The following is a 144,179-nucleotide window of genomic DNA, read 5'->3' on the forward strand; positions in this document are numbered from 1 at the left end:
TGATGAACAGATCATATGGAAGGCCAGAGGTCCCATCACCTCAAGAGACAGCGTCTAAGGATCTTTCCGTCTTACTGAGCTGTCACCAGAACCCAGACCTTGAATGATAGAGAAGTGCCGCTAACGAAGCATCTCCTTGTGCTTTTTTGAGCTGGAAATTTCAATAAAAATCAGAAATAATAACTTAGCCAATACAGCAGCTTAAATTGCTTACACTCCCACAGGGAAGTAAAACCCACTGAATAAGAATAAATATCACATAGATACTGCCTGGCAAGGCTCAGTGGTTGAGTGTCAATCTATGAACCAGGAGGTCACAGTTCGATTCCTGGTCAGGGCACATTCCCAGGTTGTGGGCTCTGTCCCCAGTGTGAGGTGTGCAGGAGGCAGCTGATCAATGATTCTCTCTCTTCACTGATATTTCCATCTCTCCCTCTCTGAAATCAATAAAAATATATTTTTTAAGTATCATACAGATACTGATGTAGATACTTAATAGATAGTAAGTAATAATAGAGTGCTTGGGTTTTTTGATGATTATTGTCTCAAAGGATGTATGGGAGAATTACATGCATGTATCTTGTGCATAAATAAAATATCTTTTTTGTTATAAAACACTTATTTAGAGCCTGTACCTGGAATCATGTCTTATGTTGTTAGATATGGGAAAAGACAACCTCTTCCCAAAAGGGGCCACAATCCAGTGTTCGAATTCAGGGATATTTCTCTGAGGAAGTGCAGCTCTGAGGGTGCAATGGTAGGAAAAAAGATTTGAGACTAAAACAATTGATTTCTCTTTTTCTCTTATACACTACATCCCTTAGGTCAGGAAATTTTGTTACCTCTACCACAAAAATATAACTAGAATCTACTTCTCACCACCTCTCCTCTACCATCTGAGACCAAACCATCATCATCATCTCTCACTTGCAATAACCTCCCAACTGGTGTCCTATCACATGATTCTAAACATAGCAGACTGGGTGGCCCTCTGCCACTCCCATGCACAGGCTCTATGCTCTATGGTTTTCTGCTTCACTCAGAGTAAAAGACAAGGTCTTCACAGTGGCCCTAATAGACCTGGGATCCCATTCCCTCTCTGACCTCGTCTCCTATCACCTTCCTTTGACCTCTCTGCTCTACTACTCCTTGCACTCCTTCATCCATCATCCCAGCTACCTTCCCCCAAAGTCTTTGCACAGGCTCATCCCTCAGTCTGGACCATTCTTCCCCATAAAGCCATGTGACTAACCCTTCATGGTCTTTAAATTTTTATTCAAATGTCACCTTCTCTATGAGGCTTACCCTTACCACAGTATTTTAATCATGACTCTCTCTCTCTCTCTCTCTCTCTCTCTCTCACTCACACACACACACACACACACACACACACACACACACCGTACCATCATCACCAACAACAACTCTAGCACTCTGGTACACCTAACCTGCATTTCTATCATTTACTTACTGCTCTATATTTGTGTAATTTGCTCACTTATTATTGTTTATTCTTCATTTCCCTCCACCAGAATGTAAATTCCACTTTTGCTATTCACTAGTATATTTTAAGTACCTGGAACACTTAACAGTGCATATTTATTAAATGGATGAATTAATCACATAATCAGCGTAGGAAGATACTTTAGACATAATCTGGCCTCTCCCACCTGATACCTCAGACTTCTCAGGATGTATTTAATACACAAACTGAGGACAGTCTGTACTTCTATGCTCAAAATTCAGTGCTGCTAAGACTGCACTCCTGAGCAATGGATTTACTCACATAGTTCAAACTGATGTCAACCAGTACTTCTAAAATTATCTGCAGTGCAGAACCTTTAAAAAAAATTCTAATCTGCAATGGACCATTACTTTTATACATTACAATAAAAATTAAATACTAGAAATGAAATTTTTAAATAGACATATAATATAGTAATAATAAATTGATAAAATATAATACAGTATTACAGGGATCAATGGGAACACAATTACTCTGTCAAATTGCTATAAAAATTTCCAACACTTACTCTTAATTTCTATCCTCATGCCATGGTGTGGATGTAACAACAGTTGATGAGACACACTTTGAGGAGCCAGTCTAGACCCTGCTTCAGAATTCACTCCTCTCTCCTGCACCTCCCAAGCTTTCAGCATGCTCCCCCTCTCAAGCACGCAGGCGCACTAGACTAGCCAGTGTGTTTTGCTACCTCTGACCACAATGTCTTTCTGGAGAAGGCTTCTAGAGGCCTGCTATAAAATCCTTGAAAATTCTAGTTTAACGGAATCCAGTGAATTGACCTTGGAATGTGGGAAAAAGCCTTACCTTTCTAAAGTCGTTTACTCTTTTATTGGGGAGTGGCAAGGTCACTTTTAAAAGATTATCTTACATTTTATTATGCTGTTAATAAAAACATTTCTTAAAATGCAACATGCCTAATACAGTTTGTGTATATGGTACCTGGGATCATTTAAAAATAAATTTAAAATTTTATCTATATGTATAAATATAGTGAACAATATATTTCCCTTATTACACAGTAGTGAATAGTCTATTGCCTGGAAACAGTAATAATATGAATTATATCCATAAAAAAGATGTGACCATTTAAAAACTGCTGAATATGTTTTGGGAGAAGAAGTTGAAATATAACTTTGAAAATAAAAAAGGCAGTGAACTCATATTTCTCTAGACATTTAAAAAATATGATACATGCAACAGAGTTCATATTTCAGTGTACTGTGCTTTCTCCTCTTAATACCCTGATTGAGCTTTTGTAGTTACCAGGCATTTGTTTTCAGTGTATGTACGGGATTTCTCTATGGAGATACGTCCATAACATGAAGGCATCCAATATAGAAAATGACATGCAATGCCTTTATTCTTCCAGTTAAAATAATGCCGTGACAGCCACTTGGCAGACTGCAGTGGAGAGGAGGCCTCTGCAGGGAGCTGCAGGTTATAACCAGTAAGGGAAGTGTCAAACTGTTCCTGGGATCCAACGTATCAAAACCTGCTCTTAACTGTGCAGCATCACTGGAAGTAAATTCCAAGGAGAACAAGCAACTTGAAAAATTGGGTTGTTTAGTTGAACAAAGAAGAAAGTTGATAATGGAAAAGTTGTAATTTTTGATGCACTTCTAACTTCTAGAAAATAGATTCCCACCTTTAAAAGGATCCTAATCCCTATCTAAGTCTTTTTTTATTTTGCTGATCTATCCACATTTGAAAAATTAAAACCTGGGAGAAGTTGGACTTGGAGCACTGCACCATCACTTCCTCAAGGGTTACCCAAGTAATAAAGAATGGAGCCTCCCTGGAATTCCTTGTCTGGCTAGAGCTCTCTGTGAGCCCTTCTCACTCCAGGATACCCCAGCGCTTCCTACCCAATGTGGCCTAGCGTTGGGGGGTGGGCTGTTCCCCAGAAGACAGAATGGCTGAATGCAGATGTGCATCTCACCTAAAGCACAACTACCTGAGGGACTAAGTGTTCCAGGAAGTTTAAGTTTAGAAGACAAAACTGTAGCACAGAGAGGACTGAGAATGGGAGGAGAAATAATAGTGAAAATAAGAGAGTTAAAAAGGTCAACAGAGGAGGCAGCTTAACGTAAGAGAACAGCTCCCTCGGGGCAGTGACACAAGCTGTTAAGAAACAGTACAGTGAGGTCAAAATCAGGGGACTAGGTCATCTCACTTCAGGAGCCTTGAGCCAAGTGCTGTGATCCCAGTTACGCGAGGCTCCTCTGCCAGCCAGGCGCTTCCCCCACTCTTCCTAAAGAAGAAAGTGTTCCTTGCCTCCAGGCTTGTTCCACTGGTTCTTCAGTGCCCAGGCCACATGCCACTGTCTCCCCTACATGCTGTCCCCACATAATGAACGGTCTGTTTTGTCCAGCTGGGTGAACTGCCTTCCCACTCCTCCACCCTTTGTGTGTCTATCACAGCACTTACACCAACCAGGTGAAAGAAGGCCTCCCCTGACCCCCAAGTGAATGTGACCTTTCTGTCTCCGGAGCCCCTCAGCACTTTCCTAGGTCATGACATAACATGGTGTGTGCATCCTGGTTCCTTACTATATGATACTCCGTAAAGGCAAGAATGAGGTCCCATTCATTTGTATATGCCCTGCACAGTGCCTGGCTGAAGAAATGGGTGCTTGATAAATATCTGTATATGGTAATATAGCTACTTTTCTCCTTAACAGAGAAGAGTTCTCATAATAGAAAGGTAGGAGAGAGACATATGAGTGGAGTTCCATGCTTTTTCACAGTAGCTGTTTCTCCTCTCCCAGGTCTGAACAATGTAAGTGGATTTCTTCAATCTCTTGCCCTGCCCTCAATTTTTCTTGTGAACACCTGGATAAGAGTCCGTGAATGCATGGACATTCACCTTGTGTCTGGATCTCCCAGGAATTCTATACTCTCATAACAGCCCAAACTCAATCTTCAGCAATTTGTTAAAACTGTTAGCTGTATTATTTTTACCAGCTTATTTGACACCCAGCATCTGATGCAGGTTAAGCAACTGCTCATGTTCTGGTCTTTCCAAGATCTCAAGCGACTTGGTTGCTCTGCCTCTTGAGCTTTCTGATGGGCTAAAGAGAGAGGTCATTTTTTTGTAGACTAATCTCTTTCTTGTTGTAAGGTTGAAATGCTCTTTCTTTATACACAGCTTTGATGTAGCAAATGCACTTTTTCAATACCCATCAGGAAGGAGAAACACATGCATTTCTGATTTATATATAATGGACAATTAATAAGAATTCCAGGGTTATGCTAATTCTCCTGTTCTGTTACAATATATCCAAAGGGACCTGAACCATCTGGATATTACATAAAACATATTGGTCCACTGTTTGATAACATGGTTATTAATTGGGCCTATTAAGCAAGAACTTGCAAGGAATCTGGATGCCTGGGTATGACAATACATGTCTCCAGGTGCTGGATAGGAAATAAGCCTCATGACAATTCAGAAGCCTCCCACATTGGTGTAATTTCAGGGGTTGATGGTCTGGGACATGATGTGACATCCCTTCCAAAGGTAAATTATTGCAAGTGTATCTCCTATTGCTACGTATAGGCTTCTTCAGATTTTGGAGGCAACATATACTCTTCCTACTCATTTATAAGTGATATGAAGGGCTGCTATTTCTGAGTGGGGAGCAGAGCAGGAAAGAAATCTGTAGTGGATCTAGGCTGTGGTACAAGCAACACCATTTCGTGGGCTGTACAACCCAGTAGATCCCATAGTAATAAGAGACCTACGAGAGAGAGGGATGCTGTCTGGCAAGTTCCAATAGCAGCCGTGTAGCAAAGACTCCCTTTGTTGAAACAAATAGCTCTTGGCATGCTACACTGTCTTGGTAGAAGCTAAGCATCTAACCATGGAACACCAAGTGTCACATGGCCAAAATTATCCATTGTGATGAACTGGGTACTCTCAGACCCACCAATTCACAAACACCTATCCACTTTTAAATGGAAGTGATACATCAGAAATCAATCTCAAATAGGACCAGAGCATAAGAAAGCACAGGAACAGTGGCCCAGATCCACTGTTGCACCAATGTCTCTCCCTCAGCTCGTACCTATGACTTCAGGGTGGGTTTCCCCAGGATCAATTGATGCAAGACAAAAAGGCTGGTTTCGTTTCATGGATGGGAAAGCTCTGTATGTTGCTGCAAGTTGAAAATAAACTGTTGTTGCACTAGAGCCCTACTCAGTGGGAGTAAAGGACACTGGTGAATGAAATCCTCCCAGTGGACAGTTTTGAGTGGTCATCACTTTATGTGGAGAGAGAAGTATAGACTCAGGTGTAAGGTTACACTCAGACTTAGCGGCAGTGGTGAATGGCTTGGCTAGTTGGTCAGAAGCCTACAAGGTACAAGATTAGAAACTCAAGGACAAGGATGTCTGCAGAAGAGGTATGTGGACAGCCCTATGAGAATGGGCACAGCCTGTGAGGATCTTCTGCACCCACTGCAGAGGATGCATTAATTCACCAAGTGAAAAGAAAGACTAGGTCAGACGATGTCAGCTAGCTTCTGTCCTCAGTTTTCCAGTGCCTGCACAATATGCTCAAGAATAACAGAGTCCAGCTATGCATGGGCCTAATAATACGGGTGGAGGGAGAGGAAAAGAATCCTAGGAGACCAAGTTCAAACTAGAGGAGGCTGAGTTAATCTTGAATTGGCCTGTTAGTTTCTACCATCAACAGAAGTGGGGGCTCAAAAGTTAATTTAGTTGTAAACAATAAAGCATGTAAATTTTTGCTTGGATTGCTTACTTCTAACCAATTTCTTACATGAGCTGACTTTGTGGTTTCCACTTGGTATTTTGCAAATTTAAAAGAAATTTACTCTAGTGTCAACACATTTGTAGGAAACAGCCTCTTTTGATGATCTCTCAGAAAGCATGGCTATTGCATGTAACAGATTGTTACACAAAATTTAAGGGTTCTAACAAATGGTCACATCTTGAATTGTAAAGCAATGTTAAAATTTCTGCTTGGCTATACCACCTACCCATACAGTAGCCCAGCTTACAGGCCATTTGGTGCTCTTGCCCTGATCCTCAGAATAAATTAAAAAATTCTTATTTTGTTATACAGAAGAGTTTAGTGATCTTTCTGCTGCCTTAATTCTTCCAAGGAACTCTAAGGATCTCATCTTCCTCCTCAACTTGTGCTCCTAACTACCCATCAAACTTTTTTCTTCCCTAAAAGGCATTCTGCAGGAACTATGTAGTAGACAATTGTACAAGTGGTACAAGTGGTAGTTATAATTATCACTATCATATAGTGTTTTGTAATAATGTTTTTTCTTTATTAAGGTATTACATATGTGTCCTTATTGCCCGATTGCCCCCCACCCTCCGACTCATGCCCTCACCTCCCTGGTGTCTGTGTCCATTGGTTAGGCTTCTATGCATGCATACAAGTCCTTTGTTGATCTCTCCCCCTTACCCCCACCCTCCCCTACATTCCCTCTGAGGTTTGATGGTCTGATCAATGCTTCTCTATCTCTGGATCTGTTTTTGTTCATCAGTTTATGTTGTTCATTATATTCCATAAATGAGTGAGATCATGTGATATTTATCTTTCTCTGAATGGCTTATTTCGCTTAGCATAATGCTGTCCAGTTCCATCCATGCTGTTGCAAATGGTAAGAATTCCTTTTTTTTTTTTTTTTTTTACCACAGCATAGTATTCCATTATGTAGATATACCACAGTTTTTTAATCCACTCATCTGCTGATGGGCACCCGGCTGTTTCCAAATCTTAGCTATTGTAAATTGTGCTGCTATGAACATAGGGGTGCATATATCCTTTCTGATTGGTGTTTCTAGTTTCTTGGGATATATTCCTAGAAGTGGGTTCACTGGGTCAAATGGGAGTTTCATTTTTAGTTTTTTGAGGAAACTCCATACTGTTCTCCACAGTGGCTGCACCAGTCTGCATTCCCATCAGCAGCGCATGAGGGTTCCTTTTTCTCCACATCCTCACCAGCACATGTCGTTTGTTGATTTGTTGATGATAGCCATTCTGACAGGTGTGAGATGGTACTGCATTTTCGTTTTGATTTGCATCTCTCGGATGATAGTGACTTTGAGCATATTTTCATGTCTCTTGGCCTTCCTTATGTTTCTTTCGAAAAGTATCTATTTAGGTCCGTTGCCCATTTTTTGATTGCGTTGTTCATCTTCCTTTTGTTAAGTTGTATGAGTTCCCTGTAAATGGTGGAGATTAAACCCTTATCAGTGATAACATTGGCAAATATGTTCTCCCATACAGTGAGCACTCTTGTTTTGTTGATGGTTTCTTTTGCTGTACAAAAGCTTTTTATTTTGATGCAGTCCCATTTGTTTTTCTACTTAGTTTCCATTGTCCTAGGAGCTGTATCGGTGAAGAAATTGCTTCGGCATATGTCTGAGATCTTGCTGCCTCTGGATTCCTTCAGTATTTTTATGGTTTCCCGTCTTATGTTTAAGTCCTTTATCCATTTTTAGTTTATTTTTGTGTATGGTGTAAGGTGGTGGTCTAGTTTCAATTTTTTTTGCATGTATCTGTTTAATTTTCCCAGCACCACTAGTTGAAGAGACTGTCTTGACTCCATTGTATGTTCTTGCCTCCTTTGTCAAATATTAATTGAGCATAGTGGTTTGGGTCGATTTCTGGGTTCTCTATTCTATTCCATATGTCTGTTCTTGTGCCAGTACCAGACATTTTTGAGAACAGTGGCTTTATAATAGTTTGATATCTGGTATTGAGATCCCACCTACTTTGTTCTTCTTTCTCAGGATTGCTGCAGCTATTTGGGGTCGTTTTTTTATTCCAGATGAATTTTTGGAGAGTTCTTTCTAGGTCTGTGAAATATGCCGTTGGTATTTTAATGAGGAGTACATTGAATCTATAGATTGCTTTGGGTAGTATGGACATTTTAATGATGTTGATTCTACCAATCAATGAACATGGTATGTTCTTCCATCTGTTTATGTCTTCCTCTATCTCTTTTTTCAGTGTCCTGTAGTTTTCCCAGTACAGGTCTTTTATTTCCTTAGTTAAGTTTATTCCTGGGTATCTTAATTTTTTTGGTACGATGATAAATGGGATTGTTGGGTTTTTTTTTTAGTCTTTCTTTCTGTAAGTTCACTATTGGTGTATAGAAATGCCATATACTTTTTTGGCGTTAATTTTGTATCCTGCTACATTGCCGAATTCATTTATTAAGTCTACTAATTTTTTTGATGGAGTCTTTCGGGTTTCTATGTGTCATGTCATTTGTGAACAAGGACAGTTTTACTTCTTCTTTTCCAATTTGGATGCCTTTTATTTCTTCTTCTTGTTTGATCGCAATGGCTACTACTTTCAGTCCTATGTCAAACAGCAGTGGTGAGAGTGGGCATCCCTGTCTTGTTCCTGTTCTTAGGGGAAATGGTTTTAGTTTTTGCCCATTAAGTATGATGTTGGCTGTGGGTTTGTCATATATGGCTTTTATTATGTTGAGGTATGATCCTTCTATTCTCACCTTGCTGAGTTTTTATCAAGGTTGTTAGATTTTGTCAAATGCTTTTTCTGTATCAATTGATATGACTATGTGATTTTTATCTCTCAATTTGTTTATGTGATGTATCATATTTATTGATTTGTTGATATTGTACCATCCTTGCATCCCCGGGATAAATCTTACTTGGTCATGGTGTATGATCTTTCTGATGCACTGCTGGATCCGATTTGCTAGAATTTCGTCGAGGATTTTGGCATCTATGTTCATGAGGGATATTGGCCTGCAATTCTCTTTCATTGTGTTGTCTTTATCTGGTTTTGGTATTAGGGTGATGCTGGCTTCATAGAAGAAGCTTGGAAGTGTTCCTTCCTCTTGAATTTTTTGGAATAGTCTGAGGATAGGTTTTAGTTCTTCCTTGAATGTTGGGTAAAACTCTCCTGTGAAGCCGTCTGGCCCTGGGCTTTTGTTTGCTGGAAGCTTTTTAATGACTGCTTCAATTTCTTCCATAGTTATTGGCCTATTGAGTTGTTTAGATTCTTCCTGATTGAGTTTTGGAAGGTTATATTTTTCTAGGAATATGTCCATTTCCTCCAGGTTGTCCAGTTTGTTGAAACAGAGTTGTTCATAGTATTTCTTAATCCTTTGTATTTCTGTGAGGTATGTTATCATCTTGCCTCTTTCATTTCTGATTTTGTTTGAGTCCTCTCTTTGGTTCTTGGTAAGCCTGGCTAGAGGTTCATCAATCTTGTTTATCCTTTCAAAGAACCAGCTCTTGGTTTCATTGATCTTTTGTATAGTTTTTTTGGTCTCTATGTCATTTATTTCTGCTCTGATCTTTATTATCTCCTTCCTTCTGCTCACTCTGGGCTTTTCTTGTTGCTCTCTTTCTAGTTCTTTAAGTTGTAGAGTTAGATGATTTACTACCATTTTTTCTTGTTTTTTTGAGGTAGGCCTGTAGAGCTATAAACTTCCCTCTCAGGACTGCTTTCATTGTGTCCCACAGATTTTGGATTGCTGTGTTTTCATTGTCATTCATTTCCAGGATGTTTTTAATTTCTTCTTTGATCTCTTTGGTAACTCAATCATTGTTTAATAGCATGCTATGCAGCTTCCAAGTGTGTGAATTTTTTTGTTTGTTTTTATTGTAGTTTATTTCTAATATTATGCCATTGTGGTCTAAAAAGATGCTTGATATGATTTCAATCTTCTTAAATTTGGAGATTTTGCTTGTGACCCAAAATGTGGTCTATCTTTGAAAATATCCCAATGTGCACTTGAGAATAACGTATAATCTGTAGCTTTGGGGTGAAATGTTCTGAAGATGTCAATTAAGTCCATCTGATCTAGTGAGTCATTTAGGATTGCTGTTTCTTTGCTGATTTTTTGTATAGAGGATTTATCCAGTGATGTCAATGGTGTATTGAAGTCCCCTACTATGATCATATTGTTGTCAATCTCTCCCTTGATATCTTCCAGGAGGTTTTTTTTTGTTGTTTTTGTTTTTTTTTTATGTATTTGGGTGTATCATATAGTTTTAAAAGTGAGAAATATGAGGAAAATAAAAAACAATTTCCATCTCAAAGGACAAATGTGTCCAGTAATCTAACTTTTGTCCTCATCTTCCTTACACAGGCTGCTCTTATTTACTGTATAATAATGATGAAACCATACTGAAGGTTTTAATCATTATACAGGGCTGTCCGTTGCACTCTGTTCTGCCTCCTACAGTTGTCCTGCTAATAACTGCCACTGTTCACAACAAAAATTAAAGACAGTGCAAAGTAATCCAACATCTGGAGCCAAAACTCCAAGCATGTCCTCTACTGAGTGTGATTTAGTGGTGGGTGTGTCAGGATTAGGGTAAAAATGTAACAAAAAATGAATGGCTGTTCCCAGGGAGGGGGATGGGGAGGTGGGAGAGTTAGTTACTAATAACCAAATAATACACACTTAGATCTATTTAGAAGAAACTTTTATATATAAAATGGAAAAATTCAGCATATAAACTTATTTATTTATTCTGAAAGGGAAAGTAAATGTTTGTATTAAGAATAGCTTTAAAACAAGCTTTAAAACAATGGGTTTTGAAATTTAAATAGCATATTTTATCTGTCAATTCAGTATTTAGAGGCCATTTTGTACAGGTTGGACATAATTAAATTGTTATATCTAAATCTATGACACACTCAGTCCTTTCCTGTCATTTTTCTTTTTAATATTTGTAATATTTCAAGGACCGGTTGAAATTTTTGCAATAAAAATTTAGTATTTGAAATTTTAGTATTTAAGTGAATCCCATCCTCCCATAGAAAAGACTGACCAAGGTTCCTTATGGTTTAGCAGCAACTCCCGGGGGCAGGAGTTCAGTCAGTGAATAGGAAGAATTTTCTAATCCAGAGGAGCCAACCATATTTCCTTTACGTACACTGTTCCATTATATGCTTCCATTTAGATACTGACAACCCCACACTGATATCTTCAGCCTGGGCTTCTACCCTGAACTTCAGTTTTGTCTATCTAACTGCCTCCTTGACATATCCACTTAGATACTTTGTAATTTCCAATTTACTAAGCCCACACCTGAACCCCTGATCTTTTCTCTTCTCCACTCTTCCAGATGCTCAGGTCAAAAACACTGGAGTCTACCTTGACTCTTTCTTTCAAAGTCAATATCCAATTAATTAGTATATGTAGACATTTCTTTCAAATTATATCCTGAATCTAACAACTTCTTACCACCTCCACTATTAACACCCTTCCCTGAACCACCATTATCTTTCATTTGGATTATTTTAGTAGCCTTCTCATCACCCTTCCTCCCTCACCCTTATCACCCTGAACGCCTATCTCAGTATAGCACTCAGTGAGCCAGATTACAGATCCAATCAAAACCAGATCACGTGGCTCCTATGCTCAAAACTCCCCATCTCACACAGAATAATAACCAAGGCATTAAAATATCAGACATTTCTCTTAGAAATATTTTTTTTCTGATATATCACCTCAGGCAAGGAAAACAAAAGAAAAAAATGAGACTACATCAAACTAAAAAGTTTTTGCACCGCAAAGGAAACCATCAACAAAATGAAAAGACAACCCTCTGAATGGGGGAATATATTCACCAATGATACCTCTGATATGGGTTAATATCAAAATTTTATAAAGAACTTATAAAACTCAACACCAAAAAAACAATCAAAGGACCTAAATAGACACTTCTCCAAAGAGAACACGCAGATGGCCAATAGACATAAAAAGATGCTCAATGTCACTAATCATTAGAGAAATGCAAACTAAAACCACAATATCATCTCATACCTGTAAGAATGGCTACCATCAATAAATCAACGAACAAGTGCTAGCAAGCATGTGGAGAAAAGGGAACCATAGTGCAATGTTGGTGGGGATGAAGATTGGTGCAGCCACTGTGGAAAGCAGTGGAGTTACCTCAGTTCTGGGAATATCTCCAAAGAAACCAAAACACTGATTTGAAAGAATGTATGTACCCCTATATTAATTGCAGTGTTATTTAAAACTAGAGGCCCGGTGCATGGAATTTGTGTACGGAGGGGGGAGTGTCCCTCAGCCCAGCCTGCACTCACTGGGATCGGGCCTAAATAGGCAGTCGGACATCCCTCTCACAATCCAGGACTGCTGGCTCCCAAACACTCACCTGCCTGCCTGCCTGATTGCCCCTAACCGCTTCTGCCTGCCAACCTGATCACTCCCCCTAACCACTCCCCTGCCAGGCTGATCAATGCCTAACTCCTCCCTTGCTGGCCCGATTGCCCCTAACTGCCCTCCCCTGCTGACCTGGTTGTCCCCAACTGCCCTCCCCTGCAGGCCTGGTTCCCCCAACTGCCTTCCCCTGCAGGCCTGGTCCCCCCTAACTGCCCTCCCTTGCAGGCCTGGTTGCCCCCAATTGCCCTCCCATGCTGGCCTGATCGCCCACAACTGCTCTCCCCTGCTGGCCATCTTGTGTCCACACATAGGAGTGGCCATCTTGTGTGTTGAAGTGATGGTCAGTTTGCATATTACCTCTTTATTAGATAGGATAGCCAAGATTTGGAAGCAGCCCAAGTGCCCATCTGTAGATGAGTAGATAAAAAAGTTGTGGTATATTTACACAATGGAATACTGCTCAGCTGCAAAAAAGAAAATCTTATCCTTTGCGACAGTATGGATGGACTTGGAGATCACAATGCTAAGTTGAAATAAGCCAGTCAGAGAAGGACAAGTACCATATGATTTAACTCATAGGTGGAATCTAATGAACAAAATAAAGTAACAAAATAGAAACAGACTCATAGATAGAAAACAGAATGACAGCAGTGAGAGGGGAAGGGGAAGTGGGGCTGGGTGAAAAAGGTGAGGAGATTGAGCAAAAAACAAACATACCAACAAAAAATTACCTCATCGACACAGACAACAGTATGGTGACTGCCAGAGAGAAAGGGAGATGGGGGGTGGTAGAAGAGGATAAAAGGGGGATAAATGGTGATGGAGAGACTTGACTTGGGGTGGTGGACACACAACACAATATACAGATGATGTATTATAGAACTGTACACCTGAAACCTATAGAATTTTATTAATGAATGTCACCCCAATAAATTCACATAAAAGTGTAATTTACTAAAAAACAAAACAAAAAAAGAACCAAGGTTTTTCAATTCCTGCAAGGCCATACATGGCCTGGCCCCCATTACCTCTCTGATCCTATCTCATACCACAGTTGCTTTTGCTTCCTGTGCTCCAATGACATTGACCTTCTTATAGCCACAGCTCCTGAGCTTTAGAAGGAAGGAAGCAAAGATACTTGGTGGGGTAGAAGGACAACCAGCGGTCACTACCACAACAATCCAAATTTTGAAATGACATGAAATATATTCCATCTATTTCACATGAAAGTATTATTTTCAGCCTATATATCCTGTGTGGTAATTTAATTCATGTTTGCAAATTTTTGACACTCCTTCTATAAAGAGGTGGGTCTAATTCCCTTCCCTTTCAATATAACTAGGCCACAATCACTGCTTAAACACAATGCAGAAAAAGTGATGCTATGTAACTTCTGGTGCTACATTAGACATGGCCATGCAGCATCTGCCAGTTTCTCTTGGGATGCTGGCTTTCTGAATCTAGTCATCATACCAGGAGGAAGTGGGGAGAACACATGGAGACCACACATTGGTGTTCCAGGTGAGAGGCACCAGTCAGCATCAGCCTCCAGACAAGAGCCAGCCTTCACGTGACTCCAATTCCATTGTCAAGTTGCTGTCTGGAGCCACGCCCTGCCCAAACTGCAGTTTCATGGATCAAAATATAAATGATTGTTGTTTTTAGGCCATTAAGAGTGGGGTGGTTTGTTATTCAGCAACAGATAAATGGAACATTCTGTTTCAGTGCTATCTTGATTCAAATTTCTATAAGTTAGCATCTGTTTCACTGTCCTCCTCATTCCATACTTCAATTTTTTTGACTCTCTTTCCTCACTTTAGAGTTTCTTTTGTTCTTCCTCCTGTTTTATTACCATGATAAGCATTTCTTTAAAAGATACATATTGGCCACACATATTTGAGGATTAGTTTTTGATGTTTTTCATTATGTTGATGTAGTTTCACATTTCAACTACTTGTATATAAATGACTTTTTAAAAAACTTTATTCACTCTAAATATTTTTGGTGAAACTTCAATCTTAATTCTCCAACCAATCCTATTTCACAGGCTGCTATGATTGCCACTGGACCCCACCAGACCTGTCTTTTCTTTCTCGGTATAAAAGACAATTACATTTGTCTTTAAATCATAAGAACAATATAGCAACTAGAAGTAAATATACCAAAACTTGCACTAACACGTAGTCAACATTTTTCAATTAAAGAAAGACTGATATAGAAACAGCAGGAGTTCTATTTTAGCATGCTTTCTCATTGATGTTTACGAGGTTAGTGCATCTCAGTTCCTCTGAGGCTCTCTTCATTGCCAAGTGAATGAATCCCATTAAGTCAGTGGTTCTCAACCTTTCTAATGCCGCGACCCTTTAATACAGTTCCTCATGTTATGGTGACCCCCAACCATAAAATTATTTTCGTTGCTACTTCATAACTGTAATTTTGTTACTGTTATGAATCGTAATGTAAATATCTGTGTTTTCCGATGTCTTAGGCTCTACAGCAGCGGTTCTCAACCTGTGGGTCCTGACACAATATACCAATGATGTATTATAGAACTGTACACCTGAAATATACAACACAATTTACAGATCTGTAGAGTCTAAGACCATCTGAAAACACAGATTTTTACATTACGATTCATAACAGTAGCAAAATTACAGTTATGAAGTAGCAATGAAAATAATTTTATGGTTGGGGGTCACCACAACATGAGAAACTGTATTAAAGGGTCACGGCATTAGAAAGGTTGAGAACCACTGTATTAAGTGAATCTAAAGAGAGTTAAGAAATTCCAGAAACACCTGAGTCAGAATAATGCCTCTATTACAATTAATCTTTGAACAATGGAGGGGTTAGGAGACAGCAACTCCCTACTCCCACTCCATTCAGTTGAAAATCCACACATAACTTTTGACTCCCCAAAACTTAACTAGTAATAGCCTACTGTTGACTGGAAGCCTTATCAATAACAAACAGTAGATTAACATATTTTTATGTTATATGTATTAAATATTTTTACAATAAAGCTAAAGAAAATGTTATTGAGACAACCATAAGGAAGAGAAAATGCGGACCTATATTTTATACATTTATGACATATCTAACTTTTCCTTAATTTTTTCAATATTTCTAGGCTGTGCAGTTTGTCTGTAAGTTTTTTCCCCTCAAATTGTTGCAAATCTCCAGAAATTTTCCAATATATTGAAAAAAATCCACAAATAAGTGGACCTGTGCAATTTAAACCCATTTTGTTCAAAGGTCAACTGTACTATGAAAGTCAGCTGAAAAGTAATGAAATTGTGTTTGGATCTAACATTCTTCACAGAACTAAAACTCTAAGTGGGCTTGGTTTTTCGTTGTAAGACCATATAGTACATGGCACTTAGCCCAGGTTGGTCTCTTACTGCTGCTTCATGCACTGAAGGGAATGAGCTTCACATGAATAGTGGAGAATTGTTACTTTAAAAAATTAACTTTCAGTTGAACTGCAATAGTTATAACCACCTTATATATATTTTCTTTAAATCATTTCCAGATGGTTTCTCCCTCACCACATCATGGATACTATAAGAACTAAGACCTTTAACTCACTAAATGGCCACCTTTATTCTGATGACTCCTAGAGTTTACACTTTGTAGTAACTCTGATCTCTAACCTAAATCCAACCACCTACTTTATATTACTACTTGGATAACTCATAAGCACATCAAGGGCAAAATGTCTAAAGTTGAACTCATGATCTTCCTCACGCCATAGACCTAACTTCTCCCCCAGGATTTCCTATCTCCAGAATAGCTGTATCAATGCTGATAGTACCTGTTGTCCAGGCCAGAAATCTGTATCTCCTAAATCCAATACAATGCCTGGCTCATAGCCAGTACTTAGTATTTGTTGAAAGATTAATACTTGTGTGAAAACTGTGGTTAAATCAGACTCGCAACTCCTTCACAGACCAAGGAAATGAATGATTTATCCAAAACCCAAGCTGATCTTTCCTGGCTTTAAAAATCCAAGCTCTTTCCATCATGCCAAAGCCACTAGTATTTATTCAAACAGTTGAATGCCTTCTAAAATTCCCATGATTACTGTGCATCAACATGCAGTTAAATGAATGAATTGATTATAATTTTCTCTGCTCTACCAAATTTCTAGTTCTCATACTGTGCTTCTTGAATGTGTCACTGCTGAAAAATGAACACTAACTGTGTATTTAAGGCATTTAATGGCAAATTTGAGTGAACTGTTGCTATCTTGATAGAAAAGATTTCTTTGAGCTCTACTGAGCATTTTGTGTCAGCAGACTGAAATTACATGCAAAATTATCTAAACTATTCACATATGATAGGCAGTCACACTTTGTAGCAGATGAAGCCTTCAAAAAGGTAGGAACTGAAGCTGAATAATATCAGCCTCTGGTCTAATTACCTCCAAGTCTCTGTTCATAGCTAAAGGCATGAAATGCAAAAAATTATGGTACACAATAGTGTGAGGCATCAGGTAGCAAGGGAGGACACTATTATAGCCCTGGCTGCACACATGGGCAGTTGCTGTACTTCATCTACTATTTTAGAGAACTACTAAGTACTTATGTGATAAAGGATCATTATTCCTGGATTTGGTCCATTACTTTTCTTTGTGTAGTAAAGCTGAGTGGTGCAGACTTTGGAGGGGCTAAGGAGGCTTCCTCCCTGAGGATTCATGCCCCAGACCAGCTTAATTACATTAAATTTATTTGAGGTACATCACTAATTGTCTAGACATCATACCTGAGGGCAAACAATGTAATTCTTCAGTCACCTGTTTTTGATTCAATCATTCTCAGATGAGGGTTTTGACTATTCAACAAGATCCTGAAAAAGAAGTAATGAAATCTGCATGTGGATTAAAACCCACTACATAAGCCTTCCATTCCAAAAATAACCATATACCAGGCACTGTATCGATTTAAATAATTCCAAAATTGCTCTCTCTCTCCTGTTGGCGATAGATTGGTTAAAGATGGGCTGCATTGAAGAAGAAAGACCTGGCTCTTCAGCACCGTGACCAACCCAGAAGTGTTATTTGAAAGCCTCTATTACATCTGCGGCAGATCTGGACATTCTCAGTAGGAATGGTTACAGGCTGACAGGACCATAAAGGCAGAGATGATGCTAGACAGTTGATAGATCCTGTAGTTCAACTTCATCCCAGATAGAAGCTGGATTCATCTGATATCAGGGAAATGAAATTTCTGGAGACCAAAACTAGATCTGAGTTTCTTTCTAGAAACTTCTTTCCCAGCCTTGAAACTCTTGGGTGCTATGAGTCCTGGATATACAAGAGATGATGACATTTTTCTTTTATGTATGAAGGTGGAAGCTGACTTTTCTCACTGGAAATGGTTTGTAGAATCAACTTGCAAAAACATGAGGATTTCTTTTATCATCCTAAGGTTCTTTGCTAGATTGTAAACTTCATGAAAGCAGGATAAATGGTGATGGGGAAAAAAAGGTTTTTTAAAAAACATTAAGAAAATAATTCCAAAATTTTAAACAAGAAATAATTTTTATAGGTACAGTTAGGTAAGAGTACCTCTTCTTTTTAGTTGAAATGTTACCATATTCTCACTTTCTTTCTAGGCCACAAATAAATCCTATATAATTATATAATAAAAGCCTAATATGCTAAGTAGCTGGTTGACTAGACAGCCGTTCAACCAATTAAAGCTTAATATGCTAATGATATGCTAAGGCTGCTCAACCATTCGCTATGACATGCACTGACCACCAGGGGGCAGACGCTCCAACTGGTAAGTTAGCTTGCTGTTGGGATCCAGCCAATTGGGACTGAGTGAGATAGGCCAAAATGCCCTGGAGCCCTCCCGCAGTCCCTCCCCAGCCCCAATAGTGCACCGGTGGGGTCCCTTGGCCTGGCCTGCACCCTCTTGCAATCCGAGAGCCCTTGGGAGATGTCGGAGAACCCGTTTTGGCCCGATCCCACAGGCCAGGCCGAGGGACCCCACTGGTGCACTAATTCATACACTGGGCCTCTAGTATTTCACAATAACAATATCTAACATTTATTGAGCAATTATTATGTGACAGGTACCTTAGTAAATTCAGAATTTCTTGACCTCAGCACTACTGACACTGTAATCCTGATAATTCTGTTGTGGGATATGTGTTTAAGAGGTTTAGCTACATCCAGGCCTCTAACCTCCCACTTGCACCTACTTGTGACAAAAATGTCTCCAGAAATTATAAATGTTCCCTGGATGGCAAACTGCCCCTAGTTGAGAACTATTGCCTTAAATATATAGTTTATTTAATCCTCTAAACAACCCCACAAAGTAGTTCTATCCTCCACTGTACAGGTGAGAAAACAGGCAGAGAGATTCAATAACTTGTCTAAAGTCACACAGCCTGTAGGAGATACAACCAGGATTTGATACAAGTGAGTCTGACTCCAAGAGCCCTCTTAACTGCTGCCCTAGGAACTTGATCCCTTTCTGACTTTAGGGCTTAAAAAGAAGAGGTTTTTTGGTTCACAATCCCTCGAGTTATTAAAAAGGAATTGCTTCAGCGGTGAATTCAGGGATTGAAATTGACCTAATAAAGGGAAGAGGAAGTAATGTCTCCACCTCACTATGTATACCTGGGTCATGGTAATTGAAAGAAGACATTTTAAAAAGGATTAACCGCGTACAAAAAAATCTAAAAACCCACAGCTTGGTAACCTTCTTCTTCTACTACATCACTTTTAGCTAGGTAGAATAGATGCCCAGTATAATTTAAGAACTTCCTCCCTTAAAGGAAATATCTGACCCACCAACCAGCATAATTCCCATAGAGAAATCATTTGCAGATGACCCTTGTAAAATGCTAATATCCATATTATGCTCTGTTAGTCTTCATTTAAATAAATAAATCAAATTAGTGAGTTATTTAGCAGCCATTAGAAGTAAATTACAAAACAGGAAAGTTCTGATTGATGGCCTAGTCAGGGGCAGAGAAAATCTGGTTACAAGGTATTTTGCAGCATAGCTCAGTGTGGGGCATAAGGGACAGGCAACGTGCTAGGCAGTGGACAGGTGGCCAACAGTGAGGAAAAGCCATGGAGAGTCACAAGAAACTGCCTTTCTGTCCTCCCTAGTTCCCTATTTGACAATCTCTGCCCCTCCCCCCTCCTGATATTCTAGTCCTTCACTTGAAATGGAGACTGGTCCCAGCCTATCCAAAAAGCCTGCAGAGCAGACCTACCACTTTATAGCAAACTATGAGGGCTGAACACTTTCCCAAATGGCATTGCTCTTCCAGGAATCAGCTACCCAAACTGTCAACCAAGCATAAATGAATCTGACTGTGCTAAAATTAAAAATAGCAAAATTTTATTTAAGGGTTTGCAAATCAGAAACACTACCAGGTAATACCCAGAGTGTTATCAGTGGAAGTGGGGGATCCCTTTCCCCACTGGGTGTAGAGGGTCGGGTTTTTATGGTACCTTGAAAAAAAAATTTTTTTAAATCTCACACGGGAGAATAAATGATTTTTATTTGCATGTAGTTATATCCCACGGTTTCCAAAGTCCCATTTACCTTAATCCAGTCCTGGAAGAGGTGCATCTAGGAATCCAGCAGAACTAAACACAAACCCAGTGTTCAGAGTTTCCTTTCCATGGTGGAGAGTCTGGCAGAGCATTAGGCTAATTCCAGTCCATCAGTCCATGATATGTGGGGTCCACAAGGCTGTAGGCCATTGGGCGAGTGCAGAGCTTTAACAGCCCTGCAAGCCAGGAGTCAGGCGTCAGCAGCAAGAGCCAGACGAAACCTCTTTGTTTAGGAGTTTAGATATTAAATCTTCCTGCTCTTGCAGTGGCCATGCCTCTATGCCTACTCTTGCCAATGCTCTGTTCCCAGGTATGACTGACAAGCACTCTCTCCCCTTTAGAATTTACTGGGCATGCATATAATATTCAGCCTTCCCTCTCTTCCTTTCCAGTTAATTAATAACTGGGTTAAATTATAAGGATATCAAGAGTGTTTCAAAGAAAAGAGAAAAATTGAGAGCTCTTAACAGTAAAAAGTATATTCTTGAGAAAGAAAAAAAAAATCAGTCCTGCATTCTTAGCTTCTGGATTGGTCCAAAATGGTAATCTTTGTCTGGTGGTCTGGATAATGGATGTCAGGTGATCTGAATAATAGGTGTCAGGTGGTCTGGACACATGAACATTCTTTCCTAAGTTCTTCAGAGAATGATCTACATACAGGATATATATATAGACATTGATAGACTACTAAAAAATTCAAATTTTAAGTCCGCAAGCTAAAGCAAGGATACAATCGTTTTCTCTTGCTTCAACCTACTTCACTTTAGTAATTTAGCAGCTTGACTATAATGACTCCATTTTATTTCTTGACTCTTTCCTCACTACTTTAATGACACATGGATTTCTATGTGCAGGAAACCTAAGCCTGCATTTGCAATGCACATGGCTTTACCCTGATTCTGGCTTCTCTAAACATCTTGTAGAACAAAAAATTTAACCATCTTATGAGGAACAAGAGACTCAGGGTGTGAGTGCTCTATCACTAATTGTGGATGTCATCTTTTGGGCAAGAAAGTCTACCCTTGCTGTCTTATGTAGGGAGAAACAAAGGAAGTCCAGTTTTTTCCCCTCTATTCATTACCACTAAATAAATAAATGTAAGTAGACAAATACTTGTTTTCTTTGATCCAGAAAGTGTCAGATAACCACTACATTTTTAAAAGACTTCCTATCCGGGAGTGCTCACTGTGAGCCTTTTTCTTCAAGAAAGGAACGAGAGAGTAAAATGCCACTGAAATTTAAACTAGGCTCTATAATTAAGCACTTTAAATCTGCGCAAAACAATTTTCAATTATTCAAATGCTAACAGAAAGCTGCTTTAAAAATACGAACAGACAAGAAAATCAGCCCTAATGTTCATTGATCCAACAGGAAAAAAATTTATTGTGGAACTTTAAAGTTCAATGATTAAAAAAAGAAAACTATCATGAGTATTTAAAAAGCTAGATTGGGTGGTTAATGGCAAGAATGACCAGATAAACCTCATACAAGCACCCTAGTTAAAGTAGGCTTAGAGATGGAAAGTTGGCCTAGATCTGATCAAACTATCCTGGCCTTTTAAGAAAAGCAGGGTGAAAGATACGCACGTACAAGCTTGGATTTTTTTTAAAAAGCACACCTCTATTTATTATATTTTGCAACTATGATCTTTTAAAACAGTGGCCTTAGGAAAATCTGCTCTGGCAAGCAAGTGCAGAGGCTCCTGTGGAGAGGAAGTAGAAAGACTGGGCTTATATACAAGGGCTGCTGGCACCTTCAAAGCGCAGGGGATGGTTCACAGCAAAATGTAGTCCTAAGTAAATGGGTTTCAGGCAATTTCAGTGTTAAGATAACATCATTAAGAGTAGAACAGATTGTGCTCAAACCCTGCTGTTTATAATTAACACATTGCTTCCAAATACTCCAGGGCCCCTGGTAAATAGTCTTCTGCTCACATCCACCCAGACCAATCAGAGTATTTTCATCAGATTCCATGCTGGGCCAGCACCTGTCTGGACAAATCCAGTAGAGCCAAAGAACTCCTCTCCCTGGCCAGCTAAGTAGTTGGATGAACACAGCTTGGCTTAGTCATTGTCACAGTGTCCATATGGCTTTGAAGCTTGTTTTCACAAGAAATCATACAAGTATTTTATTATGTCAAAGTTCACCGTCCTATAAACAAAAACAGATAATAGGTTAGCATCCTCACCCCCCAGACTGCTCAGCTTTACATGCATGATTCTGGGAAACACATGCAAAATATAATTCACAACTGATGGTGAATAATCCTATGGTGCTGTCAAAAGCACCATGATAGAATTGACATTGATTTTTCAAAATGTAACTAGGAAAAGAGTTTCTTTAAAAAGTTTATTTTCCCTCTCATGAAGCTTGTTTTTCTAATAAAAGGAAATGCAGTTAGAACTATTCAACATTCTGCATTTCAATTATACTACAGAAAGTTTAGATTTCATTTGAAAGCTATTTGCTTTTTGTCTAATAACCAGAAAAAAGTAATTAGAGATGCAAAAGTATTTAAATCTTCTTTGCTTTTGAATACTGTTTATCTTCCAAAACACCTGTTTTATCATTACAGAATGCATAGCTCATCTGTCCTCATTTGTAGTTTTCATTCTTTTCAATCTTTTAACACTGGCTGACCTGTGTGTGTATTGTAACTAAATCTGTATGATCCAAGAATATGCTACAACAGACGATGTGAATGTATATTTTTGTACTCTGGTAGCAGGCAGAATAAAATAGCAGGGAGAGAAAGACATATAATTATTTTCCTTTCTCCAAACTCATTCTTCACTATAAATATTCAGACTTAGAGGTTTATTATTTGAATAAATGGTCAAAATAATTAGATATAATGATCTAGCAATAAGTATAAAATTAAAGCCTTAAAGTATTCAATTCTACAAAAATAATCATCCATGTGAGAATAGCCTTCTAAAGATTCACTAATTGCATGCTCTTATTTATTAAATCATCACCAATTAATGTTTTTGTCTATCATTTTATAATATACTTTCTAAAAATGTTTCTAAGCAAATGACTGACATCAAATATTTTTTAAAATTTGGAATGTGGAAGTATAGATACTGCTTATGAAAAAAACATTTAAAAATAGCTGAAATGAGATTCTATGGATATTGTGGTACCTAATGGTGGACTGAAAAATACCTTAATTGTCTTATTACAACTGTGCCTCTCTGAAGAATACTTAACCTTTCCAAATGCATAAAAACACTGCCAAAACAATCTTATTATAACTAGCAGTAATAAAACAACTAAAAATAGGTACTAAAAATTTTTAAATCTTATCTCAGGCATAAAACCACAAAAGATATAGTTATATACCATAAAAGCTATTTTAGTTTTATGTGTTTTTCTTTCATTCAGTTCTAGAACACCTCCAACCCCTACCTTGGTCAAAATTACTAGCAACAAGGTACCACTAACAAATCACTTAAAAACAAAACAAAACATGGTATTGGTTGAAAAGATGTGTTTCAGAGGATCTTAGAAGAAAACATAGTAGTTATTTTTAACCACAGGTAAAAAGGGGAGTAAAATTTGTACATCTCTCCAGGCACCTTTCCCCATAATGACTGGATCTTAAGGTTATAATCCTTAAGTGATAAGGTAAACTTAATGCTGTTTTAATGTCATTTTTCTTTGGCATTGGGTAAAAAAGAAAGTTTAGAAGCTAAAGATTAAAATAATTTAACTTCCAATACTATGGGATTAGAAGACATTTGATAGAATATTACATAGCCATACAAAATGATCAATATGAAGAGATATCTACATTAAGAGGGGAAAGGAGAACAGAGAATTGTACTATGTTGTGACAGCGAAGGATAATTGTTTGTATAATGGACTGAAACTAGAAGAGAAAAAAAAACAAATTAAAATATTTGTTACTGGTAGGACTCCTTATTTTACTTAGTAATCTATTTGTCTAACTATAGCACAGTTGTGCAATAAAATTTTTTTTAATAGAACGAATGAACTGATTTAAAAATACTAAGCATTTAAATGTATTCATTTATAAAAGCTGCATTATATTCTACTCTGCTTTGCCACTGGGAAGTATTCAAGCAAACTGAATCAAACAGTTAAAAACTTTTTATTAAAAACTAAATTAATCAGGAAAAGGATATGTAAGATCATTCCCTTAAAAAACGTTTGCTGCTCAACATGTATGACTACCTTTCTCTATCGTCCCTCCATCCCCAATATAAACAGATGACTTGGCAACTGATCCCCAAATATATTATTCTAAGACATGGAAGAATTTGACAGAATAGCCACAAGGGCAACATCAAAAATTATGTAACATATTCCAAAGATAACTTTGTGCTTTAAGGACTTGAAGACAAACAATTCACATTAAAGAAAGTTTGTTTGCTTTTTTAAAGTATATTTATATTGATTTCAGAGAGGAAGGGAGAGAGGGAGAGAGATACAGAAACATCAATGATGAGAATCATTGATCAGCTGCCTCCTGCATGCCGCCTACTGGGGATTGAGCCCATAACCCTGGCACGTGCTGTTGAAGGTCACCGCTCAACCACAGACCCCCACCAGCTGGCCTAAAGAAAGTTTAACTTACAAAGGGAGTTATGTACTCTGCAAGTACTTTCTCTCATTTTTCATGGTTTCAGATGCATATCTCTATATATAAAAGGCTAAGGGACTGACCATCCGTTCATCTGACCATCCAACCGATTAACCCAACCGAACAGTACATATGATGCGCACTGGCAATTTAAAAATAAACATTGACTCACACATGCATGATACATATAAAGCTCTTGCTGGTGCCAATCTAGACAGAGTAGGAATATTCCTACCTGAACCCGTTTTCAGACATGGTCAGTTATACATTGCTTTCTTTCAAGTTCAAAGAGCATGTGATGTTAAAGTTAAATTTGTAAATTCTCCATCACAAGGGAAATTAGTTAAGCACTCTGAAAATGTTGTTACTCTTAATGTGGTATACAGGGAGATATTAGAATAAGTTCAATCAGTTTATCAGTCATTGTTTTTATCAGTGTTATTTGTATATCATGTTTTGTTGTTTTTATATCTTGTTTTGTTGTTGTTATATCATGTTGTTATTTCTTCTAATTCATTTCCTTTCAATGTGCATGAATCCATGCACTGGGCCACTAGTTAGATTCATATAAAGACATTTTTAAGTTTTTGGGATAATTTTTATATAGACAGGAGATTCTTTCATAGAATCCAAATTAATTATTTTCTAAAGTAAGCATCTAAAAGGAAATAGGATAAACACAAACAGTGTTGGTGACAATTTTCCCAGGAGTAATTCTTAAATCAGAATTTGCAATATTTTAATACAAGTTAATTACATGGTATATAGCTATGAGTTTAATTTAGCCTTTATCCTTTCATTTCATTTTGTGGATTCTTTTATAACACCAAAATACTTCTTTCTCATGGGGTGCTATTTTATTTCCTTTTACTTTGGTGAGCAGTTTAATTCTTTTCTAGTTTGGTTCTTCTGACAATTTGCAACTGTACAACTTCAATTTGTAATCTTAAGTTATCCGGTAGTGCCTTCACACTGACTATGGAAGAAAAACAAACTGGAAACCTAGAACTACCATTAATATTAGGAACAGTCCAAAAACAATATTTAATAAGCTTCTTCTGTATCCTGGGCTCCCTTTCTAGGACCAGTCTCCTATTGCTTCTCTGTCCAAATCTTTCCACTGTTCCTTGGTCAATAAAGTTCTCTATGACCTCTATCTCTTCCATGAATATTTTTTTTCCTCTTCTGGGCTAGTTAAACTTTGGGAAGCAACCCTTTTCTTTAGCTCTTCCCAATGAGGTTTAGACTCTCTCCTGTACCCTAGATAGTCCTGTCATGTGGGGTTAAGTCCTTGTGCAAAAAAGCTCTGGTCCTCTGAGACTTAGACCATTCCATTCACCATCCTCTAGCCCCTTTATCACCATTCTTACTCACTGAATAATGTAGCATTCAGTTTAGACTACCTTTCCATCCCAAGATCTACATGAGCCTGAGTGACCTCACTGCACACTTGTCTTTTTTAACCTTCAATGGTCTTCTATGATCCATGATCAAACTGAGATGTTCTTCTCTAAAAACAAATTTGTACGTTCTACCCTCTGATCTCCAAACTCTTCCTTTAAGCTATCTGGAACACCTATCAGATAACCAGTTCATAAACCCCTTTATTTTCTTCTGATCAACAAATACTTACTGAGTATCTATGTGCCAGGCACTTAGCCCTCTAAAGCTTTACTTTCTTTCTTCCTTCCCCTCCTAGCTTAGACTCCACTGTTTGACACTTCAAGTGTTCACTAGCTAGCACTCACTCAATTCACCTGGCAAAACCCCAATCTTATGTGACTTCAATTATATTCTTTTGCTGTCCCAGTACCCGGCATATTTCTGGAATGCTGTTGGAGATCACAAGTTTCACAGATCGCTGCCACTGTAAATTCAAGGTCAGGAACCTCAACTGGGGCCTCAACACTCTCAGCAAGTTGCTTTCCTTGTCAGCACTTTCTTTCCCTTCCCCACAGCAGCTATTCAAAATATCTATATTCCTCTCAAACTGCTACCACTTCTGGACTTAGTCTGAATTGTCCCCCTTCCTTTACAGGTAAAATAGGAACCTCAGATCAGAATTCCCTCAACTTCAGCTCGACACTGAACTCTATCTGAATACACTTTTCCTCTTGTTTTAATGCAAAAGGATTCTCCTCCTCAGCTAAGGCTATTTCTTCCTAAACCCCATGCTTATATACCATTCCAAGGACTTTATGATGCTTTAAATTAATCTCTCTCTGATGTGTATTATTAACTTTGCTTCCCTAGCAGTCCTTTCCGATCACCACCTAAATATGCTCAAATCTTTAAAAAAATAATGACCCTCTCACATACCTTTAATAGGTAATAATCCTATCTCTTCCTCTTTATGGCAAAACATTCTAGATTATAGGCTCATGGGGACAGAACAGAGATCTGTTATACTTGTTGCCATATCCCCAAAGCCTAGCACAATGATTATAATAACACAATAAATGTTAAATAAAGACATTCTCTCTATCTGCTGCTTCTACTTTCTTATAAGTACTATTTAAATACACTATAATCTGACATCCACCCACTGTATTTCTGAAAGTGTCCCTGATAAAGATACAAATGACTGCTGTATCGTTAAATTGGATAGACTCCACTTTATTTCTTGGCAGCAACTGACAATTTTGACCATCATTTTGTTCCCTTAGGTTTTCCTTGTATATACTTTATAAATAACTGCTTTATCCACTTAAGCTCATATTTAACCATTTAACTCCATGTTCTTATCCTTGAAAAGTATGATTTTTAATAACTACATAGTGTTTCTTTAAGTAAGAATTTACAATAAATTACTGATCCATTCCCTTATTTTGGACATTTAGGTTTGTCCTGTGATCTAATTGTTGGTTCTCTGCCACAGGTGTCTGGATATAGGCCTACCTACCTCTCTTCTGGTAACTATACTTGGGATCTCCTTTCTTCACCAGGCCTCGAATATGGAATGAGACTTTGCCTCTTTAGCTCCCTTCTTGCTGCCCCAAAAGACAAGCCCACAATGGTCCCCTTTCATATGAAGTTTTATTGCTAATCATTATAGGAAAACATGCAAAATTTATATATTTAGCATATACTAAGTTTAAAGCATTGTGCTGGGTTTGAAATAAAGTGGGGATTGACACAAACACAGTCTCTGCTTGAGCTTCGTGTACTTATACTGAAGAAAGATGAATTCTAATTATTAAGTTAATTAGTTAAAATTATAATTATTAGAACATGACAATGGGAGCTGTATGACTGTGGGGGGCTGGAGGTTGGATGGTTGTCATAGTATACTTGAGGCTTCTTCAGCCATTAGCTAACGGAGAGGAGGAGTTGGATTCTCATCTTTGCCACATATATGTAAAGATGGGGATCACAAAGTGAATATGAAGAACTGAATAAGCCAGACAGGTTGAAGTACAAATACCTAGGAGAGAAGACGTGTGTGCCAGACATGGCAGGGCACAAAGTCAGGGCCAGATCACTGGGCCCTTATAGGCTATTTCAAAGATTCTGTTTTTATTCCTATTTAGAGTTATGTAAAACTATTAAAGACTTAAGTAGCAGGGTGACATTACATTTTTATAAGGTCATTTTGGCTATAGTGTGGACAACAAATTAAAGTAGATAGGAGACTAATTAAGAGGTTACTAGAGAAGAGGTGATGGTGGCTTGGTCTAAAGGGGTAACAGTTCAAGTGGTAAAAGTGAATGACTTTGAGATCAATAGGTGGGACTTCTAGGCTCAGCAGGACTAATGCTTGGATACGGAGAGTGTGAGAGAGAGCAATGTCAAGAATCCCTGATTTCAGCCTGTGCAACATGGCAGACTGCAGTGCTGATCGCTGAAATAAGGACATGGGAGGAAAGCTGGATCATTACGTTTTTTGTTGGCAGGCGGAAGTAGAGGTTAGAATTTCTGAGTTCAGTTTTGGAAATGTATTGATATAACTGGGAAACATCCAATAAAGGAAAGGAATATTAGAAGTCTGGCCTTGACAATTAGAGAATTATTAAACTATAGATGGTGTTAAAGTCATGAGTATACTAAAACTGATTAGGAAAAAAGTATATGAAAAAAGAGCCAAGCCTCAAGGATCAGCCACATTTAAAGGTAGGGTAGATAGGATAAGCTAACAAATGTGCCTTATAAAACAAACAAAAAATAAGAAAACAAACAACAAAAAACAAAACAGCCAAAGAATAAAGAGACTGGAACCATGGGCTGTAAGAGAAGACAGTTTTAAGAAAAAGAGAGCAAGCAGTCAACAATGTTAGATGCCCCAGAATGGACAAAGAGCCTCAGGAATAAAAAGTGTCCCGGGGGAGAGAAACCAAGATGGAGACATAGGTGAACACCTAAACTGCTGCCTCGCACAACAATTTCAAAACTACAGCTAAAAGACAGAACGGACATCATCCAGAACCACAGGAAAGCTGGCTAAGTGGAAATTCTACAACTAGAAGGAAAGAGAGGGGTACACGGAGACTCAGAGGAGCTGCAAAAGGCTGAGGTACGAAGACACGCACGCGGAGAGGACGGGCGGCTGAGTGCCTGGCTGGCTTTCTCTAGCGGGAGGGAGACGGAAGCTCCCGACTGCACTGAACCCCAGTTCCGGGTGAGACCCTGGGAACCCAGACTCATACGGGAGGAGTCTGGACTGTCAGGAAAAGAGAGGAGCGCACGGAAACTCAGGGGAGCCGCAAAAGGCAGAGGTCTGGAGGTGCGTGTGCAAGTGCACGCAGAGAGGACTGACTGCTGAGTGTGCCGCTGGCTTTCTAAAGTAGGAGGGAAATGGAAGCTACCGACTGCACTGAACTCCAGTTCCAGGTGAGAATCTGGGAATCCAAATTCATTGGGGGAGAAACTGGACTGTCTGGCAGCAGGCGAAACTTGAGGGCGGCTTTCTCTCAGAGGTGCTTGCAGCGATTACCAAGGGACACTGAGACCCAGGGGCCTCATAGGGCAGGGTTGATGGGAAGCCATTGCTGTCTGCTCAGCCCTGAGACTCTGCCCCATCCAAGCTGAGCACAGAGGCTTTTGCAATTTTGCAAGTCTTGTCTCATAAGGCTGTCTCCAGCACAGAAGTTCTCCCAGCATAGACACAGCTGATCCTCACAGCCAATTAGCCTGGAGGTCAATTCCTCCCAGTGATAACAACAACAATCAAGACTTAACTACAACAAGGCTGTACACACAGTCCACAAAGGGGTGTACCAAGAGTGTCCACCTCAGGTAACTGGGGAGGCTGAGCCACTGGGCAATAGAGGACACCTAGCACACAAAGCTACTCTACCAACTCAGGGACGCAGCGAAAATGTGGAGACAAAGAAACAGATCACAAACGAAAGAAATGGAGGAAAGCAAATGACTGGATATAGAGTCCAAAACCATGGTTATAAGAATTTCCTAGAAAAGGCCGATAAATTTAGCGAGACCCTCGAGGATATGAAAAAGAACCAACTAGAAATTAAGCATAAAATGACTGAAATAAAAAATATTATACAGAGATCTAACAGCAGACTAGAGGAACGCAAGAATCAAGTCAAAGATTTGAAATACAAAGAAGCAAAAAACACTCAACCGGAAAAGCAAAAAGAATCCAAAAATTTGAAGATAGTGTAAGGAGCCTCTGGGACAACTTCAAGCATACCAACATCAGAATTATGGGGGTGCCAGAAGAAGAGAGAGAGCAAGATACTGAAAACCTAGTTGAAGAAATAATGACTGAAAACTTCCCCCACCTGGTGAAAGAAATAGACTTACAAGTCCAGGAAGTGCACAGAACCACAAACAAAAGGAATCTAAAGAGGACCACACCAAGACACATCATAATTAAAATGCCAAGAGCAGAAGACAAAGAGAGAATCTTAAAAGCAGCAAGAGAAAAACAGTTAATTACCTAAAAGGGAGCACCCATACGATTGTCAGCTCATTTCTCAACAGAAACTATGCAGGCCAGACAGGAATGGCAAGAAATATTCAAAGTGATGAATAGCAAGAACCTACAACCAAGATTACTCTACCCAGCAAAGCTATCATTCAGAATTGAAGGTCAGATAAAGAGCTTCACAGATAAGAAAAAGCTAAAGTAGTTCATCAACACCAAACCAGTATTATATGAAATGCTGAAAGGTACTCTTTAAGAAGAGGAAGAAGAAGAAAAAGGTAAAGATAAAAATTATGAACAATAAATACATATCTATCAACAAGTGAATCTAAAAATCAAGTGAATTAAAAATCTGATGAACAGAATAAACTGGCGAATATAATAGAATCAGGGGCATAGAAAGGGAGTGGACTGACAATTCTCAGGGGGAAAGGGGTGTGGGGGGTTTGGGAAGAGACTGGACAAAAATCGCACACCTATGGATGAGGACAGTGCGGGGGAGGTAAGGGCTGAGGGTGGGGTGGGAACCGGGTGGAGGGGAGCTATGGGGGAAAAAAAGAGGAACAATTGTAATAATCTGAACAATAAAGATTTATTAAATTTAAAAAAAGTGTCCCGGGGAAATGGGGAGAGCAGAGGTGGAAGAATCCGCCTCAGATAGGAAGAGGGACCCACCCTGCTGAAAAAGGAAAGAAGATTTGCACCAATGCAGGCAGTTGAAGGAGTTCTCAACTTCTGGTCTTAATTTGTTCTATGAAACACAGTGAATCTGAACAGAGTGAATACAGATGTTAGGATCTGTGGTCTGAATAGAGTCAAGAATCTAGGTTGAAAAGAAGTCTGTGAACCATGTGCTCCAGTCTTCAGTACATGAGATGGAATGGTTGGGAGGCTGTTGACAATAATCAACCATAGGAGAAGAGGGAAATAGAGCCAGATTATACGAGTCTCAAAAAAGCCCACATTTTTATAAGCATTTGAGGTTAGTAACAATCTGGAAGTGGCAACAAGGAAAAATGATGCTACTGAACCCCTGCAGCCCTGGTTGGGGTTTGAGAAATAAGTAGCTACCACTACAGAGAACTCTGGGGGAAGGAACATCCCCAGGTAATAATCAGGTTTTCATTATGGCAGAATGTTAGGAGAGTGGAAGGGTGCCGATGTGGAAAGACAGAGGTAGTTACTCTGTGGACACTGTCCATAGAAAGTGAGGAAGAATAAGAAAACAAAGTTAACAAAGCAAATCACAGAGTTGCCAAGGTCTGGGGCAAAATTCCAGGTCTACATTCCCTGCTCCCTTCTGAAGTGGTAAATGGAAGTGCATTTCTCTGGATGGGTCTAACATCACTGATATTGTGGATTAATTAATGCCCAATTCAGTTTGGTTCACTGTATATTCTCCATACTGAGCATTCACAAACCTCTGCCCTGTTCATGATTATGCTGGGGCACGACTCAACACATTTAAAGCAATGACAAAATTGCTGAAATAAAGGTGCTTCATTCAAAAGTTATGCTTTGATGTAGGCTCTTAGATATAGAATTATTAATATTGTTTGGAAAAACAAAGTTATTGCCTTATGGTCATACTGAATACAGTCAAAAAAATATTTTGCTCAATTTCTTCTGTGTAAAAATTTGCCCAATTTTATTGTAACAACACATTTCAAAAACCTTATTTTATGTTTTAGAGTCTACATGCCAAAATATCTCAAATACCTGCATCATATAATCACAGATCTTTTAATTCAGAAGAGATTTCAGAGTACAGACTGCTAACCTGTATACTTTAGAACTTCAATTCATTAGAGATCTGCAAATTCATAATGCCAAGCACTGTTTTTAGCCTGAATAAATAATGTTTCATGTCTATGTGTTATTAATTTGAAATAAATGTACATACTCTCATGATTAATTTTAAAAGAATCATACCTAATAAAATGGTAATACGCAAATTACCATCACTCCGCTACGCCCACGATTGGGCCGTTGGGAGGCTGGGGGCGGGACTCGGGGTGGCCGATTGGGCTGACTCACGAATCCCCGCCCCCCGTTCCTCCTGCCGTCCCCAATGGCCGGAGCTGCGGGAGGACCCATGGGGCCAGAGGAAGGCGCCGGTGGCGGAACTCCGGGTGGCTGATTGCGTGGCTGCTGGCACCAGTTTTCCGCCAGCAGCAGTTTTCCTCTGGCCACCCGCTGATCGGAGTGCCTCCCGCCAGCGCGATCGGCCACCCTGAGTTCCTCCACCGGCGGCGGCGCTGGAGGAACTCAGGGTGACCGATCGTGCTGGTGGAAGGCGCTCCGATCGGCGGGTGGCCAGAGGAAACGGCGCTGGAGGAACTCTGATCGCACTGGCGGCCAGAGGAAACGGCACTGGAGGAATTCGGGGTGGCCGATCACACTGGAGGCCAGAGGAAACGGCGCTCCGATCAGCGGGTGGCCAGAGGAAAACTGGTGCTGGCGGAAAACTGGTGCCAGCAGACAGGTGAAGGAAGGTCTTTTGCACGAAACTTCGTGCAACGGGCTTCTAGTATTAAAATAAAATTGTCATATTCAAAAAGGCTGGGAAGCACTGTTTTATGGATTATCTTTAGCCACATTCCAGTCTACATTCACATTACCCCTTCTACTACAAGTCCCAACAGATTGTTATCCAGCTGCAACCATGAGATGAAGTAATTTACTCATATAAAACGGCTGGAACTTTTTCCCTAACAGCAAATACACCTCTTTGTGAGAACACGTTACATTTTTAGAGAGCTCTCATTTCGACAAACAGTTCTTTCCTAGAACTTCTAATGCTCTATGATTACTCAGAATTAGTTCCATCCATTTTGTACATGACAACCCCTGAAATACTTGAGACGGCTACCATATCCTTCATAAGGTTTTTTCTCACACCCTGTCCCTCAGTCAGACATGGTTCTCCTCATTCTACCACTGTCCTCCTGCCTTCTCCTCAGCATATACCCATTTTTTAATACCCCTCTTAAAACTCTAAGCACAGAACACCAGATTTTGGCCTGCCTAAGGCAACACCATAATAGACAGACCTATTACACCCCTTAAATGAGACACCAGGATTTTTAAAACCATGTAGTCAGCTCAAATACCCAGAACTTAGGTCAAGTCTCTTCCACATTGTTTTATTACATAGGACAGTTTTTTGTAGTTAACTGTCGTTAAATATGACCTTGCTACTATGGGACCATTTTTCCATTCTGTTGTCTTTCAGAATCTTAATTTTTGCCATCCAACATATGAGCTAATTCTCCCAATTTTATGCTATTTGTAAATTTGATGAGAGGGTTCATTTTACAGTGAAACTTACTCATTCATGGTACTTAAATAATCTTTCCTTGCTTAAATGACTAATGACATTAATTTTTATATTTAGTATAGAATTTACATAATTCAAGACATTTTATGTTCACAATTACTCTATGCTTACCTAGCGATAGCTCTGATGAAGTCTAGAGATACTGTGCATTTGTATTTTGGTCCATCAAGCTGGTCATCATGGCCAACCAGGGTTATTAGCTGCAAGGTCACTAGAGAGGTAATCTAAATGTAAGAAAGCATTTTTATGAGAAAATGTAGCAATGAGTACATCATGTCTTTATTTCTAAAACATTTTATAGTTCCTTTGATAAAAATATATAACTGAATTCATAAGAATATGTACAAAGAATGTTACTCCTTTGAAATGTATACTAGTATACACAAATTTGCAGATATGCTTAATGTCCTAGTTAGTCAAACTAACAGTCAGTCACTAAGGAATCCATGAGACAGCTTTGTTCCATTAATGAGTCATATACAACTGCTAACCTTTAAAAAACTACAAATAAATCACATTCCTTTTCTCTACTTAAGAATTTTATGGAGTTTCTAAATACCTCAGAATATCAAATGTACACTCCCTTGAGAATCGAGTTAAAATGTAGATGTGGACCTTCTTCAGAGTTGGGTAGCTGGTTAGACAAGCAATAAGAAATACATCCTTCCAACCTGGGCTTAGTCTTGCTTTAAAAACTGATCACCAATTAAATAGTCAGGAAAACACCAGAAGGATTATCCCAAACTAAAAACAACCAGAGGTTTGCTATAACAAGATCCCTACTCTAGGAAATTCCTAAACTGTACCTTCAAGAGAAAGAGATCCTACTTAGAAGGTCTGAAATGTAAGGAATGAAGAATAAATAAAGTAGTATATATGATGGTATATCTAAAAAATTTTCCTGTATAGCTAATAATGTATTATGGGTTTAAAAATAGGATAGGCTGGCCAATATGGCTCAGTGGCTGAGTGTCAACACAGGAACCAAGAGGTCACCGGTTTAACTAACGGTCAGGGTGCATGCCCAGGTTTTGGGCTTGATCCCCAGTAAGGAGTGTGCAAGAGGCAGCCGATCTATGATGTTTCTCTCTCATCTATGTCTCTTTCTCTCAATACCTCTCCCTTCCTCTGTCTCTAAAAAATAAATAAATAAATAAAAACAGGATAAATACACAATACCAGTAATATATAAATTGGAAGTGGAGAAAATAAAATAGAAATGTTCTAAGGTCCTGTGGCATTTGAGAGAAAAATAGAAGTATTCATTAACTTTCAACTTTGGTAATTCAAGTATGAATATGCATTTATATTATAAATTTTTGCGTAGCAAATAAGAGAATAGAAACAAGAGTATGTACATCTAAATTAGTAGAGTGGGGAAAAACTAAATTATAAAAATTATCAATCCGAAGAAATTAAAACAGGTAGGACAAATAAAAAATATAAAATAAGATAATATAAACAAAATTACAATAGTAATTATAAGTAAACTAACTAAATACTACAAATAAAAGAAAAAGATTGACTGATTGAAAAAATAAACCCAACTATATACTGCTTAGAAGAGATACATCTAGAACAGAAGACTATAAGAAGGTTAAAAGTCAAAGGACAGAATAAGACACATCAAATAGTAACAAAAAGAAAAATGAAGATATATTAAAACAGATTTTAAAAGAGGTTTAAAGAAAGGCCCTGAGATCATATCTCTTACAATATGAGTTGCTTGAGACCTTTAGAATGAAGGGATGAGACAGAACAGGATGGGGAGCCAAGGGGTACTGGAGTCTTTGGGGGAAAGTAAGTATTGCTGAAAGTCAAGACAACCTCATATCCCTCCCAATTTAGAAACAGGTAGGAATCATGATAAAAGTAGGCTTGAAGTAACAAGTGAGAGATACAGAAAAGAGTTAATAGTCTACTATGGCAAAATATATTCATTAACTTCAATCCATTTGCTAAATAAAGTAGGTTAGTAATAGTCATTTGAAACTCATACATTAATCTCCCTTTATTATTATTATTTTTTAAATATATTTTTTATTGATTTCAGAGGAAGGGAGAGGGAAAGAGAGAGAGAGAAACATCAATGATGAGAAAGAACCATTGATCGGCTGCCTCCTGCATGCCCCCTATTGGGGGTCAAGCCCACAACCCAGGCATGTGCCCTTGACCGGAATCGAACCTAGGACTTTTCAGTCCACAGGCCAACGCTCTATCCACTGAGCCAAACCAGGTAGGGCTCCCTTTATTATTAATGGCAGGTTTCTTTAGTTCTTTTTCTTTTAATATAAAAGAGACCACTGATTACCTTTTACTTTGACAGTGGTATTTCTTTATAATAGAATTATAACTTACACTTTCCTGTGCTTCAAATATCCTCATATATTTGATCAATTCTTTAACTTGAATAATATACTAAATTACTTTTCATAAACACAAAATCTGCCCTTAATTGAGTTAAAATTTCAAGAATATTTTCAGATACCTTACAGTATTATATTACTTTTACAACATTATTTACAACAAATTTCCAAAGGCAGTAAGTTAAACCAGAGAGTCCCTTAAAGTCACTCAGTTCTACCAGGATTTCATGGATATAATAATCTTGTAAATTGTGCAAAAAATACAGTATCATTTTAAGATGTAGCAGTCAAAAAGCATTTCCAAAATATTAAGATAATTGCTCAATTTGGGGGAAGGGATCTGATCTAGGAAAAGCTAATACAAAAAAATTTAAGCCAATAATTAAATAAGGATGTGATTTTTCACATTAAAAAATAACAATTTCAGAGATTTGTTATTCCTTGACTTTACCATATGAACACAAAAACAACATACAAAGTTTAGAAGAACATTCCATAATGCACTGTACAATGTACCAACAATTTAAAAATACTCAGCCAGTTTATTAAAATATTGCTAGAGTAAAACTGAAAAAATAATCAAGTACAAAGATTAACTTATGGGCCAACACTGTGAATCTGACATATTAATTTATATCTAAATAAGAAGTTCTTGAAAAATATATACAACTTTGGGAAAATTATTTCTATGCATGTAGGAGTTCAAGAATATCCACCTTCTCCATTATTCTAGTCTTAAAATTATTTTTTTTGCAATTGCATATTCATTAAACTCTTGAGGACTTGCTCTAGGTACTGTGCATTCAAAGATGAAGAAGATCACAGAAAATACTGATTTATTTCCTTGCCCAAATTTAAACATTCATGACAATATGATGAAGTCCTATCTCCACACTGGCATTAGTACCTAAATAGCTTGATAAAGTCAGTGGGCATATGAAAGAAGTCTTAGTCAGTGCAAGTATTCATGGCCCAGATTCATAGTGGTGTCTCGGTTTTGTATACATGCATGTGTATGTATAATGTGGAGATGGGACCACAGTCTTTCCCATATGCTGCAGTAGCCATTCCTATTGTTAGGATCCTAAATGCAGAAAGTGAATTAGAGTAAGGCTCTAGTTTCAGCAAAGAATAAATTGAAATATATATTTTTAAGTTTATCTTTATTGTTTCAAGTATTACAGATGTCTCCTTTTCCCCCCATTAACCTCCCTCCACCCTGCTCCCACCACCTCCCCAGGCCTTCACCATACTATTGTCTGTGTCCACGGCTTATACATACTAAACTGAAATATTTTATAGCCATAAAATTAATGTCTTAGATTAACAATTTTGTTGGAGAAAAGCTCTCTAAATAATGGTAAAATATACTTGAATATGCTGAAATCTTTTTTTTGGCACTAAGTTACAGAAGGTTTCTCATGCAATTGAGCTTTGAATTACCCTGGAAGAAATTTCATAAACAAATGCTAATAATAAACCTAAACAGAATGTTTAGAAAGAATAAAAAAACACAGGAGAACTTTTTCTCCAGACAAGATGACATAGATTCATATTTATTGTTCTTCCCTGCTAAGTACAACTATAAACCCTGGAACTAACATAAGAGACAATCAAAGGAGGACTGCACAAGGTAAAAAGAGGAAGGTAGATTGCACAGGGATGCAAAACTGGATGAACGATATAGGGGCAAGGAATATTCTGACTCCCCACCCAATAGCAGAAGATAACCTGGACTCTGTATCCTCCAATCCCCAATCCAGAAAAGAAAGCTACCTGGGTAAGTTTATTCTTCCCCTGGACTGAACACGAATAATGTCAAAAAGAAATGGAAATTGTGAATTCTATTTTTCAAAAAACTATCCTTTATGAATAATGTAGAGAAAAACAATTGTCAAGTGAGAAAAAAATAAAGAATTTGTCACTAGCAGACTTACTTAAAGGAAGTTCTTCAAACAAAAAGGAAATGACAAAAGAACCTTAAGCATTAAGAAGGAAGACAGACTGGTGGGATAGATAAATCAAACAATCTATCTCCTCATGATTTTTCTAAATCATATTTGATTAAAAATTATACCACTTCCTAATACTCAAAGACAATGACATTTAAAAAGTGGAAAAGTAAAGGAATCTAAATGGAAATAAGGTTATCATACTTTACTGGAAGTGCTAAAATATTGATACCACTTATAAAACTAAACATGCAATTGCCATATTACCCTTGAGCATTTATCCCAAAGAAGTGCATGTTCACACAAAAATCTGTACATGAATCTTCACAGTAGCTTTATTTGTAATAGCCAAAAAACTGGAAAGATCCCAGATGTCCTTCAATGGGTGAATGGTTAAACAAACTATGCTACGTTCATATTATGAATACTTACTCAGCAATAAAAAATAATAAACTATTAGCATACACAATAATTTGGATGAATCTCAAGGACTTATTACACTGAGAAAACGTCAACCTCAAATTTTACTTAATATATAATTCTATTTATATGAATTTTGGAAATGACAAAATTTTAAAGGTGGTGATTAATGGCTGCCAGGGATTGAGGGAAGGGGCAGGAGGAAAGTAGGTATGGTTTTCAAAGAAGGGGTCCTTGAGATGATGGCACTGGTCTGTATCATGACCGGTGGAAAATATACAAACTTACACATGGACTAAAATTTCACATACCAAATACGCACAAACATATATACAAATGAATACATGTAAAAGTGGGAAATTTGAATAAGATCTATGGATTGTATAAACACCGATTTCCTGGTTGTGATATTGTACTACAGTTTTGCAAGATGTTACCATTGGGGAAAACTGAGTAAAGGGCACATAGTAAGAGATAGCCCATATTATTTCTTAAAATTGCATATGAATTTACAACGACCCCCAAAAATGTTTAATTAAAAAAAAATACACAAGAAAAAATTTGTAACTATATATGGTTATGGATGTTAACTAGACTTACAGAAATGATCATTTCACAATATAAAAAATATGGAATCGTTATGTTACACACTTGAAACTAACAATGCTATGTCAATTATACCTCAATAAAAACATAAATTGATAAAATAAACAGCACTTTCAGAAAGACCTTATAAACTGCCAGAATAAATTTTATCTCAAAATGTTGAAGTACCTATAAAGTTACAAAAATCTACTTGTAGAAATAAAAACATTTTTTACCCTTATTTACAGGAATTTTAAAGGAAGTACTTGATAAAATAGTACTTAAACCAGGCAAATTAGGTAACTATTATTAGAGAATTAATTATTTCATATTGATATGCTACTGGGGTGATATGGGTTTTTAAAAGTTTACAGATTTTCTTATTGAAAAATCAGACGATTACTTCTGACTTATGGTTCAGCTACAAGAGGGATTTGTAGCTGCTGGTTTCTTGTTGAGTCCAAAAGGTTGCTACAAACATGTGCCTTATACAGCTTATTACCTCTCTAGAAGAGGATAGAATTATAGCAAAACTATTATATAAATACTAGAGGTCCAGTGCACGAAATTCATGCACAGATGGGGTCCCTAGGCCTGGCCAGTGATCAGGGCTGATCTGGGCCATTCGGCTGCCAGCTGGGGCCTTCCTGCCAGCTGCGGGCTGCTGGCCGGGGCCTGCTGGCCGGGGCAGGAATCGGGAGGTTGGCAGGCCGTGGGAGGTTGTCTGTTGGAGTGCACTGACCACCAGGGGGCAGCTCCTGTGTTGAGTGTCTGCCCCGTGGTGGTCAGTGCACGTCATAGCGACTGGTTGTTCTGGTCATTCTGGTCGTTCCAGCGTCCCGGTCTAAGTGTTTTACATTTTCCCAAATTCTACTTTTTATTTTTAAATGGTGAAAGTTTTATTTTTGTTTATGGGCTATAGGAACAAACTGTACTCATTTATTAAAAACTAAAATGTTCCAATGTAAAAATTATTACAAAATAAAATTCAGAGCTAGCCTACAAGGACTGAAAATCAATGCTTCATTTTACAGATGAGAAAACACACATCATAAAAGAATGAATGACATTATCAGTCCCTAGTCAGTCACCCCAAATAAATAGGTTGAGGCACACTTAAACAGATGCTTCAAAATTATTTAATCCAAAAGTCTCAATAAAAAATATAGCACATTCACCACGTTAGAAGTCTACAAGAAAACATTTTGCATTTGTAACAACAAATTTTAAATTAAAGACTTAACCTTTAGTATGTTTAACATATTAAAAAATCTTTAGCCAAAATAATGCCTCATTTTGGGTGGTGATGAGTATCAAAGGTGGTCTGCCAAGACAATTAACTCTTGGAATAAAGACTTTAGTCAGTGCTTTTATCTTTTCTTCTACTGCCCTTCAAAATTCAGGAGGATGACACATGTAATCTGGTATTCACTCCTTCCCTCAGGATCTAGCAGAGGATATGGACAAAATTTGAGAGAGTAAAGAGCTATGGGAACAAGTTAATATCAGTGATATAGAGATATGTTACATTAGTGGTATAGAGATTGGAACTTATTATTGAATCCAGGCTCTATAGAGCAGATACAGGCGTTGATAGATCTCTATATGCTAGTAGGCATGTTAGTTGACCCTAGAACATGGGCTTGAATTGCACAGGTCCGCTTATATGCAAATCCTTTTCAGTAAATACGTACAATACTATACATGTATTTTCTCTTCCTTATGATTTTCTAAACATTTTCTTTTCTCTAGCTTACTTTCTTGTAATTTTAAAGTAAGAGAACCCTGCTAGCGGTTCTCAACTGTGGGTCGCGACCCACAGGTTGAGAACCGCTGCTATAGAGCCTAAGACCATTGGAAAACAGATATTTACATTACAATTCATAACAGTAGCAAAAATACAGTTATGAAGTAGCAACGAAAATAATTTTATGGTTGGGGGTCACCACAACATGAGGAACTGTATTAAAGGGTCGCGGCATTAGAAAGGTTGAGAACCACTGGACTAAAGAAAGCTTTATGGAAGAAGTGAGTAAAATGACAATTCTGGAAGCATTCCACATTAAAAGGGTGTATCATGAATATGCTGGAGGTAAGAAATTCAGCAGCACAGAAGACAGAGAAAAAAAATTAAATAAAATGGCAGCAAAAAGGATAAAGAAGTATCACAATATAGGCAAATGTCCTGCCCAGGGACAATCCTATGAACAAAATCATCAGATGTGATGAGTTTGATGTCACCAAAGTAAAATATTAATGTGGAATTTATTAACCTAAAGATTAACTTCATAAATCAGGTTATATATTATACATAAAATTACTGTTTTTAAGGTTTAACTTTCAAGAGATAAATAATTCGAGGTGGGGAGCAAAGGCATGATTTTTTAAAAATCTGAAATTAGACAACACTGAAAATGGTCTCCCAATGCAAAACTTCTTATTCATTTGTAGATTAAAGGTCATCTGCAAAAAAATCCATGACAATAAATCACACGAAATGTATTAATAAATAAACTGAGGATAAACATTAACAATTTAAAAAGCAAAAACACTGCTTTAGGTCATTCCTAAAACACTGGAATAATTTTAATTATTTAAATAAATGTAAGACTTTGTGGAAAAATTACTACTGCCCTTCTTGGTTTCTGTTACCTATGAAGATATAATCTTTTGCCAATAATTTTCAGATTTTGGGGGCATATATACTCTTTTTCTCAGCTGCTTTCTTGTCTACTGTGCCAAGTTCAAATTCAAATGAAAGAAACTCAAATGAAAAAAAAAGTAGCCTAGAGTGTAGATTTTCTTTTTCAAAGTCTGGATTTAGAGTCTGTGCTAGGAAAATCCGAATGAAGTTTTTTGTGCTTTTTAAAAGCTGTACTAAAAGTCAGTGACTTCACCTCTAACGTGTAGTTATGCTTTCACTGGCGTTTTCCCTCAAAATAGAAATTCTAGTTTTTAGTTCTTGGTTTGAAAATAAACTCCACAAAATCTGAAGCATCTTATCAAGAGAATGGTATTTCCCTAGCTTTCAACATTAGCAGCATATTGACACTAACTAAAAGATTTCATTTTACTTGAACTTAAAATAATCAATCTAATTCAAAGCCAAAGTATTTTCCCCTGACTAGCTCCTAAGGCATGACTGATGCATTCACAAAGAAAAAATGAAAACCTCCTTGTACATAGAATATTTTTTAATTTACCTCTTAAATGGGGTTGGGCAATATTTGCTTAATCTTTGTTCTGTGTACTATTATGTTCTTTGTTCTCATCCATGTGGGGGATGAGCTGATTATTTATGTCCTAACAATAGGAGTTCATGTACCATGGTGAGGATTTTTTTCCCTTAATCTGAGAGGCAGTCACTAACAAGCTTCAGCTGGAAGTGCTTAATGTTAAAACAGTGTGAACCTGTTCCCAGGCTAATACACTACGTTCTTTCTGCCAACAAAAGAAAATCAATTTACAACTGTAATTAATTTTTAACATGCTCATTATTTTTATACTTTCATAGGCTGGTATAAATGTTAACTGATTCATGAAACAGCCTATCCTGCTTGCCCTGGAGGAGCTTTACAATCTGAAACATATAAAATTATTTAAATAAAAAAGCTTAACATGTGATATGTCAGTGTATGAGGTTCACACCCAAAAAGCACTACATTTGATCTGATTTCAGGCGATGTGATAGTTCATGAGCATGTGGCATATAACAAGCAAGTTCAACGGGCATTTTTACACACACAAGGAGCTCCTGAGTGCAGCAATGGAAGAGACAGGCAAATACCGTCAAAGCTATTCAACTTAAAATCATCACCTCTAGAAATTTCTATTTCCCAAAAAAAGGCAGGAAGTGGATTGGTAAGTCTTTAAATATGCTCAGATGGACAAAAAGTGAAATGTGTATTTATATACAGAGGACCTAAAATAGCTCCTCTCCTCTCTGGAACCTTTTGTACACAAATGACTGCAAACCTCTATCTAGTATCCAGATAGGCCATAACTGCATAGGTAGGGGAATAGAAATTCATTGAGTGAGTGAATCCCATGTTCAAGGCACTGTGCCTGAGTCACAAAAATGAATGGACAAGGTTTTTGCCCTCAAAGAGTTCAAGGTATCGGGGAGACAAACACACAATAAAATGGTAATGACACAATATGAGAGCTATGCTGGTGAAATGTATAAATGCAAGTATCTGATTACAGAGAAGGGAATAACCAAGAGGAAGGGAAGCAAATGTGAATTAATTGAAAAATGACATTTGGGGTATAAACCATGAAGCATAAAAGAGAGCACAACAATGATAGAGAAACAACACATGTTAACGATACAAAAGTAAAATTGGTGTGCTTTTAGGGAACAGCTTATTGTGAATGGTGCACAGGGTGAATGAAGGAAGTGGTAGAAAATGGGGCCAGTTTGTAAAGAACCTCACAAGAAATGTTATGGAATGTAGACTTGCTTTTGTAGTTAATGTAATTCATTTAAAAAGTATAAGCAGAAAATGAGACCAACTTTTAAAAAATGATTTATACTGATAACTGTATGGAAGATGAATTCGGGAATTGTCTGTTGACAGAAAAACCAGTTAAGGATGCGACAAGCATGTCAAACTCAGCCAATAGGCCGCATGCCTCGTTTAAATAAACAAAGCAGCCCTCACTGGTTTGACTCAGTGGATAGAGCATCAGCCTGCAGACTGAAGGGTCCCTGGGTTTGATTCCAGTCAAGGGTGCATGCCTGGGTTGCAGGCTCGACCTCCAGTGGTGGGTGTGCAAGAGGCAGCCGATCTATGATTCTCTCTCATCATTGATGTTTTTATCTTTCTTTCCCCTCTCCCTCTCTGGAATCAATAAAAATATATTAAAATAAATAAACGAAACATGCAGCCCTCCGGCTGTGAGTTTGACATGCTTGGCCTAAGATATAATGAAGCTATGAATTTAAGGCAGTGGCAGTGGGGGTGGAAAGAAATAAGTTCAAGAGACATTTGTACTTACGAGGAAAAAAAGATTGGATTTGTTGACCAACTAAATGGAGTAAAAACAAAAGAAAAGGTTGAGATAATTTCTCCACTTAACTAAAAAATTAGAAACCAGATACTTTGTTTAATCTTTATTATTTAAAGTACTAGAGGCCCAGTGCATGAATTCGTGCATGGGTGAGGTTCGGCTGGTGGGGAGGTGGAGGAGGGGAGGGGGTGTGGGAGGTTGGCCGGCCGGCCCCGTCCCCTGGTGGAACTCATAGGCAAACTCCCAGTCAAGGAGATAATTTGCATATTAGCCTTTTATTATATAGGATTACAGAAGTCTCCTTTTTTCTAGTGTCTACCATTGTACATGCCACAAAGTATGTGCTTATTAAAGAATGAGTAATAAATGAATTAGTTTTGAAATCTGAAAAAAAAAGGAAAAGGTTTAGGGAATAATTTGGTTTGGGATATATTTTAGTATGTGATGGATATGACATATTCAAGTATTACTGTTAAGTTGGCAATTTGGGTCCAGAGCTAGACACAGGCTAGAATGAAGAATTCAAAAGATATTAGCATACACACAGTATTTGAAGCAAGGGAATTAGATAAGGCAGTTCCAGATAAGCCAAGTTCGCTTTCTTATTCCTAACTACATGGACATGATTACTTCCTATTCTAAGAATTCAGCTCTCTACCATCGGAGTACCCAAGGTGAGGGAGCAATCCAGTTCCATTGTGACACTGGGGCTGAGGACCCTAATTTCTCATCTAGGGGAAATGACAAGGGCTTTTCTGCAATACCAGCTTCTGAAATGTCTATGTATAAGCAGGTGAGGCCAATCTCCTCCAAAGAACTCCAATTAGTTGTGAGCTGACAAGAAATCAAGACAATTTTTCATTGGAAACCATTCCCTTAGGCATCAGCATTTGTTTTAATAATCACACCTCCATAACGCAGATTTTTCTAAATCATTTATCATCCTAACTCGTTTTATTAAAACTCCTTTTCTAGTCATAATGCTATATCTAAGGTGTGCATTTGCCTATTTGCTATATATTGACAGTATATATTTTCCTAAATAGGCACAGGCAAGCATATTCACACAAACTTTTTGTGTAGTTTTCAGCAAAACATCTGCCAAGTCAAATAAAATGTACTGGTGTCAAATACATTTCCTCAAAAATGTTAGTAAGAGGTATACATTTGGTATATTTATTAGAAGCAATAGTAACTTTAAGAAAGATAGTTATAAAATATTGCCTACAAAAATAAGATATCAGCCCTAACCGGTTTGGCTCAGTGGATAGAGCATTGGCCTGTGGACTGAAGGGTCCCAGGTTTGATTGTGATTAAGGGCATATACCTCAGTTGCGGGCACATCCCCAGTAGGGTGTGTGCAGGAGGCAGCTGATCTTGTTTCTCTCTCATTGATGTTTCTAGCTCTCTGTCCCTCTCCTTTCCTCTGTAAAAAATCAATAAAATATATTTTTTTAAAAATAAGGTATCAGTGTACTATTTATTCAAAAGTCAAAAGCCTAATTTATGCATTCTTCTAGGGTTCAATAAAAATGCCTATTGCTAGGCTGATAAGATGCACAAAAGCAAAGTGGTAAAACTGAAGAAACTTAACACCACCAGAATTAGGGAAGGTAAGAGAAGAGTAGGGGTAAACACTATTCTTTTTAAAAATGAAAACAAGAAGGACAACTTTTTACCCTTATCGTAAGCAACTATTATTATTATCTTTGGTAATGATTAATATTAATATCCTTTACAACAAAAGTGCAATTAGGGAAAAATTATAGATCAACTTTACTCTTCTGAAATACGAAGCATCCCAAAACATTGTTTAAAAAATCTCCTGAAACAGGCACCTGCTGCATAGTGATATGATAGCAAAATAGTAATGCATCCACACCAGGGACAGTAGGAGGTTTGAGAATCTAATTTACTGCCCCAAAGGAGACTGAGCATCATGGCTCTTCACTCCTAGAAAAGGGCTGCCTCTGTTAAAAAGCACCCTTGCTAACCTAATTGTCAGCGAAGTAGGTATTAAGTAAAGCTTCCTTATCATCTTTGGAATGGAATGCCTCACAGTCTCAGTTGTGGTTAGGAAAAAACATGGTAAGATTATTAGAAAATGTTAGCATTCAAGATATTTTCTGTGATTTACATAATTTACTTTAATAGCATCAAGTATTAAAGTTGGATATTATAGACACACTGGAATGCTGGCACAAGCCTAATAAAGCATAAAGAAATTGAAAAAGAAGAAATAGCTTGTCACATTTTCTAATATTCTAGTATCCAAGAAATTTATTTTTAGGAAAACTGTCCCATTTGTTCACCAACTTTAATATCTATAAAGATAATCCTCATAGTCAAATCACTGTATATGAATATATTATAGCTAGATTTTAGGATGTTACACAATTTGTGTTTATGACATTGAAATTCATATGCATTGGGTAGTATTTCATCATCAACTATGATTTCTGATGCTATGTAACTAGCATTTGATAAATATTATTACTTTATTATAAACATAGAGGCCCGGTGCATGAATTCGGGGTCCCTCGGCCTGGCCAGCGATTGAGGCCAATGTGGGGGAGTAGGGGGGGCATCATCGTCATAGCAACCGACCGACCAGTCATTCGGTCGCTAAGGCTTTTATACATATAGATATAAATCAATCATAATATTATGCATTATAATAATTTTTAAGGCAAAGAGGTTTTATAATTATAAATGAAATCTATAAAATCAGTTACTTGGTTAAAGTGCTTTTGGTTAAAATCAAAAGTAGTTGAAATATTGTGTATGAAAGAGTGCTATAATGAATATAACATTTAATCATAAAGTATTTGAAATATAGTAAAACCTCAATATAATGGACTAATTTGGGCAAGGAGGTGGGTATCTGTTAAAGCCAAAAGTTATATAATAGATATTCCTAATGCGTACAGTAAAATATTGACAAATCAGTTGGTTTTCACTTAGATACATTTGTGTAATTAAAATTATGTTTGGATGAAAAATTTCATTTTACAGAAAAGTTTTCTATATGTGTTACTGTTATTTTTAATTTATACTGAATAGATCTAGTAAATGCATGCATTCACAGTCACCTCAAGTAAACAAATGCACACAGCTGGGGTGTGGCTTAGCACACCTGGGTACATCGACAGCACACATTAAAACTGATGTAGAAAGTCACACCACTTGACAACAGAACCAATTACCGCAGGTGATGTGGCAGGAACACTTGCTAATTATTTGCTGAACACTGTTCATGAGTGGTGACTCTTGGATTTAAATATGTAGACTAGAGTTGTAGATATGTAACATTTATTTATATTGGTGAAATTACTACAATGCTTTTCCAACATATGGCCTATTCACTAAAATTTGTTCAAGATAAAAAATAACCTGTTAATTATAAGCAAATCTTAGATAAAACCATTTTAAAATTAAGAGGGTGTCAATTTTCACATAGGACATACAGACCAGAAATTTTATCCATTAAATCTGAAGTCTGTTAAATCAAGGTCTGCAAAATCTAGGGCTTACTGTATAGTCATGTAACTATGTAAAAGTCACTTAGTTTATAACAGGCCATACACAATATACTACTTATTTGTCCATAACTTAAGTTCTTAATTAAGATACCAACAAACATAGCTAACTAGCTATAATTAAATATAATGAATAATTAGCATAATTTAGCTATGACATAGGTGTCAAAGAATCATGCTCCATCCACAACACTAAGTTCAAGACATGTCAGAAGGAAACACTCAACAAAAAGGTTATTTTACTCAGAGGAAGACACTTAACTACCTATATTATCAATAACAGAACTACCAATGAGAAAAATCCTACTTATATTTATTCACTTTAAGTGTTAGCTTTCACTTAAGTATTCAAAACAGTTCCTTCAGCATATATGTCCTCCCAGGAAATACACACATGCACTACTAACAACTCTAGTACAAGCTAGAACCTCTCAACCACCCCAATACAAATGAAGGGCAGTGGAAGCCACAGACTATAAGGTCCTTGAGGGAGGAACTGCATTCTCCTCACTTTTGTACAGATAGTCCTCGGGTTACGTTGGACTTGGCATACGTCGTTTCATGGTTACGTAGCCACCTACCATGGTCATGACTGCAAAACTGTAGTAAATTGCATAAGGCTAAATTCTCTTACAAGTCTAAGAAAATTTAAAACCGTATTTCAATTTAATAAATATGAGCATTTTTCTAATGTAAAATGTTAAATGTACTAATATTCTTTTACTCATTTTGAGACTAAAGTTAATGAGTAGAATCTTATTCAAAATGTAATAAAGAACACTGAAATTCAGAAGAATACCAACTACATACTATTACTAATACTGTTGTTAATTTATTATTCTCAATTCCAATTTTAATAACTTTAAAGATTCCTTAAACTACTATTTTTATAACTTTATAACAGAATAGATTTAAATGAAATGCAATGGAAATAAACTTTAGCTTCAAGAGAATTTTGAACATATATAAAACATCTGATTAAACTGTTATGTGAAAAATCCTATATAATAAAAGGGTAATATGCAAATTGACCCTAACAGTGGAGCAACCGGTAGCTATGAATGACACACCACTGACCACCAGGGGGTGGACTCTCAACACAGGAGCTGCCCCCTGGTGGTCAGTGCACTCCCACAGGGGGAGCTCCACTCAGCCATGGGCCGGGCTGATGGCTGCAAGTGCAGCAGCGGAGATGGCGGGAGCCTCTCCCACCTCCTGGGCAGCATTAAGGATGTCCAACTGACAGCAGTCACACATCCCCCAAAGGCTTCCCGGCTGCCAGGGGGATGTCTGACTGCCAGCTTAGGCCTGATCCCCTGGGGAGTGGGCCTAAGCTGGCAGGTGGACATTCCACAAGGGGTCCTGGATTGTGAGAGAGCGCAGGCCAGGCTGAAGGACCCTCTGACCCCCAAGTGCACGAATTTTCATGCACTGGGCTTCTAGTTATAAATAATTATGTAACTGGTAAATCAAGCTATACAATAGCATATCACTAAAAAATAAAGCCTTAAAACAGGTGATATAAAGTAAATAAATAAAAAAAAGAATCATTGCATATAAACACATTACAGCCAGTAAGAAGAAATTTACTTCCACATGGAAAATACTCAAGTAACATAATACCTTACCAATTTTATTTATTTATTCGTGAAAAATATTTAATGGTATACATGTATAGCACGCACATGTATACCATTAAATATCTCCAGATAATTTTTATTATATTCAAATAAACCAATGTGTTAAATTAACAAACAGCTTTCTCTAAATATCAATAACAGTATTAACAGGTTCTTAGTTTATCTTAAAGCTGTAATGTAACAATATTGCCATCTAGTGTTCATATCAAGTAAGTACTTCACACTTTTGTTTTTCACTTAAAAAATTGTATGTGCATAGGTTAAATACAAATTGTCATTCCTATTGACAAGAGTAGTTTTCATGGATGCATAAAAGGAGAGAAAAACAGAAAAGGTCACAGGGAGACAATGGAAAGAAAAAGAAAAGGCATATGGGAGAATTACCCTTCCTATGGATATGATTTCTGTCACATTTTGTTCTTCCACACAGTATATATGTAACCTGATTGTCTCAGATACTTTAGGGTCAGATGCATCATCCATTTGTAGCCCCCCCCACCCTTTGTATCACAAATGGAAATAAAGCAAGATCAAGTCCTAAGTGATTTAACATCAAATGAACACAAATTCATTTAAGCCATGTTTTAAATAAACAAAATTTATCATTTTGATTACTGCTAATGAGAAGATGAATAAAAAACTGTTTTAAGTTTATGGTTGAAAAAAATTTCATAGTTGTTAAGGTGGAAACAATTTAACTTAGTTAAAAAATAAAGATGCATTTGGGCTACACTGTTTCTTAATTAAGCAGTGTTGAAAACAAAGATAGGTGACACTGTTCATCTCTAATCAAAGCCTGTTGCTGGAAAAATCTTCTTCAAGTCTAGATGCTACCAGTGATTTGCTATGTGGCCTTGGGCAGATCTCTTAGGCATTCTGAGCTTCAGTTCCTTTTTGTTCAAGATTAACTTAGTATGTGACAAGACTATAAAATGTAAAATGCCCACCAATGTAAGGTACCAAAAAGCAAGGTAAGATGGATGATGGTGGAAGTAGTACTACTTACTAGATTGTAACAATGACTGCTACCACTACCACAATATAATCCACTTTCAACTAAACCAGTGTGTAGGTCACAAAGATGTTGTGGGTTTTCCTAGTCCTCTCCCTTTGGTCATATTACCTGCCCATCATAAATTTCTAGTCTACTAAACTCTATCCACTGGAAATAAGGTGTCAGCTAATTTTATCTATTATTTTTTCCTTTTTATTTACCCATTTTCTCATTTCTGTACAATAAAAATGGAAAAACCCTACTCATTCTCTATAACCCAGCTCCATTTTTCACCTTTTCTATGAAGTCATCTTCCTATATTCATGCCCAATCCAGAAGTGATCTCTCTCTGCTATAAATTTCTCAGCAGCACTAACTAGCATTCATTTACAGCTATACATTATTTTATGTACATCTGTACCACCCTCACTCCCCCCCCCCCAAATTAATTATAAGCTCTCTAAAAGGGAAAAACATTGATCATCCTTCTTTGTACCTTCCACAAAGATAATTCTGAGGTACAATCACATGTGATACAAATGCCTTCCTGCTCTATTTAGAAGTATCTTACTTCCCCAGGCTCTAGTTCTCAAAGAATTACGTGTGTCACATTGATTGGCAACAACATTTAACCTCTCCAAGCCTTAAGATAAAGATCATAATACCTATTTCATAGTTATTGCAGCAGCAAAAATAAACATAAAAAGTATGTATTGTATGTAGAAAGCTATTAATAAAATGTAAAGTTTGGTTAAAAATTATTTTCAGACAAAGCATTTTTAAAACATATATTGGAAAAAATTCCCTGCAATACAGATTAAAAATGAATTGGGTTTTTTAAACTATTGGCATTAGAGCTGCCAATCTACCTACCTATTTAGCTAGTTATATGCATAACCTAATAACTGACTACATTACCTTTCTTCAAGAACACAGTAAAGGTATATAAAATTTTCCATAAATGCTGACATAAAAATTATCTAACTTAAATGTTGAGTTAAATGAGAACATATATATTTGGTTCTCAAAGGCTTGAGTGAAGAATTAAAAGTTTCCACCAGATATTAGATTACAAAGTCTAACATCCATTCAGGAACCAAATTTATTTGAAGTGAATAAAAATGTAAATGCTATTATTTACATATTTCTCAACCTAAAAACTTATACATAAAACAACACTGCAACATCTCAGGTGACTTTGTTTTTCAATAAATACTAGTCACATCATTTTTTTTTCTCCTCTGCCATTCATATCCATGAGATCAGTATTGTTTTTTTGGACCATATAAGAAATGTACTATGACTATATTTTTAATAAGTTTTTTTTTAAACTGCAATTAAAAAATCTTAACTTTATTAAATATGTCATGGTTCCTATTTTTATGCTACTGCTGCCATCTAGTGAAAAATTTGAGAACTTAATCATTCTGAAGATGAGAGCATTTTTGTAAAAAATGCATGTCAACCTAAAAGGGTATATTTGAGGAATGGAATATTACTTACTTGCAAATAAAATTTTAAAATTTTCGTTTTCATTAAATTACATTTTTATATTATACTTCATCAATAATCATGAAGACTTCTGTTTAATCATCAAGATTATAATCGTTTAATTTAAAAATTCCTTAATTTAAAAAAAAAGAAAATTAAACTGTTTTATCATGTTGTTATATCTGTATGCAAATTCAGTGATATGATTAAAGATTTGGAATTTTCAATTACTTACCTAGATCAAATTACTTACTCATGCTGATCAAACCTCTAAATGCCTGGAACTCTACCAACTATTCTACCTGAAAAATTCCATGAAGATAAAGATGATAGATAACAGCCTATCACAAAGCTTACCTGGGAAAATATATTTGCTGTTGGAGCAACTCTGCTGTCCACAATACTATATAATATTGCTAATAATCTATCTAGTGGAAACAGTTTTGGTCCGAGGAGATGATTGCTTGTCTGTAAGAAAAAAGAAAATAGATTTTCTTCTTAAAGCAGAGGACTCACTCTTTGTACTACAAATTCCCAGTATCACAATATTTATATCCTACAGTTCCTCAAAGATGCTAACAAATCCAACTTGCAGTCTCTACGCAAAAACTTTATCTGATATAATCATGATTTATCCTTACATTTTCTTCAAGATTTTCTGACTTAGCATCAACAAATATTAAAGGATTCACGAGTCATCCAGCCTCGTCCTAAATATCACCCCTATTTTGCTATTGTAACCAGATGATAAGTGACAGCGAAGTCATTTGTCAAGATAGTATATAACCAAAAGCAGGGTCATGGTCCTAATCCCTAGCCTAGAAATTATCACTTATTTCTCACCATTCCTCTTTGTGCCACAGACTAGAAAATGTATTTCTTCGACATTAATAGTTCTAAAAATAGTTACAGTTCACATTTTTAAACAACATGAATGAAAGACAAAAGAGGTTACTACTATAAAAGTCAAATCTCTAAGAATAACATCGGAAGAACTAGAGTTCATCTAGAACTAGAGACATCTTCATGATGGCAGTTGCTCTCTCAACACCGTCCTTTTCGTAGATTTGCACAAACCCACTCATTCCACAAAGATGGTCTAAAGTGCCAGCTCTTTCACCGTCCTCTCATCAGCAGGACTCATATATATCTCCCTCCTCATATTTCTTGGTTGATTTTGTCTAAAAGATAAAATTCTTGACTTTTTGTTCATTCTTTAATTTTCTTCATTCATTCATTAAATTTGTTCATTTTTTAAATAAGCATCTATCAAATATCACCAAGTGCTGAGATACAGAGGTAAATGGATGGGCTCCCTTCCCTTAGGTAACTGGTGAGTGAGGATATTCCTCCACAATCCCAGACACACCACAGTGAAACTTTAAAAACACTAAAGGAAAAAGGAGAAAAGAATTTAAAGCAGCTAGAGAAAATATAAATTTAAAACACAGACTTTTTTATCTCTAGTACTCCCTTGAATGTGCCCTTCAATCACTGTATTCAGCATAACAGAACATTAGTACAATATTATAATGGTACCATAGCAATACAAGTAACTTCTTATATCCACATGTCTAATAAAGGCATGAATTTATCCACTTCCCATAGTGTCCTAAATTCATGAGTTTTTCCCATTAGAGAAATTAAAATGAAAATACCTTTTCATGTTTCTTTAGAAAATTGGTTTTCTTGATTTTCCCATGATGCTACAATTAAGGAAAATAATTTTTAAGATTAAAATAAAGATAGTATTCCATAAAAACAGAAAACATAATTTGTTTAAAACATGGCACAGATAACACTAATTTATGTATCTTAGGCTTTTTTTATTTTATTCTACTTGTCCACCTAAAATATCAACATATTTTAGCCTTGATTTGACTTAGATTTCGCATGTATAGGTTACTTTGGTATGTAAAGAAAAAGCTTTTAAAATAAAATAGTGCTACTTCCTAAAAGAACTTAATGTGCTCCTTGTCCTCATGAAACAAAAACCTGGTGGAAGAGGTAGTCAAAAATAAATAAATAGAATAAATAAAATTGCATATTATATTTTTTCAAAAAGAAAATAATTCTAAAATGGGATTTATTCAGCTAATGTATATGCAGAAGAGGTTCCTGACTATTCTAGATAATGATATGAGTGCATGACCCTACAGCAAGAGCTTCAGAACAACAAAGAAGTTAGTATCCTTAAAATTATTCCCATCTCTCATACTTTAAAAAAAACCTTATGCACTTTTAAAATCTAGAATTATCACCTAAGATATACCTGAGCTCTTCCTTGAAACTATTTTTCCCACTCAGGTTTTGATCTTAATTCAAAGCCTTAGAGGATGAATCCTAAATACATATTTAGCAATCTCTTATTCTAATCCCTCATCCTTAGAAATTTAGATATTGAGAAATTTCAAACTATTTGTGGGATCTTCAAAAATAAACTAAAAAGAAGTAATTGTTACCTTAAGGAAGAACCTCTTGTCAGTTCTTGATGGATTATATGAAGCAAGGTATGCAGCAATTAAAATAAACTTAGAGTAATAAGGAAGTTCCACATGAGTATACGCTGAGAGACCTACACAACAAAAAACTTTTATGAAGGTATTTAACAGGCTACAATTAGATTTTAAGTATCTCTTATATTTTCTCACTTATCTTTTCACTTTCATACCACATTATCTAGTCAAAATGACCTACTCCTTTAGCTTAAAGTGCTATGATAATGATGGTGGTGGTAGTAAACGTTATCATCAATATGCTTTGCTCATTCTATTATTTTTGTTTGACTCCTCCTATTCTGGTCTAAATGCTACCCAACCTGGCCTTCAAAGCCACACTCTCCATTAAACCTTCCCTTGATGATCCTCTATCACACCAAAATAGAAAAATCTCTGCTCTGAATTCCTAGTTTGTGTGTGTGTGTGTGTGTGTGTGTGTGTGTGTGTGTGTGTGTGTGTTTTTCACTTATGGCCCACATAACTTTATACCTATAATTATTACTTATAATTACACTAGAGGCCAGATGCACGAAATTCGTGCACTGGGGGTAGGGGGTTCCCCTCAGCCCAGCCTGTGCCCTCTCACAGTCTGGGACCCATCGGGGGATGTCTGCCTGCTGGCTTGCAGCTGGCTAGCCTTCTGCTGCTGCAGAGCCTGCTGCTTGAGCTTCAGCAACTGCTGCATGTGCATGGGCTGGGCTACCACGGTCTGTCCTGCGAACACCATCAAGTGGATGAGTCAAGTGCAGAGGCAAGCCCACCCTGAGTTCCATGCACTTCCCTGAGTCACTGAGTTGTTCAGACTGACTGCCTTCTACAGAGAACGGCACCGGGATCAGGCCTAAGCCGGCAGGCAGACATCCGTCTTGCAGTCCGGGATCCCTTGGGGGATGTAGCAGTGCGCCAAGTGGCAGGCGGCCAGGGAGGAGCCTGAATTGGGGCTGGGCACCGCACCGCTTGCGCTCATCCCGGCCCGCTGTGCCTGCTGCCACCGCTCGGTAGTGCTGCCGCAGAGTCAGGAGAGGCTCCTGCCGTGGCAGCTACGCTTGCCAGCCGTGAGCCTGGCTTCTGGCTGAGCGGCGCTCCCCCTGTGGGAGTGCATTGACCACCAGGGGACAGCTCCTGCATTGAGCGTCTTACCCTGGTGGTCAATGCACATCACAGCAACCGGTTGTTCTGCCGTAATGGTCTCTGAGGTTTTAATTATATAGGCTAGAGGCCCAATGCATGAAATTAATGCATGGGTAGGGTCCCTAGACCTGGCCAGTGATCAGGGCTTATTTGTGGGGTGATGGGTGGGGGAGGCCCCCCTCCGCACTGGCACCCGCTTTGGCTGGCCTGGGGCCTGCGGGCTGGGGGCAGCTCCTGAGTTAAGCACCTGCTCCCTGGTGGTCAGTGCCCATCATAGCAACCAGTCGTTCCACCAGTGGTTCTGCCATTTGGTCAATTTGCATATTGGGCTTTTATTATATAGGATTAAACAGTTACTTATACTAAAATTATATTTCTTACCAAGCTATATTGTGCACTGAAGGAGCCATGTCTAATTTTTTTCTTTCTTTTTGTATCTGAGTGCCTTTCACAAATGAAATACATTTGAATGAATGGATAAATAAAACAACTGGGTCACTCAAGCAGCATTAATTTTTACAAGAAAATAAGGAATCTGATAGTTTATGAAAGTACAGTATATGTCAGACACTGTGCTAGGTACTTTACCTAAGCATCTCTGAATTTGCTATAAATTAAAGCTAGATATTCTTCCAATTTTAGATGAGGACACTAAGTTGGGCACAAGATCACAAAGTTAGGAAGTAGTGTTGACCAATTATTGCAGATTTTCTAACTCTAACATCTATTTCTTTCCATTAAAACACACAATTAAAAATCATTTATATAGCATCAGGAGCACTGAGAAACCAAAAGAGACAAAACAGAATCTCAGCTCCACTTAATTTCACACCAACCACTAGGCAGTGATCTATCTTTTAAATAGTATTTTAGATATCTGCTTATTTTTTAAGTAAAAGCTGTTCTATTGGGATAAATCCAAAGTAATAATTTCTTTAAAGAAAACAAAAGCACAAAGCTTTTAAAACATAGTCAACTGAAATGTATCCTACAAACTAGGTTAACATAAAATTGAATTTTATTCTATAAAACTCATGAAATACATACATACTGAGATGGAAATTATGTAATGTAATTGTTTTAGCAAAAGCATTTAATAAAAAAAAAAACTGTTTGATTTTCACATGATACAATCCAACATTCAGAAAACTGGTATACAAACTTCCTCATATTACATTAGTTTCACTAAAAGGAAAATGAATTAAAGTATCACTATAGCTTAAAAAGTACATTTATTTTTATAACACTACTGACTAATGTTATCTGTGGTATTAACTTTAGTATCTTGATTATTAGTAATAAAATAGGATTTCTGGTAACTGTCTCAATACTTCCTTGATACCTTCCAGTTGTCCTGGATCTTTGTCATCTTTCTGTAGCTTTTCCCATTGTGAACTGAAAGAAAATAGAAAATAAGGGTTTGAAAAAATACTACATCAAATGCATCCTACAAACTAGGTTAACATAAAATTGAATTTTATTCTATAAATGTTCTAGTTACCATATGAGATAAAACAGAGTACTAGAAAAACTAAAATTTACTTATTGACAAAATAGATTCAATTTCCCTATAAACAAGACAATATATATATATATGCAATATACATGTTTATACTCTATAGAATCATAAAGTGTATATTAGAACAATGTATCTTATATATCAACTAGAGGCCCAGTGCACAAAATACAAGCACGGGTAGGGTCCCTAGGCCTGGCTGGCGATCAGGGCCATTGGAGCCTTCCGGCTGCCAGCCAGGGCCTTCCTTCCAGCTGCCAACCAGGGCCTCCCTTCCCTGGATGCCAGCTGCCGGCAAGTGCCTCCCTTCATTCTGTGCCACCCCCTGGTGATCAGCACACGTCATAGCAAGCGATCAAACTCCCGGTCTCCCGGTCAAAGTCCTGGGGGAACAATTTGCATATTAGGCTTTTATATATATAGATACCCAAATGTTAATTTTTTAAAATCTCTTCTCCTCTGATCACAATTGTAAAGCTATCAAAAAGTACCAACAAATAAATAATATCATCTGTCATTCAATAAAACTCCCAATGTTCTAGTTACCATATGAGATAAAATTGTTATACACTATTTCTAAATTCAGTAACAATCTCTTAACACATTGCGGACCAGTAGTTTTATTGCTAGCTTTACCCAGGGGCCAGATAAGTTTCTATTGAACGAGTACAATAGAATGTTAAATGCACGCTTTAAAATTAAATACCCATTGTGTTTTGAAGTTATTTATTACATGTTCTTACACGCTAATATCTTTTTAAAGAATTCTCGTGCCTTAACTGGTTTGGCTCAGTGGATAGAGCATCGGCCTGTGGACTGAGGGTCCCAGGTTTGATTATGGTCAAAATCATGTACCTTGGTTGCGGGCACATGCCCAGTAGGGGGGTGTGCAGGAGGCAGCTGATTGATGTTTCTCTCTCATTGATGTTTCTAACTCTCTATCCCTCTCCCTACCTCTCTGTAAAAATTCAATAAAATATATTTTTAAAAAAAGAATTCTCGTGATTGGCCACAAGCCTTAGAACAGAAAACATGCGAATTCTCATGATCTGTCCGCAATGTGTTAAAATAAGTATCACTGTATCAGAAAACTGAGGCCCACAAGTTAAGTTGCCCCAGGATACCCAAATAGTCAGTACTGGAGCTAAGAACTGAATCCTTGTAGATGTCTACAGAGTTCATGGTATTTCAACGATCCCACTCTGATCTTACTTGTAATGAAAACTATTCAACAGCCCCAAATATTAAGATTATGAAGTAATTAAGATATGTCAAATCAAATTAATAAGGAACACACCATAGTGTAAAGACTGTCTTAGGAGACCAAAGTTTTAGCTTTATGATCTTGAATAAATCAATAACCTTCTCATAAAAAAATAAGGCATTTGCCTTGGCCAGTGTGGCTCAGTTGGTTAGAGCGTTGTGCCATACAAAGAAAGGTACCAGTTCGATCCCTAGTTGGGGAGGGTGTGGGAGGCAATCTATCCATCTCTTTCTCTCGCCCTCCCTCCCTTTCCCTCTTTAAAAAAAAAAAAAAGCATGTCCTCAGGTGACAAAAAATAAATAAATAAATAAGGTAATTAGATGCAATGATCTGTAAGGACCCTCTCCAGCTCTAAGTCTCTTACAAAGCTCTTAAATGCTAATTTAAAAGTAAATGCCAGATCAGAACAATTAAATATATTAAATCAATACATATATTTTTTCAAATCTATAAGCATAGTTGAAAATTCTGGGAATACAGCAAATGGGAAATTTTGATAGACTACTAGTAACCTATGTGAAGAGCAAACTTAGTCTAACAAGCTGACTTTCAAAATAGAGCATTTCTTCCATCTTACAGTTGATGGTGCTTCAGATTAGAAGGCATTTTCACATTCCTTTGAGATAGTTTAAAGTCATAAGGTTTTCTTATATAGTAATTACCCATTTAATGTTATTATTTAACTCTCAAAGGACAACCAGGGAAAAACTGACCATCTTTAATGGGAAAAGAAGAGACTATAATATTTACTAAATTTTTACTATGAACCCAGCTCTTAACATCTCATTTATTACTCATAAACTGTATTTCTTTCTTTTTTTACAAATGGCAAAACTGAGTCAAAGAGGTTAACTAATTTGCAAAGGCTGCAAGCCTCTAAGTCAGTGGTTCTCAACCTTCCTAATGCCACGACCCTTTAATATAGTTCCTCATGTTGTGTGACCCCCAACCATAAAATTATTTTCATTGCTACTTCATAACTGTAATTTTGCTACTGTTATGAATCTTAACCCTTTGCACTTGCTTGCTTTTTTCTCGATTCCTTTATTCTACTCGGGATTTAATTTTTTAAATACCCCAGATTTTACAAAGCACGGCAGTAGAATAAAAAACTGGAGTTTCTTTTCATACAAACTTATTTATTTGGATTTTTTAATATTTCAAATACATACGAGCTGCTACCGATGCTAACCGTGTCGAGTCACACTCGACATCCGAGTGCAAAAGGTTAATGTAAATATCTGTGTTTTCCGATAGTCTTAGGCAACCCTGCTAGCGGTTCTCAACCTACCCACAGGTTGAGAACCGCTGCTGCAGAGCCTAAGACCATCGGAAAACACAGATATTTACATCACGATTCATTAACAGTAGCAAAATTACAGTTAAGAAGTAGCAACGAAAATAATTTTATGGTTGGGGGTCACACAACATGAGGAACTGTATTAAAGGGTCGTGGCATTAGGAAGGTTGAGAACCACTGCTCTAAGTGGTGGAACCAACGTTTCAATTGAGATCTGCCTGACTAAAACATTCCATGTTCTAAATAAATATCAATTTCCAGAAATGAGAGTCACAGTAGTTGTATTAATTGCCACAGAATAAGCTAGAATTTTAAGATAAACCAGGTTGATTCATATTTTGTAATTGTACAAACTGCTTATAAAAGTTATATAAAACAAACATACATTTCAACAAAAACAGCTTAAGTCAGGATCTAGCCTTCTATGACTTTATTCTGCTTATTCCAAGTATTTAATCTCAATTAGGAAATATGATATATGTGGTTATTATTTTTTAATTTAGTAAAATTTATTTTACATGGGTGAAGGGGGTCAAGGATATTGGAGGAGGGAGAAATGAACAAGTCATTTAACTTGAAGCAATTTGAGCACTTTCAAATGGGTAAGTAGATATCACCAATCTTAGAATGCCATTTCTCTACTATACTATTGGAAAGTCTCACTGGTCCTTTATGCCACATAATGAGAAAAAAAGAGAGGCCATCTATCTATATTATGAAAGGCCTGTCGTCCTAATGCTGTAATGACCAAAGACCAGCACGATGGGTGGGGTTCTGCGATTTCGCGCACTGGGCTTCTAGTATATATATAAAAGCCTAAGCAATTGTTCAACCAGTAGCTGTAACATGCAATGTCCACCGGAGGCAGACGCTCTGACCGGGAGCTATGATGTGCTCTGACCACCAAAGAGCAGACACTCAACGTAGGAGCTGCTGAGATGTGGTGACTTGGCAGCTCCGGTTCTCAGGTGACGCACCTGAAACCAGAGAGGAGAGAGCTCGATTCTGGGATGTGTCACACGAGAACCGCCCTCTCACAATCCAAGAACCCTCAAGGGATGTCAGAGAGCTGGTTTCAGCCCGATCCCCACAGGCCAGGCCAAGGAACCCCACCGATGCACAAATTCATGCACCGGGCCTCTAGTTATCCTATCTAATAAAAGGATAATATACAAATTAACTGTCAGTCCGTCACAAAGATGGTGGTGCCCAGTCCTCTCAGCCCCACTGGAGTCCCCCAGTCCCGCGGGGGCGGCCACTGCCAGTGGACAGCATGAGCAGCCTGGCAGAATGCTTGCTTCATCGCTGCAGCGACGAGGCAAGCGTTCCATGCCCGGCCGTGGATGGGCCTTTGAGCCATGGAGAGCCTGTGGGCAGTGGGCGCAGAGCAGCCAGGCTCTGCAGAGAGTTACTGGCACACAGATTCATGTGCAGGGCTACTAGTATATGACTAGAAAAGTAACCACTTGGAGTAAAACTGCAAACTATCCTACCAACCAACAATTATTTTCAAAAAAGACAAAGAAAATGACCACTAAAGGAATTTAGCAAATTAACACAACAAAGTTAATAAAACATATATTTTATATCAATAAATACAAATGGGTGTAAGTTACTTGTTAAAGAAAAGGGTTTTCAAAATGCTTCAGTGAGGCAAGGAGGTCAGATTAGCAATGCTTATTTCTATATTCTATACCTTTCAGTGAAAAAAACATATTACAGACCATATATTAATTGCAAAGGGAAGTAGCTGCCTTTGCATAAAGATACATATGTACATATTTGAAATTTTTTTTTAAAGTTACAGAGAAAAAAAAAAAAAAAATATATATATATATATATATACATACACACAAAGGATAGACCAGAAATTCTATGTGGTTAGAAAAAGAGTGAAAGGGATAAAGATGGGTGTGAGACTGGGAATCAAACCATGACCTCCTGGTTCATAGGTCGACACTCAACCACTGAGCCATGCCGGCTGGGCAGCACTGGCATTTTTAAGTGAATTACTCAGACCCCAGAAGACAAAAACTGGCTGAGCTGGAAATCAAAACCATGTTCTTCCCACTGTACTATGTGCTACCATATCACCTGAGCAGTTTCATTACCATGAAATTCTAATAAAAGACAAATGTAGATTTATGATTTGATTTACATATTTCTTTAATAATCAAATTTTCATGATGCCATTCAAATATCTCACATAACTATATTTTTAAAAGGCTAAAACTGATTGTCCTGTACCTACCCAGATATTTTACATTTTGAAATTGTTCCAAAGTGTGTAGCTAACTGGTTAAAAATTGTCTGTCCTTCCCCAAACAGCAAGAATTTAATTCAAACCTCCAGTTTTTTCCAATGTAAAGAAGGTAAAGGAAAACTCTGTACAATAACTAACCAAAAAAAAGATATAAACATATTAAACAAAAAATTACCTTGATATTTCCCTGAGGTAAACAGTCTGCATGGCTTTCTTCAAATGAGGTTCGATATTTCTCCAGAGTTTGCGAGTATCACGTTCACTTGCTACCAAAATGAAGAAAATTTCAATAATTTAGAGCTTATAAAAAAATTTTTAAAGTTAATAGATAAAATTATATAGTTACCTTCTCCTTTAACCACAGGTTCACAATATTTAGGAAAATTAAGTACTGCCTATGAACAAAAAAAAAAAATAGTAGTTATCTACCACAATTAGGAATTCTTTTTCAGGTAAAACTCTTAAACTATTCAAGCAATTTTATTGTGATTTAATTTCTCAGGTAAATGTTATTCAAGCTTATTACTACAATAATAAAACGGCAAATATCAATAACAGTAGTAAAACAATATGAAAAATATTCCTTAAGTGGCTAAATCCTGCCTATTAGCCCCTAGATATGAAGTAACACAACAAAGCATAATTTGTAATTTTAGGTCATAATAATGTTACAAGGGAACATAAAACACAAATAAAATACCCCTAACCCAAAGAATTAACCTGTTATTTTCCAAGGTCTGATCATTCTCACAAATTAAACATCTAGTGAAGTAAAACTCAAACTATTTCGACTGCCAGCACTGCCTGAGATTGTTACAAATCCAAGTTCTTAGCATCCTCCCAGGCACACTTGGTCAGAATCCTGAGGATGAGACCCAGGAATCTATGTTTTAACAATCTGACTAGGAATTCTATGTATTCTAAAGTCTGAGAAGCAGTAATTAATCATAATCACTTAGTAGTTTTCCATGAATCAACACTGAACTACTGAAAGGTAGTTTAAGCAAACTGAGTAAATGTAATTGTCCAAACAGTCTTTATATTTAAACTAGTAGCCCGTTTGCACGAAGATTCGTGCAATAGACCTTCATTCACCTGGCTGCCTGCACCAGTTTTCTGCTGGCACCGGGGACCCAGGCCTTGGCTGTGGCCACCGCCTTCTGCCTTCTTTCAGGGTCGGGGCTTGGCCCCGGGCGGTGGCCTTGGGCTTGGCCGCACCCAACATCCCTGCTAAGGATCGCAGGAGCCGACCCCCAGTGGTTTCCTGCGATCGGTGCAGGCTCCCCTCTGGTGCCCAAGGCCGGGAAAGCCTCAGGCGGCTTTCCCGGCCTTGGGCTCCGCCACACCCCAACGTCCCTGCAACGGTTTCCAGGTGGGCGTGGTTGGTGGGCGTGGCTTGGTCGATGGGCGTGGCTTGGGCGTAGCGAAGGTGCGGTCAATTTGCATATTTGTCTATTATAAGGTAAGATACACCTATAAAAGTGAGCCCTTACTAACAAGTGGAATTTTAAAAACAAAATATTTGTCAAATACAAAATACTTTTCACAACTTTGACGATTAACATTCAAATATGCTCTCCAATATTATGCCCACTTCTCCTATGTTAATCCTCAAATATAGGCAAATTTACAGTTAACTAGAGGCCCGGTGCACGAAATTCGTGCACGGAGGGGGGGTGTCCCTCAGCCAAGCCTGCACCCTCTCCAATCTGGGACCCCTCGAGGGATGTCCGACTGCCCGTCGGGATCGGGCCTAAACGGGCAGTCAGACATCCCTCTCACAATCCAGGAATGCTGGCTCCCAACTGCTCGCCTGCCTGCCTTCCTTATTGCCCCTAACCACTTCTGCCTGCCAGCCTGATTACCCCCTAACCACTCCGCTGCCAGCCTGATTGATGCCTAACTGCTCCCCTGCCAGCCTGTTTGCCCCCAACTTACCTCCTCTGCCGGCCTGGTCAACCCTAACTGCCCTCCCCTGCAGGGTTGATTGCCTCCAACTGCCCTCCCTTGCAGGCCTGGACCCTCTCAACTGCCCTCCCTTGCAGGCCTGGTGCCTCCCAACTGCCCTCCCCTGCTGGCCATCTTGTGGTGGCCATCTTGTATCCACATGGGGGCAGGATCTTTGACCACATGGGGGCAGCCATATTGTGTGTTGGAGTGATGATTAATCTGCATATTACTCTTTTATTAGATAGGATAGAGGCCTGGTGCACGGGTGGGGGCCAGCTGGTTTGCCCTGAAGGGTGTCCTGGATCAGGGTGGGGGTTCCCTTGGGGTGTGGGGCGGCCTGAGTGACGGGCCTGTGGTGGTTTGCAGGCCAGCCACGCCCCCTGGCAACCCAAGCCGAGGCCTTGGTATCTGGAATTTATTTACCTTCTACAATTGAAACTTTGTAGCCTGGAGCAGAGCCCAGCCTTCTGCTCGCTCAGTGGATGCAGCCATTTCTGTTGGGACTTATGTATCTAATATAATTGAAACTTTGTAGCCTTAAGCAGAGGCCTGGGCTGGCCAGGGCTGCAGAAGCTTAGCTTCCCCCACTGCCGGGGGCAACCCTTGCCACCCGCTCTTTCCAGCTCAGTGGCTGCCGCCATTTCTGTTTGGATTTGTTTACCTTCTAAATTGAAACTTTGTAGCCTTGAGTGGAGGCTTAGGCCAGCAAGGGCAGGCGGAAAGCTTGTCTTCCTCTGTTGCCAGGAAACCCAAGCCTCCCTTCTGCTCTCTGGCTGCAGCCATCTTGGTTGAGTTTATTTGCATATTTGCTCCTGATTGGCTGGTGGGTATAGTGAAGGTACGGTCAATTTGCATATTGCTCTTTTATTAGGTAGGATTGTATTGGGGTTATGCACAACCAATCTAAATTCAAGCCCACTGGTATTTTAAACTACCCAGAGAGTAAAAATACATATAAAGGCTACTAACAAAATCACAAAAATAATTCCAAAGCCCAAGCAGAAATAATTTTAGATGGGTTTTTTTATATTATAAATTTTCACAACCATTGTACATTCTCCCATATAACTGCCCGTTATTCATAACCATTTAAGTATATAATTTACTCTTAACTAATCTTATCAATGTAAAGGGAGGGGAGGAGAGGCACTACTTTATTAAAAATGACCAACTGCTCAGGGAACACTAGTATTCCTAATAATAACAGAAGGAGCGTAATTATCAACAGCTAATTATGCCCATCTGTTACCTCATTCCTGACAACTAAACTTTCATTATGCCCATTTGTCAGCTGAAGGAAGAGAAGCAAAATAGAATTTGCCTACAGGCACACAGATTCTACTGCCTGAATTTATGATTGTGGATCTCAGATGTTCTGGGAATTTACTTCCAAACCAATAAGGATGCCGTGTTACCAAAGCCTGATTCTGGTGAAACAAAGAATATACACATCCCTAGTTTTATTGTACTTCACAGGTGTTGTGTTTTTTACAAATTGAAGGTAAGACCCTCTACAAGCAAAAAAGTTACAACTTGCTTTATCATGATACTTGCTTTATTGCAATACTTAATTATGGTGATCTGAAACCCAACCTGTATACCTGTATTTCCCTTATATTGCAAAGAAAAACTTGCATTACTTTAAGAAATAAAACAATCTATGATGAATACTGAGTAGGTTGCCACAAAATAAGATAAGCAATTTGGGGAGCTTTTCCAACTTCTCTGAGATTTTCAGAAAGACTTCACTGTTGCATTTGAAATAATTTGTTAGAAAATAACCTGATACATGTATATTATAGTAAGCAGAATTGTAAGATACACCCCAAGACTCCTGGCCGCTAGCGTACACATACCTCTGTTATTCAATGAAACACTAATTTAGGCACTGCTGTGAAGGGATTTTGTAGATACAATTAATTCCCTAAAAACTATACTATTTATGGGAGAGTTAAAATAAGGAGATGATCAGATAAGTCTTATCTATCACATGAGCCCTTTAAAAGCAAAGTTTCCTCTGGTTGGTCACAGAAGTCAGAGATTCGGAATAAAAGGATTCAACATGCCCTTGCTGGCTGGTAGATGGAGAGGAGGGCCAAGTCGAAAAGAATGTGGGTGGGCTCTAGGAGGCCTGAGAGAGACAAACAAGGAAACTTGGGACCTCACTGTTACAACCAAGAGGAACTCAATTCTATCAACAACCTGAAAGAGCTAGGAAGTGGTTTTTCCCCAGAGCCTCAAGATGAGAATTTAGTTCAACCAGAACTTTAATTTAGCCTTGTGATATCCTCAGCACAGAAGCCAGCAACACAGTGTCTGGATTTCTGACCTACAGAACTATGAGATTATAAAGTTGTGTTGTTTTAAGCCACTAAATCAGTGGTAATTTATTTTGCAGCAATAGAAAACTAATACATACAATGAAGTATAAGTATAAAAACATGGCCAAGTACAAGTAATTTCTAAACTGTTTTGCCTTTTTTAGAATACCTACATTTTATTTTAAAAACATTAGCAGAACAAAGATCAGAACTGAGAACAGTTACATTAATTTATAGAAATTTTCATCAAGCAATGAGGCCTTACTCTGTGCTAGATCTTACTATTCTAAGTGCTCTATGTGCATTAACTTATTCAATCCTTCAAATGATGTTATGAAGTAGACATTATTATCCCCATTTTACAGAAAAGTTAAAGTATGCTTTAAATATCTGATTTCCATTTCTTAAATCAGGCAGGGAAAACTCGCCCTTTTAAAGGACTCATGTGATTAGATGAGAACCACCTTGATATTGCTGTGTTAGGATATCCTGAAGCCAGAATGATATGAAAAAATAAATAAGTTGAAATTCAGATGAGGAATAAGGTATTTACAAGGATTCAAAGTACCTCCACAAAAAATACACATTAATTACCAAGAAAACACCACCTTAATCAAACAATCAAAGTGAACATGATCAGTAATGAGATTAAGTCAAACCTTGTAACCTGACAGGATGCAATGAGAACACTGCATCATTTCTGTGATATTTCTGTCACTCAACCTAAATCTATTCATGAAGAAACATTAGACAAATCGAACAAATAGCCTACAATCTTCAAAGGTCTTAAGATCATGAAAGTCAAAGAGAAACTGTTCCAGATGAAAGTTCAAGAGCAATGACAACTAATTGCAATATGTGATTCTGAACTGGATTCTTTTGCTCTGAAGTACATTATTGGAATAACCGGCCAATCTTGAATAGGGTCTGAATATCAGACTGTAGCAATTAATCAATTTTCTAATTTTGATGGTTGTACTGTGGTTTCGTAAAAGAATGTCTTTGTAGAAATTGCCCACTAAGATTCAGGGTGATCAAGTCACAAACTTATTCTCAAGTGTTTGGGAGAAAAAGAGGAAAAGTTCTTTTCACTATATTGGCAATTTTTCTATAAATTAAAATTGCTTCCAAAATTTTAAAATACAATTTAAAAACATCCAATACTCTCACCTTCTTGTAAATACCATACATAAAAAACAATCAGAACTATTAGCATGTCAGTACCAATGAATGTAGCTGTGATACAAAAAGAATTCTTAATTATCCAAGGCCGTAAGTAAAAGCACCCTGTAAAAACTGTCTTAAACACCACTTTCTGCTTATTCCATGTCTAAAGACTATGTAACTTTTAAGAATATGCTAGAGCTACATTTAACATAGATGAATATACCAAGTAAAATGTTGGGCAAAAGTACATAGATTTTAAAAAAAGAAGAACACATGCTGTATGTTTTCATTTAAAGAAAGTTCAAAAACAAACAAACCTAATCTTTGAAATTAGAAGAATAGTGATTACTTCAGGAGGAAAGATTACTTCAAGTAGGCTCCTGAGATGCTGGTAATTTTCTACTATTTGACCTGGATTATATTTACAGAAGTGTTTTCGCTTTGTGATAATTCATTGGGATACATATTCATGGTTTCTGTGTTTTTCTTTAGGTATAGTGTAAGAAAGCTAAGAAAAGCTAAGAAAAAATGAAAGAAATACAAAGCTAACTAGATTATTTGTCCTAATTAAACACTCCACCTCTCCCTTAAGTACCCATAACCAAAGAACAGCTCTTATCTGTGACAAAGTCATCCTCATCCATAAAGCAATCAGTATCTATCTATCTATATAAAAGCCTAATATGCAAAGTGTCCCCTCGGGAGTTTGACCGCCCAGGGGTTCGATCACTCACTATAATGTGTACTGACCACCAGGGGGCAGCACAGAATGAAGGAAGGCCCCGGCTGGCAGCCAGCAGCTGCTAGGAACCTACCCATACATGAATTTCATGCACTGGGCCTCTAGTAAGAATATAAAAGATTAGTGAAGGACACCCATTCACCCAGCTATCTGTCAGATTAACTCTGACAGTCAATAGGATGACAGCTCTTCTGCCTCAGACTTCATATGACTTCAATCTCTGATACAAACCTACAGCAAGTATTAGCAGTTTCCATACTTGGGCTCTGGTTTATGTTCTTGCAGATCTCAATCTATTTTTAAGCCCACAGACTTTTGCTCAGCAGAACTAAAATCAATGGATCCGCAACAGGATATCAGGCATTTTATATGTATTCCTTTCTTTTTATTTCACAAAATTCCTTTGAAGTAGGTATTATATATACTTAACAAGAGAAAACTCATGTTCAAAAAGGTTAGGTAATTTGGTCAAGATCACAGAGCTGGCAAAGGAAGAAGTTTCTTCATCTGTAAAATGAGGATTCATGACAGTACCTTCCTCATAGGGTTGTTGTAAGAATTAATTGAACTAATGATGGTAAAAAAGTTCATAACAGTGTCCGGCACACAGGAAGTACTCAATCAAGGCTGGATCTTATTTAAGAAGTAATATAGTATAATGCTTGTGAGCATATGCTATCGAGCCAGACACCATGGTTCTTTATTCAGAAAATGTTACAATCTTTTTCATTTTAGTTCTCAGGGACCATTTTTTCCTATTATACAATCACATGGCAAATAAGCAAAAATAACTACTATGTACCGAAACACATTATTACATACGGTCTTTATGAATCCACTTATAGCTGAAGGACAGATTTGCAACCATTTCAGAACAATCTCTTTCTCATCAAAAAATAGTTTAAAAATAGATGAAAAAATTTGAAATCTAAGAATGTCATGATACCATTTGAAGTAGTCAGAGATTACCTTGAGTTGGACTGTTGCATGTGAGAGAGCAAAGTTATGAGTGAGGCATCAAAAGTCTTCCTGTACTTTCTGCAGCTTTTCTGTGCCAGATCCTTCTCTGCCCTGCTGCCTAATACCCACTCTTCAACGTCCAGGGGGCCATCTACCTAGCCCCATGCTAAAAAATAAAATCAAAACCCCAGGAAATGCTGGGTCCTGGCTATAAAAAGCAGTTATGCTACTTTATTAAAATAATTCACCAATTATCAATGATCCTCTCAGAAATTATTTGTATTTTAAAAGAATATTTATTCGCCTGGCTGGCGTGGCTCAGTGGTTGAGTGTCAACCTATGAACCAGGAAGTCACGGTTCAATTCCCTGTCAGGGCACATGCCTGGGTTGCGGGCTCAATCCTCAGTAGGGGCTTGCAGGAGGCAGCCAATCAATGATTCTCTCTCATCACTGATGTTCCTATCTGTCTCTCCCTCTCCCTTCCTCTCTGAAATCAATTAAAAAAAAAAAGTTTTTTTAAGTGTTTAAGTTTTTATACCTTTCTGTGACTCTTCATTTTTATTTTAACAGAGCTCTAAATTTTCTACAATTAAAAAAAAAAAAAGAGCCCTAGCCGGTTTGGCTCAGTGGATAGAGCGTTGGCCTGTGGACTGAAGGGTCCCAGGTTTAACTCCGGTCAAGGGCACATGCCTGGGTTGTGGGCTCAATGCCTAGTGTGGGGCGTGCAGGAGGCAGCCCATCAATGATTCTCTCTCATCACTGATGTTTCTCTCTCTCTCTATTCCTCTCTCTCTCTCTTTTCTTCTCTAAAGTCAATAAAAAATATTTTAAAAATAAATTTAAAAAAATAAAGAAAAAGAAGGAAGGGGGAAAAACACTCCCAAGGCCAAGTGAAAAGACCTAAGTAAAGATAAATGAAAGTTTTCTAATTGGTTCAAAATTTGTACTAATCCACAGATTTCTTCCATTTTATGGTGTATTAGCCTCAAAGGGCCAAATCAAAATTTCCATAATAAATTACCATCTTCCAACCTATCCCACATTACTTCTACATGGAAAAATATTAAAAGGCATACTTTTTTTTAAGCAGAATGCTCACTCACCAGATGTCTGAGCTCTTTCAAATCCCGGCAGACAGTGTAGAAAACTCCAAGAAGAATATTAATGTAAGCAGCATAGAAATCAGCTGAATACTCTGGAGGATGATCGTGGGACAGGATCTTTTGAAGGTTCCCTATTCCCAGGACACAAATGAACATAGAATGATTAATACAGCACCCTATATCTTCCAGCATTTTATAACAAAGGTTTAAAATAGCAATAATTAAAGAATAAAACTATTATAAGATTTAAAAAGTAATACAAAAGTTGAAACTGAGATAAAAACAATTATAAATCTAATGTTCTAAAAAAATTAAATGTTGCTTAACACAAATATTAAACAATGAAATCTAAAGAAAATTTCAAGATCCTTATTACTGGCAAAATCATTATCAGAGACAAAAAATAGCATAGATTCTATTTTCTTTTTCTGCCTATTAAGTATATCAACTTGTAAAAACAAAAAGGGGCACTACAGCCCTAATCGGTTTGGCTCAGTGGATAGAGCGTCGGCCTGCGGACTGAAGGGTCCCAGGTTTGATTCCGGTCAAAGGGCATGTACCTTGGTTGCGGGCACATCCCCAGTGGGAGGTGTGCAGGAGGCAGCTGATCGATGTTTCTCTCTCATTGATGTTTCTAATTCTCTATCCCTCTCCGTTCCTCTCTGTAAAAAATCAATAAAATATATATTAAAAAAAAAAGGGGGGGGGGGGCGCCACTACATAAACTAGGGCTACTACCACCAAACTAGAAAATGCTCAGTTTTTATAAATTAAAAGAATTTATAAATATTGTAATAAAAATCATCATACTTTGTCATTCCCTTTTTGAAAAAGTTTTCTTCCTACAATCTTGGTATCTTTATTTCTCTTCTATCTTAAAGTCTTTATACAATATCATATATTTAGAGTCTAAATTCATATTTAATCTTGCTAGAAATATCATATTGTAGAAACAGTTATAGAGAAACAATCAACTATTATTCAAAATTTCCCAATTACAGTAATGAATCAATTCCTTACTGCAATTCCCTCTGACTTCTTGATGCAATGGTTTCTTTATACTTCTCAGTTAAGAGTCTTTTGAATATGACTTATACTTTAAACAGAGTCCCACAGGGCTCAAGACTTTTGCAATACTTACAAGTAAAAACTCTTTTAGGATGTTCTGATCATGTCAATTTCCTTATTTAACATTCTGATTAAATGAGCATTTTTACCATAGCTACTATGACATAACAACAGCTCTAAGCACTTTCATATTCTCTTGTTCCTCACAATAAGTTAGATACAGGTATGAGATTAAACAATTTATGTGGATTATGAACAGCTATTCATAAACAGAAATTTAGAAATATCTATATCCAGGGGATCTTTTAAACAGGGCAGTTGATCCAAAAAGATTTTTTTTTCAAAGTCTAGTTTTAGGCTTAGAATATTATCATGAACAGGTTCCAGATGGAAGTCGGTTACTTGATTTGCATTTTTATGTCACAACTACCAAAAAAAACCCAAAAGCCAAAACTCGACTTTAGAGTCTATGTATTTTTATATTCTAATAGCAAAATTTAAATCTAATGTCACTAAGCTTTTTTTAAAACTATGCATTAGAAAATATTTGATACATAGAAAATGTCCAAAGGTGTAAACTTGGAGATAAAGATACTTTTATATGAAAGTCACCAAATAACTGGATAGATGGAAGGAGAGGGAAGGAAGGCAGGAAGGAAAGGATAAATTGTCAGATAGATGAACATACATAGGCAAAAAAGACTATAAGTATATGGATAAGGAAATTTGGAAAACAATTAAGTCTCCAGCTCAGACTGTACTCCTGAGCACTTATTGAACATCTCAATCTAATATCCCTTACTGGTGACTCTCAGTGCCACATGTGAAAGTTGATTAGATGTTACGACTGGCCCATTTCAGTCCTGATGAAAGTCTTAAAAGAATTAGAATTCTTACTGTGTTGCTGTAAAAGTAAACCAGCTGCTCAGTTATAGACTACAGACAAAATCCCAAAGTACAACTCTAAGTAAGCCATGCCAGCTCCAAAGACCCAGACTAGTAAAACTTACTAAAAAATATTTCATCTCCACAGGATGCTAAAAACTGCACTAAGAGGTAGTAAATAAAGGGAATGAAAAACCATTTGACTGGTCTTCTAGTGCCTTAAAATTTCGCTATCAAAGTATGAACTAATACTCAAGAGCAACTCAAGAGGAACTTCTGCTCCCAGTCATGAGAAAGTAAGAGGATTCAGAAATACTACACTGTAATAAATTAACTAAAACCTAGACAAAATATAGAAAACAACTATTTTTAGACATCATATAATAGGCACTATAGGGCTGTGATACCTGAGAAAAGGGAAACAAATGAGTCCTATCATCAGCCTGTCTTTCTAGCTAGAGGTAATTTTTGAGTTCCAAAAGAAGTCCGTTCATCTCACTGAGTTAGAGACAGAGATGAGAGAAGAGGGAGCTAAGGCAGGGCATTTGCAGGGCAGAGTACATAAGAGAGCTATGTAAGAAAGAGCTCCAGAAATCTGCACAGGGGTTCCCCTTGAGTCTTGGATGAATACCAATCTGTATATGAACAGAGTAATATTCCCTAAGGACAAGTAAGAACAACTTCTGGGGGAAAACAATTATTGGAGAGCTGTAAGTCAAGGGGTTCCCAGAGTTCACACATGTGAATCATTCATGTTACCACCTATAGAATGGAGAAACTCTGCTGAATACATGGGGCATTTAGCAGAGATCCCAGAAGGGCTGTATCTTAAAAATGGAGCTAAAATTAGCAGTGGAATAAAGGCTACTCAAGATCCTATCTCCAAAAAAGCTTTAAAATGGCCTTAAAAGCACCAAATATAGATAGCTTCAAGTTTAAATGCTTACCAGAAAAAAGTCCAACATGCAATAATAAAAAACACAGTATCAATCAAAAATTCCTAAACACATGAAGAAGCATAATGAATACCCATAATAGAGAAAAATTAGTCAAGAGAAACAAACCCAAAATAAATGAGGTAATAGAATTAGTAGACAAGGGTATGCAAACAACTATTATAAACATGCTCATATGCTCAAGGATATAAAGGAAAACAAAAGCATAATGAAATATGAAAAGAATGGATGGGATTAACTGCAGATTTGACACAGGAAAAAAAAGATCAGTGAACTTTTAAAGACCAGAAACAAAAACTATCCCAAATAAAACAGAGAAAAAATATTTAAAATTTAAAAACATAGAAATTCAGTTGGACCCTGGCCAGTATTTCTAAGTGGTTGGAGCGTGGGCCTGCACACTAGAGGGTCGCAGTTCAATTCTCTGTCAAGGGCACGTACCTGGGCTGCAGGTTGAATACCCGACCAAGTCTGGGCATGTACAGAAGGTAACCAATCAATGTCTCTCTCTCACAATGATGTTTTTCTTTCTCTCTCTCCTCTCTCTTGCTCTCCCCTTACTCCCTTCCTTTCACTCGCTCTAAAAGTCAATGAAAGCCCTAGCCGGTTTGGTTCAGCAGATAGAGTGTCAGCCTGTGGACCAAAGGGTCCCAGGTTTAATTCCAGTCAAGGGCACGTACCTCAGTTGCAGGCTCCTCCCTGGCCCAGGCCCTGGTCGGGGCGCATGCAGGAGGCAACCAGTCGATGTATTTCCCTCACATCAATGTTTCTCTGTCTTTCCCTCTCTCTTACACTTTCCCTAAAAATCAATGGAAAAATATCCTCGGATGAGGATTAGTAATAAATAAAGTAAAAAATAAAAATAAATAAAAATCAATGAAAAAATATCCTCCAGTGAGGATAAAAAATTCAGTTGGACAATATCAAGTGATCTAAGATACATATAGTGCAGTCCCAGAAAAAAGGAAGAATGGCTAAATATTTTAAGAAATAATGGCTGAAAAATTTCCTAAATTGATGAACTACACATTTATATATCCAAGAAGCTCAACAAATCTCAAGTAGAATAAATAAGACATTTTTCCTTGTCTTTTTATTTCTTTGAAGCCCAAAAAATAAAGTATTATGGGGATTATAATAGAGAAGAAAAATGTAGGACAATAGCATAAAGGTGGTGAGAAAATTATGTCACTGAGATTCGCAGATTGTATTAAAGCATAACTTATGCTGACTGATACCATAACTAAACCAAAAACCTGATCAACTGCATTATAATCTACCTGAAGAAAAGATAAAATGCATTTCGAAAAAGCTGAATAATCTTCATGTGGCAGAGACCAGAAAACAAGAATTCCAAATTGTGACCCAGTGTCACTGACAAGTGGAGAGGGTGCCCTCAGTATCAGACATCATATTCCTAAAGATGACATATGTATCAAATCATAGAGGATTTAGCCACTAAGATTATCTTCCGGCCCTGGTTCCATGCTTACTTATTCTAACTCCAATTTGACATCAATTAATGCTTCCTTTTTGAAAGCCTTTTTGTGTAATTATGGTATTTTTGCTTAAAAAAAAATTCAATGTACTGGTAAAAGGCACTTAAATTTAATAATCAGACTAAATTTAGCTCTAGTTTTTATATATTTTTAAAAATCTATTATCTCACACTCTAAAATTGTCGATATCACTTTAATTATTTAGTTATGTCCTTAAATTCTCTCCATCTATGCTACTTTGTATCTTTTCATGTTTTAAAATTTTAATTAAATTCTATAATTCATTATACCATACTTTAATCCAACTTTACTATGATGTAGAAAATCAGGATTTTTTTATAATCTTAAATTTCTAAATAATTTTTCAATACTGAAGGCTAAAATGGGTCATGAAAAAAATTTAACTTCAGTGATGACATAGCTACAAAGAAAACTTTTTAATTAAATCCTTTGATTTATTCTTTTCTTCCTATCTGTTTCTCATTTTGTGATTTTCATGAAAGAGAACCTATTGAAAATAAGGGCTCCTTGCATCTATTTTGGGGTTCTTTTAAAAAATATATTTTTATTGATTTCAGAAAGGAAGGTGAGGGAGATAGAAACATCAATGATTACAGAGAATCATTGATTGGCTGCCTCCTGCATGCCCCACACTGGGGATCAAACCCACAATTGAACCGTGACCTCCTGGTTCATAGGTCAACGCTCAAACACAGAGCCAGCCAGCCTATTTTGGGTTTCTTTAAAAAAAAAAAAAAAAATCTCAGTTAATTAGTTAACACAGGAGGTGGTTTTTTGTTGCTGTTGTTTTTTATTGCTGTTCTTGTGAAAATAAGCAAAAATGTGTTGATTTTAACAATGAATATTTACAGCTGATTAGTTCAGAAGGATAGTGTTGATGAGGCCAAGGTCAAGGAATGCTATTTTTTCAGAGCCTGCTAACCACCTTATGCTTCACAGTTACAATCTTTGAATCAGAAATATTGTGTCTGTATAGTGACATCACAGTATTAATCTGTAAAACTATTCAAGAATACAAAAAGCTTTTGTTTTCTTCCAAAGATAAAACCATCAGGATCTATGAAGTTTAAGATTAAAGCTAAACCAAAAATAAATACAAGGGCTAGTAATTGGAACTCCAAGAGTTACAGTAATAAAAATGAGATTTACAAAATCAAAAATACATCTCACATAGTACTTAAGCCAGCTTCATGGTAAATAAAGATTTCAATACAATTTTAATGTGCTTTGCTCAGGTGAGAATTAACAACAAAACAGATGTATCTATTGCATTTGTAGCACCCATACAAGAATCAGACTAGGTTGGCAAAGCACATTAAAATTGTATTGAAATCTTTATTTACCAGATTCCTGTATGGGTGCTACAAATGCAATAGATACATCTGTTTTGTTGTTGTTAATTCTCACCCAAGGATGTTTTTCCATTGATATTTAGAGAGAGTGGAAGGGACGGGTAGAGGCAGAGAAAGAGAAACATCAATGTGAGAGAGATACATCGATTGGTTGCCTCCCGCACATGCCCTGACCAGGGCCAGGGATCGAGCCTGCAACCAAGGTACATGCCCTTGAATCAAACCTGGGCCCTTCAGTCCACAAAATGACACTCTATCCACTGAGCCAAACCTGCGAGGGCAATATATACATCTTAATGTACTAGCTAAAAAATGTAAAAACAAACCATTAGTACAAATATGTGAGAAGTGCTTATTCAAAAAATATTAGTAATTACACAAGAATAACTCCTCAGAGTTCCAAAATAAAACCTCTATAAATGCAGAAAGACAAGCAACATTTTGAGATTGGATGTAAACTTGAACAGATTAAGACATGAGAGTATTCCCATTTAAACATGCTAGCTTAATCTTCCACAGACTATTTTACTGAGTATCACTTGTCAAAACAATGTTTTAAAATTTACCTATGCTATAATCAGGGAAATACAAGACAAATGGTTCAAAGCATCCAGTATTTGGACGGAATTTTTCCCAAATAATTTCACTGAGAAAGATAACAGTCACATTTCTATCAGTCTGTAAAAGAAAAAAGTAATAAAATTAACTTTGCATTTGAAAATCTTAATCAGAGCAATTCCACTTGAATCTTTCTTTCAAATCGAGCAAAGTTCCAACAGGTAAATTATTTGCATATTAACACACCATATTTAGAAAACCTAATCAAGGAGTTCATCGACTTGCAAATTTTCATACATAATTACTTGGGAATTTCCATAAAACTTTTAGGTTAATCAGCATTTCAGTTACCCATGAATGGTAGGACTTATTTTATAGAAATTAAGAAATATTTGCATAAATAGTTAAGACAAAACCTTTTTATGGAAATTTTCAAAGAAATCATTAGCTTTCAATTAATAAACAATCAAAAAAAGGCAAAACTTAACATCTCTCATCATTAAAATGGCTACAGTAATCCAGAAAAAAATATGAGTTGAAGAAAAACAGATTAAGTCATATCATGTAACCACATATTATTGTTAGAAAAACTTAAAAGTTGTTTTAAAGGATATTTTCACACAAATTAAGTAAAATTGACTTTGCATATACATTAAAAACACAAACAACTATGATCTAAAACACCACTGTTAAGTAAACAGATATCTTTTGAAGTATATTTAGAAATTATAATTAGTATACAAAAAGAACATCAAGAGAACAGCCCACTGTGTATGTTATCCTTCTACAAAGTGGCCACAAATGTCTTATGCATGCTAGTTAGAATTTATCTGTAGATACCTCTGCATTCTCAACACAAATTTTAATTTTCCCCATATTCTTTTTGACATTTCCCAAGTTGACAAGCAGCTTCAACAGCAATTCTCTTTTCTGGTAGAGTCGAGATTACTGTGCATCTTTTAATTTTCTTCAGTTTCCATAATTAAAACTAAAACAAAAGTGAAAGCTGTTTTGTTCTATAACTATTCTTAGAACACTATCTCACAAATTATACTGTACTTTGATAGTGACTTACTTTTTATTGATTCCTATATTCCCTCTTCCCCCGTTAATTCTTACCTGAGGATATTTTCCCATTGATTTTTAGAGAGAATGGAAGGGGGAAGAGTCAGAGAGAGAAAAACATCTATGTGAGAGAAACACATCGATTGGGTGCCTCCTGCACATGCCCTGACCAGGGCTGGGTAAAAAGCCTGCAACAGAAGTACCTACCCTTGATCAGAATCGAACCCAGGACTCTTCCACTGACACTCTATCCACTGAGCCAAATTGGCTAAGGCTTGATTCCTATATTATATATAATCTTATATTCCCATTTTCATTGTTTAGAAAAAATTATTTTGTTTACATCCAATCTCAAAATGTTGCTAAGTTCAATAAATTAATAATGCCACAAAAATTTAGCATCTTTATGAAAGAAAAATATTTTTACTTTCAAATGCTATTTTTATCTTATAAACTCATTAATTTTTAAGAATCCTTGAATTTATTTCTATAGGGATAAAAAAGTATGCTCTAAACACAATCTTGATTCAAAGCATTGAGTTGTTTTTGCTTTAAAATGATTATTCAAAAGCATTTTATAAAATCAGTTAAAAATATTGAGATTAAAAAATTGTATTTGTCAGTCTGAAAGGATTTTAACTTGGTAATGTTTTCATCTGTTTATCTGAAAGTACTTCAATATACAATATCCATTCATTTTACTCAAATATTTAATATAAAAACTGGGAAATGCTTTTGCTATATTTCTCTGAAATGAAATACATTTTTTAAAAAAATCAAGCATGTTTTCAGAAATGTCAAACAGCAATTCTCTTTTCTGATAGATGACTATTACTGTGCATCTTTTCAACTGCTGTGAAGGGAAGCATAATCATCATTACTGAACATGAGGGGGAAAATGGGGTAAGCTATACTGGAAAAGCAAGAGGACAGCAGGAATGCACTCTGGATACCAGACAGGGAGTCCTAGACCAAAGCAATGGGGAATGTTGGATGTGGATACAAACACAACAAAAGAACAAAAGAGAGGAGGAGACATCTGCTCACACAGGATGGGTCCCTGATCTCAGTGGTAAAATGCCAAGAATTAATCAAACTTCGAAAGGCTGGACTATGTGAGGAAACTTCCAGGATAGGCCACCAAGAACTATACTTAATCTCTTCCTTTCCTCTCCATATTGGCCCGAGAATACTATTACTAACTGTGAATTTTAGGATTTAGCCTTAGGCACACAATAATTTCAGTGACATTTAGAAAGTTTCTCTGTACTTCTAGTAGTTTCTCAAATGTGAGTAATATATTTAACTTTTCAAGGCGGAAATGCTCTAAGCACTATCTCCCCAAATATTTACTTAATTTTCGTTATAATGCTACTTAATACTTAAATAATACAGATATAAAAACTAGGTAAATATAAACTATTTATGCTCAAAGCACTTAGAAAAATATAAAATCAGCCTGGCCGGTGTAACTCAGTGGTTGAGCACAAACCAGGAGGTCATGGTTTGATGCCCCGTCAGCGCACATGCCAGTGTGGTGGGCTTGATCCCCAGCAGGGAGTGTGCAGGAGACAGCCGATCAATGATTCTCTCTCATCACTGATGTTTCTATCCCTCTCTCCCTCTCCCTTCCTCTCTCTGAAATCAATAAAAACAGAAAAAAAGAAAAATATAAAATCAACATAAATGTGTAAGTTAGTGAAAAATTTAGAAAAGCAAAAAAATTTAAATTGACATTAACTGAATATGATAAACAATACTGTTTGCTCAAACTAAATCTTTGCTCATTTTGTGAACATGGTTCTAATAGGAAACAGCAAGTTCTTCTGAGTTTAGCATTCCTATATAACTGGTATTGGTGAACAATGAATTTTCTCACCAATTTTCTTTACTTAAACTATTGTAAAACCCTGTTTTCTGCAATAATATTTGGCTTTCACCCGACACATATGCACATGAGAAAAGATGCCTGCTCTTTTCGTAGATCATGACCCTTAGAATAGTATTAATACTATTCAGTGCCAACACAATTGTAAATTAAAATACAAAGCTAGTTCTAACACTGAGTGACCATGATACTGAACTCAAGGTGACCCAAACTAGACATAGAATTATTTTTTTAAATTACTGAAATAAAAAGAAACTTTTAAAATGCTTGCAGGAAGTTCAAAGTCAAGTCCACTGCCATTTAGTCTAGCAAACACCTAAAATCTTTTACTAAAGGCAGTGTTAGTCACAATTAGAAATAAAAAGCTGAAAGTGAAGTTATAAAGTCACAAATTGCTTTAACTTTGAAAAACGTTAATTTCACTCATAAAAGAGAAATGGAAATTAATATATTAAGACTAGAAGCCCGGTGCACGAATTCGTGCACAGGTGAGGTTCCTCGGCCTGGCAGGTGATTGGGGCCGATTGGGGGGGTTGGCTGGCTGGCCGGGGGGCGGGGGGGGGCGCTCATAGGAGGTTGGATGGCCACCAGGGGTAGGGACAACGGGAGGTTGGCTGGCCAGCCCTCCCCTGATCGGGGCTGATCAGGAAGGCCAGCCAGCTGGAGGGAGGGACTACGAGAGGTTGGCCAGCCGGCTGGCCCAGGGGGGTGGGGGTGGGGAGAGGGGAACTGCATGAAGTTGGCCAGCTGGAGGGGGGAAGGGATTAGGGACTGTGGGAGGTTGGCCGGCTGCAGAAGGTTGGCTGTGGGAGTGCACTGACCACTTAGGGGCAGTTGAGCGTCTGCACCCTGGTGGTCAGTGCACATCATAGCAACTAGTCGACCGGTCGTTTAGTCGCTTAGGCTTTTATATACACTGAGTGGCCAGATTATTATGATCTCTGAACGCATAATAATCTGGCCACTCAGTGTACATCTACACTAATAAAAGAGAAATATGCAAATTGACCAGGCCTCCATGATTCCCATAAGCCAATCAGGTGTGAGTATGCAAATTAACCCAACAAAGATGGAAGGTTAATTTGCATACACAGGTGCAGAGTGGCCGGGAGGGCCAGGATGCCTGCTACGAGGGGGAGGGCGGGGGTGGAGGGAGCTACAGGAGCGGCACTCCGGCCAGGAGCGAGGACTTGCAGGCTCCCTGGTGACGGGGAGTGAAGCCAGGGGAAGGAAGGCCTATTCTTGCACAAATCTTTGTGCAACGGGCCTCTAGTCCTATATAATAAAAGGCTAATATGCAAATTGTCCCCTCGACCAGAAGTTCAACCAGCAAGCAGGCCGGTCAATCGCCCATGTCCCCTCCCCCTGGCCAGGCTGACCGGACCCCATCCATGCACGAATTCATGCACCAGGCCTCTAATATATATATATATATGTATATATACACTGGATGGCCAGATTATTATGCGTTCAGAGATCATAATAATCTGGCCACTCAGTGTATATAGATGTCATTTCTCACCTATCAGATTGGCAAAAGGAAAAAAGTTGACAATATATTCCAGTGGTCGGCAAACTCATTAGTCAACAGAGCCAAATATCAACAGTACACGATTGAAATTTCTTTTGAGAGCCAAATATTTTATACTTAAACTTCTTCTAATGCCACTTCTTCAAAATAGACTCGCCCAGGCCGTGGTATTTTGTGGAAGAGCCACACTCAAGGGGCCAAAGAGCCGCATGTGGCTTGTGAGCCACAGTTTGCTGACCACGAATATAATCTATTGATTAGGCCATAGAGGAAAAAGATCTCAAACATTACTTACCAATTCTTGTAACCTAAGAAACCCAGGCAAAATATTCGCTTCCATATCTCTTAGATACTCTGCTTTATCTAGAACCTTAAAAAAAAAATGCAGGATCAAAATCAATTTGCAAAGCCCTTTACAAAACATTTACCAGTATGTGACACATATTATAAAGATTGATAATGTACAATTCAAGAATTGAACTTGCCATGTTGAAAAGAAAAATTTTAATTTTTGCTATTTACATTTGTGGAAGACATTTTAAATAGATCAAATAAGTTAAAAAATGGACTATTTATAACATATTTTAACTCAAATTTCTAAATAGAAAATGAGTCATTTTGTCCTACATTAAAAAGGTTTATTTGCCGAAACCGGTTTGGCTCAGTGGATAGAGCATCGGTCTGTGGACTGAAGGGTTCCAGGTTCGATTCCGGTCAAGGGCATGTACATTGGTTGCGGGCACATCCCCGGTAGGGGGTGTGCAGGAGGCAGCTGGTCGATGTTTCTAGCTCTCTGTCCCTCTCCTTTCCTCTCTGTAAAAAGTCAATAAAATATATTTTAAAAAAAAATAAAAAGGTTTATTTTACATGTACACTATAAAAAAGATAAGGATGCAAGATGCTCTAAGGACATTTTCTTAGGTTTCCAAGAAATACACTCAGGTGCATTTTTTATTCCATTTGATAAAAAGATAAATGTCTACCATGAAGCAAAAACTACAGCTTTTTCTGACCCAAGCAAGAGACAGAAAATTCTGAATTTCATCATGTAAAACTTTTTTTTCCCCAATATTTTTTTATTTTAGAGAGGAAGGGAGTGGGAGAGAGAGAGAAACATCACTGATGATAGATAATCATTGATTGGCTGCCTCCTGCATGCCCCACACTGGGGATTGAGCCCGCAACCTGGGCATGTGCCCTGACCGGGAATTGAACCCTGACTTCCTGGTTCATAGGTCAACGCTCAATCACTGAGCCACCTCGGCCGGGCTATCATGTGAAATTTTTATTGCTTGAACTTTAACTGCATGCTAAACCTTGTTTAACTGGCTAACAGATCATGTTAAAAAAGATGAAATTTTTGATCAGTGTGAAGACAATGCTATTGGGGCTGTTTTTGTTTTTTTTTAAGGTACTTATTTTTTAGAGATATATAGTATATACACTATATAGAGATACAGTACATGTATAAAGTTTTAAGAATGACATATATGTGCTATACATATATAGTAGATATATGTATGGTAGATATAATGGAATTAAATACTTACAATATATACAGTCTGATCCTTGAGACTTTTAGCCTTGGTTACTTGTTTAAACAAGCGAACAAAGTCATTAAATGTATCACAGGTTATTTGAGTAGAACATCCATCCTCTGAAGAACTAAGATAATTCAATCTGTTTAAAATTTGTTCCAAAAGCAGCCTCAACGTAAAACATTCAACACAATTCACAAAGACATGTGGGAGCTGAAAACAAACAAAAAGGTGTAAATAGAAAAGAAATCACATACACAAGTTTGGCTCTGCTAAATATTTCCCGTTTGCCCTTCTGAACCAATACTCCATAATCTTCCAACCTACTCTGTGTCCCAGGAGTCTGAACATTACACACTGCATTGCCCAGACTCCCTCTTCTTTTCCAGCACTGACTGGATTCAGCCAATAGGAAGAACCAGCAAGAGACTGAAGGAAGCAGAGGAGTAAGAGAGAGAAGTTGAATATTTATTCCCTTGATTTCAAGCCCCACGCCTCAGAGGCCCACAATTTGACAGTGGCTACGACCTCCTATCAAAGGCCACAGCCCCAGTTGGGCAGCTCTTATTCAAAGGCTACAGGTCTTGCTGGGGTCTGGTAACAACTCCTTTCTCTGGCTAGTTCAGGTCTGGGAGGGATAAAGGCTATCACTGCTTCACCATTCCTTATTGGTTCCTTAACGTTTCTTCAACCTTTGTAAAATAGTCTCTTTATTAAACTCAATTATTTAAGTTTGCCATTTGTTTCCCACAGGGATTCAAAGCAAACTTGTATTTTCTCCTACAGAATTCTTATAAGGAAACCCAAGTACATTTGAATGTGAAAATTTTTAGTAGAAATCTCACATTTAGAATTTTAGATAATATCCTTAATGCTGAATGAGCCTAAATTTAAAAAAAAAAAAAAAAATTGCGTTAGAAACCACAGTAACCCTCCCAGAGCAGCGGTCAACAACCTTTCGGATCTCACGGACCACCAGTGGTCCACTGACCACCGGCTGGCGACCACTGTTCCAAAGGTTTCCTTAAACCAGAGGTGACCAACCTTTCGGACCTCATGGAGCTTAGTTATGGCTATAATTAAAGGTACATGAAGTCAAGACATTAATAATGTGGAATAAATAGAACAGGTTTACTGGTTCGATTTACTGAAAGAGTAAGAATGAGTAAGGAATAAAGAAAGTTTTTTGACAACTATGTTAATATTGAGACCATTCACTCTGATAGGCAATATGGGGAAAAAGGCAGGGTAAAGGAGATATAGTAGGTTTTGTATATGTGGAGATTCAGAATTATCAGTATCAATATTATAAAATCAACAATGGAAAAGAAACAGGTTTTAATATTTTTTGAAGAATTTTTCTTCATGTGTTTTCCCCCAAATATTATCAGCCAATGAAAGTTAGAAATAAAAAATAACATCAAGGCTCAAGTTATCTAACAATACCTTCTGAAGCTTAGTCTTTGAAGGTATTCAAACAAAAGTTGGTTAAAAATGTTTTATGTAGATGACGAGTGCCCCAGTACACAGATTTGTTCACACTGAAAGGATATTAATTAGAAGGTGGCTGGCGGGGTGGGATTGGGCAAGAAGGGGCTGGACATGCCCTGGAGCCAACCACCCGAGGTCCCTTCCCAGCCGGCCACACCTGGAGCGGTGCTGTGGCTCAAAGGTCATCTGCAGAATGAGCAGGGTCCCTCTGGCAGGTGGGGTCCCTCAGCCCGGCCTGTAGGGATAGGGTCGAAGCTGGCTCTCCGACACCCGCCAAGGGGTCCCAGATTGTGAGGGCAGTTCTCGATTGACACACCCCGAATCGGGCTCCCTCTTCTCTGGTTCTAGGTGCATTACCCGAGAACTGTTGCTGCCAAGTCACTGCAGCTCAGCAACTCCTGTGTTGAGCATCTGCCCCCTGGTGGTCAGTGCATATCATACCTACCAGCCAGTCAGATGGTCACTTAGCCTTTTATATATATAGATATTCCTTAAGAGAAAGGTAAACTGGACTAAATAATGTCCCAGAACCCTTCCATCTCTAAGACTGAGCACAAATCAATTAAGAGTAGGGGTTTACTCTTACCTCTAAAGTTTTTAACAAAGTTTGTGTGACATAGGTCTTTCCACTGGCAGTATGTCCATAAATAAAAATGGATGGAAAGCTGAAATGATGTCTCTAGGGAAGAAAACATGATTATCAGACTATACGTGCAAAACAGAAAATAAACATTTATTATCTGGCAAGAAAGTTTTATGTGGTAAAATAAAATATTCAATTCAAATTATTTTAGCAGTGAGAATAAAGTGGTGTCATCACCACACTTTGAATTTACTTGCATTCAAGTCTAAGCACTTTCTCTGTTAAGAAATTAAAATTTCTGAAAAATTATATTTGGCTTATTATATACTATATATACTCATACTTTTTATATTATTGTATGTACAATACAAACTCTTATATTTTCAAAGGAGATTTTATAGGATATTTAAGAGATTTTTCAAGGATAATTCTGACCACATCAAGGTGAGAGCAAAACATCCATTAGCTGCCTCCTGCATGCCCCACACTTGGGATCGGGGTTGCGAGGGCATGACGGTCAATTTGCATATTACCGCTTTATTATCCTACTAGAGGCCCGGTGCACGAAATTCGTGCACGGGGGGTGGGGGTGTCCCTCAGCCCAGCCTGCACTCTCTCCAATCTGGGACCCTTCCCTGCAGGCCTGGTCCCCCCCAACTGCCCTTCCCTTCAGCCCAGTAACCCCCAACTTCCCTCCCCTGCAGGCTTGATCGTCCCCAACTGCCCTCCCTTGAAGGCTTGATTGCCTCCCAACTGCTCTCCCCTGCTGGCCATCTTGTGTCCACATGGGGGCAGGATCTTTGACTACATGGGGCAGCCATCTTGTGTGTTGGAGTGATGGTCAATCTTCATATTACTCTTTTATTAGATAGGCTGTAATAAAGAGGTAATATGCAAATTGACCATCACTCCAGGACACAAGATGGCTGCCCCCATGTGGACACAAGATGGCTGCCACAAGATGGCCAGCAGTGGAGGGCAGTTGTGGGCAATCAGGCCAGCAGGGGAGGGCAGTTGGGAGGGACAAGGCCTTCAGCATAGGGCAGTTGGGGGCGACCAGGCCTGCAGGGGAGGGCAGTTGGGGGGGACCCAGGCCTGCAGGGGAGGGCATTTGGGGGGGACCAGGCCTGCAGGGGAGGGCAGTTGGAGGCAATTGGGTCGGCAGGGGAGCAGTTAGGCATCGATCAGGCTGGCAAGGGAGTGGTTAGGGGTGATCAGGCTGGCAGACAGAAGCGGTTAGGGCCTATCAGGCAGGCAGGCAGGCAGGCGAGTGGTTGAGAGCCAGCAGTCCTAGAGTGTGAGAGGGATCCCAGATTGGAGAGGGTGCAGGCTGGGCTCAGGGGACCCCCCCCTCCCCTGCACGAATTTCATGCACTGGGCCTCTAGTATAGGATAATCCCATATAAGCTGCAACCTTCATTATACATTTTAAAGCTTTGAAACTAAACAAATGTAATCACAGGGTTAGAATAATGTCAAGGGTCCTCTCTTAGAAAAACTTACAGGATACTTTCAAGTTATGCATATTAAATTTACCTCAGCCTACATGTATTCATTTCATAAAAAAATATGATAAAATCTACATAACACACATTTCAAAATACATAATATTTCCAAGATTCTCCTGCAGGACATTAGAGTCAGCTGCCTAGAAAAAGTAATACTACAAGTATATTTCAGTGATATAATGAACACTTATTAGAAACCTTTTAAATGTTGAAAACAATGATGTACTGAAACATATAAATATCAGTTAAAGCCAAAATCTGCTTTGGAGGAGTTCAGAGTCTAGTGAGAAGACATACATTTTAAAAATAATTACAAGAAAACTGGATGATGCCATTTTCATGAGTCTCTATAATCATCATCTAACAGTACAATAGTCATAAAAAACATTTATTACATTCTAGCCACTAAAAGTTATACATTTCCTTTTGCAAGACAAATTGGAAATGAGATTTATACAGGAAAAAAATTTCTAAAATAAATTAAAAATTGATATTTCAATATATTAATCCCTTTTTAATAATGTATCTAACAATCTTGTAAATTAAGTGGCTCAAAAATTCTGTCCCAATAATTAGACGTATGCTTGCTGAGAATCTCCGCTATTCAAATACTGTATTTCACCTTTAAATAAAAGTTCAAGACATCCTTCAGCAAATTTTTTCAAGATACACTAAAACTCTCATTTTCTGGAATCCTGCCAAACTTGTCTGCATCTATTATTTGGTGCTTAATAATATCCCACCTCATAACATCTTTCCTACTGTTCCCTAAAATTAAATTGAACTCTTGCACTGTTACTTAACCTTTCACCTTCACAGACCCTCCTCCCCTAACAAACTGTAATAAGCCAGGATCTGGCACTGTCCCTGAACACATAAATAAACCTGCTCAAAAATATGAACTAGTTTTCCGTTTGTCCCATATGCACCGCACCTTGCAGAAAAGTAATATTAACAATGTTAAACACGATGCACAGTACGAGTAAAACTCAAAATCCTTCCTGCGGTCCACACCATTCTTACACTGCTCATCTCTCTTTGCCAATCTTCTCTTTCAGGAGGAGAGCACTTCTGGTTGAACTGATCTGGAGTTTATCAACTCCGGGGAAGGAATGCATGGAGAATAACCCAGAAAACGTCTCCGTGAGAATAAGGAATATGGCTACCTAAAACTGAAAGCCTTATGACTCAACTGCTGAGAACGCAGTCCTGGTCCTCTTACTTCCCTCACTAACGCGCCCCTTTAGAAGAAGGTTGGTACTTCTCCACGAGTAACGGCACAGGCCAGCTCAGGATGCCATCAACATCTCCAGTGGGATGAAAAGTACTTCAAGGCCTTAAGAAGGCAAACCAGAAAATGGGAGGGGGACCAAATCATGAGCACGACTCTACTACACTCACTGCTCCTCTCCTCACAGACAAGATCCAAGTCTGATCTATTCCAAGTCTAAGCCGTAGGTAGGAATCAAATCCAAGCCTGATGAAATACGTCTAAATAATGCGTGGAAATCAAAAGGCCTCCCCCCAAGGTGAGCACGTAATAAAAAACAGATGAAGTCTCGCATGGGGTGACTGCTACCTCCTGCCTATGAAAAGGACTCCCCGAGCTGTGTCCCTCCGGAGAAGACAGGCACTTACCCTCTTCTCCTCTCCGGCAGCATCGGCACTGCTGGCCTACAAGGGCAGCCCAGAGCTCCTCGGGGCTGGTACAATTCTGGAAAAGCCGCTGCATCTTTACACCGGAAGCACTGCTTGGCCCCTCAGTGGTCTCTCCACACTTGACTTACACCAAGTTGCGCCCCCACAGAAACGCGCGAACTTCCATCTGAATAAATAACCCTCTGCAAACACGCCTGTTGCATAAAACCCCGTTCCGTTTTGGGGAAAGATAAGCAGCAACTGCTACTGGCTACTCGGGGTTAACCCCGTCTCCCAAGCGAGTCGCGTGGGAACCAGCTGGTCCCGCACCAACATCCTGTCGCGCCGGCCGGCCCTTCCGGTGCAGTTGTCTGGTGTGAAGGGTCTCACCCAAGTCCTTTCGCGTGAAGGAAAGGGGGAGACGTCCAACACGCCCTATCCCAACGCAACCGACGGTCCATTCACCCTCCATCCACACACGAATTTTTTATTTTTTTTAAAAAAGAAACACATCGCAAGGCCACGGAAACGTCTGCCCGCGGGACGTGGAAAACACAGCACAATACCTCTCCGAACAGGGACTGCAGCGTGGACACTTGGGACTCGCGACAAAGCACCACGTTGTCCAAGTGAGGCATTCCGGCGGCTGCCAGGGACAGCGCAGCCCCGCGGCCCGCGGGCCTCACGGAGCAAACGGCGGCGTCTCCTCCGCAACGCGGTCCCGCTCCCGCCGGAAAACCGGCGGCCGGGTGGTGGGCGGGGGCGGCGCGTGTGTGCGTCGGCGTGACGTCAGCGCGCGCGCGCGCAGCTTCGCCCCGCCTCGGGCTCCGGGTTGTTGCCCGAGGGAGAGGTGCGCTGAGGCTGCTGCTTCGGGGTGGGCGTTTCTACCCGCCACCCTTGCCATCCGAGAGGCCGAGGGGACGCGGGCATGGGCGAACGGAGATGGGACGGAAAGAGCTGAGGGGGCTCTGTCGGCTCCCAATGATCCGCGAAACCCTGGCTTCGATCTTCCCTGCTTGAGGCCCCAAATTTAGAAACTTGGATTACTACCCGGGGGCTTTACACCGGGAGGAAGATACACCCCACACTGGGGATTGGGCCTGCCACCTTAACCGGGAATCGAACCATGACCTCCTGGTTCACAGAGGGATGCTCAGCCACGGAGCCATGCTGGCCGGGCTTCAAGAAGATTTTATTTTGGCAAGTTAATAATCGAATGTTAGGAAAGTAATTCTGTTGTCACTCCCCCTGCTGCTCAGAACCTTTTATCTCATTCCCCTCCCAACCAGATCCTCCAAATGTATAAGACAGTGTAGATGCCAGCTCCTTACCTCACCCCTAACTCATCTCCTGCTTCTCTTCCTTAATAAGCTCACTCCCCTTCAGCTGCACTGGCCCCTTGCTTAACCTGGAAATGCTGGGCATGCTCCCACTTTTTGTGACTCAGCACCTGCTGCTCCTCCTGAATCTTTTCCTCAACCTTATTCGTATGGCTGGCTCACTTCTCAACTTCAGATCTCACCTCAAATGTCATTTTATGAAAGAGGCCTTGCCAGAACTGGTTTGGCTCTGTGGATAGAGCGTCGGTCTGCAGATTGAAAGGTCACCAGGTTCGATTCCGGTCAAGGGCATGTACGTTGGTTGTGGGCACATCCCAGGTAGGGGGTGTGCAGGAGGCAGCTGGTTGATGTTTCTAGCACTCTGTCCCTCTCCCTTCCTCTCTGTAAAAAATCAATAAAATATGTTTTTTAAAAAAAACAAAGTAAGAAAGAGACCTTCTTTGACCACTTTAAGTCTCTGCTATGCCCCATTCCTGTTTTTTCTATATTTTGGTTCACAGTACTTATCATCATCTGTATATTTTCCTTGTTTATTGTCAGTCTTCCCCACTAAAATGTTAGCTGTTTTAGGAGCTTAAATAACCTAGAAGAGTTCCTGGTGCGTAGCAGGCACTCAGTAAATATGTATTGAGTTAATTAATGCCTTTACTTATCCCCAGTGATTGGCATGAGCTCTGGCACAGAGCAGGTGTTTAACCCTATTTGTTTAATGGAATGGATATTAAGGGAAAATTACTGATAAAGTAAAATACCAAATTGAAAAACACACAACAGAGTCTTAGTTTTAATTGCAAGGATGATTGCTGTCTGTGTTGTTAAATATGGCATCCCATCCTTACTCAGTAGTCTGATTATCACAGTTATAGCCAAAGATAGCCATGACCTAATTCCAGGATCTGTGAATATGTTAGATAACATGGCAAAGGGGAATTCAGGTTGCAGATGGAAGGAAGGTTATCAGCTGACCTTGAGATGGGGAGGTGAAATTCCTGGATTGGCCCAGTATAATCACATAGGTCATTGTTAGTGGGAGAGGGAGGCAGAAGGATGAGAACCAGAAAGTGACAGTGTGAGAATGGTTTGGCCTGACATTGTTGGCTTGGAAGTGGATGGACATGAGCCAAGGAATGCAGGCAGCCTATAGAAGCTGGAAAGAGGAAGGAAATGGATTGTCCCTTAGAGCTCCCAGAAAGGAATGCAGCCCTGGTCAAACCTTGATTTTAGCCCAGTGAGACTCATGCCAGACTTCTGACCTCTAGAACTATAAGAGAAAAAAAAAAGTGTTGTTTTTAAGCCACTGTGTGGTGATTTGTTACAGCAGCAATAGAAAACTAATACACCACCTGTTACATTAGCATTTATTCTGATCTTTTTGCTAGTACAAAAATTTATATACACTCCACTGATTAGTACTCATATTGATTAGTTTTCATAATATGTTTGGAAAAATTTCAGGGATATTGAAGTGATTAAAAAGGATATTTGTCTCAGATTTTTAGAGTGAGGGTCATTATACAATATACTCTGAAGTATTGTAACTTTCTTAATTGCATCAACATATAGAACTACTCTATTAAAATTACATCAAAATGTAAAATGCAAAAAATGGTGGAAATTCAAGCAAAAGTTGATAAGTACACTACCAAAGCAGGTGATTTCAACAGAATCTCTCTAAATTATTGTTAGGTTAAGCACACAAAAATAGTAAGGATATAGGAGGTTTGAGAAACAACAAGCTTGACTTAACCAGACAAAGCTTATACAACAAATAATATAAAGAATTCATCGTTCTAAGCATGTGCAGCACATTTGCTTAAATTGACCAACATGTACCAGGGAATAAAGCAAAACTAAACAAATTTTAAAGGCTTGGTATCAAAAAGATCATGTTCTTTTTAAAAAATATATTTTTTATTGATTTTTTACAGAGAGGAAGGGTGAGGGATAGTTAGAAACATCGATGAGAGAGAAACATCGATCAGCTGCCTTCTGCACACTCCCTACTGGGTATGTGCCTGTAACCAAGGTACATGCTCTTGATCAAAATCGAACCTGGGACCCTTGAGTCGGCAGGCCGACACTCTAGCCACTAAGCCAAACCAGTTAGGGCATATTCTTATTGAAATGCAATAAAAACAGATGCCAATAATTAAAAGATAAAAAATATCCATACATTTGAGAATTTGAAAACATGCTTTTAAATAAGTTAAATAAGAAATATAAGATTTTGCCCTAACCGGTTTGGCTCAGTGGATAGAGCGTCGGCCTGCGGACTCAAGGGTCCCGGGTTCGATTCCGGTCAAGGGCATGTACCTTGGTTGCGGGCACATCCCTAGTGGGGGGTGTGCAGGAGGCAGCTGATTGATGTTTCTCTCTCATCGATGTTTCTAACTTTCTATCCCTCTCCCTTCCTCTCTGTAAAAGTCAATAAAATATATTTAAAAAAAAAGAAATATAAGATTTTTAGAAATATTTAATACTGAGTTATTTAATAACAAAAATAGTAAATATTTTTGTTTGAGTCCCAGGGCTCAACTATCTGTGTACTATGCATGACCTTTAATGGGAGCATATTCTAAGTGTCAAGAACAGCTTCCCAAGGTGTAAATAAAACTAGCAAAGTACATAAGCATTTGCCAAGCAACAAGGTAGTAGAGGCCAAGTGAATGAATCCAAGGAAGCTATTCCAAGCAAAGGGAGCATTATATGTCAAGGCCTGGAAGTCAGAGAGAGCAAGAACTGTAAGTTGTTCAGTATGCTATATAAAACATGTACCCTCAGCCCTAGCTGGTTTGGTTCAGTGGACAGGGTCCCAGGTTCGATTCCAGTCAAGGGCACATGCCTGGTTTGTGGGTTGCGGGCTCGATCCCCAGTAGGAGGCGTGCAGGAGGCAGCCGATCAATGATTCTCTCTCATCATCGATGTTTCTCTCTCTCTCTCCCTCTCCTTTCCTCTCTGAAATCAATAAAAATATATTTTTTAAAAACGCACCCTCAGAGCTAGAGGTCAAGGCCTCTCTTGGCCTCCCTGGGTGCCACCCAGCATCAGTAGGGCCCAATCTTCAGGAGGAGAGAAGCTTCTTCATGTGGGGCCTCGCCCTATCTATGTCTTCATCTGGCTATTGATTCATGTCCATTAGTATCCTTTGAAATAAATCAGTAATCCGATGAGTAAGTAAATAGGTTTTGAGTTCTGGGAGCCATTCTAGCAAATTAATCAAACTAGAGGAGTTCTGCTGCATAGCCAGTCTGAAGTGGAGAACAACTTGTGGGCCTGAGCTCTTGACCTGCGAAATCTCAGACCCCCTGCTAGTGTCCAGTGCTCGGTCCTGTGGGGAAGCCTCCACACACACACTAGATTAAGTCTGGGAAACCCTTTTCTCCAGCTTTGTTTGTCAGGGTGGGAGTAATGCTCCTTCCAGATTTTTACAATCTAGTTAGTAGTAGAGCTCAACTAGTTATTTTTAAAGGGACTTTTAAAAAATATATTTTTTTATTGATTTCAGAGAGGAAGGGAGGAGGAGGAGAAAGAGAGAAACATCAATGATGACAGAGAATCATTGATTGGCTGCCTCTTGCATGTCCCCTACTGGGATGGAGCCTGCAACCCAGGCATGTGCCCTTGACTGGAATCAAACCCGGGACCCTTCAGTGGTCAGGCCGACGCTCTATCCACTGAGCCAAACCAGCTAGGGCTAAAGGGGCTTTTCAAAAAATGTTTACTTATTGATTTGAGAGAGAATCATTAGTTAATTCTTATATGTACTCTGACCAGAGATCAAACTCGAAAACTTGTGTATTGGGACGATGCTCTAACCAATTGAGCTACCTGACCAGGGCCTCAACTATTTAATTTGAGATCTAAACTCACATATATTCTCTTATCTCATTTCCCTTTGTACTCATCCTTTCTACCCTTGGTTTGAACCTTCCATCTAAAAGACTTTCACCATTGACTCAGGCTGTATTTCTAGGAAACCAAACCTAAGACATCTGCCTATCTTAAATCTAATCTTCAATGTTATGAAACTCCCCTATTTTTCTCCACAAAATTTTCCAGTCTCTGAAGTCTCATAAGATTTATATTTTATGCTTTCATAGCACTAAAACTCTCAACATTGTGTTTTGAATATTTTTGCTTATGGTCTATTGGGCACCAACTGGATTAACATTCCCAAATTCATTAACTCTATTCATTATCTAGCATGTATTGAGGACCAATCATGCTTGAGAGCCAGGGATGCAGTGTGACCAAGAGAGACATTGTACTCATCCTCATAAAACCTACAATCTATTGGAGAAAAAAGAAAATGAAGAAGTCATTAGAAACTTATTGAGTGCTACAAATGCCAAATCTCAGCAAATAATAATAATATCAACACTTTTATAATACATAGATGTGTGATTGAATAAATGTGGGAATAATATCTTCTCCACAATTTTCTCCCTCTCTTCTTTATGTTACTTTTAGCCTAAAATATGTTTCTTATGGTCCCTGTCACGTTATTTGAGAATTTCGCTATACATAGGCACACCGTCTGGCCCACACTGAGAAGGACACAAGTTGTTTACTACTGGCTATATAAGCATCGGGCCTTTCTTCAGTCAACGTCTCCTGCCTGATAGAGGAGGACTCCACGTCGCTCCGTGAGAGGAGCTCCTGACTGACTGCTCTGCTGTGGGAGCCTGAACCAACTGCGGCTGTCTGTTTGTCTCCGTCTTTGTGTCCGTCTTTCGGTGTGAATCACCGGGTGGCCTTTGCCGGAGCCTAGGACCCACTAGGAATAGGTAAATAAACCCTGTGTGATTGCATACTAATTCTGTCTTGTGTGTCATGTGTTCCGGTTTGGCTCAGCTGTCTAGACATTGAAGTACCAGGGGATTGGCCGTTATTGCTGACTCCTGGTCACCTGCATTTGTCCCACTAAGCCTAGACAGATAATTAATTAATTGGGGCATAATTGGGACACCCTCTTTATTCCTCAGACTCCCTAAACCTGCGTATTTTATCCCTAAAATTCCTTTCAGTAGCTGCTACATATAATTCAATTGTATGGATGCACCATAATTTATTTAACCAATTACCCATTCCCAATTTTTGCTCTTATGGGTATTTTTTATGAATACCTTTATTTAGAGATCTTGACATGTGTTTAAAGATTTCCTTAGGTTAAAATCCTAGAATCAGAATTATTAGGTCAAAATGTCTGTAGATTTTGAAGACTTTTGATATATTTACCAAATTTCCTTCTAGAAATGTGCTTCAATTAGCTAAACTTGGAACATCTGGATTAAACAGGAGAGACTGAAAAGGTGGTCACAAGCCAATAATGCCACGTTATTTGGACAGAAGGAAATGGATATCTTCTCTAGAGAAAAGCATGCATTTATGGACAGGGAACAATCTCGGCTACTCTACCCTGGCAGGAGCCCAGGGAAAGAGGATCTCCGCGGGTGGCTGGAAGGACTATATGGAGATGGCTTCAGGTAGTTCTGCAGCTACTCTTCTCTACCCCTAGATGTCGCTCTTGGAGTCAGAATACAACTGTATCCCTGAGAACACGGTGCTCTGAGAAAAGGATTCTGAATCTACCTTGTCCTCAGGGGGAATGGCAAGCCCTACTTGGTTAAATTTAGACACATTCAACCCCCAAAATGCAGGGGTGGGAGTGAGGGACAAATAACTGCTCTTTCTCTTCCAGGGTCAGATATATGAGGGGACTGGAGGTCAGAGGCTGGAAAAATGGTACAGCAGTTGAATTGCCTGAAAGAGACTCCAGGAATCTCTGTTGCCTGGACAATAAACTAGTTTGGGCCAGGAGAGCCTGCAACTTCTTATTGGCTCCAAAACCTCCAACGTGCTGGGAAGCTGGGTTTCCCAGAAAACTCCTTGTAAACAGCTGATATTGGAGTCATCATTTCCGGGAAACTAGGGAATCTCAGTGGTTGCCCACTGACAGTTATTCTCAGACTTGCTCAATAAAAGAGAGGTGATGGGGTGACTCTTCACTGCAGCTTGGTTGCATGGCTCATAGTGACATAGATATCCCTGGGGTGGAGGAAGAACTGGGACACTCAGGTCCTTGCTTGGTGCCCTTGGCTTATGAATGTCCCCCAGTAAAACCTATTCTTTACTCCTGCCAGATGATACAGCAGGATTTACCTTTATTCACTTTAGCACAATGCAGAAACGAAGAAACAAACAGAAGATTATAAAAATAACCCAAGAGAAAGTCAGAGAAACATAACAGGAAACCAGAAATAGACTGGAAGTAGACCTATTCAACAAGGAAGACCAGGAGAGGAAAAATATCTACTAAGAGCTGAGAGAAAATATCTATCTCAAATTATGTGCCCAGGAAATCTTCTTTAAAGAATGAGAACAAAATAAATAAATTTATTTTGATAAGTAGGAAACTTAGAGAGTTTGCTACTACAGATCAACATTTAAGTTACATGTAAAAGTTGTAAAAGGAAGGAAGATTACATCAGAAGGAAGGTCTGAAATGCAAGAAGCAATGGTGAGAAAGTGCTAAACATAGACAAATATAAAACATTGTTTGCAAAAAATGATAATAATAGACAGTATAAAATTTTAATTTAAAAATTATTTACCAAAGCAATAACAATAAGTTTCTAGCAATAAATCTAAAAAATTAAGCAAGACTTTAAAACAACCACAAACTTGTCACTTTAAAAATATACACAAGTGTGAGAACTTTGAGCTACTTTGTCCCACCTCCAGTCACTTGGCAGGAACACTGGAAAAATCCCCAGGGCCACTTTCAGGAAGACCCTGGGGGGTGGGGAGGGAGGATACTGAGAAGGCTTAATAAGAAAATGGATATTTGTCAAGTCCTCAACCATGTATTGCTCCTTTTTCACAGTACCTTCCAGCCACACAACTATGGCTCACTCACGAGGCGGAATGATAGCTGAAGAGTCTACTAGTGCTTCTTCATAAGCAACGTTCTACCACATCTTGGGGAGCCCTTCTTAGTCCCTAAACATGTTGATATATAACTCCTAAGGTTCATCCTTCACCTTTTTTTGTTCTCAGAGACATAACACAACCTGAGTGGAGTCAGTCATGGAGAATTATTGCAGTTATGGAGGACTACTTTGTTCAAAGCACTTCACATGTACTTGTACTTGCCCACTGGTAGTCTCTGTTAGCCCAGCAGCAAAGATGATAGATCTACTAAGTGTTCAAAGCATTCCCATACCCAGACCGAGCCAGAGCTTTACCTAAGAGAAGATACAGATGGGCCAATGGTCTCAGATAGAAGCAAATATAATTTACCGGTTTGTTTGTTTTATAGGAGGTCACACTCAAGCTCACAAATGCTTATTCTTTTCCTTCTTGGTCATCCCAAAATATTCTGCGAAGAGATTCTTTCTCATCAAGAAAAGAAGAGAATAAAATGGAGTGGTAAGGAAGAAATGTGAAGAAGTTTAAAAATGTAAAATATAAAAAATATAAATCAATCTCTGGTAATCAGGAGTAGGGTAATACTATAGCTAAAAAAGCAGCCAAGAGATAAGAAAGGTGAGAGAAAGATGTTGGAAGATTAATGATGGCAAATATGAATCCATACACTCAGGTGCATAAACTTGTTACCTCACTTTATTTTTAAAAATACATAATTTAATATGACTTTGGTCCCAATTCCTACAACCAGGTCAACAGAAAGTACAATCTCAATCATATTATAACCCCCTACCCCTTACCTCAATCTTATGAAGGACTCCAGGAAACTTATAAAATATTATGGGTGGTACTTCCCATTTGCAATCCAACCTAGTTATCACTAATATTTCCATTGTCTTTGGTAGACTTTTGAAGGAGCTTCTATTTTGTTGGGCATGTGAATTTTTGCTAATTCTAGGTGACTGCTTAGTCAGTTAGAGCTGCTATAACAAAATACCATAAACTGGGGGGCTTACCAGGGGTGGGGAACTTTTTTTTATGCCAATGGGTATTTGGATATTTATAACATCATTTGAGGGCCATACAAAATTATCAACTTAAAAATGAGCCTGCTATATTTGGTCAAACATTTAATTTACTCACCCCTAATGCCTGGTAGGGCCAGACCAAATGATTTCTTGGGCCTTATATGTTCTACGGGCCAGATGTTCCCCACCCCTGGCTTAAACAATAGACTTTCATTCCTCACAGTTCTGAAGGTGGGAAAGTCCAAGATCAAGCACAAATTTGGTTCCTGGTGACGTCCTTCCAGGCTTACAGATGGCTACCTTTCTTGCTGCGTCCTCATATGGCAAAGAGAGAGTGAGTGAGCTCTGGTCTCTCTTCTTATAAGTATTCTAATCTCACTATGGGGCCTCCCCTTCATGATCTCATCTAAACCTAATTACTTCCCCAAAGCTCCACCTCCAAATACATTATATCAGTGGTTAGGGCTTCAGCATACGAATTTGGGGAGGGGACACAAACATTCAATCTGTAACAGTGACCATGCAGCTAATGTCCCACCCAAGGGTTGTCAACTTTCCCAATCCAGTCTTAAGTCTCCGTTCCCTGTGGAGACTGCTGACCTCCAAACTCTTCCAAATCTTTGAAAAACCCACTTTCTCTCTCTCTCTCTCTTTCTTTTTCTCTCTCTAAAATAATTCACTTTCCATTTCTTCCTTGCATAATTTCCTCAGGGATTTCAGGCTTTGGGGGAACAAATGCCAGAGAGGAGAGATTGTCAACACAGAGGCAAAGGAGCATCCTTGGAACCAGGTGATTAGGGAAAGCACTAAGAAATAATATAAATTAATATCTCAACAAATTATCCTTTCACATTAAAGTCAAAGAACCTTATATATTGTCAGCTAGACTCAGTACTTTGATTAGGCAACAAACATCACATAGGAATGGGTCCTTGCACTTCCCAGACTCAAGAATGGGGAAATCATGAGTGAAGACTGCTGATCACAGTGCTAGAAATGCAACATCCTCAGCAGGTGATTGGCCACTCCTGAGTAAATAACCAGGCACTGAAATTGGCACCCATACCATTATTAGCTAATGTCTGTAATATAGGTCCACAGTTCAAAAATGTAGAAAGCTCTGGAAAATTAAAGGTTTTTTTGGTAATTATTTGGAAGCAGTATCTTGATTGATCTGACTTAACACTATTCATACTGATTACTTGTCTTATTTTGTGTGAATAGTCATATATTTTGCTGCAGAGGAATTAATGTTTAATAATAGGTTGTTGTCCCAGACTTGCTGGGGATAGTAAATAATATATATCCCATGCACCATATTTTCTTTATAAAAATCTGAAAAATTCTGAATTCCAGAAGACTAAACCACAAGGGTTTACAAAAATTATTGTGGAACTTGTGTACTTTAATCTTACTGACTCACACACAGAACAACTGTTGCAAGTAAGACTCCTCAAGTCACTTATTCCAACTATAGGGAAATACTAGTACAACATCAGAGCAGATCACCCTCAAGATTGATTAACCTGAAGGTCTAATCTCTCCTGAGGGTAAATAGGAAGCAATGAAACATGAGGAGAGGTAGCACGTGGCTGCGACTCCCTGGCTCTCTATGTGGTGTGTAAGTCTGCTGGCCAAGGAAGCAATAAATTTGGCATAGCAGTAACTCCCTCCTTTTCGGCTGGCCTTTATTCACACATTGGGAACTACAGGGGAAGCTGAAGCTATGTTCTATGTCCTTGAGATGGAGGTGCAAGGTAAGAGGAGAGAGGAGTGGGCAGTCGCTGTTACCCAGCCTGAAGCTTATTAGCAGAAAGGGATCTTTTGGGGAACATAAACCCAGGTCTTGCAACTTACCAAGGGATTTTGCTGAGTAGCAACCACATGCTTATTAGATCTTAGTTTTATATGAAAAAGAAGATGTGGTTGGGAAAAGGAAAGCAGTAAAGAAAATGAAATAGGAAGGCACTTCAATAGGAAATGGTTTATTTCTTTTCATGAGGTCAGAGCTACACAAAGAGAACATTCTCTAAGCGGTAAAGGTGCAGACAAGAGTAAAAGAAAACCAAGAGGTAAGGTACTGACATATGTGGGCCTCCTTGCAGCTATTTTATAGTGTGAAAAGACATCTGGGGGCTATTTTCACAGTTTGAGAAAGCATCCATAATGTGAAGACTTTGTTATATAAGAAAACATTCATATGAGCTAGTTCAAATGTTTTACTGAATAAAAGAGGTTTACTTAAGTAAATAAACAAGTGTAATATAAAGTTGTTTACCATATGGCAGACATATATATAAAATATCTTGGAGATGTTCTGTGTGTTCTTATATAATACTAGTACTGTGAGCTTTACAGAGCTCCCCACAGGATTTTTTTGGTTTAGAATCTTTCATTATCATTTGAGGCTTGGCAATCTGTCTGTCCTGTAGAGATCCTTGTCAACCGTATGTACTAGAGTAATGTTTGCAACATAATGCCAGTTCTCCTGAAGAGGCTGGGGAAGAGGGGTGCAATTCTCACAGGCTGATTTTCTCACCAGATGTGGCAGCATGGTCTTGGACGCCTTTGTCTCATTGGGGGTCCACGGGCAGGCTTCTAGCACAAGCTGTCCAACTTTCACATGCTGTTGGTTCTCATCTCACATTACCTCCAGCATCTTGCCAATTGTCTTTACTCTCAGCTTCTGACTGTTTTCTCACACATTTTCTTGGCTGCCTCCTGGGATTACCTTCTGTTCACCCTTGGTTTGTGTTTTACTTCCTGGCTTTGGGATGCCATCCATTTTACCTGTTTATGTGGTTCTCACCCAGCATCATCTCTGGCTAGATTTAGTATCCCCATTCCCTCAGTCCTCTTCCTGAGAGATGCTGCATTATTTCCCCCTCTGATTAGTCTCCTTCTTCTGTGCCACACTGTTATTCATCCTCTCCTTGATTATTTACATATTTAGATATCAGAGTCTGCCATATATGTCATTTAAAGTCTGCATAATGTCTGTCTTTTTGGCTGGACAATATTAATTGCTCATTGAGTATTTGACAAATTGAAATCAACCATACTACTTTTCAAAATAGAATCAATTGTGGTAATAAAAACACTTTGGTGAGTCAGGACAAGGATTTTTTAAAAAATGAAGTAGAATGTGAAAAAATGGAAAATATAAGTGCATTGCAAAAACAGTGGTTTTGTAAAACTTGTGTTTTACAAAAGTTGGGGTCTTAGGATCAAGTTATTTTTGATCAATGTAGGTCATGGTTAAAAAAGTTTAGAAGTCATGAATTAGATTTCAGAGTGGGTTAGATAGATGAACTAGACATTGTTTTTGTCTAATATCTTCTCTAGCCATATTTCTAGCAACAGAACCACTTCCATTCCATGCTTCTTGGATAGAGTTTACCCCACCCACTAGCCTTGTCCATCCCCTGGCAATGTGTTTGGCTGAAGAGGAAGAAGCAAGTGGCACAAGCCAGTCTAATCACATACTTTCTGGTTTTTTTGGTCTGTTTGTTTTTCTAGAGCTCCCAGGAAAAACTTGTTCTTTCTACTGGAGTTGCCAAATTGATAGAAAACACTTTTAAGGATACCAGTGGACATATTGGAGAGACATTGCCCCTTATCCCAATGTTAGCCCTGAACTTTTTCATTACATGAGCCAATAGACTTTCTTTTTGGCTTAAGGTAGTTAAATTAGATTTTTGCCCTTTGCAACCAAAAAAATCCTGGCCAATATAAAAGAGCATGGAATGAAGAGTGGGGAAAGCTGGATTTAGGCATAACAGTGTCACATATTATATGTATGGCTCTTGGAAAAATCTCAAAAGCTATATACGTCTCAGTTTTCTCTTCCTCTGGAATAAGAGAAGTGGATCAGAGGGTAACTCACAATCTTTATTGGTCATAGGAGTTCCCTGTGGGGCTTTAAAACATACAGATGCCTAAGCTCCCTATTAGGTTTTCTGATCAAAATCTGTAAGAATGTGGCCCAGGCAGGCATTTATAATTTTTAAATGACCTTAGGTAATTCTGATGCATAGCCACATAGCCACCATGGATAAGTGCTGGAGTAGGTAATCTCTAAGGCGTTTTCTATCCTTAATACTCGATGTTCTGTGATTCCCCCCAGATCACACTGTCTGATTAAATTTTCAGCAGTTGCCCTAACCGGTCTGGCTCAGTGGATAGAGTGTCGGTCTGCGGACTGAAGGGTCCCGGGTTTGATTCTGGCCAAGGGCATGTACCTTAGTTGCGGGCACATCCCCAGTAGGGGGCGTGCAGGAGGCAGCTGATGGATGTCTCTCTCATCGATGTTTACAACTCTCTATCCCTCTCCCTTCCTCTCTGTAAAAAAAATCAATAAAATATATTTTAAAAATAAATAAATTTTAAAAAATAAATTTTCAGCAGTTGACATAGTGACGAATGCAGAATCTGGACTCACACTACTTTTGTGGACTGGCATGAGATGAATAATGCAATGTAAATGGTAACAATTACTAATTAAGATGTGGTATCACTATTCTTAATTGGCCTTATAGGAAAGAAACATCAATGCATCAATCACTTTTTCTTAGTGCATACACTCACAGTATGGTTTGCCATCATAATGAACTCTTTTTTTTTTTTTTCCCCTGAGAAAGTTGAGGCTCAGGGAAGGAATATGGAAGTAAAAAAATAATAATAATAATAAGTGCAAGAAAGTCAGATGATTAATTTTGCTATGTGTCATTACAAATATTTCTAGTATCCAGAAGTGTCACATTTCAGTTTTTTTCCTGTGTCAGAGCACAAATGTAAATTAGAGATGTGAGTTAAGTGATGATACCATGGCTTCAGTGATCTTTCTTAAGTCATTTTATTCTTGCCTAATGATTTCATTCTGTATAAAAAGGCATACTTCTTTCATTAATTAAACCCCCCCCCCACACACAGAGAGATAAGTCTCATTACCACTACAGATTTGTGTCTATTTTCCTCTTTAGTATGCTTCAAGATAATTCATTAGTGTGTTCATTGTTTTTCACAGGAGCACTAACAAGACTAGCAGACTTGAAATCCTTTGTCTAGGAGACTGATGTTTTGGTAAATTTTCATTATGCTCCTCTCACTTTCATCCTTCGGTAGAAAATGCAGTGAATTATGGGATAACTGCAGAAATGTATACATGCCTTCAAATGCACATATTCAATTCAGTGTTTTGTGGGTCTCTGGGGCTGTGGGCACAGAGAGGAGAAATATGTGTATGTAGGTCTGTTCTTGAATGATTGATGATGACCTTTGGGAGGAAGGAGGAAGATGCATAGGGACAACCAAGAGTAGGGGAGGCAAGATAGGAGACAATTTTGCACCTAAGGAAATAACTATTTTTGAAATGTTAAAGTAGTCTGTCAGCCTTGACAATTTTTTTTTCCACATTCGGAAGAAACTGGGATGAGTAATTACAGGCAGTAACTGTCATTGTCAAGATAGTTCTGTTATTAGAGAAACACAAAATATGTCTCTTTTAGAGTCACCTCAAATAGAGCCATGAGAGCAGCCATCAGATAGAAAAGGTTAATAAAGTCAGAAGAGTCAGATGATGGTGCTGAAGCTGAAGACTATAGCCACATCCATGACAGGAGAAGACATTCTGTCATCCTGAAAGCACGGGCCTGCATTAAAGAAAATCTGGACAGAGCAGTCTGGGTCCTGGAATCTGCAGTAGAAGTGAAGGGAGAGCACAAAGGGAAAGCCTACTAAATTCCTATGCATCAACGAGTCAGATTTTTACACTCTTATTTTTTTTCTTAAGTTAATGGAATAAAGAATTCTTTGAGTGGGAAAATAAGACTCTTCAGACTCATAATACAGTTGAAATCCATTTTTGGTCATGTGTAAATCTAATGAAATGTTTAAGTGAGGTAGCTCACTGTCTAAGTAGTCAATGTTTTTATAAGCATTGAGCCAAAATCTTAACTACCTCACAATTTGGAAAAATGAGAAAACTTCACCCATGAAAGCGTGTAGAAAACAAATAAGTATGAATTAAGGTACTAGTTGGAGAGATACAATCTTCACCAGTCATAAACAGAAGAAGCCGTTGAATGAAGCTGCCTTCAGGCATCTGGTTCAGATTTATGGGTGCCCAAATAGACATCTCAGATTGTAATAAAGGCACATGATAAGAATAACTGATTGCATACATAATCTTATGTGGTTTTTGTTTTGTTTTTAAATATCTCTCTCATTCTTACCACACCAATAAAAGGAACTTAAGGGAAAAACAAACAAACATATCTTTAGCTTTTTGTGCAATCATATCTTTAAAATTATTTTTAGAATATAAAAAAGTCCAAGGAACTTTAAATTGTCTACAAAGCCTGCTAACAGTCTCCCTTCCTCCTTCTCCTCCTTTTTCCTTTTCTCCTTTCCTTTGCATTTTATATTTAGGATCTGAACTCTCTCTAAGCAAAATGTGAGAATTGTGTGAAAATTATGCTAAAATGGACTTTTGTTTAGGAAAGGTTTATTCATCAGCCACAAATAGATATGATCTTTAAATACTAACATCATGTTTTAGTCTGGATGTAAGAATTATTTTAACAGTCAGGTTCAAAAAGGAAAAGAAAAGCATTAAGATTTCAATCTACTAGGCTAGAGTGAAGGTGTTTTTTCACATATGTAGCTTTTCCCCTTTTCATTTAATATTCAGTATAATGGAGTCACAGTTTTCACCCTGGGTTTGAGCCAATAAGGGTGAGGCAAAAGTAGGCTTACAGTTGTGAGTACGTGAAACCCAGAGTTTATTATTGTATTATTTATTAACTATAGTATTATTTTCCATGTGAACAACTATAAACCTACTTTTGCCCCACCCTGCAATATCGAAACCAGTACTCAGTTGTATTCAAGGATAATTGTTACCTGTTGGTACATTCAGGAGGAGCTAGTTGAACATTCCTGATGGTGAAATGATAGTTATGGTTGTGGTTTCAAAAAGAGAAGTAGCTAGAGTTTAATCTGCTGCAGCCTAATGAGTTGATTAAAAATCTAACATTTCCAGTTCAAATGGAAATGTTAATTATTCATAAAGAAGTGAAAAATTATGCTCTTTATAATTCCAATCATATTTGAGAGGCTCATGACACAAAGAACTTTCAAGTAGTTTCATTTCTGTTGAATTGACATCTCATGCAGAAGCTGTGACAATATCACTACACATAGCTCAATGTAATTACAAGATTCCCGCACCTGGAAACATGGGGAATGTTTCATTCCTCAAACATTCATTAAGACGCCAGGGTAGAGGTGCTGAGGAAATGAAGATGAAGGAGACATGGTCTCCACCATCAAGAAGCCCAAAATTTAGGCAAGAAGAGATTTACAAATACATGTGTGTTAAGTTCAGACATGGAAATATTTCCAAATGCTAAGAGAGTCTAACTCTGCCAGAGGTTAAGAGAAAACTTCAGAGAGTACTTGACGTTTGAGTTGAGTCATGAGAGATGATTAGAAATCTCACAGGCAGATAAGAGTGTTCCAGAAAAGTGAAGCACCTGTGCAAAGGCATGGATTATTATTTTATTTTCCTTTATTTATTAAGGTATTGGCATGATTATTATACATGAATGTTTGGGAACAGCAATTTGTTAATTTAGTGAGAATAGTGATTGATAAATTAGATACGATTAGAAAAATTAACTAAAGGTAAAGAGACAGGAAACACAGATGGAGGTCATATGGGGTTTACATTTTGTCCAATTGGGCCAGTGATTCTTAGCCTTAAGAAACACATACCATTCTGCAAGAAAATTCAACATGATATAGATTCACTTCTCCCATTTCCCACAAACTACCTTTAGGTTAAGAACTCCTGCTATAGGCAGTAGGAGTCATTGAAATATTTTAAGTCAGAGAATGATAAAATAAAATTCATTGCTTAGAAAGACTACAGTTACAGCAGTGTGGAGAAAGTGACTTGATCACCTCACATGTACCAGGTTTGAAGAGGGGCAGACTAGCAGCTAAGAAATCCATTAGCATCTCACTCAACTCAGTTTCTTTAACATCTCTCTCTCCTGTAGAAAATGAAAACACACTTGAGAGGAAGATTTCAGGAAACAAGTGGCATGTGTGTTTCTCTGGTTTCAGTCTAGCTTCTCTCACCTATTATGCCAAATGACTTTTTTCCTGACCTTTTGATCCACTGTTTGGATTCTAATTAAGATCACTCATTATTCAGGAAATCTCACAGAGTAATGCTTGGTTACAAACACCCTTTTGGCACAGCCTCAAGACCGCCCATATGTTTCTCACAGGCTGCACATACTAGATTTTCTTTAGTTCCATGAGTTGGCCCAAGACTAACCAAAGACGGGGTCTTGGGACTAAAGATGTGTCACAGGAAAAATAATGGGACTTAGTTACCACTTAAATGCAGAAGATAAGGATGAGAGTGAGATATTGACTTCCAGGTTTCCAGCTTGAGAGACTAGGATGCCTGACCAAAGGCTATAAGAGGAAGGGGGAAAGTAAGGTACATAAAAGAGATATGAAGGTTTTTTTTGGAGACCTTCCTGCTGATTTTGAGCTCTCTTCAGTTCATCCCAAGTTCAGTAGTACATGTTCTACCCGTCTATTAAATGTTGATAAATCCTAGGGTTTGATTCTTGCTTGCCTTGTCTTACCCTTACATACAGACTCTACATGATCTTATCCATTCTCATGGCTTCAATCACCACCTGCCTGAATTCTGGTGTCTCTGCTTTCAATCCCTACCCCCACCCCCACCCCATGCCACTTCCAATTGGGTAATAGGAACTCAATGAATATTTACTGAAAAAAATAAAGGTGTGTGGTTGGGTAAACACATCTTCCATAATGTCTCAAGAGTTCTCTTTCTAAAATATAAACAAGAATTCAGGATTGTGGTCACTCTGGAGTCAAAAAACAGCTCACAATTGATTAAAAAAGCCTTATCAATGGATGAGTTCACCCAGGGAGAATATGTGACTAGAGAAGAAAAGACAACAGAGAGCAGAAATTTGTGTGTCAATAATGTTTCAAAGTTAAGCTGAAGAAAATCAATCAGGAAAAATTACTGAGAAGGAGTAGACAGGGAGTTGGGAGAAAAATCAGGAAATCCTTATATCTTAGAAGTTAAGCAAAAATATGGTTTGAATAGGAAGGCCCATAGGTAAAATGGCCACGGTGGCAGGGATGGAGGAACGGGCCCAGCAGCATGGCTCCCACTTACAAGACTGATCTAGTTGCTGCTGCAGCTGCTGCTGTTACTGAATACCTAATCTGCTATCAACTGAAACCAACAATGAGATCCCATTATGTTATTATCTTTTGAAGAGTCCACCTATCACTTGATGGCAAGTTGACCACATTGGAATTCTTCCACTCTGGGAAAGCCAGCAATTCATTCTGACAGAAATCTATGCATATTCTCTCAGAGGTTTTGCCTTTCCTCCTGGCAAGGCCTCAGCCAGAACCACTATGCAAGGGCTTGCAGAATGTTTGAACCACGGTCATAGGATCCCACATAATATCATCTCAGATCAGGGGACTCGCTTTATAGAACAGGAGGAGTGGGAGTAGGTCTTTGACTGTGGGATCCATTGCTCCTATCATTCTTTGTTACCCAAAAGCATTAAAAACACGCCCACATAAAACATGCACATGAATGTTCATAGTAGCATTATTCATCATAGCTGAAACAAACAACTCAACTGTCCATCAGCTGATGATGAAGGGATAAGCAAAATGTGGTCTGTTCACACAATGGAACATGATTCAGTTCGACAGGACATTGAAAGATCCTGTTAAAGGCATAACTGATGTATAAACTTGGAGACAATACTTTACAAGAACGTAAGGACACAATATACACTCTGAATAAAAAAAACTAATAAAGTTCTGTGTCCCTAGTAGGAAGAAAGGATGGGTCCAAAAACCAAAAGGTGAAAACAGGAGTGGCCTTGCTTACTGTCACTCCCAAGTGACTCCCATTGCTTCCCATGTGAGGAATTGGTTTTTCCCATCCCTAAAACTCTAATCTCTGCAGGTTTATGGATCCTGATTCCAAAAAACAGGGAATATGTCCACCAGGGGACAACGCAAAAATCCTATGGAATTTTAAACTACAACTGCTGTGGCACTTTAGGGTCCTGGTGTCAAGGGACCAGTGGGTAAGAAGGGGAGTCATCATTCTGACAGTGATAATTGACCCTGACCACTGAGAAGTGGCAGGGTTGAACAATGGGAGCAGGAAGGAATTTGTTTGACACTTAGGTGAGTCACTGGGGCATCACTTGGTACTTCTATGCCCAATTTTTATGGTGGATGGAAAAGAAGTACAGTAACCTTGTCCTGAGAAAATCATGGTGACTAGGGTCTGACCCTTCAGGTATGTGCTAGCTGAGGGTGAGGAGAATCTAGAATGGACAATGGTGGAGAGAAATGATGAGTATTGGTTATAGCTTTAAGACCAACTGGAGTGGCAGGGGCATAATTCAACCCACTAATCTTCTTTGCTAAGTTCCTCCAGGAACGGTAATCAACTAGAATCCTGGCAGAACTGCTTTGAGAATATAAATGAAGAAATGTTTCCAAGTGGCACAGATCATTCACTGTGGTAGACACTGTGATGCCCTGCCCAGGTCCCTCCTCAATGAAGGATTTGCTGTCCCGGTTGCTGGGAATGTTAACTTTCATAGTCCTTTCTAGCTCTAGGTTTCTCCTTGAGGTCAGCCAAGGCTGTCATTGGACTGTATTACAGCTCCACTTTGTTCTCCTTCCAGTCCTGCTTCCTTCCTCTACCTTCCACAGGTATTGATTTCAAAAATTTTTTAAATAATATATTTTTATTGATTTCAGAGATAGAGAGATAGAAATATCATTGATAGAGAGAATCATTGATTGGCTATCTCCTGCACATCCTGCACTGGGGATCAAACACACAACCCAGGCATGTGCCCTTGACTAGAATCGAACCCAGGACGTTTCAGTTTGCAGGCCGATTCTCTATTCACTGAGCCAAACTGGCTAGGGCTCAAGTTTTCTTTTTAGTAAACATCCAGGATGCTGAGCTCAGATTCTGTTCCCCAAGAAGCCCAAATGGTGACAGTTCCCTAATGACTAATCACATCATTTGTCCTGGGTTAGGCCCTTTTCACATCACTGTTTATCAATACTTCATGCCTGGGATCAGTCTGCCTTAGGAATCTCAAGCCCTTCGTTTCAGCTCATGGGGTTCTCTTCCAGGTACGAGTCCATATGACCTGGAATCTTCTCTCAGCCAACTTTAATCATTCACATTTCCCTGGCATGACTACTATTAGGACATGGAGCCTTGGAATAATACCCTACTATTCTGGCCAGGGGTTACACCTTTTAGCAGATCACACAGAAAAGGAAATACAATTCAACTAATGTTTATTAAGTAGGTGTTCACCTATTGCAATGGAAACACCAAGCTACCATCTGGGAATTTACAGAGTTAAGTCTTTCCCCAAAGAATTTACAAAAATGTGCTGAACTAGCATTCCTCCTTGGGATACTAACCCAAGAGCTACAGGAGCCTTTAGTTTTTCACACATTACATGCTTCCTTTCTTTCAGAGCCCAGCTATTTCTGTGAGTTTCAAAATCAACATTCAGAAATACTGATTAAACATATTACAGCCTCCAAGCATGTCAAACTTGCAGCCTTCGAGCCGAGAGTTTGACATGCTAGCACAATTGCCTCAACTGCAGAGAATGCCTTTGCCAAGGTTATGTCCCTTCTCTGGGCCTCCCCCACCTGCTAATTGATTAATGTTAGGAGTATAAAGTCTGGCCATCTTGACCCAATTTGGACTAATTTTGAGGGTTCGTTCTAGCTCTTCTAGATCTAGGGTTTTCCTTGCGGTCAGGCAAGTTGTTGCAAACAGAGGATTCAGCATCCAGCAGTTTCTTTCACATAGGTGCTTCATATCTTAGTCTGTGAACAGACAAAATGCCACAGAGGAGATGCTCAACAGATATTAGTCCAACGAATGAGGAATAAATGAGCTTCCTCTTCTTGTTGAAAACAACTTTATTTAAAATATGTTGTTTGAAAACACGTGTAAACTTGAATTTCACAATGTTTGAAGCGCCACTTTGAATTAAGTAACACCCAGGCATGTGTATGTCAACATACATGCAGAGAGGTCATTTAAAAACAAGCATTTTCAAGGTGGTGACTTAGGAAGACCCTGAACTCACCTCCTCCCATGGACACACTGATCTACAGCTATGTTTGGAACAATTGCCTCTTAAGAAAACATAAAGGTTGAGTAATAACTGCAGAGTGGACAAAAGAAGAAAATCACATCCAAGCAGGAGAGGCCCCGACACAATCTTGCCATAAACGGCCCCCCCACTCCTCCCCACCACCCGCGTGGAGACCCATGACCAGGAGGAAACTCAAAACCCAGAACTTTTCCCTCTGGAGCAAAGAATTTGAACCTCACATAGGGCACCCAAACTTTTAAGACATACACTTGGAAGATGAACTCCCAAATCACCTAGTTTTGAAAAACCCACAAGACTGAAGCAACCTGAGAAATGGCTCTTAAAGTGGTCCTGCGATTGGATTCACCTGCCCCAGGGTCCAGCTCAGAGGTAGCCGATCACATCCACACTCACCTGCTTTATATTAAAGCCTCAGACTGAGGGGCAGGCTTCTATTTAGCACACATAGCTACTGTAGAAGTCTGCTCCTACTCTCTCTGAGGACTAAAACTGGCGAACGCCATCTTCGCACACTGCCTTTGCAGTTGCTCCCAGAAGGGAGAAGTTAGATACACTATAGCCCTGAGGTATTTGCCACTGCAGCCTAAGAAATGCCTCTTGAGCGTCTGGCTCTGGAGTCCAGGGGAGCTTGTGTTACTGATCCCATGGAACTGTAAGTTTGAGATTAGTTTCAGCACCCAAAAATCCCCTATCCCCTCTCCTTCACATATTCATTCTTTCTGCTTCCTCCTGAACCTCTGATAGCGGCTTTTTGTTATTGTCTCTCTACTGCCTTTTCCAAAATATCGTGTAATTGGAATCAGTCTTTTCAGGCTGGCTTCATTCACTTAGCATTATGCATTTAAGGCTTTCTCCATATTTCCTGTGGCTTGATAGTTCCTTTCTTTTTACTGCTGAATAATATTTCATTGTATGATGTACCACAATGTGTTTATTCATTGAATATATGTTAAAGGACATCTTTTTTATTTTTAGAACATATTTTTATTGATTTCTGAGAGGAAGGGAGAGGGAGAGAGAGACAGAAACATCCATGATGAGAGAGGATCATTGATCGGCTGCCTCCTGCACACCCGCTACTGGGGATTGAGCTTGGAACCCAGGCATATGCCCTTGACCAGAATCACACCCAGGACCCCTCAGTCCTCAGGCGGATGCTATATCCACTGGGCCAAACCTGCTAGGCGCAGTGGTCGGCAAACTCATTAGTCAACAGAGCCAAATATCAACAGTACAATGATTGAAATTTCTTTTGAGAGCCAAATTTTTTAAACTTCTTCTAATGCCACTTCTTCAAAATAGACTCGCCCAGGCCATGGTATTTTGTGGAAGAGCCACACTCAAGGGGCCAAAGAACCGCATGTGGCTCATGAGCTGCAGTTTGCTGACCACGGGGCTAGGGCTAAAGGACATCTTGAATGCGTTCAGGTTTTGGCAATTATGAATAAAATTGCTGTAAATATTCCTGTGCAGGTTGTTGTGTGAACATATGTTTTTAACTCAATTGGGTACATAAATAGAGTACAATTGCTTAATTGCTTGTTAAGACTATGTTCAGCTTTGTAAGAAAGTGCCAAACTGTCTTCCAAAGTTGTTATACCATTTAGCACTACTACCAATGAATTAGTGTTTTGTTTCACATCTTTGCCACTGTAGTACTGTTTACTAATGCCAGTTTTTTTTATTTTAGCCTTCTAATATGTGTAGTGGTATCTCATTGCTGTTTTGTTTTGCATTTCCCTAATGACAAATGACACTGAGATCTTTCCATATGCTTCTGTGCCATCTGTATATATTCTCAGGGAAAGTGTCCACATCTTTTGCTCAAATTTTTTTATTGGATTACTAGAGGCCCAGTGCACGAAATTAGTGCACGGGGGTGTGTGTGGCCCTCAGCCCAGCCTGAACCCTCTCCAATCTGGGACCCCATCGCCGTGGAAACCCAAGCCTCCTGCTCGCTCTGTGGCTGCAGCCATCTAGGTTGGGTTAATTTGCATGCTTGCTCCTGATTGGATGGTGGGCGTGGCTTGTGTGGTTAACGGAGGTATGGTCAATTTGCATATTACTCTTTTATTAGATAGGATTGGTTTTCTTATGTTTGAGTTTTAAGAATTCTTAGTATATTTTTGACAAAAGTTTTTAACCAAAAGAGTATGGTCATACTTGGAATATACAGTAAAGAGTTCTCACAAAGTGTTATTGATCAGGTCTTACTGAAGTAGATCTTAGACATAGCTATTAATTTTAAACATCATTATTTTATTCTGAAATTTACCTAATTATCCAGACTTTACTGATTTATTTCTTTTATGTGTAAATTCTTGTATCCACTAAATTAAAAAAAATCTTCATTTAGAACAGCTGGAAAATAATATATTCTATGTGTATGGATAAAGACTGGCTGAAATTGTATGAGTAATAGAAAGGTAAAATCAGAATTCCCTCCAAAATATTCTTCTACAATATTCATTTATTAAAAATAGGAAGGTAGAATTAGAGAAATTCAAAAGGTTTTTTTAAAGGCATTTTAAAACATTGCTTTTCACAGGTAGCAACAAGTAGATTTTGCTATAGAGCCTTTATTTTAAAGTCAAAGGAATAGAGAATAAATGGTGGCAGTCCAGGAACAGTTGATAGTGGAAATTAATATTCATAACAGCATCATCCTAATGTATAGAAAGAGTTAGGTGGCATCATGACCGAACGGGCGACCAGTCACCATGAAGTGCATGGAGCACCTCTCAGCGCCCCCTCTCCCCCAGACCCCAAGCCACTCACCATGAGGGAGGGCTGGCGGTGGGGCAGGACTGGGGACTGTTGAGTGGCGGTGGCAGGCTGCTTTGCAGGGTGGCCATGAGCTTAGCAAAGCAGTCACCCAGGAGGCAGCGAGTTTTGCAAAGAGTCGCAGAGGCGGGGGGAGTTTCATGGAGCAGTTGCGGGGTCAGGGAGCCTTGCAGAGCAGTGGCGGGGCAGGGGAGTTTCGCGGAGTGTCCAGTGGCGAGCTTTGCGGGGCAGCAGCAAGCTTCTCGGAGCAGTGAAGGGGTGGGGGGAGCCTCGCGGAGCAGTAGAGGGGCCTCGAGCATCACGGAGCGTCCCGGGGTGGGGAGCTACACGTAGTGTCGCAGGGCGACAGAGGCCATGCAACAGAGGCCAGGCTAGGCCTAGGGACCCTAACCGCACACGGTTTCGTGTGGGCTGGGCCTCTAGTCTACCTATAAAATAGTGCTGATTGTTATAGCTAGTACATAAAATCCAATTGACTTTCTCAGGATTAGCACAGTAATGTCATTATAATCTGAAATCATTACACCTGCTAAATAAAATGAGAATTTGTACCAGAAAAAAATTAATTCCTTTACTCACATTTTGTATTTGATGTAATTCAAATACCTCCTATCTAAATTATACATCACATAGTTCTATCAGAATTGTACTTACAGAAGAAAATGGAAGCACCAACTAAGGTGCCATCATACCCCTACCTACAATTAAAGTTGGAAAAATTCTGTAAAAAACAAAACAAAACAAAGGTACTCTACTGTGGGAATATCTGGTTAACAAGAAACAAACCTTTCTGGGAAGGAGGACAGATGGAGCAAGGTCTCAAAAAGCAAAGCAAGATACAGAATCAAAGCAGCTAGTTAATCAGTATTTTTGAGTTGACTGGATGGAGTAAACCGCATGGTTCAAGTAATGGGTTACCATCCCCATTTGTACATGATTTTTATAATTTTCTGTGCACCACATCAAATGAAAAAACTCATTTGCAAAAATTTCTTTCAGTATGTTTGAATGTCCAGAGGGCATTTTAATGAGGAGTTAAGAGATCTGGGTTCAAGTGTTGTAGTGTACCCCCACCTTACAAAGGACGCCTCAAGAAGTCAAATTATGGAGTCATTTATTAAAGGCCGGCGGCATACGAGGGGCTAAAGTGCTCCAGACCTCGCAGCTCCGAACAGCTTGCCACATCTGGCTTATATTGGCAGAATATCACAAAAGTATCGATTACAACTTTGGGTCTGAAATGAGGAACCTGTTTTGAGAAAAGCATTTTTACAGAAGTGAAATTGAGCAAGTTAGTTATCTAAAGTATCTATGAATCACTGAATCAACAGAAACACATTATCTGGGACCACTGGGGCAATCCTACATAATAAAAAGGTAATATGTAAATTACCATCACTCTGCTACGCCCACGATTGGGCCAGCGGGAGGCGCAGGGGGCGGGACTCGGGGTGGCCGGGGTGGTGATTGGGCCGGCAGGATGCTGAGCTCGTGTCGCCAGCGGCGGCGAGCTCAGCGTCTGCTCCATGACTGTGCTGTGGCTCAGAAGGGGCCTCTGGGGCAGCGAGCTGGGCGTCTGGAGGCCCCAGATGACGAGGCGGTGCGGGCGGGCAGGAGGCGTGGCTCCCTGGGGAGGAGTCTGGCAGCAGTTGGGCCGCAGGAGCGTGCGGTGGTGTCCGCAGAGGATGCGGGTTTCCGTGCAGCCCGGGCCAGCCGAGGGAGGGCTCATGAGGGAGCTGGAAGGCAGAGGAGGCGGCGGCCGAAGGCAAGACCCCGGCCTGGGCTCTGGCTGCCAGAGGACCACGCCCCCGCCCCGCCCCGCCCTAGGGGCCCAGGGACTTTGGAGCTGCTGGCCACACCGGGTCCCGACCAGCGGACAGACAGCCTACACGTGCATGATTTAATCATGCACTGGGCCTCTAGTTTAGAATAATTGTGCTGTCCAGATTCCGGGACCACTGAGTCAACCGGAATGCATTATCTGTAGCTACTGAGACAATTTAGGATAATTGAGCTGTCCTGGTTCCCAGAAGAATGTGCTTCGATGACCAGTGAGATCACAATCAATGGGATATTCAAACCATCATCAATGGAGTATTAGGATAGCATACATAAGTTCAGAAAATCAAAATAACTTTCTATTGTTTTAGCAAACAAATAAGTACAGAAGCCAAACAGCAGTTTCTACCTGAGATGATTGCTACCATACTTCACAAGTCCAGCTGCCATTTACTAGTGTAATCATGGATTATAATGTTTAAAAGTGTGGCCTCTGGAAGTCAGCTCCTGGATTTGAATATTCTCCATTTTTCCCTTCCCCAGTTCTCCCTACCCTCCCCCAGCTTCTTTTCTGCCAAAATGTCCTTTAACTTCTTCCTTCTCCTTCCTGCTTCTCTCCCCCTTTCATCTCTGCCCTCTGTTTTTTTCTCTTTTTCTTTCTCCTAGACATTGTTGTCCTCAGTCTTCCTACTTCTATTTCTGAAAGATATTCACAAAGCTTGCTTTTTAAAGACCCATTTACTAAATGTTAATAAAATACCTAAGTATACCCAGTTTCAGGTCTTTCATTAATGTCATTTTCATTACTGTGATTTTCATCTGTCCTCTTGTTACCCAACTTATTTTTTTTAACACCCTTGCTATATTTGAGGAATTTGCAGCTTTTAATTCAATGCCCCCTTCCCAGCCTTCTTTGCAGACAAAGGACAGGCATATGACTTCATTAGATTCCACCAGATGACACTTAAGATTTGGAAGCAGGTAACTTGGAGCAGGAGAGTCTGCATGCTGGCAAGGCAAGGTGACAACGGTGTGGCAACCATGAGAGTGCATCCAGCAATGGGGAGTATGCTTTACCAGCTGCTGCCCCCTAAGAGCCATCAAGGCATTTGAACTGAGGCCACACTTTCTACACAGCTGCTCAATGAACGAGGCAGGAATACCTAGGCAGGCACATTTCTGTTTTCTGATGACCAACTTCAGCTGGAAAACTCCCTGGAGGACCTCCCAGAAACTTCCTTAGACTGTAGCAGTCTAGCACACCTCTACTCACCTTTCCTCTCCTTTCCCTCCATTTAGGGTCACACTTGTTTGGAGGTTTGATGGCTCTCCTTTCCTATTCCAGTACCCTCTATTTTATCTCACCTGGGTATTTTCCCCTAATAAAACCCCTTGCATGTGTAACTATGTCTTGGTGTCTTCTTATAGGAGGACCCAGAGTAACACAAGAGGCATTCAGCTCTGAGAGAAGTCAGTGGCTATAAGGTTGAGTCCCTGGAAGTAGCAAAGGTTGTAGGAAAGTCAAGGTCTTGGCATCAGTACTTGATGAGGGCTATTGTGAATGTTTCTTTATCAGATCAGTTCTAATGTGTGCTTGGGGACATTTTCTTTAGAAGCTTAGCCTCATTATCCCTACAATTCCATGAGCTTCTTAAGATCCTAATGTAAAGTATAATTTATGCTTAATCAACCAAGACAACTTTTTCTTCTTCTAGGTAAGAACTCTAGATACAGAAATTTATTATAGAAGTAGGTCAATGACACATAACCTCAGGGAAACAGAGTAAATCTGGAATGGGTTATCTGAACTGGTTGAGGCTGGTGGGGCCTAAAATCTACCTACTACTAACAGATAGATTCTGGCATCACATGGCACACCCACAGTGCCAAAAGAGCTAATTAAGTAATGCAATTAACACCTACAGCCACATGGAGTAAAGGGCCCATTAAAGGCAAGACTTTGTATGACCAAGTGCCTGCTACCACAGAAAAAAACATGAAGATTGTGAGGAATTTAAGGGCTGTAGGATAAGCTGGTTGCTTCTAATTATACTGAATAGCTTAAAGAAAAAGAATTAAATCCTCAATTTATTAAAATTTAAGCTCACAGAAAACAATGGAATAGCTATGATTATGGTATAGAATTTCTTATCAAAAGTGTTTGTAGGATAACATCAGAAAACCAAACTCAAAATATGATTCTCTGGATTGCTTCATTGTATCAGTTGAATTCACAGCCATCAGTGCCTGTTCTCTATAAAAAAATTTAAAGGAAAGAATGGGACCCCAAGAATTTGAATGAGGACTTATGGGAAGATTTGAGTGACTCAGAGTATTTCAAATTCACAAATTCTCCTCCACCCCCTTCTCCAGAAGTTTCCTCTGTCTGAGGAAAGTCCTCCTGACTTGTTTAAAGATGCTGTGATTATCTCACCTGTTTTCCTGCAACGGGGAGGCAATTCTCCTGCCATTTGTATCATCTCCCATTGTCTCCACATCTTTACCTGGAGTCAGTTCCCCCCATCAAGCCCAAAGTTGGCAAATATAAAATCAAACCCAAGAATCAAAGACTCACACTCCAAAAGAACTGCAAGATATTGTTAATTTGTGTTGAAGAGTAGGAGGAAAGAAGGAAAGAAAGGAGGGAGAGGAGGAAGAAGAAAGAATATGTTGTTCTAAAAGAGATAGAACAAGAAGGGGGGAATAAATAATTTTGGATTGGGTTAAATATATCAATATGAGTGCACTTAGCAGAGTTACTGGATTATGTTTGAGAGAATTACATAAACACTGTTTACATGGTTGATTGCCTGAAACCTAGACTCAGTAGTGCCTGCTGTGAATGCTTATCAAATGCCCCTCTAGTGATTCCCTGGATCAGTAGGTAGAGGCAGTCAGACAACTCCTCTGACAGTCCAAGTCTTGTTTACTCAATGGGCTCATGGAAAACATAACTAACTTAGCCAGAGTCAGAATCTGTTGCTTGAAACTGAAGACTGTAATACAACATATATCTTTAATTAAAAAAAATTTAAACACAAGGTATATTAATCCAAATACTAGTATATACATTCAAATTATATATATAATATATATATATATGTAATGTATTTTAAAATTATTTATTTTAAGGAATTGACTCATGCTATTATGAATGATGGCAACTCCAAAATCTGCAGAGTGGGCCGAGAGGCTGGAGATCCAAAAAAAAAGCTGATGTCACAATTCAAGTCTGAAAGCTATATGCTAAGGAAATTCCCTCTTGCTCAGGGAAAGTCAATCTTTTGTTCTATTCTGGCCTTAAACTGATTGGATGAGACCCACCCAATAGAAGCCACTCTGCTTTACTCAAAGTCCACCTATTTAAATGTTTATCTCAGCTAACACATTCTCACAGAAACATCCAGAGTAATGTTTAGCCACATATCTGGGCACTGTGACCCAGCCAAATTGACACATAAAATTAACCATCACAGCAGGTAAATAAAGCTTTTTATCAGAATACTGAGAATCTGCATTATAAATGAAGAATCATTACTATATTATTGTATTTGGCCTTTTTGTGAGTAACCTGAAAAGTGAATGCCTAGGACAATGTAACTTGAGTTCAGTCTAAAATGTTGAATTTAAATACTACAGAATTCCCTTCTATACACTTTTAAAAATTGCTTGTTCTAATGGTTAATGGTTAGAATAAGAGGGCACAAATCATGCTTATTCTCAATTCTTTTTTCTCAGTCAATATGCTTTATTCAGAGATTTCAAGCAGGTCAACTTGGTATTCATGGCACATACCGAAATAGAAGCCTGTGAAAGATAATGGGTAAACATTAGACTCCAAAGTTCTGATCCATGGGGTCATCAGACTATTGATCTTGCTTGTTTATGTTTGTCTTACCAATGGAAATCCTAAGATATGTCACCTTAATGTGTATTACTAGAAAATAACTGCAAAATCACAGAATAGATCATACACTTCAGTGAAAGGCAAACAGATAAAGATGATTGAGATTCCCCCTAGACAAATGGAGACTTAACAATAATAGTATATTCTTCTTATTTAATTTGGTCAAGGTTATTTTTTCATGATGTTAGGACGATAGAGGCCCTGCAGATAATATTCTCATAAAAATTTCTCTGCCAAATATATACACTCGAATGAGATATAAAAAGAATCAGTGAATTGTTCTGTTAAAAGCAAGTTTTTTTAAATAAAAACCTGCAGAAAAAGATGAATTAACTTTATGCATTATGATATAATTATTTGACCTCCCTTGAACTGAGAATTTCAAGGACTCTGAGAATCAGACAAAAAGCTATTTTCTTTCACTGAAGGGTTTATACGTCTCCCCTTTAAACCAAGCCAGTATTCAATGTTCAAGGTAATTATTTCTTAGTGACTCACATCAGGAGGTTCTTGGCCACTTACTGAAGTAGTATACTAAACACACTATTTAGTATAGGTTTCTCATCTCAGAATCCACAAGTGCTCCCCAATCCTGCTTTGAATAAAAGCCCGGCTATTCCAGAAAGTATCATAGAAGTGCACATATAAATTTACCTTTCATAGTATAATACTTAAGAACAAAAACTTAGTTATTATTTTAAACAGCCTTCAATAGTTTAATGATATACCTGTGTATGGCATGGTAAAACAGTTTCTCTTGTATCTACTTTCAGTTCATAAAATGCCTATGCGATGTGTGGCTATTGCAATAGATGGCAGTGTTTTAAAACTTCCTCCACTTGCAATTCAGGACGATTGGATAATTATCTTTAATCAGGCTATTTATATTATATTAGTAGTCACCAGTAGCTCACTGCCACCCTCCAGTAGCTCTCCCCCCTCTGCCCCCCGTCCTGTAGCTCCTTCTGCCCCCACTTCATAGCTTGCTGCCCTGCCCCCTCCTGTAGCTCTCTGTCACCCGCTTGTAGCTCACTGCCCCACCCTCCTGCTGATCCGTGATCCGGTCATTACTCGGTCAATCGATCGTTATGCTTCACGGTGTAATGACCATTTGCATATTGCATCTTTATTATTTATATTATATATAGATGAGTTTATACAAAACAGTCATGCTTTGGTTTTCACCTTTGTTACTTCCTGGGAAAATGCTAAAAAGCAATACAACTTGAATTAACAAACATTATTTGTGTACTTGAGAGGTGCCAGGTGTTACTTGGGGAGTACATGAAATTCCCTGAGCCATGGAGGCAGGGAACGCCTGGTTAAATTGTGCTAATAATGGTTATCTGCAGAAACCAATAGAGCCCAGGTAACATTAAATTTGTTTGGGTTCTTTTTTTAAAAAAAACACAACCCAATATTGAAGTAGGGGCTTAAATCTTATATAATCATAGGCATTTAGTAACCCCAGGAGAGATGAAATTATTCTCCATTGAAAAATAGTCCTGACTCTCAGATTTTCATTGGAAATCTTTACAAAATGCTTTGGCTGTGTATTGTTGAGCATCAATAATGTGTTCTTTTCATTGACTATTATAGATGTGTATGTCCCTAGTTTTTACTAACTCCACCTAGAAGCAGTTATTTAAGCTTTTTTGTTTGTTTGTTTTGTTACCATGTCTTTTTACCATAAAGCTACAATGAAAATAATTATCCCTAAAAATAGGTGGAGGTTCCTATAATTGGAGAAGGCCAGTAGGAAATCAACACAGCTCCTGATTAACTAAGCATTTTGTGGAATTCACTCTTCTCCAACCTGGCACTTTATTCTCTTTGGACACTTTCTGAATGCAAAATATTAAACACGTCAACAACCAATGTTGAGTAATGATACTGCTTTATACACACCCAGTCAGTGATTTTCCTATTTTAGATTAATCCCTGGTCATGCTCTTGGTCCCACTTCCTACTGCTTCCTCAGGAGATTTGCTCTTCGAACTATCCATTCTATCTTCCATCTCAATTTTTCTTTTTCATTGGCTTCCTCCTCTTAGACTAGAAAGATACTCAATCTTTCCCAACCTGAAAAAATTAAAATCAAACGCCTTTCCCTTGATCCAGAACCTCATTTTGGTTATTGCCTGTATTAGCTCAGGCTTCCATAACAAAATACCATAGAATGAGTGGTTTAAACAACAGAAATTTATTTTTTCCCAGTTCTGGAGGCTGGAAGATCAAGATCAGGGTGCTAACATGATGGGTTCTGGTGAGCTTCCTTCTTGGCTTGCAGGAAGCCACCTTCTCACTGTGTCCTTACTTGTCAGAGAAAGAGGGAACTCTCTCTTCCTCCTCTTATAAAGCCACTAATCCCATCATGTGGTTCCTGCTCTCATGACCTAATCTAACCCTAATTATCTCCCAACAACCTTATCTCCAAATACCATCACATTTGTGATGGCACCCCACATCACAACATATGAATTAGGGTAGGAGCATAAACATTCATTTTATAACATTGTCCCATTTTCCTCCCTCTGGAAATTTGCTGATAACATTTTAGAAAAAGAACTTTCACTTCCTGCTCCTCTTCCTCACCTCTCATTTTCCCATAACTCTCCACAGTTTGGCTTCTTTCCTAACAATGTGACTGAAATAATTAAGATCATCAGTAACCTTAATATTTACGTTCAAATACTGCTTTTTAGTTCTTATTTTATGTCTCTTGAATGTCCAGTGCTGTTGACCATTTTATTTCTTCTTGGCTTCTTCCCCTGGCTTCCAAGAGATGATGCTGTTTTCTGACTCCTCCTTGTTTCAGAGTTTCTCCTTCTTAGTCTCCTTTGGATGGTCTTCCTCAGGGACTCCAAAGTCAGGGTTCCATCCCTGGCTCTTCTCTTTGTAATCTATATCCTCTCCTTCTACTTACTTCATGTCTTAATCACTGCCTCTGTGCTGTTATAACTCACTCTTGTACCTCTCTGTCCATGATGTAAAAGGAGCTGCCTGCCTGGCCTGGCAACCTGTATCACTGTCCTAGTTATTTAAACAAATATGTTCTCAGATGGAATTAAAATCTGCCTCCTTACTGATCTGGTCTTTCCTTTTGTGGAAATATAAAACAAATTTATTCTCTCACCTGTTTAGGAAAACTTTTTTTTTTACTCCAAATTGTGGAATCAATGGACTGGAAGAGGCAAAATGGTAGTAATGAGGCCCTAGCCACTGCAGACTGGAGAGCTGGTGACCCTTGTTATGCAGTGACGTTTAGTCAAACTATTTCCTGCCCTACATTAGGACAGAGTCATGCCAATCAAAAGTAGAGACAATGGAAGAAAACGTTTAGAAGTTTGCTTTGTATTGGGATCTAGGAAAACTCTTTTTTAAAATATTTTTAATTGATTTTTAGAGAGAGGAAAGAAGAGAGAGAGAGACTGATATGAGAGAAACATCCATCAGTTGCCTCCCGAATGTCCCCTGATCAGGGATCACACTGGAAACCTGGCAATGTGCCCTGACTAGGAATCAAACCCGCACTTTTTAGTGTACGGGACGATGTTCCAACCAACTGAGCCACACTGACCAAAGAAAAACTCTTAAAAAATATATATCTTAAATCTCGAAAATAGATTTTCTTAATTTTCTCTTTCTACTGCTCCTTAGTAAGTATGGTGTCCAGGATGCTCCAATGGCTTTTGGATACTTCACTTCAATTTCTTTCTTAAAATGTGCCACTAAAAAAATCAACACAATACCCTAAAAGTAAAGGAAGTATTTGTCTCATGTGAACACTATTTGTTTTAAGATAAAGTGATCTTTTACAAAGTGTTTTCATGAAAAACAACTTGTTTCCAAACCATACTTCCAAAGTACACTTGGGTTTTTCTCTCTTTAATGAAAAAAAAAACACACACAAATTACCATTTATTTCCATTAAGTTTCACTCTACAGACTTTTTATGTACGATTCTAGCTCATAGAAACAACAAATTGTAATTATGTAATCTAGTGTGTAGTTTCTTCTTATTGAATAAATCATCATTTCTAATTTTACCTTTGAAATTTAAATAATATTGCTTTCTGGGACTTTCTCCAAGTCACTGATATTGTTGTATAGAACGAAGTCAGGAAGAACCTTTTATATTTTATTGAAGACACTGCATTGCTCTGAAAATGGGCTGACCCACACAATGTCATTCATAAACACCAACTGTGTTTGTGCAAGCTTCCATAACTCAGCAACGATGCTTTCATGTCAATAACCCATCCATGAGGCTGTTGTGAAAACCTTCATCAAATATTTATTAAAAACCAAGATACATTAAATGTCTATGATGTTTCTGTGTTCCACTAGACCAGTGGTCGGCAAACTCATTAGTCAATAGAGCCAAATATCAACAGTACAACGATTGAAATTTCTTTTGAGAGCCAAATTTTTTTAAACTTAAACTTCTTCTAACGCCACTTCTTCAAAATAGACTCGCCCAGGCCATGGTATTTTGTGGAAGAGCCACACTCAAGGGGCCAAAGAGCCGCATGTGGCTCATGAGCCGCAGTTTGCCGACCACGGCACTAGACCATAAGTCTTATCCAAATGGGAAAAGTTTCCTTTAATATGATTGTTCTTGCTGAACTTGTTTTTGTAGCCAATGACCACTACACTTGTCATTAAATACTCTATTTTATCATATGTCCAAATTTTTTCTCTTTATCCTGATTTTTATATTTGTCTTCAGACTAATTTTAATTAGCCTTTCCTATTCCTTTCTCATTTGTATACTTGCCTTGAGTAGTTAGGCTAGGTCACTGGCCAGAGAGAATTTCTTTGTTAGGAATTGCTTCATTGTTCATTTGAGTATTTTGCTGACATATTTCTGCAGCTTGGTTTGTCACAGTGATGAGAAATTCTCTATAACCTCTCTATATGGATACTTCTCTGATACTTCATTGTCCTTTGCATATCAATGTCTCCTAAGTATGTTAGTGAGAGTCAGAGTGTAATTTTCATTCAATAATTTAATCCCAGACACATGAATATAAACATATTTTAGGAAATTCTGATTAGCTGCATCATGGGTTTGTTTCACACTCAGTTACAAACATTCCAAACACTTTGATTGCAGTGTAAATGCTAAGCCTCAAAATTCTTCCACATTCTAAAATATTGCTTCAAAATTGATGGTTGAGAATCTGTTCCTCCCAATTTTCACAGCTTTCCAGAAGTGTTTTAGTCAAGCAAATACACATGCGTAAATAGCGTCACCTTTCAGTTTTGCCTCTTCTTAACTTCCCCTCATCTAGTTGTCATTAGGGCTTTACCCAGTAGAGCAAAAGAACTCTAGCTGCTCTCTTAGCCTTCCTACCACATACTGTCAGGCTGCATTTTCCCTGAACTTCTCTTTTACTGTCCCTTGCTTATCACCAACAATCTCTCATCCTCATTATTGCTGGTCCATCTTTTGTCTTCCCAAGCCTACATAATTGACCCCTATGAGCAGCATTTGCAGTTATATTAAATCTCATCTACAATTAAGTTTAAATGTTCTAAGTGTTTGCCCTTGACGTCTAGCTGTGAAATGAGACACTTTGATTCCTGTGAAAATAATTTCAGGCCATTGTCAGCAGGTAAAAGAAAGTTTTGCTTCTGGTGGGGAGAGTTATTTTCTTCTTGCTCCTGAATCAGATTATGTCTACAGCTAACTATGACAGTAAAGCCATTTTTGCCCTTTATTTAGGGTGCCTGACATAAAGGGGACCTTGGTCAGAGTCTGGGCCAATCCCTTAAGAGAACTATTTCAAGAAAACTACAGGGCAAAATTTTGGGGAAAAGAAACAGCCCCCCTCCCCCAATTTGGTCATATGTAGGAATAAATTTGACTAATTATGTAATTCTTAAGTTGACTGTTACCTTAATTTTCAGAGAGGTCCAATATAAGAAATAGTAAAAGATCACTAGGGTAGATTGAAAAGAGAAATTACCAGTTAAACTCAGAAATAGCCAAAAGGGAATGAAACAACAAATAACCTCTTTCATAACTTTCAGGACTGTAATTTAATCCCTTAAGAACTCAGTAACCATATTGAAATTGTATTTTTGCTTCACAAGCCAATGAATTATTGAATAACATGTTCAGTAGCAGTTGACTAAAGTTGATTCTACAGGGGTGGGCAAAAGTAGGTTTATAGTTGTGAGTATGGGAAAATTTTTTCCTGTATTATTATTTATTAATCATTGTGTTATTTTCCATATGAAAACTGTAAACCTACTTTTCCCCATCCCTGTATATGCCTAATGGAAAAACAAGTCCACATGAGTTCAATTGTAATTTTTGATCAAAATGATTAAGTCGTGGCTCTTCATGAGATTGGCTTAGATAGAAAAATATTGGTTCATCTGACATGTAGCCATGTTGGAGGTTAAAAAATGATACTTTCAACTAAATATTTTTACTATAGTACAGTAGCACTTTATATAATGATAAGTTATTGGCGATTCCTCATACAAGACCAATTTTATTCAGGAAAGAGAAAGCTAAGAAAGTATGAACGTAATCTTTCTTTTATAAAAATTAGCCTATTTCAAAAATTGATTCAAGTCATGAAAAATGCAGTATTTCATCGGGTAAAATTAAATTTGAACTTTCAACATTTCACATGTTGAAGAGGTATGTTAGCAAGGATGACATTAATGGAAGCAGAATTATTTGGTTGCTCAGATGATGCTGGAATTTCTATGGATCTCACAAATTTTTTTTGCCTAGACATTTTGAACAAATTCTTTCAAAATGGCCTTCCCTAGAATGGTAGGGAGGAGCCGCATACACAGATTTATTTATCTTCATTCATTTATATTAGCATCTTTTCAAGGAAATTGAAACCAGAGAACAGTATATACATATGCAAGTACAGTTTTCAGTGGAATTGGTATTCTGTCAGAAGGTAGCAAATTGTCTAGTGACCAAATGCGAATAAATGAATGACTTGTTGACATATCTAATTTCACTTACATAAAACAGATCCTCTTCTCAGATTCCTCACTATCTCTCAGTCATCTTTCTTCTCCCCAACTAGGATTAGTATTGATAGATTGAAAAATATGGCCAGTCTGGCTCAGTTGGTTGAGCATCGCCCCATGCACCCAGAGATTGCCAGTTCAATTCATGCCCAGGTTGCAGGCTGGATCTCCAGTAGGAGGCATGCAACTGATGATTCTCTTTCTCCCTTTCCTTTCCTAGCTCTTCAAAATTAATAAAAACTTCTAAAAAAAAATATGATGGCCTTCTTAAATTGTTTCTGTTGCTATGATATTAGCTTTTACACTTTTCTTTCTTTCTTTTTTAATGTGACTCATAGAAACTGGTCAGATACCAGTCTTTGGGTTATTTCTATAAGGTTAAATAAGTTTAACCAATTAGAGTCACAAGTATCTTATGCACGTTAGATAACTCTGCACCAGGAAAAAGCAAGTGGCCCAGGAGTTGGAATCTGGAGGTTCTTTGTTCCTAAATCGTATGGGAACTTCTGGGTAAGTAGTTTCATGTTTGGCATCCTATCTAATAAAAGGGTAATATGCAAATTAACCATCACTCCATCACAAAGATGGTGGCACCCATAGCCACAAGAGGGCAGCGCCCAGTCCCCTCAGCCCCGCCGGAGTCCCCCAGTCCTGAGAGGGCGGCCGCTGAGAGCAGGCAGCATTCCTCCCCCGCAGGCCTCTGGGCAGTGGCTGTGGAGGGCCTCTGGGCAGCGGGAGAGCCTCTGGGCAACTGGCATGGAGCAGCCAGGCCCTGCAGAGAGCTACTGGCACACGGATTCGTGTGCAGGGCCACTAGTCTTCTATAATATTGTATTAAAATCAGATACTGCTTATCTTGCTTATAATTTGAATTGTCTTCACACCAAAGCTATTACTTATTGGGAAAGAGCAGCAGCAGGGACCACAAATTGAATGGCAATCAGAAGATTGCTGAAAGTTTTTAGTAAAGGCAGACCATGAGGCAAAGCATATGTATTTTATTTGATTCAAGCTCTGTAACCAGCAGTCTTTCCTAGGGTATATCTCTGTTCTGTGGGGAAAGAAGAGCTGATCACAAATGGATATTTTTGGCCTCAGCTGGGTTCATGCACTCAGGAAGTAGCAACGGTAGAAGCTGTAGCAGCAGCAGTTATACAAATGTGGATTTGCATGCTGGTGCCTGAGTGGTATGTTATTTAAACGTTTGGAAGAGATACATCTCAACATGTGTGTGAAGCTTATTCATTTAAGAAAGTGTCATTACAGCAGTACTTTATCTTTCAAAAACCTGTGTTCTCCATTGATTTGAAAATAATCTAGTGTTCTCAATAAAGACCTGTTTTTGCATGGGGAAAAAGCCAAATTTGCATGTGGAGAGAATTAAAACATGGACTATCATGGCAGGTGATGTGGAAAATAGACTGGGTTGATCCATAATTCCCAAAGATTTGGAAATCAACATTTCTACCTCTTGAAAGGATTAAAGGAAAAGTAAAAAAATATATTTAGCAATAGACTGGCATTTGCCATTAATTGTAACTTAACCCAGTTGCATAATGAAGAGCAGTTGCAGTCCTTTATGATTTATGTAACACAGCAGGACGATTTATTTACAAAGAGCTTCTTTGATGTGCTCTTTGAAACAGCCTCGTGAAGTCATATTTTTTCCATCCAAATGGCATTTGATCTGAATTCCAAATTCAGTTGTAGAAGGGAGTAGAGGTAGTCAAGTACATTTGCTCTGGGCATGAGCCATGTGAGGACCCCAGGCCTCGCAGAATCCATGCCAGTTGCTCTGTTCTCTCTGGACCTGGTAAGGTCTCCTAAGCTGCCTTCTTTATCAGCATTGTGCCATGGAGTCAGGAGTGGTGGACGCTGTGATGTTCCCCTGCCTACCATCCAGCCTCTCATCTGTCATTTTTGTCCCAGTTTTGCTCTGGAAAATTATCTTTCCCTCCTTCACTAGATGCAAACTTGACGGCAGAATAATCAAGATGACCTGTGATCTTCTGGTCAAAGGGTAGGACTATGACCTGAGCAAGGCCCTTAGAGGCTTTCTTCTGGGAAGCTGACTCTTGACCTGAGACTGATACAAGGGGCTGGCCCATTTCCAAGGACGGCGCTTAGAAGAGATTGTCTTTTGGTATTTGTTATCGCAGTCTCCAGACTGCTCTGGGCCTGTCCTTACTGTATACTTGCTAACTTAAATTTGCAAGTCACCCCAACATTCTTCCTCTCCCTTTTGCTTAAATTAGCTATTTTCCCCCTCTTGCTTACAAATGAAGAACCCTAACAGCTTCTCCGCCTGTAAAATCTTTCTCTCTGGAATACCTGTCCCCAAGGCCATTTACTCCATTTACTCCACTCTCCTCACAATCTCTAACTGACACTTAGTGAGTGACATGAGGACTGTTAAGTGTAGATTCTTTGGGAGAATATAGTAAGAACATAAAAAGAGACAAGTAAGGATTTTAATAACCAACACTTGGTATTTTAGATGTCAAATTTCCTTTTCCTTAAGATTGGAGGTACTCCTTACACATTTGAACCCCTGATAATTCCAAAATTGGATCCTACTTCATCAGCAATTTAAATAAAGATGTTGATCATGGACCATCAGCAATTCAAATAAAGCACCTGGCAGATTGACAGTAAAGTCTGCACATCTACTGTTCTCAGGGACGGTTCCTGTTTCTTTCTCTCTAGCAAGGTGCAAACCAGGCAGGCTTGGGTGGGAGATTTCCCTTCAGCAATTTCCTGGAATCCACCTAGGTGAGTGCCAAATGCATTCCCATCAAAGCTTTCTCTTTACCCACCTTTTCTCCTATACTTTCAATGTTCTTCATAGTTTTCCAGCTCTATTCCATATTTACTTTCCTTAACATCTAGACTTCTGGCTTGGGGTTCAGAGGGCTGATATGAGGCTCTTAATGCAGAGATATTGTTTTTTATTAATTTCTAAATTCACTTTCTCTTTTCTGTCTTCCTCACTAGCCTCTTTGACATTCCATTATGTTTTCTAATGGTATTGGAACATAGTATAACTTCTCCATCATGAAAATAAAGAATGTGCAAGTCCTCATTACAAATCCTAAAGCAATGTCCTTCAAACAATGGATCGAAACCCATTAGTAGGTTGTGTAACCAATGTAGACATTGTGTCCAGTGTTTTTAAAAAATAAAATTATATAGAATAGAGAAGAATGGAATAGAAAACATCAGAGTACCTCACTTAAATTTTTTTTAAACAAAAGCTTTGTCTCTGCAATGTGTAATTCATAGTCTGGTCTCTTTGAATGAGGCCAGCACCCAATTGGGCTGCCTGATGGATGTGACCTCCTCCTCCTCTCCCACTCTTTGAGAAGAACAGCATCTCTGTCACATCCTCCACGTTTTTATTGCCTTCTGGCCCATTGGATGGTGCACGATGTCACATTTAAGATAGTATAACATTATGGAGCTTTGTCCTCCAAGCTCAGTAGTAAATTTGTCAATGTGGGGGGTGAGCAAATTTAGGAAATCCTCTTTCAAGAAAAAACCTGGTGAGCACAGCTATTATTTTGTTGCCAAATCCTATTTTACATGTCAGAAGCTGAATCTCACAATGTTGCCATGCTCTTACTCTGCATTCCTTCTTTAAAGTTCCTAATCTCTCAGACATATACTCTCTCACCCACATTTAGATATTCGGGCTCAATGGGGTGAAGGAGAAGTACCTGAAAAGGCAAAAGAGAAAAACACATTCATTTAAGATATAAGTAGGTTACACATATAAATGGTTCACATAGTACCAAGCTCATAGTAAGAGTTACCATGCTTCTAGAAATGAGAGTTTTGACTTGATGGCTTCAAAATTCCTATTCAATTCAAAGTTCTATTGATGCTAAGAACATCTGTACCATTTCCTTTTTGAACTTCTAACCTCTCACCCTCTCCCAAAGGGCCCTTTTGGTGGTTTACCCTTTTGTCCTCTAGATTCATCCATGTTGTGGCAAAGGGCAGAATGGCTGAATAATACTCTATTGCATGCACAAACCACAATTTCTTTATCTATTCATCTGTCAATGGACACTTAGGTTGTTTTCATGTCTTGGCTACTGTGAATAATGCTTTAACAAACATGGGAGTGCAGATATCTCTTTGAGGTACTGATTTAATTTCTTTTGAGTATATACCAGAAGAACAGTTGCTGGATCATTTGGTAATTCTGTTTTTAGTTTTGTGGGGGGTTTTGTTTTCTTATTTAAAATATTACATATGTCTCCTTTTCCCCCCATGTCCGTGCCCGTGTCCATTGGTTATGCTTATATCCATGCATACAAGTCCTTTGGTTGATTTCTTACCCTCACCCCCACTCTCCCCAGCCTTCCCTCTGAGGTTTGACGGTCTGTTCCATGCTTCTCTGTCTCTGGATTACTTTTGTTCATCAGTTTATGTTGTTCATTATCTTCCACAAATGAGTGAGATCATGTGATATTTATCTTTCTCCGACTGGCTTATTTCGCTCAGCATAATGCTCTCCATGTCCATCCATGCTGTTGAGAATGGTAAGAGTTCTTTCTTTTTTAAAGCAGCATAGTATTCCATTGTGTAGATGTACCACGGTTTTTTAATCCACTCATCTGCTGGTGGGAATTTAGGCTGTTTCCAAATCTTAGCTATTTAAATTGTGCTGCTATGAACATAGAGGTGCATGTATCTGTCCAATTTTTCCAACACCATTTATTGAAGAGACTGTCTTGACTCCACTGTATGCTCTTGCCTCCTTTGTCAAATATTAATTGAGCATAATGGCTTGGGTCATATTTTTAGTTTTTTGAGGAACTTCCATACTGTTTTCCTTTAAAATATGACCCACTGAAATATGAACATTATTCTGAAAGGTCTCAAATGACTTTTCAACTGCTGATCTTTTCAGTTCACATTCTACTTGCTCTCTTCACAACATTTGATGCTACTGGCCACTCTTTCTTAAAACTCCCTTCTTCCCTATCTTGTTAATTACCATTTATTCATTTAATAAATTTTTTGACCACTTATAATATTCCAGAAGCTTGGATAAATATCAGTGAAACACAGCAACAATAAATTTTTGTCCTTATGGAACTTTCTTCTCTGTAATAGAGGAAATTTTTGTGGTTTCTTGGCTTCCTGGCTTGTGCAAATCTCCAACTTCTCTGATAGTTCTTCAAGCTTTTTTTCAGCTTCACAGTTTCTGCTCCCACTTAAAATGTTTATGCTCTCCCATGGTTTCTCCCATGGGCCTCCTCTCTTAATTCTTTACCTGCTCTCGTAGAGTGGCTTTGCTTAGTCTCATGACGTTAACTTTCACCTAGATAACATTAACATTTATGTTAAGATCTCTATTCTGAGCATCAGGCCAAACTTCTGACTACTTACAAAAAATGTTTATTGGTATATCCCACAGCTCCTGAAATTCTGTTTATTACATAAAATAAGATTAGTAATCTTACCTCCCAAAGTATTTTCACCCCCCTAAACTGGTTTGCATCAACACCATTTACATAGACCCATGAGTTAAAAATCTTAAATCACCTTTAATTTATATCAGTCAAATATTTCCATCAATCCCATTTACTGAGTATCTCTTTTCCATTTCTACTTTCACTACCTAGGTTTGGGGTCTCAAAACTTGTCAACTGTCCCATTGCAACAGCCTCCTAACAGAAAAATTTTAAAACCTTGTTCAAATTAATAGAATGATTGAGCTCTAGAACCAGAATTCAAATTCTAGTCTCTCTGATTCTAAAGCCCAAACATTTTCCACTAAATACCTGTGCTCTAGAGATCATCCTCACTGTGTTCTTCAAGACCCAATCTAAAATGCCACCTCCTCTGTGAACCTTTTTCTGATCCCCAAGGTAGAGTTAGTCATTCCCTCTTCTGAGCTCTAGTATTACAGTATACACCTCTCTGTGGTAGTTCTCATCACACTATTGTAGATAGGTACATGTCCGCCTTCTCAGCCTGTGGGACAAGGGCCACATCTAACTCATCAGCACAAGGAGGCCAGCCACGGAAATGGAAATAGTAACAACTTGCCAAAAGTTGAATTCCATTTATACTATTTATTAACCATGCAACCTTGGCTAATTTGCTACCCCTCACAGCGTTGTGGCGAATGACCCAGAAAAAGCGACAGCCGGCACCCAAGAGGAATCAGGGAAGTAAAACCTTTATTACGCAGCACTGCTAGTCTCGGGGACTTTGATCCAAAGCCTGAACTGCCAATGTGGGGAGGTTTTGATATATATATATATATATCTTCTTGTGGCGGGCCCCTTGGGGTGGGCTTTGCAGCTCCGCCCAAGTCAGTTAGAATGGGGAAGTAAGATTACTGTTTAACTAGACACTGAACTAGGCTATAAGCCCCCAAAGTTGCCCCCCCTATTTTCCTTCTCAACAGAATGTCTTCACCTGCCCGGTAGTGATGATAATACTGTAGGCAAGGTTTCTTGTGCACAGAAGGCTCTCGGTAGATGTTGAAAGAAAACTTGTAAGAATATTTGATAGTTTGTTAGTCTTTTCAGGCCATAAATTCACAGAATTTAAAGTTCTGGATTTTCCCACAGAACTTAAATAGTGGGATTTTTGGTATTTGTGAGAGACTGGGGAGAAAGGTCAGATAGAGCATCAGTATCCACCCCCCTATTTTGGTATCCTCCCCAGTGTTTGCCTTAGTGAGACAGACCTGACCCCTAGTGGAAACAATTTATTCTTAGCTCTGTTAGCGCCTCTGTACAGGAGCCAGAGCCCAGCCTTGTGCTAAGCAGGTGTTGAGGACATATTCACTGATGGACTGATTTGCTAACTACGAACTCTTAGCTTTTATAAAACAAAAATCATGTGCATTTTATGTACATTCATCAAAAATACTCAGGAATAGACTGTTTCACAAAAATATTTTTTAAAAATATTTTTATTGATTTCAGAGAGGGAGAGAGAGAGGCAGAGAGAGATAGAAACATAAATGATGAGAGAGAGTCATTGATTGGCTGCCTCTGCACGTCCCCCACTGGGGTTTGAGCCCACACCCTGGGCATGTGCCCTGACCAGGAATCGAACTGTGACCCTCGCTTCATAGGTTGACACTCAACCACTGAGCCATGCTGGCCAGACTCACAAAAATCTTTTAAGAAAAAATGTGACCCTAAACTATCTTTTATAAAGGTAATTATTGTTTTAATATTTATGTGAACCTTTATATATAAATAGACTCAACAGCATTTTGCAAACAGATTTATTACCTATATAGTGTGATCCAGTCAATTAAAGTAAAATCCAATTAAAATGCAACCACCTCCGAAGTAGGGCTCAGCAGATGTTTAACAGCTCACAGTGACACCTCACAGCAGTGCAACTTAAGCAATAGTTGACAAACGAAAATGAAGAATTCTATATTCTATTTAAGCTACAGGAGCAACAGAGAGAAGCAGAATGTAATTATCCAAATTAGAAATTTTCTGTGACACTGAGGCCACCATCTCTGCTGGTCACAGAAGGGCCAAGGGATATTTTATTGATCACATGCAGCTAAGAACGCTGCTTTATGTCTCTCTGATGGACAGTCCCCTCAGGCACATGGCCTCCAAATGCTCCAGTGGTGAGAATTCACAAAAAAGCTGGGAATGCTCTTCCAGATTTCAAAAAGGCAACCCCTGACTCCTTATTCTCCTACCGCAGGGCTCAGAACAGGGCTTGACCACCAGACTGTCTACACAAGTAAAATCTGATGTAAATGATACAGCTATAGTGTCTCTTTTTGCCCAGTGCTTGGAGACATTATTTGCATTCAACTCTATCCTGAGTCTGGAGGGAGTGGAAAACATTCTGACCACTTTATTCTGTGATTTTCATATTCATTGCTGCTGAAGACTAAGGAATACTGAGGTGGTTCAGGGTTTCGTCTATAGGTAGAGATATGATTTGAAGAGAGTAACTACACAGTATCACAGCAGCCTTACAAAGAGTAACAAAGTCAACCACTATACAGAAAAAAATGCCTGGATAGAGATCAGAATATGTCTTCCTTTCTCCCAGATGTGAACTTGTTCTGCATCCACAAGGCAGCTCAATCATCCTGTATGTACTAACCACATGCTTAGTATATTGCATTTAATTTAAATGCTTGATAGAATTGGTTTCCAGATAGAAATGAAAAAGAATAGCCTCTTGACTTCTGTTTAGGTTGAAACTAATGATAATTTGACTCAATTTTGCCTTAATCTGATAGAATTCTAAAATTAGAAACAAGTAGAAACGTGTGAAAGGATTTGTCTCTGGGACAAATTTCTACATCAAGTAGCCATTGTCATGCTATTATATAATTCATTCATTTTGGTAATCCACCTGCAAACTACCTACTGATACATACAGAATGAACAATTATTCTGTCCCTGCATGCTGAGGGACGGGCATCTCCACACTTTGAAGGAGAGGGGAGCGAGCAGCTTCTGTGTTTACCTCTAAGTCACAGTCTATTTAGATGTCGTTATAACAATTTCCCCAGTAAGAAAGGTAACAAAGGCTGCTTAGATATTATTATAGGACCTCACCTCTTGCTTGTGGATTATAGAGATTAAATACTGAGATGTTTTCCTCCTGTGTAAGAAAAATACAAATCTTCCTTAGGAGTTTTCTATGGACCTGATTTTGTCAAGATCAAGCAGATGCAAACCAACGTGTTTATTACCCACCCACTGTGTGCACACAACTGTGCTGGGTGCTAGGAAAATATATAAAAATGAACACAATGACATCTCAAATCCTTACAATATCTCTGATATCTAAGGAGATAAGAAGGAAAAATAACTAAAAAACAAGGTCACCCAGAATATTTATGGTAGAGCCAGAAATCATATTAGAACTTCTTTTAGTAGTCTGGTGCTTCCCCCTCAGAAGAAGACTTGAAATCTCAAATTGTTTTTAAGAGCATACATAACGAGTGGTGGAACCAAATAGGTCACTTTCCAGACAGAGGTCACTTTCCTGGTCACAGAGGGGAAAAATTTGGAGACTAGGGTATAGGCTATTATCTTTCTCCAGAATGAGATTTCTCCCATCACCTGACAAACTTTATTCCATCAGTAATCTCCATCTCCTATACACACCAAGCCTCTCTTTGACCACTAGGTCCTTCTCAGTACAGAATTTGATCAACTTCTTTATGTCTAAACTAATCATAAAAACAAGAAAAATCTTCCCTGAACCCTGAGTGCCTTCTACATATCTCAATCTTTCTCCTTCCCTTCACAGCCAGACTCCGAAAAGGAGTTGTCTGCACTTAATATTTTTGCTTATTTATCTAAGTTTTGCCTCAGGAACCAGCAATTTGGCACCACACTACTGAGATCACTCTACTGAGATCACTAACAGCCACTTTCAGTCCTCGATCTCAGGGCTGCAATGATCCCATTGACAGTTTCCTTTATCTTGAATCTCTCCTTACCACTGCCTCCATGACACCACCCTTCCTAATCTCCTTCCTCTCAGACCGCTCATTCATGGCCCACTTCACAGGCACCTCTTCTTCCACCGACCATTGCAATATCATTCTTTCCCAGGATTCCAATCTTGGTCCTCTTGCTTTTTCAGTCTCCCAGAGAACCAGGGAGAATGGGAATAGTATGAGCTTCTGAGACACGTATTGTTTATCTGTATCCAACGAGTTAACCCCAGTTCAATGAGGGGAAGGATGGCCTCCATTTCTCTATAGCTTTATCTTCAAGACTAAGTTCAGTGCCTGGAACATAATTGATACAAAAATATTTTTTATGTTTGTGAATGAATTAATAAATCAGTGATTCCACCCCCCCCCCCCCAGGTTATTCAGGGCAAAGATGGGGTTAGAATTAAGGTTGTTCCTCCACAAGCATTTAACCAATTCTTTGGATAAAATGGAAAGGCTTTCTTTGTTCAGCAGTCATTGAAGTTGTCAGAAGAATTTACTTTCCCAAATAACAAACATAAACACTCTTACTTTAAAAGAGCAGCAAAATTACATTTTAAATTCATCCATTTTCTCCCTATATCTATTCCTCAGCTTCTTATAAACTAACGTATTTTTATTTCTTGATGATTTTATTCTTTCCACTTGTCAGATAATCATTTTTTCTCTGTATATGTATGTTTAATGGGTATTTTTACTTGACTACTTCAATTTCTAAAACTTCTTACTAAAACCAAACATCTTTATTTTTTTAAAAAATTTCCCCCCAAACATCTTTAGTTTGATGCTATATCGCCGATTAGGAAGAGCAAATTTTTATGATGGGAATTGTATGTCTCATAGTTTCAGACTGTTGTGATTGTGAGAAAGAGAATAAATTCATTCACCTGATCTCATAAATGTGCTAGAAGTTTTAAATTAAACAAATACTGCTTCTCCCTGTGCAGAACTGAGGAGAGAGCCTCAGAGTATTGATGTTCAATTTAAGCCACTCCATCCACACCTTCACATCAACTGTGGTAGAAGGAAATGAGACTCCAATACTCTGCATTCTGGCAACAGCCCTCACCTGTCTTCTTCACCCACAGGACCAGCCTCTCCCACCTGCTCTGCTTTGACAACCCCAGCACTAATTTTATCATGTTAGTTGTTTTTTATGAATCCAGGTCATCTCTCCTCCCACCCACACTAATCCCAAGCAATTCTGCATATCCTTCTTGTAGATTTTATCTTATTCATTCCCTTTCCACCAGTTCTTTGAAACTCATGTTCCACCATCAGAAAATCTCAATCTTCATGGACATTTCCTTCACTTTTGTGCTCTCATTGAAAGGTGGCAATCCCCTCCTGACTCTGCTTGTACTTTGGCCTTCTCAAATGAAGGCTGTTTTCTCTCCCACTGGGAGTGGAGATGGTCCTTGCTTCTCATTGCCTCCTACAGACCATTCTTCCTCTTTCCTCCTTTGCAGCAAATATCAATAGACTTTGAGTCATCAGAATTTGTCACTCAGCTGGTATCACCCACTGACTCCCCCTAATTATTTGAAAACTTTGCCTTCGGTTCCGGTTCCCCATGAAACAGAGTCTGGGATATTTGCATGCAGGAAGTTTTTTGGGGAATGTACTCTAGAGCAACACTTATAAGGTAGTGAAGAAAGTAGGATTAGACTAAGGAGAAATTGATCCATGAGGTAGCTGCGAGGCCTAAACTCACTTCATTGGAGGCACCAGAGTTGGGATTTTCCTTCAGAGTCTGTCCCAATTGATGGTGTCACCTGAACCTACTTCTTTTGAAGTGAACTCTCTTAGGTTCAAAGGCAGGGAGGCCTCATGGTTTCCAGAGACCAATGAACTGTGATACACTAGCTATTGAAGGTGTGGAAGAGATGAGAACAGAGCAGACATGGAACCAGAAGGTGGCATCAGTTATGTCGGAGTCAGAATTGAAATGGTGATGCAAGTGAGTCACAAGACAGCAGTGATATCTACTTCTTCCATAGAAGTTGGAACTGGCATGGCATGGGAGGTAAGAGTCACTCCCATAGTCCATCCTCCTTTCTTAGGGGCAGAGTCTTATAGCCTTCACCTTTGTCCCATCAGTCCTATCTAGCTTAGTCTGGAATATATTTGCAGAAGAATGAGCTCAAATCAGGTACTTAGAGTTTACCCTCCCAAGTACATTAGCATTTTATGACTCCATTTGTATAAAATTAAACATTTATCCAGACCTACCTTTCTCAGACTTAAAAAAACACACAAAAATACAGACTTAAAAAAACAAATGAAAATATTAAAAATGTACCTTTAAACATTGAACATTTAACAAAATAGTGGGGAACTGCCAGACAAACTCTGAGAGAAAGCCAGATCCCAGAGAGCTAAGGAAAGTCACTGAGTACCAACTGTGCCCAAGGGCATCTACCGCTGTTTGGACAGATACCAGGAAACTGGAGCTTTGATTCAGCAGCCTCAGGGGCAGGGGGACAGAAATCATGTCCTTCTCCAGAAAATTCTACCAAGCATTCAATAATGAAATATTTCAATGATAAAATTGTTAGGCCTATAGGGCAATACAATACTTTTTGGCCATTTGTAAGCTTCCCGCCACAGGCGGACAAAAGACCAGGAAAAGCTCACTGGACACCAGGAGTCAGACCATAGAAGAAATGAAAACTGTCCTGAAGGCACCTGATTGCACACCTGCATTCCATCTGCATTACAAGCCCACCAGCTCAGCCCCCAAACCCTCTGACAACAAGTTTCCTGTCAGTGACTGCATATAAGGATGAAATTCTAGCTCCTGTGTGCTGCCATCATCAACCCAATGTCCCCATGGCTCGGTGCTGTGCAGCCCTTCCATTTGTATATTCCACCCCCCATTCCTTTCCCTTAAATAAATTCAATTTTTCTTTCATCACCATCTGAGATGGCTATTTAGCCTACCCATGTGCACCATCCACCATGTTTACCTTTAAAAAATCATTCTGGAAAAACTCGTCCAGAGACTAGTTTTTCCAAATTCTTTTATGTAGCTAGTGTATCATTGATTCCAAAACTCAATAAGACTAGTATTCCAAAGGAAAAATAGAGGTTAATCTCAACCTATGGAAATAATTGCAAAACCCAGGCATGTGAGATTGGTTTAACATTAAAATCAATCAATGTAATTCTCCCTCTCCCTCTCTCTCTTTCTCTCTCTCTCTCTGTCTCTCTCAACATATCCTTGGGTAAAGATTTTTTTTTAAAAAAAGGTTGAAGTAGAAAAATCATGTGAATAACTCAAAAGATAAAGAAAATATAGCTTACATACACTATTAGAGTTCAATGGAATATTATACACCAACTAGAGGCCTGGTGCATGAAATTCGTGCATGGGGAGGGGGGGAGTTCCTCAGCCCAGCCTGCACCCTCTCCAATCTGGGACCCCTCGGGGGATGTCCGACTGCCTCTCGCAATCTGGGACTGCTGACTTCTAACCGCTCACCTGCCTGCCTGTTTGATTGCTCCTAACCCCTCTGCCTGCCTTCCTGATTGCCCCTAACCACCTCTGCCTGCCTGATGGCCCCTAAACACCTCTTCCTGCCTGCCTGATTGCCCCTAACTGCTCCCCTACCGACCTAATCACTCCTAACTGCTCTCGTGATTGCCCCTAACCGCCTCTGCCTTGCCCTGCACCTGGGACTCAGGATTCCCTCCTCCAGCTGGTTGCAGGCACCGAGGACCTGGGCTTCCTTCCCTCTGGCTGGCCACAGGCACCTAGGACCCAGGCTGGCTTCACCCGGGCTAGCCGCAGCCCCAGGGGACCATGGGTGGGTGACTTTGCCCAGGCTGCAGTCGCAGACGCTGGTGCCCGGGACTGCGGGGTGGGCGGCTTATCCCTCTCCTGGGCTGCAGGCACAGCCATTGGCACCTGGGACTGTGGGGACAATGGGGTATGTGGCTTGTTCCTCTCCTGGGCTGCAGCCCCAGCTGCTGGCGCCCAGGACTGTGGTACGGGCAGCTTGTCCCTCTCCTGGGGTACAGCCTGGCTGGTCCCCATTCCTCTCTTGCAAGCTCATTTGTTCCTGGTTGGTCCCCATTCCTCTCTTGTGAGCTCATTTGTGCCTGGCTGGTCCCCAATCCTCTCTCCCCAGTGTTGAGTGTCTAAGCAGTTACAGCATGATGGCGTGATGACCATTTGCATATTAGCTCTTTATTATATAGGATGGTAGTGAGTTAACTATGGCTAAATGCCACAATCTAAATGAATCCTTCATATAATGTTAGCAAAAGAAGCAAGAAATTAACACCTATAGCACAACTCCATTTTTGCAGTTTTTTAAAAACAGGCAAGATGTAATTATATTGTTTAGGAATGCATACATAGCTGGTAAAACCATAAAGAAAAGAAAGTTTTACTGTTACCTTTGGGGAAAAAGGAAGGGGCTGTGAATTGCATGGGATACATGGCAAGTACTGTCAATGCTTTATTTCTTGAATGGTGGTTACTTAGGTGTTCACTTAATAATTACTGTAATTGTACTTCTAAATATGTATCCTATAGTTCACACCCAAAACAAATTTTTAAGAGAACTTTTCAAGACTCAGAGAAATAAATCTCTCAGGGCTGCATTTTAGGGCCATGTGTCTAACAAGTAGCAGGAAAGATATTTTTAGGTAAGGTGGGAAGACCCATAGTCCCTCTCAGCCACATGATATACCAAACTGTTTACTCTGCTACTCACACAGGCAACCTTGCTCTCCACAATCTAAGTCATTACACTGGAAAGCCTGGTCCTTGTCATTTATGCAGCTGCATATTGATTTTGACATAATCTTTCAGAACAACCAAACCATCATTATGATTACTGCAACTACAACACATCTTAAATTTAAATTAAAAGCATAATAATCATTTTCATTAAAAAAAATTTTGAATTATACAAACCAATGAAGGCGATCCCAAAGCAACTAAGATGATTTTTCATGCCTTGTAGTTTGTCTGATCATGGGTCATAAGAAATAAGAAATAAAACACATGAAAAAGTCAATGACAGAAAATAAAAAGGCAAACTTAGTATATATTTTTGAATGATAGCAGCAGTTCATCAGAGAAGAGTCTAGGAGATGTCATGGCACCAGTAATACAGGAAAGTGAGTCTCTAGCCTCTAAGTTTCCTTTTTCACTTTGCTAGTGCTGACACTAAATAGCAAAGAATGGTCCCAGAAGATGTGTAAAATGTATAATGTTTATGAATTAGCCTCAGTTAACTCGTACAACAACCTTGAGTTTCTAAACAAATAATGTGCTGATGAATGTTAAAGAGAGTAGAGATATCTCTGATGAGTTTATAATGCATCCAGCTCCAATAAAATAAAATAATATGGCATACAGTTGGATTTCCTGCTGGTCGCTCCATATCAAACCTGATTAGCATCATGTGTAGTTTCAAATCCTGAATTTTGCACAATCTTTATGACATTTTACTGTAATACATCTAATTTCAGCCTTTATATTCCTGGTCTCCAATCAGCATACACATAATTGGTAGTATAATACACTGGTTAAGATAGTGAAGTTTGGGACCAGATAGACCTAAGTTCAAATTCCAACACTGCCACTCATTTGCTGGGCAATCTTTGGTGACTTATTTAATATTTCCAAATTTCAAATTCCTCATTTGTCAAATGAAGATAACTATAATTATAATCCCTCTTATAAGATTGTTGTTAGGGTTAAGTGAGATAATGTGTATAAAAGCACTTAGCACATATTAAACATTCTAAATATTAAATTTTATTATACATAAAATACTGCTCATGACCTATAGATATAGATATTTTAAGCAATTTTTTAAATTACAGAAAAATTAAAGTTCTTGGAATTGTTATTCTCAGCCACTTTATTCTACTTCCATTTCCATTCCTGATTTGGTGTATTTATTTTCTCAATACTTGGAAGCACTTCTCCAAGACAACTCGGCCAGCTTTCCTCTGGAGCTCTTCCTGCTTTACTATGCTTCTGCTTGGGTCCCAATCTCACTCATAATTAAGAGTGGTAAGTTCTGAGAGACAAGGCTTGTCTTAATCCCTATTTGTCTATAGTTTGGTAAGTGAGAAAAATAAAGGATATACATATGTCACATCTGTAAAAATAAAGAACATAGAAGATTGGGCAACAGCTGGCCAAATGTTAAAATCAATAAGAATAATGAACTCAAGAATAATGTGAGATGACAACTCCACAGCAAAAATTAAAAAACTAATTCAAAAAGATATATGCACCCCTATGTTTATTGTTGCATTATTTACAATAGCCAAGGAAACAACCTAAGTGTCTGAATGGATAAAGAAGATGTGGTACATATATATGATGGAATATTCTTCAGCCGTAAAAGGAATGAAATCTTGCCCTTTGTGAAAGCATGCATTGACCTAGAGGATATTATACTAAGGGAAATGTCAGACAGAGGGAGACAAATATATAATTTCACTTATATGTGGGATCCAAAAAAACAAGATAAATGAACAAACTCATAGAAAAAACTCATAGATATCAGAAAATATTTTTATAGTTGCTAGCTGGGAGGAGTGTTGCGGGGAGGCGTGAAAAGGGTGAAAGGGATTAAGAAATACAAATTTCAAGTTATAAAAATAGTCATTGGGGTGTAAAGTACAGCATAGAGAATATAGTTAATAATGTAATAACCATGTATGCAGTCATGTGGGTATTAGACTTATTGGAGTGATCACTTTGTAAAGTATTTAAATGTCTAATCACTATGTTGTATACCTGAAACTAATATAATATTGTATGTCAACTGTAATTTAAAAATAACTTAAAAAATAAACTTTTAAAAATTTTAGTCAAAAAACATGCAGAAAAGGCTGGTAAGGTCTAATAAATAGAAGAGGATTATGGTAAGGCTTATTGTGTTCACTTGTTCTATAGGCAAAGAAAGGTCATAACCCGCTAACTGAGGTCCCATTCATTTGGTCCAAGGAGTTCTGGTAGTACAACAGAGAAGGATTTGGAGAACAAAGAGTGAATTTCTTGACCCCAAAATAAAACCTTTACCATCAGCTAACAGCTATGGGTTAGGAATACAAACTTGAGCCAGGCTGCTTGCCTTTTTTTATTATTATTATTGAAGGATGACATACATATAGAAGTACAGAAGTTTTGTGTACAGCTTGATGTGTTTTCACAAAGTGAACACATTCATGGACCTACTACTCAATCAGGTAAAAAAAAAAAAATAGAACATTATCAGCATGGCAGAAACTTCCTTAGGCCCCTTCCCAGTCATTGCTTTCCTATTATTGTCAATTACTTTTGTCTATCTTTTAACTTGGTAAATAGTTTACATGTCCTTAGACAAATATACAATATATAATCCTGTGTTTGATTTCTTTTCATCAACAATATTCTTGTGATGCGAGACAGTACTTTATAATAAGAAATATATATTTGGTCTTTGACCTTGTTCCTGGCATAAAGCTCCTAAAAACCCTTGGGATTTCCTAAGTGGTGAGATCGACAAAGGTGTCTTCTGTTAATGAAGTGATTTTTGGAAAGCCTTGAGGTAACCTAAGGATGCGGCTGGTTGCCAGGGGACCCAACTTCAGTGATTAGAGAGTTGGAACTCTCAGTCCCAAACCCCCAACTTGATGGGGTGGAAGGAGAAGAGAGGGACTGGAGGTTGAATAAATCACCAATGACCCATGACTTAATCAATCATGACTTTGTAATGAAGCCTCCCATAGAAGCCTTGAGGGAGGGTTTTGAGCTGGTGAACATGTGGGGCTGCTGGGAGAGTGGTGTGCCCAGAGAGGGCGTGGAAGTTCCGTGCCCCTTCCCCATCTCTTCCATCTGGCTGTTCCTGAGTTACAAACTTTTACAGTAAACCAGTGGTCTAGTAAGTAAAATGTTTCTCTGAGTTCTGTGATCTGCTTTGGCAAATCAACTGAACTCAAGGAAGAGGTCGTTGGAACATCTAATAGATAGCCAGTCAGTTAGAAGCATGGGTAATGGCCTACGTAGACTTGCAACTGGTATCTCAAAGGGGCAGTTTTGTAGGACTGACCTTCTAACCTGTGGGACCTCACACTGTCTCTGGGTAGATAGTATCAGAATTGAGTTGAAGTAGAGGACACCCAGCTGGTGGTGTATAATTGCTTGGTGGTGCGGGGATACATCCCTCTGAACACATTGGAAGTGGTGACCAGAACCTTTAGAAACTCGCCCATGTTGTGTACACTCGTGGTTTGTTTATTCTCATTGCTATATAGTATTCCCTCATACAAAAATTTTAAAAATCCATTTACTGTGGATGGACAATTGGGTTGTTTCCATTTGGGGAGTTTTACAAGTGGTGGTGCAGTAAAGTCTTATACCTGTCTTTTGGTATACATTTATACAGAATCCCCTGCATTTTTTGTTAGGGTGTATACCTAAGAGGGAAAATGCTAGATTATAGAGAATGCAAATATTTAGCTTTAGTAGATACTGGCAAACCACTATCTCCACTTTGCCAACGTGGTTTTGCCAAATTGTACTCTCACTGTAATATATGAGACTTCCAGATGCTTTCCATTTTTACTTGGTATGTCTGTCCGTCTTTTTAATTTTAGCCTTACTGGCGGGTATGCAGTGTTAGCTCACTATGGTTTTGACTTTCATTTTCTTGATGAATAATAAGGTTGAGTGTATTTTCATGTTCACTGACCATTTGGTTATCTTCTCTTGTGAAGTGCTTGTCCAAACCATTTGCACCTTTTTCTATTGTATTATTTGTCGTATTGATTGGTAAAAATTTATTAATATTATATATATATTCAAAGGTTCATAAATAGCCAAAATAAAGCCAACGAATCACTGAAGTACTAATTAGTAAACATTTTTCTGTGCTCACACCAAAAGGACAGTTTATAAACTAGGATCACTCAAACCAAAACATGGAATGAGGTTCAAAGAAGTGACCAAAGCAGACGGGTTTTATACTTTTTAAACAAAGAACAATTGTTTGTGAAGAATTGACAAAAAGGTTTGGTCTTGGGGTAGCAAATCACTGAAGTAACAAAATTTGTACAACCTCACCACCCTGAATTCTCTATCTCTGGTGATAAGGACACCTCTATTTCTCTTGGTACAGGGAGGGTAGCTTTCACATGGGGGGTGCAAAGGAAGGTCAGAGTATCCTTCTTGCACCGGCTGTTTCTTAAATAAATTTAATTCAAAATAATCAATATGCCAAAGTGGCATATTTTGGGGCTGCCTGCCCTGAATGCCATCATTAGTCTTGCAATATAAGCTAGATTAAGCTTTGCTTGTGTGAGTAAACTGGCCATCTGTTCAGGGAACCGTCAAGGCTGGTCTCTGTTTGCTTTTGATTTTAACAATATCTAAAAATTATTCTGGATATGATTCCTTTGTCAGATATAGATAATGCAAATATCTTCTCTCAAACATTGTTTTTGTGTTTTATTTTTACTCCCTTAACAGTGCCTTTTGAACCATAGAAGTCCTAATTCTAATGCAGTCCAACCTATCAATGGCATAGTGGTTAAGAAAGTAGCCTCTGAATTTGGACAGATATATGTTAAAATCCCAGTTCTGACTCTTTGCCCACAACCCAGGTATGTGCCCTTGACTGGAATCGAATCTGGGACCCTTCTGTCCACAGGCCTACCCTCTATCCACTGAGCCAAACTGACAAGAGCCCCAGTTCTGGCTCTTATTAACCTGTGCGACCTGGGCAAATAGTTTTACCTCTCTAAGCTCT

At 38.6% G+C, this 144,179-nt stretch overlaps 1 protein-coding gene across 4 annotated transcripts; it reads right to left on the reverse strand.

Annotated features, from left to right (window-relative positions):
• Positions 1-20,194: 20,194 nt before the first annotated feature.
• ORC5 (origin recognition complex subunit 5) lies at positions 20,195-88,670 on the reverse strand. Of its 4 annotated transcripts, XM_008149860.3 has the most exons (14): positions 88,471-88,670; positions 84,762-84,854; positions 82,697-82,897; positions 81,442-81,516; positions 76,671-76,782; positions 70,324-70,454; positions 62,426-62,474; positions 62,255-62,345; positions 57,079-57,131; positions 54,570-54,682; positions 53,766-53,813; positions 52,465-52,575; positions 34,219-34,331; positions 20,195-22,422 (listed from the first exon to the last, which is right to left on the reverse strand). In XM_008149860.3, the coding sequence occupies exons 1-14, from the start codon at positions 88,540-88,542 to the stop codon at positions 22,377-22,379; spliced, it is 1,308 nt and encodes a 435-aa protein (XP_008148082.1). In that variant the 5' UTR covers positions 88,543-88,670; the 3' UTR covers positions 20,195-22,376. The 4 variants fall into 4 exon arrangements, with proteins under 4 accessions (XP_008148082.1, XP_054582294.1, XP_054582296.1 ...); XM_054726319.1 differs by lacking the exon at positions 81,442-81,516 and having other exon boundaries at positions 88,471-88,656; XM_054726321.1 differs by lacking the exon at positions 34,219-34,331 and having other exon boundaries at positions 88,471-88,656.
• Between the last annotated feature and the right edge of the window lie 55,509 nt (positions 88,671-144,179).

The sequence above is a fragment of the Eptesicus fuscus genome, chromosome 14 (assembly GCF_027574615.1).
Source record: "Eptesicus fuscus isolate TK198812 chromosome 14, DD_ASM_mEF_20220401, whole genome shotgun sequence".
Lineage (NCBI taxonomy): Eukaryota > Metazoa > Chordata > Mammalia > Chiroptera > Vespertilionidae > Eptesicus > Eptesicus fuscus.

Excerpts from the sequence above, each read along its gene's own strand:
- ORC5 (XM_008149860.3), bottom strand. The coding sequence starts at position 88,542 with ATGCCTCACTTGGACAACGTGGTGCTTTGTCGCGAGTCCCAAGTGTCC. Across the intron at positions 84,855-88,470 it reads TGCAGTCCCTGTTCGGAGAG|AGACATCATTTCAGCTTTCC; the intron begins GTATTGTGCTGT and ends TTTCTTCCCTAG. Across the intron at positions 62,346-62,425 it reads ACCTGTGGTTAAAGGAGAAG|CAAGTGAACGTGATACTCGC; the intron begins GTAACTATATAA and ends TCATTTTGGTAG.